At 32.6% G+C, this 144,179-nt stretch overlaps 6 protein-coding genes across 11 annotated transcripts; 5 read left to right on the forward strand and 1 right to left on the reverse strand.

Moving 5' to 3' along the window:
* Window positions 1–14,352: 14,352 nt before the first annotated feature.
* On the forward strand, window positions 14,353–23,897 carry LOC139484264 (uncharacterized). Its single transcript, XM_071268000.1, has 6 exons — window positions 14,353–14,465; window positions 17,650–17,821; window positions 18,871–18,959; window positions 20,238–20,327; window positions 21,009–21,020; window positions 23,566–23,897. Exons 1-6 carry the CDS (start codon window positions 14,411–14,413, stop codon window positions 23,895–23,897), a joined length of 750 nt encoding a protein of 249 aa, XP_071124101.1. The 5' UTR covers window positions 14,353–14,410.
* An 8,176-nt stretch (window positions 23,898–32,073) lies between these two features.
* LOC139486034 (uncharacterized) lies at window positions 32,074–46,941 on the forward strand. Of its 6 annotated transcripts, none has more exons than XM_071270721.1 (7): window positions 32,074–32,213; window positions 36,120–36,239; window positions 37,115–37,295; window positions 37,804–37,926; window positions 38,989–39,050; window positions 40,237–42,873; window positions 43,643–46,941. In XM_071270721.1, the coding sequence occupies exons 2-7, from the start codon at window positions 36,135–36,137 to the stop codon at window positions 43,934–43,936; spliced, it is 3,402 nt and encodes a 1,133-aa protein (XP_071126822.1). In that variant the 5' UTR covers window positions 32,074–32,213; window positions 36,120–36,134; the 3' UTR covers window positions 43,937–46,941. The 6 variants fall into 6 exon arrangements, with proteins under 6 accessions (XP_071126822.1, XP_071126825.1, XP_071126824.1 ...); XM_071270724.1 differs by having other exon boundaries at window positions 32,090–32,213; window positions 38,992–39,050; XM_071270723.1 differs by having other exon boundaries at window positions 32,095–32,213; window positions 37,807–37,926.
* A 1,850-nt stretch (window positions 46,942–48,791) lies between these two features.
* On the reverse strand, window positions 48,792–59,355 carry LOC139486035 (L-aminoadipate-semialdehyde dehydrogenase-phosphopantetheinyl transferase-like). The gene is made up of 6 exons (XM_071270727.1): window positions 59,245–59,355; window positions 54,874–55,036; window positions 51,150–51,363; window positions 50,266–50,387; window positions 49,435–49,650; window positions 48,792–48,959 (listed from the first exon to the last, which is right to left on the reverse strand). Exons 2-6 carry the CDS (start codon window positions 55,027–55,029, stop codon window positions 48,804–48,806), a joined length of 864 nt encoding a protein of 287 aa, XP_071126828.1. The 5' UTR covers window positions 55,030–55,036; window positions 59,245–59,355; the 3' UTR covers window positions 48,792–48,803.
* A 5,221-nt stretch (window positions 59,356–64,576) lies between these two features.
* LOC139486037 (replication protein A 14 kDa subunit-like) lies at window positions 64,577–70,260 on the forward strand. The gene is made up of 4 exons (XM_071270729.1): window positions 64,577–64,740; window positions 68,549–68,623; window positions 69,235–69,346; window positions 69,991–70,260. The coding sequence occupies exons 1-4, from the start codon at window positions 64,654–64,656 to the stop codon at window positions 70,068–70,070; spliced, it is 354 nt and encodes a 117-aa protein (XP_071126830.1). The 5' UTR covers window positions 64,577–64,653; the 3' UTR covers window positions 70,071–70,260.
* A 2,116-nt stretch (window positions 70,261–72,376) lies between these two features.
* On the forward strand, window positions 72,377–87,137 carry LOC139486036 (muscle-specific protein 20-like). Its single transcript, XM_071270728.1, has 6 exons — window positions 72,377–72,544; window positions 81,237–81,304; window positions 81,954–82,034; window positions 82,412–82,485; window positions 82,965–83,169; window positions 84,292–87,137. Exons 2-6 carry the CDS (start codon window positions 81,254–81,256, stop codon window positions 84,472–84,474), a joined length of 594 nt encoding a protein of 197 aa, XP_071126829.1. The 5' UTR covers window positions 72,377–72,544; window positions 81,237–81,253; the 3' UTR covers window positions 84,475–87,137.
* Window positions 87,138–121,594: 34,457 nt separating this feature from the next.
* LOC139484265 (myosin heavy chain, clone 203-like) lies at window positions 121,595–122,509 on the forward strand. The gene has a single exon (XM_071268001.1). The coding sequence runs from the start codon at window positions 121,595–121,597 to the stop codon at window positions 122,507–122,509; it is 915 nt and encodes a 304-aa protein (XP_071124102.1).
* The last annotated feature ends 21,670 nt before the right edge of the window (window positions 122,510–144,179 follow it).

The following is a 144,179-nucleotide window of genomic DNA, read 5'->3' on the forward strand; positions in this document are numbered from 1 at the left end:
TCAATCAAAACAACAATTTTAAACCAGTTTGTTACCGTCCCGATTTGGTACAGCTATTATCAGAAAAAAAGGGTTAAACCTTGTTTTATAGCTAACTCACCCTCCCAGTTGTATCACAGTAGTATAGAGTTCATATAAAAACAAATTATGGCTGAGGTTTACTTATATATTTAATCTTCTTCAGTATAATAGAAACTCGAGTTCAAAAAGGCGGCTTATCTTTTTTTATTGCAAAAGACCGGTTTAGATTTTTCCTGAAATTACTTACTTTGATTAGAAATCTTAAAGTAATCCGGTTCTTAAGATTTTATTGTATGATAGCAACATTTCTTTTAACATAACAATTTAAAAACTATGTTTAATCATGCGATATAACTCAGATAATTTGTTGTACAAAGATTAATCAAACCTTAATCTAATTTTATTCCTGAAAAACTAATTTATTTGTGAGACTTTCTCTTAAAGTAATCCGGTTCTTGAGATTTTAGTGTATGGTAACAACATTTTTTTAACATTGGACAATTTAATACCTATGTTAAATCATGTCATATAACTAAGATAAGGTGTTGTACAATGTTCACCAAACCTTTATTTTTTTCCCCCGAATAATGTTATATTTCTAAACAAACAGATATGATAATATTTAAGTTTTCATATCAAAATAATGTAAATCGTGTCCTTGATTTCACTAGACAACAGACTAAAACAAAACATTCTTAATTAAAAAAAAAATCCTGTATTGCTCTCGATTTTAGATTACTGTTTTCAAAAGTATTATTTTTACCTCCAATTTAACTTTTTTTTCTATATGGTGAATAACTAAATGCATTGATGTAATGAAGAATATAATAGGTAAAATGGAATTAAACATGTTTGTTAGCCTTCAACTCAACCCTTAGTCTTAGACAGTGGTGCAACGGGCAACATAAGACCAATGGTCTTGAAGTGTGGAATTTAGGTAATGAGGTTGTTAATCGTCTTAGTTATGTCTTAAAGTGTTCTTTTTTGTCTTTGCATATTTTAAGGCTTGTCTGTTTAGTCCATTTTTAATAATTTACTTTTTATACATGCCGCCATTGTGTTATTGTGCTATGGTCTTTTTTAGTATTCGTGTCTTTCATTTTTGCTTATGTACTATGTCTATAGTATATTGATCTGGGTTTTTTCTTCTCTTTATTGAGATAGTTAAAAAAAAATATTATAATGATTAAGATGATAAAACAACATGAACAATGTTGACTGCTTTATTCCAATTTTTGACAATTTTATAAACACATGTATCTGAATTTTCAATGTTTTCAAATTTGCATTTTAAGGGGAGGTAACTCTGAATAGTGCATTTTCTTAAGTAATCTATATGTAATTTTACTATTTTGTATTTAAGCCGTAGAAAACGCACGGTGACCCGATCTTTTCTTTTGATATTCTTAAAGCATTTTTTTAAAGCTATCTTCTCTTTTTTTATTTTACATTCTATCATAAAGTTTAGCTTTAAATCACATAATGATGCTTTCCCCTTTATAATCCATACAAAATGTGTCATTTTGTCTCAGCATGTATCTTGATAAAATGCGCGCTGACCTATCATTTTTACTACATTTTTCAACATATATCTATTGTACTACGTATTGGCAAAGTATGAACACACCACCTTAACAGATGACCTTTTTCATTTTTATTAGTAAATAATGTTAAACTTCTTAGCAAACAGATATGGTAATATTTAAATTGTGTCCTTGATTTCAATAGACAACAGACGAAAACAAATCATTCTCAATTATATATAAAAAAAAAAACTGTATTGCTATAGATTTAGGATTAATAAAAAGGTTTAATTCTATATCATCAATGTCATTCACTTTATTTCTTATATGATGGATTATGAAATTCATTATTGTAATAAAGAATTAATAGGTACATATATACGGGAATCAAGCCCAATTATCATGTAAGACGGATATGGCCCTTATGCCAATATGTATTAAATTACGTTCCATAAGTTAACGTATGTATTTTTTGCAGTGTTGATTGCCGTACGATGACCTGTTATTGTTTTACATCTTGGTTTTTTCGTCTTTATGTATACAGTTGAATGATGGGCAAATATACCACGTCTCTTATTCATTAAACCTAAATGCCATCGTGAACACGTCAAATTTGTAAAATTCATACTCATATTCATATATAAAGGAATATTAATTCACCCGATGGCTTTTCCGTCGTCACTGGTATAATTCTGTCAATAACTTTTTTAAATAGTATGAAAAATATCAATAAGAATGAAATTCAAAACAGTGTGGCTGTGGCCATTGATTGACACATCAAATTCATCCATTGACTGGGACAATTTAGGTGAACGTTTGTATGTAACGACCACTGCTCACTATGTACTTTTTAAAGACACTTAAACTATGGGGTCACCAAAGGTTCTCAACATCTTAATAAAGTAATTCGAAAAATTAATCAGAAATAAAACGATGTTTTGATTTATACCAATTATATAAATCAAAACATAAAGGTTATTCCTGATTAATTTTTCGAATTATTTTATACTTAAAGGCGTTAAGAAACCTTTGGTGACCCCACAGTTTAAATGTCTATCGTAGGTACGTCGTGAACAGTGGTCGTTGCAGACAAACGTTCACGTAAATTGTCCCAGTCAATGGATGAATTTAATGTGTCAATCAATGGCCACAGCCACACTGTTTTGAATTTCATTCTAAAGAAGAAAAAAATTCTGATGGATAATCTTTCTTTCATGAAATTTCCACCATGATTTCACAGTAGTATGATTTATTGTAAAGAATTCATAGGAATGTTGGGTTTTTTTCAGGTGTCCTCAATACTTGATTCTCAGAATACTTAATCTTGCAGAAACTGGCATTTAAAATTTAACAAAAAACTCACACATTGTATAGCAATCAACGAATTGCTATATGAGCAAAAGTGTTGCCATTGCAACTTGAATAATATTATATACAGCAAAGTAGTGTAAAATATACCAATTAATAAGGCGGAAAAATTGACAGCTGTGAAGCTTCACTCAATATTGGTTGATCAGAGTTACTCCGCTTTAAATACAAATCTGATAAGCAGATACTTTTAGTATTTGTAACAAATATTACTTTTCATTAGAAAATATAAATAAAGCTTAATGTAAACATTTTTAAATTAACTACTTCTCAATGGCAAATGTAGGAGACTATTTCTAAAATCCCTAATGGTTGCTTATGGTAGACATTTTCAGTATAAAGCAATACTGGCTATCTCACTAGTAAAACCTTACAAAACTATGACGAATTTGATCAGAATCCCTAATGAAGCAACACCCTTCAGTTGATTCACGACATCTTTGTCTTTATCTAAGTGATGTTAACAACTATCAACAAAACTACACTTTTGAATTTCAAAATGGGTAAGTTTTTATAAAAAGAAATGACAAAAACAAGACGATTTATCAATCAAAACAACAATTTTAAACCAGTTTGTTACCGTCCCGATTTGGTACAGCTATTATCAGAAAAAAAGGGTTAAACCTTGTTTTATAGCTAACTCACCCTCCCAGTTGTATCACAGTAGTATAGAGTTCCGTTATATGAACAAAATTTGGTGAGCAACCGAAACAGTTATAAGCGCCTAATGTGACAACATTGGGAATCCAACAACAAAAACTGTGAGATTATACATCACAGGCATACAAAACAATACAATTGACTACAAAATTCACACAAACATACAAATAAGTATTACAAAGACTTCAATAAAAAAGGTTGAAGTTGACTTCCAAAAGACATAAACAATACAGTGTTTGTATTTGATAGTATATACAGTATATATAGAATAATACATGGAAAAATCCGTATCGCATTCTGTATCACCACGAGAAACTAATATTAGTCCCGAAGGTCCCGAGGGCTGATATTGGTCGCGTGGTGATACAGCATGCGATACGGATTTTGCCATGCATTATTCTGTTTCTCATATATTTTAATAGATTCAAATTCACGGGATATCCCTCTTTATTTTTTAAATCGTCCGAAATTATACGCTAGAAAAGAACATTATAATTTTCCTGTATTTTTCAAGCAGACTTTGTTTTTTGATAGACTTTCTTATTTGCTTAATATCCACATCGTATTGTCTCCTATAACCTTATTACATTCTCAATATACATTAAACACCATGTATTTCAATCAACAACTAACGATACTGTCCTATTATTTCAACTGAAATTAAAATTTATAAAATAAATATCATAAGATTTAGAAATGTTTAAAGTTGTATGGAGTTTTTTTTGGCGATGATATTATTCATGATCATTTTAATTTTCTGACGAGAAAAACAGTAAGAGCAATATTACTTATAACGCTTGCTATTTATTCTAACCAAATTAAAATCGTAAAAATTTGCAGTTGTGTTTAATCCATCAGGTAATAAAAACAAACTTCACGAAAATTATGACCAAATACACAATAAAACTTCAGATATTTCTACATCTTATTGTGTCTGTTTATATACATTTATACTGCACTCGTTCTATTTGAGCAGTCAAAATGCATTGACCGTATATTTCTATGTTATATACAGTCACTGACCTGATATAATTTTTCCTCATGAATATTTAAATAGAAATTGTCGAAATTATATTTAATTATTCATACGACCTCTTCAACCTGTTCTTGTTTCCAATGTAAACAACGATGCGTTTAACGACTCAAACGTGTTTCTTTTACAATTTTTGGGAAAACATATTTCACTTATTAAAATATTTTTTTGTTTGCAACCTATAAATCATTATGTTTTATGTTTATTGTTGATATTTTAGTCTGTAAACAAACGAATTCGTTCACCATTGATTGCGGTTTTTAACAGGTAATGGTGTACATTTCATCGTGTTGTATATTTCTCCGCCTGCATGATACATTGTGTATAAGGCCTTTTTAAAGGGAGATTTTTCCCACTATTTAAATCAAATAAATAACATTAACAGACTAAACAACAATTGATTTTTTTTTTATTTTAGATTGCAGTATAAAGACAATAATAGTTTCGGCCCGAAACGGGGAAAATGCTCGGCACAGCCTCGCATTTCCCCGTTTCTACGCCTCATCCTTATATCGTTGATATGTCAAGTCAATGCACTATTATTGTCTATATTGCCATTAATTTTTAAACCCGTCCCAAATTTATTTCTCCATGTTTAATGCCTCAAATTGCAAGAAAGGGGGTGAAATTACACTGTAAGAAAATTGGATCCCGAATTTCTAAGGAAAGTAGTGATTTGGTCAAGCTAAAAAAGGTTAAAAATTAGCACTTCGGAAGCTGTCAAAAGATTTCAAGACGCCCTAAACATAAAATTGTCCATATTTTGAGTTAGAGCCGATGAAGTTTTCTATAACTTTGATATAATTTGTCCCAAAAGTAGTACAACACACTTTAAAAATTTCATTGAGAAAGCGCCGGCAGGAGGGATTTTTTAAATTTTCATTTATGTCCTTAAAGAAATGCACTACGAAATAATTGTGGTCTCGGACCTAATGTTAATGTTTCTTAACATTAAAAGGCATTATATTGGTCTTATAACGTTTGACATGAATCGGCATGTATGTATGATTTATCATCAAATCTATTTATTTAGTTCTTAATTTGTACTTCAACAGAAAGAATGTGCTAAATACGGTATGTTATATAAAAACTGTTTTGTTGGCTTCTTTTAACAACAAAACCTTCTTTACTGATGTCTTTTTTATATTCATTTTTATATATAATTACGCTGGATATGATTACAAATGAGACAACTCTTCAGAAGAGACCAAATGACACAGAAATTAATATGTTTGTTTTTTGGAATTGTTAAGTCAGTTGTGGTGTATGTTTACACTTTTTATACGTCTAACCACCACATAGGGCGCATTGGTGATATAAGCTTCTGCCACTACGATTGACAATCATATAACATGTATAAGCCGGAGTAAATTTGATACGATTATGTTGTATTCCCATAAAGATAATATATTTCAATGTATTAAGAAATTAAAGAGTTATTAGCATACGTACATGAAACGCGCCGATTTCTGTATATTGTGTACATTTATCACGGTGTTGATTGATATCAATCAAGCTAAACAAATAATTAAACACTGCACAAAAGGTGTGAATGAAGGTTTGAATATACACTTATAACATTGATCTGTGTTGAAGACCGTACCTTGACCTATAATGGTTTACTTTAATAAATTGTAACTTGGATGGAGAGTTGTCTCATTTGCACTCATACCCCATCTTCATATATCTATTAAGATTAATTTTGTTATTAAAGAAATTAAATTCAAGGGTTAGAGGAAGTAAAGAAATTTTAAAAAAAATTGTTAACATTCATATTGTGACTCACCAGATCTTCAATTTTTTATATTGTGACTCACGCTCTTTTTGTGTTATGTCTGTCAGGTCACCTTGTTAATTGACCCAATCAATCTTCATGAATTAATATTCAAATATTATTTCTTATTTCTTATTCATTTTCACTCATAAGTGATGGTTAGTCTTTTTCTTCATTGTTTTGTTAGAAAAGTAGATTTTAAAACAGTATGTCTATGCGCTAAATAAAATAAAAGATTTACGGAAATAACTGTTCAAACAATGGCAGATGAATATTGTGTAGTAAGTTCTGTTATTTTAATCCTCCCCATTCATTGATTTGATATTGGAACGTTATAAAAGACAGTAGATCCGTAAATATGTGCATGCTTTGATTATTTACATAATAACATGGTATGAACCTCGATATTAGGGCAGAGCTATCAGCAATTTTTACAGATAAACAATACATGAAACTCATCACCTGTTCCCTCATTACATAAAATACATAACGTACATATTATCTTTTTGCCAACTCCCTGTCCATTTCTCAATAGGTGACTTCAAGAACGAATATCAAAGTTAAGTAATACAATAACTGTCCTTAGGTTATCATCGTTATAAGTATGATTCCAAACAAAACTCAAATTGTTCGTTAGTATAAACTAGAAACTATTATACTAGTCAATATATTATGTCCCAGAATTAACTGATATTTTGAGTCATTTGTGAAAAAGTCATATAGAAGAATTCAATTTTTGCAATTATTTTTCTTTTTGTATGTGCACTTTTAAAGTTTTATATCAAACAAAATAAGAGGCATTATTTGTGCATAACTCAAAAAACAAAGCTAGTGGCAAATGCACCCAAGAATACACTTATAAATGTATGCTAGACCCCAAGGAAGGGGCTACATTTTACTTCGTACAGACTATGTAAAGTTTGATATACAAAATGCTACGAGGAAGACGTGGATAATAATATCTATGCGTGTAAATATAAAAAAAGAAGATGTGGTATGAATTGCAAATGAGACAACTCTCCACAAGAGACCAAATAACTCTGAAATTAACAGGTATTGGTAACTGTTCAGCTTTCAACAATGAGCAAATGGTATATGTTAAACAATGCAAACGAGAAAAATAACGACCAAATTTGTTCACGAAAAACAAACAGGTAACATATCAACAAAAGACAACCACAGAATTGCAGGCACCTGACTTTGGGCAGGCACATGCATACAGGATTGGGCAGGGTTAAACATGTAAGGGGTCCCAACCCTCCCCTAACCTTGGACAGTGGTGTAACAGTGTAACATAAGAACGAACTATAAAAATCAGTTAAAAAAAGGCTCAACTCATATGATGAATACAAATAGAAATACATCTTAGAAAAACGCAGGGAACACGTGGCCGGGTACTTGTATATCAAATTAACAAAAGGACAATACGTACTGATTTGAGAGTACTCGCAATTACTTACAGCTAGGTCAATGCCACTAACAACTAATAAAACAAATCATGCATCTAAGACTAAATTTCCCATTAGTACACATCAATCAGCCAATGTATTTTGTGTAAAGACGTCCTAAATAATCAGAGAAAAGCATGACCTTGTGCAATGCCAAGATACAGGTGTCGACATAATGTATATCCATGAATGTGTATATCTATATAACAATATGTTTAGTTTGCTTTTAATTTACTGATAACAAAATCAATATTAGTACTAATAAAATACAATTTTTAATTATCTAATTACAGTGTTTAATAGGTTACCTTTTAGAATAAGTTTATTAAAAGAATCAATAAGTGTACCAGGATCGTTTCTAAGTTTCCGGTCACGGTAAACAACATCTCCGTAAAAATGAGGATGTGCTATTCCGTTTGAAATAAGTTTTCTAACGGTACAAACAAATTTCAAAATCAAATCTTTCTTTCTTTTGAAGAATTTAGTAAAGATTTAAATAAATTTGCGGTTACGAAATTCTGGGAATAAGCATGGCATGACGGGTTTTTTACCTGGACATTCAGATGCTGACGGATTGCCTACTCAGCGCTCAATAGATCTTTACGCTCATACAGATATATTACACATGTTACAAGGATGTATTGTTAGATTACCAAGTTTTAGGGTATTGTTGCTTTAAGACAATTATCCTTAACTCACATCTAGGTTTTGAAATTTTATAGTTTTGATTTATTTTAGACCTCTATGAAAGGATCCTTGCTTTTTGACTTTAAACAAGTTTAAAAGAACAAAAAACAAAGTAATAAACCTATAAGATTATTAGTTCATATATTTATCAGGAATTTGATTGACGTGTATGCTTGCAAAAATGTTATATAACTATAAATTTATTATTTTAGCAGGGAAAAATACAAATAAACAAAATCATTAACACAATCCTACAAAAAAAAACCAGTCAAGCAGAAAGGTAACCAACTAAAAACGTTAAAAATAGTATCCTACAAAAACAAAACAAAACCAAACAGAACAAGACAAACAATAAGTTGTATTATGTAATAACCATGGTATTAGTATGTTTCTCTTTATTTCATCATGGATCATTGATTTATTACCTTTTCATTTTGGGGCGTGCCGTCGCACCAAAACTTTAACCAAAAAAATGAAATTACGTTAAAACTAAGATACGTACAAAATAAGACATTTTAATATATATCTTCTCTTGATAAAAACTCTTTTCGATTGCTTGTTTATTTTAGTCACACCATGGGCTTGGTACAGTTTAAGGGCTCAGTGCACTATGTCAGCATAAGTGGTATTTAAACGCTAACAATTTTGCTTCTTGTGTCCAATTATTGTCATACTAATATATCATAAATGTTTGGGTTGCCTATTTAATTTTGTCAACAAAACGGAACTATATACAAATGTCAAAGCCTTGGAGTAGTTAAAGCTATCTATAGACCAAGGTTCGACGGAAAATTCCGTACCTAGTCAAGACTAAGACAGTTTTTCACTTTTTTCTGTTAAAAGTTAATATTTGATTTCTTTAGTCTTTATCGGCTTTCCCTTTTTTGATTTTTCCTTCGAGTTCAATACTTTTGTTATTCTGTTTTTCTCATTCATATAGCACTAGGCTTATTGCAATTTTCCAATGATAACCACGATTGAATAATTCATTGTGTATATATAAATACTTTGAAACGTAACTGGAAAAATGTATGGCGTGAATCGAGGAAGAATCACATATTTGAGGTTGCCTCAGTTTTTTTTCAAAAGGATAATGTGTCGAGTGTAAATTAAAGAACATCTGCGGTGCTAGATCGCATTAGGTAAATGTTATGTAAGAAATAAACAATTTTCCCATTCTAAAGTTTACTTGAAAATTGCGCTTTAAAGATACTACGTTTATCATAAACATGATAAAGGAAGTTAATAAGCAAGTATGGCAAGTAGCTACAAAAAATGTCACGAAGTGAGAAGAACGCAAGCCTGATGAACCAGACACAATAAAAGAGACAATTTATTTAAAAGCACATAAAAAAATATCATGATTAATGATAGGCATGTGGATTCCAAACCATTTCAAGACGTCATTCTTTCTACAGAAAAAAATAAGTAATTGCTATTTCTTAAATAACTAAGCGTCAGTTGATTAAATTGTCAGACTGACTTTAACTTTAAAAGACCCTTATTTTATTTGATGATAATTGCCTAGTAAACAAGTAACTGTTAAGTGAGATGTTTATAAATTTAAAATGAGTGTATTTCAAATATGTTATGGGTAATATGCCTGACTTTATTGAGCTCTACTGCATTAATTGAGCTAGAATTTCCTCCTTTTGATATATTGTTTGAACCAATAGAAAATGTGAAAAAAGTTAAATAATTCTAAAATAGTTTAAAATTTCTGTGCTTGAAAAGGACCGTCCTCCGGCTGAACCAAATTTATAATTTATACATTGCACGCGCAAGGCTATTTATTTTTGTACATATCCTACAAAGACCATTCAGTCACCGAGACCCTGTACATGGTATGAATACTTGTCAATTTTTATGTTTTTGGTCTGTGTCACAATATAAATGTGATGTCATTTTTTGCTGTTATTATGAAGTCTTATTCAGTACACTGTTTTGCTTCAAAGTATTTTTGTCTAGTTTTGTTCATACGCCAAGGACAACCATTTCGGGTGAGTTCATTCGAAACTGTATACATTTTTATTTCCGAAAGTGATCAAATATAAAACACTCAGCCTTGGAACATATATTCCACTAACGTTAGATTATTTAGATAAAAAGATTATCATTGCGAAATATACTAAAGTGAATTTAAGTTTAATATTGAATCTTTTAAGTTTGAAATAAATATATTTCTTTTCATTTTAATTGAATTAATTTAATTCAAATTTCTTTTAATTGAAATATTTATTACTAGTATCAAAAACTACTGCGATTAAAACGTAATCGTTCTTGCCTCAAATATGGGTGGTACACACAAAGATTAATACTATACATTTATGTTTATTCATATGCATGGCTATAACATGAATTAAGTTGGCATTTATCTTCCGTTATATGAACATAACAACATTATCTTCTTTTTTTACAAATTCTTTTTTATTTGAGTAAACAGTAAACGTCATGCTGTCTTATTTACGTCAACTCCTCGTTCCTATTTATTCACAATTATTAATAATTAAAAAAAACATCGTAAGTCAACGGTAAAACTAGGTCTTTGCACTCACCAATTGTAATTTATTGATAATAAATATTGAAAGCAACATGAAAAGGGTATTAACAGTTTTTAAATAAAATAAACTATAGCTAATCGACCATAAAGAAAGAACTGAGGCAGAAAAATTAAATCTTTAAGATTTGCATAATTCATATTTTGTTAATAAACGTCAGTTTGAATTTCTCAATGACGGAGGATTCAATTAACTGTATTTAAAAATTTCACATCATCGTAAAAAAATTTTAAAACAACTCTTTAACATGATCATGTTTCTTTAATTTTTACAATTGATAACATAAATTGAGGTTTCATTGAAAACTATTTTCATCAAAACAACCATGTTTGTGTGGAATGAGCCGCTATCATTTTGTTTAGTTTAAGGGCATACGATACAGTTTTGATCCTGTATTTACATTTTGATAAAAAATTTAATTTAGACTATTTGTTACCTGATTGAATCAAATATGTAATAAGAAATATACCATCATGTGTTACTTTTTGAGTAAAATGAGGTCGAAATTTTGTATATTTGCTCAAAATTCGGATTTGTGGCCGTATTTTCCCTTTCGAAAGAAAGAAATAACTTTTTTGTTTTAAAAGATAAACACAAATTGTTTTTTGTTAAACAATCTGTAATTTCTGTATTTTATAAGTATCCTATATCGTATGCCCTTAAACTAAACAAAATGATAGCGGCTCATTCCACAGCGGAACAGCAATTTCGTCAGTGTCTGAACAAAAGTTTGTTCTGAAGTTTATTCTTATAACACTTTTTTATGGGTACTTTTTATAGCGTTATTTTAAAACTTAGATGTGAGAAGTAGAGATGTTCAGTTTGAAATGAGAAACTAATACAGTCGTTCGTCTATTTCTGTTATATATTTAGAATTTACTATCCTGTCGTTTGATAACTATTAATAATAATTAAGGGAAACTTTCATAGTAACAAACACACATTATTGAATACGAAAACTGCAATTATAAATAAGAATATTTCCTTCAATAAATAGAATTTGCATATTTGTAATTGAACATCGAATGAAGTAATAATATTGATACAAGGAATTGATTTTAGTGGGGTTCGGGTTACTATATATGTTATGAATCTGGTAATAAAACGTCACAGAAATGAATGAAAACTACTATTCCATAACAGCGTCTTCATTATTGTAACTCGGAAGGCTTAGAATAAAGCAATTTAAAGTTTTGTGTAAAAAGAATTTATTTTCGACAGTTCTAAAATTCGAATTGGAACATTTTAGTAAAAAAAACTAACTATTATATTAATGATACTTTCGTTATTAATAACCTTATAGTAGAATTTATAGTTCCTCCATAATAATTATGAAATATTTCATTTTTTAGGAAGATGTCATGCATGTTAAATCAAAGGATATGTGTGCCATGTCGCTAAACAATCCTTTTTTTCTAACGAAACGCATTCGTTGTCTTTATATGCTTAAAAAATATAAATATGTAATATAGCATTATATTTTAGGATTCAGCACAATCTTGTTGATTACTTTTCATTTGTCTTTTTTAATCCCTGCAAATTTGCTTCATGTCAAATCTATGACAGAACTCCACTGGTTTTAATAAAATTGTTATCATTTTCATCTATGTGTATTATGTTCTGAAAGTTTACATTGTTCTAACTAGACTTTTCCCTTTCGCAAAATATGTAATAAATTGTGTATCTTTAAGGGAACAAGGACATAATTTGATTTTCTGCGGCAAATTGAGACATTATTTTAAATGATTTCAAACGTTCAACATTTATCAAGAATATTACAAACAGTAAGTGATATACTCATAATTATTAAATAATTAAGATATCATTATCATGATTATAGATTATATAAAAGGGCATAAAACAAATTTTAATGTAGCTCCTAAAGTGAATTATTGAAAACACAAGAACTGTTAAGCTTCTAAAATTTCTGAAAAATGCGATATCCTGATATTGAGAATATTCCACATCTTTTTTTATTGGTTAAAAAACAATACAAACGTCAGGTGTCCAGTTTGGTGGTCAATAAAACAACTGTAAACATGGTACATGTGCTACATGCGATAGTGTAGCCTATTTGCAGATTACGAGTTTCGACATATAGGCTGTACTTATATTTAAAAAGCTGAATTTCATTTATTCAGATTAGACATTACCAACCATTCAAATTTTGACCTACTAATTTTTATAATTTGTTTATCCTATGTATCCTATGTATATAGAAAATCTGCGAGTAAATTTGATCGACTATAGCTTTGATTAAGACGGATGACAGTTGACCGACGTTTAACTATTGTTAATCCACTAGCAAGAGTAAATTTATCATTTCTTAAAGAATTGTAACTTCAAACATGGAGTTGTCATCCCAGTTGTTTATGTATATTTATAAAGATTGATATAAACAATTTACTTTGCATTTACAATACATCTATAAAAGTGAATATATCTTAAAGATGCACATGCATATAAACTATATTTTAAGGAAAATTAATGACTGTACATCTGTTAAGTTGTCCATACACAGTTCATATATAATGTCTTTCTAAATGTGCTATGTATATGTAGCTTTAGGTAAGAAAATATAATGTGATAACGCAGAAGGAATAAGATTGCTGTCAAATAATGAAAAAATTGAAAGGTAATATCTTAACATATATTTTTTAAAACTAACTAAAATGGTGGAGTTACTAACTTTTCAAAATTTGTCTCAATTAACTGTTTGTTAGAAGTTTAACACTACTTAAATTTTGTCACTATCTTGATTATTTAAGGAATGACTGTAATTTACTGTCTATGAAGAAATAACATAAAAAAAATGTGGTGCACACTGAATAACGCGCGTATTTTGAATAGACTGACAAAATATTACAGTTATTTTGTTTATAAATAGATGTAATTCTAAATTCCATTTTTAACCGGCGTAAATCATGAAAAAACGTTGATGACGTCTTGGTTACATAACAAAATTGTGTCTATGGTATGAGAAACAAAACGACGTCAGCCAATCAGAAGACGCGTTAAATCCAAAATTAAATTATATGTTGATACAAGGCATATAAACTGATATATATGTATAGCAGTTCATTTTTACAAATCAAAATCTTTCCAAAAATTGAAAGAACCCCTATTCATACAATCATATATTTATAAAAACATATTCAACATGTTTAACTAAAATGTTTTTTTATAACTTGTATGATTTAAAATTTTAGTACATCATGTTTGCTATCATTGGTCGAGGTTCACAATTTCTATACAAATTTATCTTTTTGATAAGTTAACGCTTCAATGAAATGCTATAAAATGGATGTTTCTTACTTTGGTTATGACACTGAAAACAAATGATGAACCGTTTGGTTGTTTTCGTTTTGTTGGCGACCATAACGGTTGTTCAAGGTAAGACTAGTTATACTTGTTATGTTAATGGGGACCCTCATGAAGGTGTCCAAGTAATCACATAATCACAATTGTTTGGCCAATATAATCACAAAGTTATTAATTTTGGACTATAGTAATAGTTCGTATCATTTAAATATTGTGTAAATAAACTCATCATAGATACCAGGATCGAAATTTTATATTTACATCAGACGCGCGTTTAGTCTACAAAAGACTCAGCATTGACGCTCGAATAAAAAAATGTAAAAAAGGCCAAATAAAATACGAAGTTGAAGAGCACTGAGAACCAAAAATTCCTAAAGTTTTATATCTATATAATTTTAAAAGAATATGTGGGTAAAACTACACGTATCGAAGTTGTATTCCATCAAATATATCAACAGCAGATAGAATTTATACATAGTAAATAAAAATTGTAGAGTGCATATCATTTAATGGTGTAAACATTTAGCGTTTATTGCAACTACCTTTCCTTTAAAAAGCCTTTACTTAATTCTTCCAACGATAAACATTTGGTTTTGAAGTTTTGTTGTACCTGTAGAAAACGCATTTCAAACAGGAAAGCACTTCCTCATTTTTACGGAAATGTTGTTTCCCGTGCCGGGAAATTTATAAACAATCCTGGCAAACTTATCGATCCTTGAAATAAACTTATTCTAAAATGTTACCATTTCAACACTGTAATTAGATCATTGAATATTGTTTTGTTAGTATAAATATGGATCAGTAAATTAAAAGCTAACTAAATATTATTGCTATATACATACACACATTTATGGATCTACACCATATGTAGATACCTGTATCTTGCAATTTCAAAAGTTAATATTTTTCTCTGACTGTTTATGACGTCATTACAATAAATCCATTGGATGTTGGATGTGTACTGATTGATAATTTAGTCTTAGATGCGTGATTTTTGTTATAAGTTGTTAGTGGCTTTGAACTAGCTGTCAGTTACTTCGAGTACTTTCAGAGCAATACTTAGTGTCTTTTTGTTGTTGGGATAGACAAGTACCCGGCCACGTCCACTCTGTGTTTTGTTAAATCTATCCATCTGATGAGTTATGCCTTTTTCAATTGATTTTTATAGTTCGTTCTACCACTATCCCAGGTAAGAGAGGGGTGGGATCCGGCTAACGTGGTTAACCCCACCACATTCTGTATGTAAGGGCCTGTCCCAAGTCAGGAGCCTGTTATTCCGTGGTTGTCGTTTGTTGATGTGTTACATATTTGTTTTTCGTTTAATTTTTGTTCATAAATTAGGCCCTTAGATTCCTTGTTTGAATTGTTTTACAATTGTCATTTCGGGGCCTATATAGCTGACTTTGCGGTATTGCTTTGCTCATTGTTGAAGGCCGTATGGTGACTTATAGTTGTTAATTTCTGTGTCATTTGGTCTCTTGTGGAGAGTTGTCTCATTGGCACTCATATCACATTTTCTTTTTTTATATTCGACATTCTTTTATATGGGTTCATTGATCTTTTCGATATAAACTTTAAAAAATTTCGTTCATAATTTTATACATAAATCGTAATTTTTCTCGTTTGAATTGTTTTACATTTGTCATTTCGGGGACTTTTATAACTGACTATGTGGTATGGGTTTTACTCATTGTCGAAGGCTGTACGGTTACCTATAGTTGTTGTGTGTCATTTGGTCTCGTTGGCAATTCATACCACATCTCCTTATTTTTATATATCCATTTGGATGCAAACGTGTACTGTGTCATGTTAAGCAAACATTATTCAATCAATCAATTATCCTAATGTGTATCATTCAATGTAACCAATACAAGTTACGGCATTCTAAATTAGTATTTATCTTAAATCAGGAACCTGTTGTTCAGAAGAGTCTATGTCGGAGTGTTTCTCGTTTCCCTTTTTTATATAGATTATACCGTTGGTTTTCCTGTTTAAATGGTTTACACTAGTAATGTTTTGGGCCCTTTATAGCTTGCTGTTCGGTGTTAGCCAAGGCTCCGTGTTGATGTCCGTACTATAGCCCATAATCGTTTACTTTTTACAAATTGTGACTTGGATGGAGAGTCGTCTCATTGACACTCGTATCATTGACACTCATACCACATCTTCTTATATCTTATTACAGACGAATGAACGGGTATATCTTATTACAGACGAATGAATGAGTACTCATAATTTTTAGATTGAGGAAACCATTGTTAGTTGAATTAAGTATTATGGTAGATAAAATTAAAAAACGACAAATACTGTTATAAATTTTTGATTGATAATCGAATGTCAAATTAGCGTACTCATCTTGAATTGGGGAGTTCTGTGGTTCCATAAATGAAAGTAAAATCAAAGATTTCAGGGTCGGTATCTGCTGCCTCTCTGGTAAGAATCAGGATGATAAGATTAAGAACAAGGACTAGTTACTTTCGAGTCAAATATATATGTTAATGTACATTACCGGATTAAAATTTTGACAGTATCCCCTACTAGTTCGTTGTCCTATTACTTCTCCACCACGTCGTTTAAGCATTGTACATTAGTCCGGTTTAATTTTCACAACTACAAAGGCAGGTATAATTCTTATAATTCTAGAATTCTAACACAGGGCTATGAATCAATCTAATTGAGGTCATCACTCAAGAAATTTTACAGTCGCCATCATGAGCTGATTGGCCATTATGACAAAAGTGTGTCAGAAATCATATCTGATATTCTTCCTCAGTCATAATAACCTTCCATCCTTACTGAACTGAACAAAGAAATAACACGACGAATGCCGTTTAAGGTGCAGGAAATGCTTACCCTTCCGGAGCACCTGATTTCACTCTCGGTTTTTAGTGGAGTTCGTGTTGTTTCTTATTTATTATTTATAACTGTTGATGTAAATGTCTTTTGGTTTTATGAGTCTTTGTTTACTCCTTAGTTTTGATTGTTATTGTCTTACTGCAGTATTGTGGCATTTAATGCAAAGCTGTTCGAATACAAGAAAAAGGACAAAACATTACAATAATCGAAGTAATCTAAGATTCATCGAAGATCATCATATTCTCTCAATAAAGAAACCGAGTATCGGGAAAATTTCAAATGCCACTAATTTGTGCTTTGTCCTTATAAAGCCAAAACTGTGGAAAAAACTATAAACATGCATCGCCTATTCTTAATGACAACACGATTTTTAAAAAGAATTTTATTTTTATTATATCAGGTTGCAACTTTCCTCAAGAAATAAGCGGAATACAATTTGATGTAAAGTTTGGTTCAAATCAAGCAATTTATAAAGCATTATTTTCTGGAACACAGTTTCAAATTACTGACCAGGGTATATCCTACGACTGCATAGAGCATGTAGAAAAGAATGGCGACTTCTTTTTGCTAAGGTAAGTCATACAGGAATTGAACTATTAAGGTACGATAATAATATGACATTCCTATCGTCAAATGAAGAGGAGTCCAAAATATTTGAAAGCTTTTATAGGTTTCATATTTGCATTGATGAAAAATTTATGCAGCTCCTATTCTACATATCCAATCTTATACTTAGTGTTCTACATATAAAGACTGTTTCGATTATACTTCCACTTTTCGATAACACGCTGCTTATCTTATATAATCAAATTTCGGTTTAGACATGTGTCACTCCTTTTGAAGGAAAAAATATAAATACGCTTTCCGTGGTTTACCTTCATCAGGTTACGCTCAATTATTTGAAAACCAATGATTTATAATGATAAAGAAATGTCTGCTTGGTATTTGGCCAACACCATTCTAGAGTGTATTTACTACATAAGTGGTACGTTATCCGTTCATTTATACATTATCTGTTGCAAGAGAGCCGTGGTGTAGTGGTTAGCGCATCGGACTACTAACACAAAGGTTCCGGGGAGAAAATTTCAGGTACTGAATTTTCGGCCCTCCCTCGACACCATTTGCGAGTATGGTCTTGAGAAACGATGCTAGTCCGTCGGATGGGGACGATAAATGGCTGACCCGTGTGAGAGAGAGCAATATCTCTTGCACTTAAAAGACACCCTTGTAGATTTCGAAAAAGAGTAGGCTAATGACGCTACAAGGGCAGCACTCGCACCCGCAAAGTGGAGAGGGATTTATATAAGTTGTAATAACTTGTTTCCCAATCCACAATAAATAAATATGTTTAAACTAAGAAAGGCGAAAGATACAAATGTACCAACAAGTCATTCAAACTCATAAGTCAATAATAAACTGACAACCCCATGGCTAAAGGGGGAGACAAACAAACAACAGTACAAAAATTACACCATAGTAAAGTAAAAACGTTAACCCCAACAATAACCGTGGGGATTTCACGTGCTCCGACAGGGTTAGAAGATCTTGCTCCAAATGTGGCAACCATTGCTCATGAAAATTGTAATAACGAAAAGTAATGGTGTGTTTTTTTATTTTGTAGAAGTGGGGACTCATCTATTTGCTTGAAATTTACTTCAATAAGCGGTTTCACACCACAAGGTTATCTAACTGAAGATATACCGCTACCAGGTAAACTTTCATAAAAATTAACATTTGATAACAAATTTACCTGACAATACGATTGCGTATTGATCCTGCAATTGGATGTCCTGCTATAAAGATACAGCCCACAGATATCGCTATCGCTATGCTATACATATATCGCATTAAAGCTCCGCCCATTGCCGGACTGGGTATTTATGAACCTGCGTGACCTCAGAATGTGTATTGCAGTTGCATTCCAATGACGTATTGTTTGACCATATGCGAATTAACGATTACAAAAAGTACATCTTTAGAGCAATAAGAATTACTCAAAGGAGAAGGTCCGGTAAGGACCGATTTTGGCCTCAAATTTCAAGTTCATCTTACGAAAGATTTTGACCACTTTTTAAACACTTAAGTGTCTATTTCATTCGAATCAATTAATTTATGTGAAAGATTTTAACTGATATAGTCATTAAAAACAACCCAATTCAAGCTCAAATATAAAAAATCTACCAAATATGCCGAAAAACGTCACTTTTCAGATGATTTTTGTCAAAAATGAAAGTGGCCGCATCCGTATTCATCCTCAACCTTTATATATGTTATGTATTATCATAAAATACCACTTACATTTCAATATTAAGGATGAACACGAATGTGGCCACTTTCGTTTCACACGAAAACTGTCTAAAATTTAACTAAAATGCTGGAATTGGGAAGATTTCAGTAATTTAGCATGACTTAATGGTGCAAGTACCCGATATATGTGCATTGTATTGTCAAAAACAGCCCATATGTATGTAGCAGAAGCATTCTACTGTCCAATAAATAACTAAAAGTTTACATTTTAACATACATACATGAACAGCAGTCTTTTCTACGATGACAATTATCGATTTCAAAACTTGAGTGTGTATGATTGTGTAATAAAATCAACCATGACAATTTCAGCATGCATTTCAGTGAATGTCAAGTCTGAAGCGTAGGAAAACTCATACACTTCTGTTTCAAATTGGACAATGTTTTGTTATTTGTTTTTACTGTTGAAATTAGTTGTTATGTTGAGCGATGTATTATTGTTGACCATATGTCTAGGAAAGACCTAACAACATAACCATGAAATAAATTTTAAGAAAACTAGTTTGATATGTGTTCATTATTTACTTTTAAAATGCAAACGAAGATGATGTACAAAGCAGTTCGTGTATGTTTATTTTTCAATTATACCAACTGCAGCGTAGCTCGATATTGTTTGCCCAGTATTATCTATATGGGTGTGTCTGTGTACCGAATTATGAAAATTTTTATTTATATTTGTAGCCCGCAACTTACAACTTTCAACCCCTGGTTTGTGCGATGTTTGTGCAAGCCTGACCACATCATCTATACCAATCCTGTTTCGAAGTACTGGTAGGTTAAAAGTATTTTTTTTTTTTTACATTTAATTGATTTCATTTTCGAGCAAACATAGGTCTGTCTACAAACCGAAACTACAACTTCAAGTCAGGTGTTTCACTTTGTTACATAGTATATATATTTGTTATTTTCCCAAACTTCGCTTGAAATTCTACTTCTGCTGCAACCTTTATACCGATGCAAAATATCTCATATGTTTTTTTACGCTGTTGGTTGGTGCTTATTAAGATACTACATAGAAGTATCTTCATGTCTCTTTGGTTTTTCATATCGTGCTAGTATGAAAACATTGTTAACTACTTCAGACTTTTATTACATAAATGTTTGCTACGGTATTGTAATACCGTACGTCGCCAATTGATGATTTCTGGAAATTTGGTTGGAATTTTAGCCTGAACTTTACACGTATTCAATGAAAACTAGCCATGAAGATTACGAATCATTTTTTTAAATTGATTAGCGTAATCGAAAACAAACTTGCAATTTATGGTGATTAAAATTAAAACACAATAATAAATGCTCTACCCAAATGTTTGATAATTTTACGTTGTATGTCTGTTTATTTTGTTCACACATCTATGTCAATATAATGGAATGTTATATGACTCTCATACAAGTGATAGAGAGATTGAAATATTCTATATATTTTCTTTATATTTTCTATATATTTTTCAGACAAGCTTCAATGTAAGTTCGTAATTAACAATATGTCGTTTTTAGAATTGAGAATGGGTGTATTGTTTTGTATTTAATATTACATATATACATGATATATATATATATATATATATCATGTGCCTTTTGTGTTGACTTACAATCCAAAATTTGACAACTTGTCTCACCTTATCCGCGAAAGTTGGAAAGATATCGAAAAACATCCTAAACTATCCAAGATCTTTCCCGAGCCACCTGTACTGGCTTTCCGCAGGCCCAAAAGCCTTAAAGACTTGCTGGTGAGAGCTGAGTTATCCTCTCAAGCAGGCTCTTCGTCAGTGGGCTCTTGTAAGGGTTGTGGAAACAAACGATGTCTGACTTGCAAACAAATACTGGATACCCCGACTTTTAACAGTCACTCCACTGGTACAGAATACACCATATTTTGCAATGTTAATTGCAAGACTACAAATGTTGTGTATCTCCTACAGTGTAAATGTGGTAAACAGTATGTAGGCGAGTCAGAACAGCCGTTTCACAAACGAATGAACGGTCATCGTAGCGACTACCAATGCAAGCCAGACCTCCCTCTTAGTCGACATTTGAGATCCCCTGGCCACACTAAGGCAGATCTCAATCGACTGACCATTACTATCATTGACCACAACTCTGCTTGGTCTAGGGAGGATAGACTTACTCGGGAAAGATTTTGGATTAGAAAATTAACAACTTTGGCACCAAATGGGATAAATGAAAAGATGTAGTTCGACACCATACAGTGCTTCACATCTGGGTTATATTACTTATTATTACAGTCTCCGTTTCTATTTCTTTACCCTACTCATCTCTAAAATAAATCAGTTGAATATAACAATTTAAATTGCTTAATTTTTTGAGGGATGACTATAAGTACCAAGCCCGTCCAACTATTTTACTTTAGTCAAAATTTGTTATTATATTTTAACGGCCGTTTGTTTTAAACATCGCAGACTCTAATGTAACTACACTACAGTTGTCAAATCTGAAATATTTAGAAATTTAGACCGTTCAGTGCTGTTTATTTGGAATTCTTATTGACGCAATCTTTCTTGTAACATCATAATATCGACCGTTAAAGCTTTAAAATTGTGCTAGTTCACATCGCACATTATTATTTTTATTTAAAGCATATATGTGAACTCTCTGATGTAATTAGTCATATAACCTATGTCATATTCAACAAATTTTTAGAATGGTGCAAGCGTCTTAACTGATGTTCGGTTTGCCTTTTTTATTGTATAAATTTCAAGATTTAGTAAAAGTTTAATCTAAGAAGACTTAAAGATGATTCATTTAACATCAGAATCTGACTGACGAAGGATATCTGTTATCCGAAATATTTATAAATAATTACATTTATAGTTCCTTCTTATATCATTGGTGTTGTTATGTACACTTTTTAGGCGTTTATATATATATATATATATATATATATATTTCTGTGACTGTATATTACATTAATTTGTAGGATCCTTTACTATAGATAATTTAGCTGATCTGTAACAATAACATCTTCATGCCTTATATGTACTGTAGTACGCCGCTAGATTAAAACTGACGAGGAAAGGTAACACACGGCCAGCGAAAGCTCTTTTTTGAGAGCCCAGGTGGTCGTGTGGTCTAGCGGGACGGCTGCAGTGCAGGCGATTTGGTGTCACGATATCACAGTAGCATGGGTTCGAATCACGGCGAGGGAAGAACCAAAAATTTGCGAAAGCAAATTTACAGATCTAACATTGTTGGGTTGATGTTTAGACGAGTTGTATATATATATAAGTACGTCTGAGTCAGTGACAACTCTACAACAGATGTATCCATCGGATCGCCATCAATGATGGTGATACATGGCTGTGTACATAATGTATATACAACTCGTCTAAACATCAACCCAACAATGTTAGATCTGTAAATTTGCTTTCGCAAATTTTTGGTTCTTCCCTCGCATATATATATATATATATATATACACACAAAGTCATAACAGGAATATACCGAAAAACAAATCCAAACAAAACACCACCGATCCTCCGTGAAAACTAAGAACAACACGTAGTCCAGATAGCCTGATGTGCTATGTTTAATGTATCAAAATCTAGAGAAAATCTTTTCCAGCTAAATTCTAGTTGGTTTTGAAGGACACGAACAACAGTACATAAAACAGAACATAGACAACTAAACACTGAGCACCACAAACCCCACCAAAAACTGGGGGTGATCTCAGGTTCTCCGAAAGGGTAAGCAGAACCTGATCCACATTTTGCACCCGTCGTTTTGCTCAGGAACAAAGTGAATTTTGTTACTCTATCGAATTATCAAAATAGTTAATACAAAGCAAGGTTTAAGCCACCATTTTCTAAATAAGAAAATGTATGTACCAAGTCAGTAATGTGGCAGTTGTTATCCATTCGTTTGATGTGTTTGAGCTTTTGATTTTTTTCATTTTCTTAAAGACTTTCCGTTTTGGATTTTCCTCGGAGTTCAATATCTTTGTGATTTTACTTTTTAATATGGTTTTCTCACAAAAACATTTGATTTTTAGTTCCCGCTCCTCTTCCTGTCGGATGTGATATACCCGATGGTTGTCCTCTGATTGAGAATGGTAATCCTTGTACACCACCACCTCCAGTTACCTTACCAAGTTTCTGTGGCGATCTTTTAGAAATCCTCGAGGATGACAGTTCTCACAGTTCTTCTTCCAGCAGTTCCAATGAAGTGGGTGGTGGTGGTGGCAGGGCACTAAAAAGACACAGAAAACATAAGCAGAACTGGAAAAATAAGCCAAAGTCAAAGAACAAGTGCACGAAAAACGAGGAGCTAGAGGCTTTCATAATGGAAACGTGTGGTGAAGAACTAGTAGTTATCAACGCATGAACAGTTTCGCCTTGTAAAAACTTCTCCTAGATTAGAATAAGAATGAGATGAAGACATTATAAAGACTATTTTCCTCAATTCTAGAAAGGTTCATTAGTTTTCTCTTTCAGAAATTCTTGTTTAGAATATTAATGAATGTATCTTTCTCTCAAATAATCTGTCATACATGTATACTGTTAATATTTGTTGATACGTAAGTCACATACATGAACACTAAATTTTGATACTTCAAAATAATAAAAATGAAAGTCTACAGTGAGTTTATAATTAGAATTATCGATTACGTTATTCCCGTTTAAAAATGCTTCTAATCAAAATGGTTGTAGTTACTCAAAAATGCTTCTAAAAGAGTCAAGAACAAAATATAGTACTTTTTATTAACACAAAAGTCAATGGTACTGATATATTAGCTTTACGCTGATTATGCGTTCCCAAACAGCCTATGACAACTTTATAATAAATACACTGGGGATGTGCATTGATTGAAATGTGTGTATGTTAGAACTGAACATGGTTCGTCTATTTCTAATAGTTGATATTGTTTTCACATATGGTATCTTCAAATACTCTTATATCGTTACTTTTTTGTCTTGTATTGTACTTTTACCTTTGTGCTTAGTATGCATCAATGAAATCATGTCAATTATGAATGATTTTAATTTACACTTTGATCGTATGATGTGTTGTCACAACAATGTCTCAAGAAAGGACGACAGAAATGCTAAACCACCAGATTTTGATATATCATATTTTAGCATTACAAAGGTTAAACGTTTCTCAAACAGCATAATAATTTATGACTACTTTTATACAATAAATGCATTTGTGGAGTTTTTCTATTAGTTGATACTGATATTGATTGACTAAAGGGTACCTGCAGATCGTTACCTTAAGTCTATTGTGCCAATGTTCAACGCATTCATCTAATGAGTCACGTCCTTTCTTTTTTTGTTTTACACTTTGCTCGTACAGAATGGTGTGTTGTCAAACCAGCGTCTCACGTGCCGACATATATTCTATAAAAAAAATACTTATCATAGGAAAATAGAGTGTGTGAGGACACGACTGCCCAAATGAGAACTCTGTTTGCATGTTGTAGTTCTTTAATAGCATTGTGTGTGAGTTTTGTAAAAATTGCATAAGGCAAACTTATCTTAGAGAGCGGAAACGGAAATGGGACGGACAGAAAGGTGGAAAGACATAAGGATGGAAAGACGGAAAGATGGATGTCAAGGATAAAACATAATGTCCCCGACGCCTACCGCGGGTACATAAAACACCAAGCTAATAACCAAATCAACGAATACCAAACATTTACGTCCATAAAAAAACAGAGAAAACCCTAATTCTGTCCCCGACGCCTACCGCGGGTACATAAAACACCAAGCTAATAACCAAATCAACGAATACCAAACATTTACGTCCATAAAAAAACAGAGAAAACCCTAATTCTGTCCCCGACGCCTACCGCGGGTACATAAAACACCAAGCTAATAACCAAATCAACGAATACCAAACATTTACGTCCATAAAGAAACAGAGAAAACCCTAATTCTCTGGTACGCACGAGTGGAAAGTATCGTGTTGCTCGTTGAATTCCGTTGAATTCCTTTAACACATTGGAGAAACATTTTATACGGAGTTGTCTACAACGCCAGTAAAGAGTGGAAACAACAAATAAAATATATTATCGTGATCGCCGTTGATAGGTTTTTTTTAATACCGGTCAGTCACATTATTGTGGTTTCTTTTAAAGTGTAGACTTCAAATTTAACTGCAATATGAATAAAATTGTATGTATGGCGGCACCCTACCAATACACACACTAGCAGAAACTGTATGTCAGTATACGTTCTTCCTCAATGATATCATAGATTAAAAAACATTGTAATATACCTAAGGATAACCACTAAAGAGGTGGGGGTTTTTTTTTTGGGGGGGGGGGGGGGGGTGAATAAAATTTAGAATAAAAATTCGGAAGAGTAGAAAACCGCAGAAGGTCACCATTGGGTTTTAATACAGCGAGATCCAGCACCCAGAGACGGGCTTCATCTAGCCCCTAAAACAAAAATATGAACTAGTTTAGTGATAATGGAGGTCATACTAAACTCCGACAATGTGAGTCTGTCATTTGGGTTTTCTCCAGTTTTTCCCCGCCAACAGAGATCATGTGGCATTGTTGTCAACAAACGGAAAATGTGGTCAAGGAATTCATTTGTTTTTTTATTACTTTCTCAATCTAGTTATGATATAAACATTCCATTTAAGGTAGCTTCAAACGTTTGCATTTTTAAGATACCTGTAGTTTGCAAACAATTTTTTATTTTCAAATTGAAGACACTGGGTTATGATCGTTCATTGGTTGTTCAACCACGGAAGACCATGTTGCTGTCTCCTACTCTGGTTCTTTCTCTCGCTAAGTTATCGCCCATGGTCTCGCTTTTACACACTCTCGTTTCGATACATTCTCACTCTCTCTCTCTAGTTCGCTCTCTGGCTCTAACACACTTGCTCGGTATAGATGTAACACTATCTCTCCCTTACACACTCTCTCGCTCTCACTCTTACACTCTAACGCAATCTCATAAACTCTCGCTCTCACAACCTTTCACGCACTCTGGCTCTGACTCTGACTCTCACACTCGCTCTCTTTCTCTCTCACAATCTCTCACAACCTTTCACGCACTCTGGCTCTGACTCTCAGTCTCACACTCGCTCTGACTCTCAGTCTCACACTCGCTCTCTTTCTCTCTCACTATCTCTCACACTGGGCCTCTTTCTCTCGCACACTTTCTCTCTCACAATCTCTCACATCCTTAATCTCTCTCACACCCTCACATCCCCTCTCTCGCTCACACACCCTTCATTCTCAAAACTGTCGCTCTCGCTCTTCACACTCTCACACTCGCTCTTTGCACTCATACCCTCTCTCTCGATCACTCTCACACACTATCTCTCGCTCTCTCTCACATCCTCTATATCACTCTCTTACTCTCAGACCCTCGCTCTCAAACTTGTCATCTCTCCTAGTGAATTCTCAAACTTCTGGACAATTAATTTGTAGTATGTAGTAAAATAGAATTATATTAGCTACGATTATACTGGTGTACTACTTCTTCGGGGCTGTGGATGCCATAGTCCATCGGGGCGGACACCAAAGTCTATTATACCATTGTCTGGGAAAGGTTGGTACTCCTACCTTCAGTTACATTCACTATATATATGTACAAAGTGATAACTTAAAATTAAGTAGTCAATTATATAACAATAGCAAGTATTTATATTGAGGTATTTTAACATTTTATATTGGCAAATTAATTCGAAATAAAAAGCCAAAATTATTTGTTTTCCTCTTGTTCTTTGCTTTGTTTAATATCCTTTAACCTTTTTAATGCAGTTAGCTTTATACTTTTTTTCCAAATTTTGTATTCTTAAAAAATATAAATCGCGAGGAAAAAAGGGATTTCTTTCTTTATTTCATTGTAATTAACCAACATTAAAATATGCATGTGCATTGAGCGTATAAAACAGTGTAATGATAATCGGTGAATTCATATCATAAGGATTATTCTTATGGACAAATGAAAGCAATATCAAACAGGGAAAATTCAATTATAATGCAACAACGTTTGCAACGTTCATTTTGATTGGATAACGTCAGTTATTTACATGGCATCAATTGACAATTGATGCTATGGAACGTACGTGCAAGCGCAGACGGCATATGACAGATTTTAAATACATGTTTAACGTTGTTTTCTGTCAGTTTTATTAGAATGGAGATAACAATATTGTATTTTAAGCTCCGACGGCATCAATTGGGGATTTGATGGTCGCAAATACCCGTTTTCTGTCTCCGCTAACGCGTCGCCAGTACTGAAACTTAATTTGCGACCATCAAATCCCTAATTGATGCCGTCGGAGCTTAAAATACAATACAGTTATCTCCTAAATGAATATCATACTGTTGATAGCACAACGCTCTAGTACCATGCGAAAAAGGTTTTAAAAAATACCACGCTGTAAAAACAAAATCATTTTCTATTCTTTACACTTTTATATATTATTTTTGTAATCACTCCAAGTAGTTATTAACTCCACATCTTCAAAAAGTACCAACAACTTACTTTTTCAAAGAAGAATCACAAAAATTAAAAAAAACAAAAAAACCCGAGACTATGCATAGCACCTCTCGTTTCAGTTACAAAATATAACATATTTATTTTCTCGTCTCAGCGCAGCGACTCGTCAATATTGACCTTATACGTTTTCTTTTTCTTCTTTTGACTTCAATATTATAGAATACAGTCTTAACACGGTACACAATTTTTTTTTACTACATATCGAACTCTTCAAAACTAACATTTTTACCAAAAGTATGAATTTCTGCTTGTCAACTTCATCTACAGCTTGTACCAGCATCGCAATTGTTTTTATAAGAATAGTTATTGACATAGTTAACTGCTTTTAAATGTATCAGTCTTGTATTACAAAACATGGAGGGAAATAAAAAAAGTTCATTTTTTCTGAATTTTTTACAGGACTCCATTTTTTCAGAACAGGAAGGAGAAAAAAATTGTTTTGACTTCAGGGTTACATAACTTTTATTCTTCGTGGCATGACACCTTCTTTTTCGATTAAATCACAATTTCACATAAGTGCAAACATGATATGAACATGAACAATTTTTTCTATGTGTAGCATTTTTATTTTTTTCATTTTCAAAGATCAGCTGTTTTGCGTGTAAGCCTATGGAGCAGTCAATTACAAGACTGCAACCTAAACTTTTTATAGCCCCTTTAATTTCATAATCCTACTGATCATCATTGACTAGGAGTGTTCATTGGTTGTACAGCTTAATCGGACTGATTAATTTAGGGGAAAACAAGTGTTTGTTTTATTGAACATGAATATTGCTTCAGACTTTTGGTGTTTAATACGATTCCATATTAGATATAACGTTGTCGCCAACTTATGCAAAAGAGAGGCGGAAGTACCAGATAGACATTCAAACTTAAAAGTCGGAAATAAACTGACAACGTCGTGGATAAAAATGAAAAACCCATTAACAGACAAGCAACAGTACACAAACCACAACATGAAAATAAAATTAAGACTGAGCAACACGAACACCACCAACAACTGGGACGGGGTTGTAATTCTGGTGCTCCTTAAGGGAAAGCAGATCCTGATCCACATGTGTAAAAATTGCATGTACTTCCAGATGATCCTTCCGTAGTCAAATTTTTAATTGCAATTTTGCTCCTTGACAGAATAGTTTTAAATATTTAATAAGCAAACTGACGAAAGAAGATCAAACAACAGTATACAAAACATTACAGAACAACAAGGACTGCTCTACGCGAATCCCATGCACACAAAACTGGATGTCATCTCAGGGGATCCGGTAGGGTAGGCAGATTTTGTTCTGCGAGACAAATGGATAACTATTATTCTTTTTCAGTGTAGGGAAAAAGTGGTTGTTAAAAACGTATGATACTGACTGCGTAAGTAGTCTGTTCATAAGCAAGGTAAAAATGAATATAGTGTATCACAAAATGCATGATAGATAAAAACAAACAAAAAAACAAAAAAACAAAAACAAAAAACACAGCTAACCTGCCAATCAATATGGTCAAATGAGCTATCGTTTATTAAATAAACGACTTCAATTATTCTCGCTCAACCACAAGAAAATAATTCACCTCCTTAGCGATTAAGACTTGCATACATAGGTGCGAAAGATACCAATGGGACATTCAAAATCGGAAAATTCGAAATAATAACATAACGGTATCATTTTTTCTGTGCTTTTCGACAATCAATATTTCTCCAGTGATGTTCAGGGTTAAACTATTTGAAAATCCAAAGCTTATCATAAATATATAAACTGACAACGCCATGGCAATTAAACAAAAGAGACAAATAATGGTATGCAAAACACAACACAGAAAACCAAGGACTAAGTTTTCGAAACACGAACTCGACCAAAAAAAAAACGGGTCATCTCAGGTTCCTTTCAATCGAAATAAAGCTTCAAATTTTTAATTTCATTAGAATATATATGTTTTTTCTATTGATAAATAAATGTACATAATATATATAACAATGTATAGAAGCATACATGTAATGTTCAGTCAGTATACTTCTCGTTTTCTTGGTACATTGGATCTTCCATGGGCATGCAATCGTCATGTGTTTTGAACATCTGTATTCACATCAAACATAATAATAAGTCTTATTTCATTTCGGATTTAAAATTGATAGTTTAAACATATTTTATTGTCCAAAAACATTGACAATAGTATTAGACCCAAGTTTTGCAACTTAGAACGTCTTCTCCATTACATACAAATAAAATAAAATAAAATACATAATAATAATAACATCATATTAATTTACACAAGCTTTATAATGAATAAATAACCGAACAAATATAGAATAACCATACATTGTCTCGAAATATCAATGTTATTTGTACAAGGCTTAGAAACAGGTAGAAAGCGAGGCTGTGCCGAGCATTTCTACCTGTTTCGAGCCGAGTAAAAATAACCGATTGATATTTCGAGACAATGTATGGTTATTCTTTATATACTGCAACTCTTATAAGTGTTCTAAATGGAGTATTTAGGGTAAAAACCATCATTTTTTTTAATTTGGAGCGGACGACGTAAAATTTCTGCGAACCTGTATGTTTTATATATTGACGTCATAAATAAAACTCTACGGAAACGCATTGTCAAAGGCGATCATAAACAAAGTGATATACGGTCAGTGACTGTATATCACATATGAATATACAGTCAATGCAATTTGACTGCTCAAATAGGACAGCTGCAGTATATTGCTCAAATAGGACAGCTGCAGTATATAATAAAATACATTTATAATAACGTCATATTATTCGGTTATTTATTATTCGTATGTAATGGAGAAGACGTTATAAGTTGCAAAACTTGTGTCTAATCCTTTTGTCAATGTTTTTGGACAATAAAATATGTTTAAACTATCAAACATCCGAAATGAAATAAGACTTATTTTCAATCAAAATACTTAAATAAACCTCAACAAGTTCGTCACTCAACTGATTTTTTTTTTAAATGAGGAAGTTAAAAATAAATAACCGTACACATATATAACTTGAGGTTCAAAATGCATGTATACGTATTCAAAATGCTGATCTTAAGTGTGAATCCACTTTTAACTGTTTGGCATTGCCTTTGACTATCAGTTAAACTTACAGGGGCGGATCCAGACATTTTTAAAAAGGGGACGGGGTCCAACCCAGGATAAAAGGGGGAAGGGGTTACGTAAACCATATGTTCCCCGATTCAAATGCATTGATCGTCCCCAAAAAATTGGGAGGTTCCGACCTTCTGAACCCCCATCCCTGGATACGTCACTCACTGTTTAATCTTCAACTTCGTACTTTATTTGGCCTTTTTAACTTTTTTGGATTCGAGCGTTATTGATGAGTCTTTTGTAGACGAAACGCGCGTCTGGCGTATATACTAAATTTAGTCCTGGTATCTATGATGACTTTATTTATCATCTGGAGTAAAAATTAAGCGGAACTTATCTAAACAAGCTGAGTACGCTTGTAAACCTACATTTATTTTTTGTTTATTTTCAATCAAGTTCTGGATGTCTATCGGCATAACATTTCTGTACTGAGAAAAAAAAAACAAGAAAAAAATTAAAATTTGGGAAAAAAACAACTACTAGACAAATTACAGGAAAAGGGCACTAAGGTTTGTCGGTGTGAAGACCATTCAATATCTTATTATTTTACCAGCAGTTACTTGAGCGCTACTTGATGTCTTCATTGTACATATCAAAACGGTTACGTGACTTTTATTTCAGATAAGTTTTACTTTTTTTTAGAATTTTTAGTTATGTCAAAATGTTTAGTGAGGGGTCTTTAGTTGTGCTTCAGTTTTAGCAAGGATTTGAAATTGTATATCCGAAACTAGCATTTGGTTTTGCATGTCGATTAATTTTTTTTAATTTAGATGTGTCATGTTATTTGTAGTAGTGCATTGATTTGTATTTCAATATGCAATTGTTGTATCTAAGCATAACCATTGTAAAATATGCTGACTATCGTATATATACATACTCTCTTTTTTACAAATTTTATATTTTTTAAACGAGAGTGCAAAATTGAATTTCCCGCGGGTTGGTCACATGGTAAGAATGAAGGCTCATGGGTAAAATCTGGGACGGCGTGCGTCAACTTTATTATTGGATGTGATACTGGGGAAGAATTTTATATTTTGCTTTTAATTAGAACATCTAGTGGTAAACACTGTATTGGTAGGTATCCTCTGAAGCAACTGTCACGCTTTTTATAACAATTTAAATAGGATTTTTCGATGATTTCTCTTTTAACGGGCGATAACCACAAAGTGAAGCAGAAAAATGGCCTTTGTGATTACTGCCCTTTAGAAACCGGACAAGGGCGACAATTTCCCCTGTTTGCGACCCTGCAATGCCAACCCGATAAACTTGGGATATTGCATTGTACAAATGCTTAATGCCAACCCATAAAATTACAGGAATACGACATTCTAGCTTTGTAACCGACGAAACCCTTCCTGATCTTAAGAAATTCAAAATGGCGGAGGGGAAATTTATGCAGTGTTTTCGTCACCAGACAAGATCCATAATTTTAATGTAAAATCATCAGCTTATTATAATTTCAGTTTGAAATATCATTCATATCAAAAGAGCTTCTAGAAATTTTTATATCATCAAATAATAGAAATGAAAATATCAAATATATATTTAGGGTCAAGAGTTCATGTCCTCAATAAATAGTGTCTATAGGCAAAAGGCTAACATCATAGGGCTAGTAGTGAGCTCAAAAATGTATTAGCTTATATTCACTCTCAGAAGCTTTAAATTGCCTTGGCATACAAATTCTCAAAGGTCCAAGGCAGTAAAGACCTTATAATTTGCTATTTCATAATCTGACGCTCTGTGATTACTTTGCATTGTTGCGTAAATGTTGGACACTTTGTTCTAAATTTTTTTTTAGAAATACTGAAATGTATGTGTTGGCTAAAAATATGAACAAATAATGATGTCCCTGCAAAGCCTGATCCTGAACGTCAAAACGTGTCAACTTGTCTCTTCATGTCCGTTTTTTTCCCATCCTAATCTTGCATTCTTTGTTTCTGCAAGTAGTATCGAGTAGTCATCTGTTCTCTATAGTGATGCACGTGGTAAGAGCGAAATAGCACCTGTTTTCTATTTGTCGGTATTTCAAGGACAGAATAAAAACTCGCGTCAGGGGACTTACTGAAATAAGTGATTTTTAAATCACCTATTTGAGTAGCAAATTCGAGGTTTTGTCACAAATTGGGATTATGTAGTTTTTTCAAAATTTTAAACACATAGGTTTAAATAATATCTTTTAATTAGTAAAATTTAAAAAAAATAAACTTTTTGCTTTTTTTAAGTAGCAAGGTTTATGCCTTTGATGCTATCATTTAGCTGAAAATACTATTTTAGTTGAAAAAATGCTATAATAATGGCTTTACATAATGAACTGATACTTTCTTCAAAGATTTTTCCCAGCAGTGGGAGCATTTTTCCTGTGAAGTTCAAGGTTTCATCTTTCAGATTATGTAATAAAATTCTACTGTTCGCAATAAAAATTTCACTGTTCGGGGGTGTTGAAATTAGTGGGAGTTATTAAAAGAATGATACTTAAAGAAGTGATTTTTGAGAAGGAAATTGAGGCCTGATACTTAAACAAGTGAGTTGTATGTCATTATCCTACATTCAGTACAAGGTCATCACCTGAAATGACCTGGTCATCCTAGACAACACAGATGTTGGTTCTGATAAGTTTAGAACCATAATTAGTCCCTGGATCATTAGTATTCTATATTTAAAGCTACAATAAAACTTAATCACTTCTTCTAGTGATTAATTTGTACTACTTAAATAAGTGATTATTAAAGAAAGACAACTCTAACTTCCAACCTTTATGGAAATAATGATACTTGAATCAGTGATTTAGAAAATCACTTATTTAAGTAAGTCCCCTGACTGTTCACACATGCATTAATATCAACATTTCAAGTTTTCAGACATTTTACACAGTAAAAATAATATTTTCCGATTGTAACATTTTTTTCTTTATTCTTAAAACAACCCCAACTTCATACCCTTGGTTCATTTATAGCACATTTTCAAATATTAACAATACTTAGCTCGAAAAGAAGGTCAAGTCCACATACATAATACTCAATTGTAAGATGTGGTGTGACATCGCTATGGCAAAAAATCTAAGGAATGCAGTTTGGGTCATATCTTTATATGAACTTTAAAATTAAATTCAATTCAATTATCGAAAAAGCAATGCCCTTAAATATTGTTACTGTGACAGTAAAATATTAATAACAGCTGTGACAACATCTTACAACGTATAAGAATTAGTTCAATAGTTTAAAATATCTAAAATAATAAAGATTAGTATTCAATGCATATGTTTGTCCTTGAGTGACAATTCCTAGGATATCGGGTAAAGATGCCTTAATTGATCAATAAGGCTAAAATTCATAAAAAAAATATGTTTCTAGAGACAAAAGATAGTTAATTGATACTTTTCTCCAATTTGCGAAATTTTAAATCTTCTTTTAAAATCAAACATGCTTACCATACTATACTTTTCACAACTATCAAGAACTGATGACGTATTGCACACAATGTCAAAATGGAGCACAACAACAGTATACACCTATTGACTGGGTGTGAGGGTAATAGCAAGTTTGTTGTCCCTGAGGTACCAACTATTGCTCGAGGCAAAGCCGAGAGCAATAGTTGGTATGCGAAGGGACAACAAACTTGCTATTACCCGCACACCCAGTCATTAGGTGTTTTATTATACTGAACAACACAGCCATTAAGTATTTTATATATATACCAAATAAATAATTTTCTAAAAGTGTATAATATATCATCTGAAAGAAAACAAAAATGTCACATAACTTTATATGCACATGATGAACTATACTTTTTTTATAATTCGTTTTGTATTAATAAATATTTCATTAATTTCAATCAAGACAAGAAATACTAATGTTAAACTTTCTGTGCTTAAAAAAATTCTAGCTAAAATACACCAAACGCAAATTCACTTTTTATACCCATATTAAGAATAAGGTACTATATTTTAGATCTTTAAAAAATTCCCAGTGAAGATTTTTTTTTCTTTTTTATAATTGCTTCTTACAAGTGAAATTACAATCAACACAAACAGATTCCACCGTTTACAATATTAGCGGGAGTTTGACGTTGCAAAGCATACGTAACCAAGCAGAGTAATCAATGACATCATTATCGTCCAATGAAAAATAAGCATGAAAAGTACGGGAAAGATGATTATGAAACTATTAACCGGTGTAATAGTCTTTGAAACTATTGACTGGCAAATGGTTCTGTGGAATGAAATAGCACAACTATTTCATTACTTTTTATATAGAAAAAACACACTGAAGTATAATAAATGTTTTTATTTTTCTTGATTTACGCTAGAGAAAATCGTGAGGATAATAGGAAATGAATAAAAGTATCTACTATAAACTAACACAATCAGCTTTGACAACATTTATTTGAATAAGTGGCCATACAGAGTAAACATTTGTTACACAATTGAGAACTGATAACATTAGGATATATAATCTTTTATAGATTTGTGTTATTTTTCTTGGCACAGAATGTGCGTTCTTTAAATAATCCTGTTTTTTTAAATACTCTTCATAATTTATGTTGTTTTTGAATGTTAAAAAGTGTTTAGCCAGATTCATTTTTAAATATAATCGTCCTATAAAATGTACCTGCTAGTGGATTAAGGGAAGTATGCATCAAGGTCTGGGTGGACAGTCCTTCATTTCTGCATTATTTTGATTTTATGGGGGCATTATGTTTTCTTGTCCGTGCGTTCATTAATCCATGTAATCTGTCTGTCCAGCTTCAGGTTTAATCTTTTGTCAAGGTACATGTAGTTTTTTATGGAGTTGAGGTCAAATCAACTTCCACTGAACAAAGAAAATGATAGTATGAGTGGGGCATTTGTGGTTCTTAAAATACATGTATCTTTGATAATTAACGTTATTCTGTAAAAATTTTCATCAAAAGACCCCATTCATACCATTATCATGATTATTGCATCATGACAATTTTTTGATTTGAAAATGTTGGTTTTTTCAGTGGAGACCGGTTAACATGGATACAGATGATGCTTTACAGCAGGTAGCAGAAGAAGTTGGGGGAGGAGATGGGATTGTCATTAGTGATGTTGGAGACCTAGTTAAACTATCAGAAACTCAGGTTTGTTTATTGTTCTACAGTACAGTTGAGATATGGTTCAGTATGAGGTGATTGATTGCAATGATTCTGAAGTTTTCTATGAATGATTTTAAAGTTACTATATTTATCACAGGGTAGTACAAATCTACCTACATGTATATTATCAGTGATATTGTTTGCCTTCAATTAGTGGAGAATAAAGGCTTTTCCCCTGGAGAAGAATCCCAATTTGAAAAAAATTATTCCCAAAAAGACAAACTTTTTTCCCAAGCGGTGCAGTCTCTGTGTGTAGTAATTGTGCATGAATTCAAACTGAAAAACACTCATTTCAACAATTTCTTGCCTAAAATGACTATATGTGCACATTTGAGGGTCTATTTATGTATCATCACTATCAAAATGGGGTCTTATTTTAAAACAGGGTTTGACTCTTGATAATGGGTCTGTAAAAAGTTTCAGTCAAATTCATGGTTTATTTTAAATTTCCCAATTTGATCAAAATGACGCATATTTTCACAACAAAAAAGGGTGGAGGTAGTTTTGAAAAAAGCCAACAATATCATGAATATCACTCATTATGCAAAATTGGCTGAACAACAAATAATGATGTTTTATACTGTAAGGCTTTTCATAACACAAAAACTACTAATCAAGTAGTAAGATTATTATGAGATACACTTACAGATATTTTCAACCCCTGTACATGTACCTAAGGTAAAATATCTGCTATATAAATATGTGAAAAAATTATTAACACAGAAAATAGGTTAGTCCACTACCTACCATAGAATGCATAGTGCTGTACATAAACATTTTCTACTTTTAAAAATAACCACATGTTCATAAATTTTCATTATCAATCAGTTATAAATAAAATTGAATATGTATTATTGCAGGTTGTAGAGACTTTAGAAGGTGTGTTTCCCCAGGCTGATCCAGCCCCTCAGCCCAATGGTGGATACAGCATTGAGTCCTTGCCTAGTGATATGCCAGTTAATATCATGGCTGAACAGAAGACTACTGACATGCCTGTAGAAATCATGGCTGAGCAAAAACCCATCGAGAATGAAGCATCAGGTATAAATGCGAGGATTTTAATGGAAATTTTTCGTTTGAGGGTTAATATTAATAATAATTTAAACACTTTTTACGAACAAGAAATAAAATATAACATCAAGAATACCATGAAATACAACATAGGTTAAACTGGTCAGGAATAAGGTATTCATGTAGATCCTGTATAAAGTATGAACATGCGAAAAGCAGTTTCAGGCCAAGCTTTTGTACATTTTGAGTTGGTTCGAAGGGATTTTTATAAGCTTTGGCCAACAACATAAGTAACATGTTTTAGTCAAGAAAAGGACATTAGAAAAGTAAGTCTTTATAAAACTATTTGTGTTTAAATAGGCAGCTTTTTAGGTGGTTGAGTATATAAGTAGGCAACAGCCAACAATTTAAATTTTATTTTTGTCGTTACATTGTACATGAACATTTTGTTTTTGACAATTTTTCAAGATATGTAAAAATTTAAATTATATATTGATATTAATCATGTTAATCAACAATGCCTTTTAAATTTTTTTAGTAGAAGAGGTATTAGAAAAAATCAATGAGGTTTCCCAAGTAGCTGAGGCAGAGACAACTGCAGTAGAAGGATTACCTGATCAAGTTGATAATGTACAGCAGCCTGCATCTGATGAGAAGACTGGTAAAAATTTCCACAAATTATGTTTATTGATTGAATGTGTAATAAGGGTGGTTTCTTCCCAACATAAATAGTATCTGAGATGCACTTTTATAATTGATAAATTTGCCTGTAGGGACAAATTTTGAATTTCTCTTGCACTTTCAACATGTTCAAAGTACTTGATTCCCATCTTTAAGTGAGATTTAAAAAATCCATTCACAAAATGCCCTCTATGTTTTCATAGAACAGTCCTATGCTTACATGTACATGTATTTTACTGTCACAAAAATCCTACACACACTCAATCAAACCCAAAGGCAAGGGGCCACAGGTTATTGCTATTGTCTCACTGATGCCTTCAAAAAGGGAATAAAAGCTCACACTTGCTTGTAAGTTCCAGAAGATTCCCAGTATGTGTTTAAGCAATTTGTTAAATCAGGCAAAAATATTATATTTGTAAACTGAAAAACACATAAATTTCAACTTCATTCTTGTTAACAAATTCTTAAAATCATGTGAAAAAATAATTAGCAAGTACCTTAACACTATATGGAGTTTCTAACTTATAAATTGACCATTCATCATGTTCATGGATATGTAATGTAATAATTAAAGTTTTTTTTCATGCCCCCACTGTAGCAGAGGGTGCATTAAAATTTACCCTTGTCTGTAACACCCCAACGTTGGTGTCTGTTTTCAACTTAAGTTTGCCTAAACTAAATATTATGAAACTGATATAAAATGCTTATTACCACACAAAAAACCCCATCAAATTGGAATTTTGGTGGCGTCACCATAACTGTTAACAAATGGAAAATTACAGAATGTTTTGTTTGTTCTCGAACTCAGTTTTCCTCAACCAAATGTAAACTTATACACAGCACTTATTACCACAAAATACAGATCAGGTGTGAAATTTGGTTGTTTCACTTTAACCTTTTATAGTTATGCCCCTTTACAAGTGGAAAAATTGCTAATTTTTTTATTTACATTCTCTTACTTAAGTTTCCTCAACCATCTTTTTCCATGGACACATTCCCAATTTATTTGTGTTTTCCTTTAATTTGTTTATTTTATATTTAGCAGATAACAGTTTGCCAGCTGACTTTTTTGATGGAAATACAGAAGTTACATCTGACACCCAGGTAATACACACATATCACTGATAGCTCATTATGGATAAAGTTTATGGATTTTCAAAATAAAATGTTCAATCATATAGCTGTTTACATTAAAGGGTAAAATCAAGAATAGAAATCACGATTGTGTCAAAGAAACAAAAACTTTACCAAAGTGCAGAAATCACCACAAAGCCACCAATCGGACATACAAAATCTGGCATATTTGGAGATGTGTTGTCAGATCTCAATCCTTCAATACATCTTACCAATGGAGTAAAAAAAAAACAACAGCAATATGCACATTCATACATTGCATTTTTGTCTGATTGATGATTCAATTTTAAAACTTTAAAACAGCATACACATGTGTATGTGAATCTTGGCACTTACAATATTCTCAGGAAGACTGAGTACTCGAGTACAGTTTTAGTACTCAGATACTCGTTTGACTGTTATACATCTTGAGATATTTCTCTTCACATTTCCATTATCATTTGTTCCATTGAAATATCCCCTTTGTAATACTAAATAAAATCAATTTACAACATACGTGTAAATATGTTTATCTGAGGCTAATATTTGTTATAGTAGTACTAGCAAAGTTCTTTCCTTCCAGGGGAATGTTTTCACATGCACAATTTGAAAATCAGACAAACGATAGTGCAAAAAAAACAAAACACAGATAGATTGAGCAACACGAAAATGCACAAGTGATTTGAAGTCCAATATTGTTGTTGACAAATTAATGGAAAACTCGTATTATAAAAAAATTCCAACTCCTCAGGAACAGATGATACTTATATTGTCTACTTTGTCTGACTTTATTTGCAGTTTGGTTTATGAACACGTACAAAAACAATAATTGCTATTATGATAGGTTATTTGTAGAAACAGCAGTTAGTAATTCATTGTTTAATTGACACAAAAACCAGAGGACCAAGCTATGTTTGTAGTACGTTTGTCTTTCGTTTATATGTTCATGAAAGTAGACGTTTTAGATTCATCCGAGTACTATCGAGTATCATGACCGAGTATCCGATTAATTCAGATCTTTTGACATTCCTATTTTTTACACTTGCTGAAAAAAATGGTTGATACTTCTATGTATTCTTTGTTATATGTATTAATCCAAAATTCTTGGATGTTTGTTAATTTAAACCAATGATAAGATGATATTATGATATAAAATGTACCTCATTTTATATTTCAGCCCCAAATAGTTCAAGTAGTTCTAGAAACTGATGTGCAGCCACCCGCAGTTGATGAACCAGTTATAGTCCCAGAAAATTTCACTCCTTTAGAGGAGGAAATTGAATCAGTAGAAGAAACTTCTGCAAAATCTGATGGGGTATCTGCAGAGGAACAAAAAGAAGATCAGGTACCAGTTGAGATACCAGTCATTGTCCCTGAAAGTTTCATTCCCCTTGAAGACAATCGGTTAGACCCAATCAAAGAAAATACAGCTGAAGAGGAATCTTTGGGGGCAGAAACAACGAAAAATCAAGAGGAGGAAACTGCAATGGAGGATACAACTGAGGCCACAGAACCTCAAATTGAGTCGAGTCAGAATGAAGAAGGGGAAGTTACAGTTACTGTAACTATAGTTAATGAGGAAAAAGACGAATCTACACCAAAAAGAAGGGGAAGACCAGCTAAACAGTCCACTGACGATGTGGCTGGTCCTTCACCAGAGAAAAGACCAAGAAATGATTCAAAATCCAGTGAAAGTGGTCCTGCTTCAGAAGGCAGACCAACACGTAGGAGTCTAAGAGCTCCCAAAGAGGTAGCTGAGGACAAAACTGCAGAAACTCCAGACACTAAATCTAAAAAAGGAAAAGCTGCAAAGGAAAAAGATACTGAGACTCCGAAGACAAAATCAAAGGGCAGAGGTCGTCCACGGAAAGAGTCAACAGAAAAGGAAGTTGAACAGGAAGAGGATGAGGAGGAAGCTGAATCTGAGGCAGAATCTGGAGAGGAAGAACAGGAAGCCACCCCTGAACCAAAAAAAGGAAGAGGCAGGGGAAGACCATCTAAATCAGAAAGTTCTACTCCGGTTGTCAAACTCAAAGTTAAAACTCCAACCAGTAAAAAAGGAAAAACTAAACAAGGGGATAATGATGATGAAGAAGAAGTTGCAAAATCTGGAAAGAAAAAAGGTGCAGATACTCCACCAGATGAGGGAAAGAAACGAGGCAAAAAGAAAGAGGAGACATCTGCAGACACTCCAAAAAAAGGAAGAGGTAGACCCAAAAAAGAGGTAGTAGAAAAAACTGTTGAAGATGAAGAAGTAGAAGGTGAAGAAGACATGGAGGGTGATGAAGCTCCTGAACCAGAGCCCAAGAAAAAAAAGGGTCGCCCTTCAAAATCTGGGGACTCTCCAAAGGATATCACTGGTACTAATGAAACAATGGAAGCAGAAGAAACTGTCCCATCAACTCCATCTAAAAAACGAGCAAGACCAGTGGAAGAAACAGTAGAAACAACACCAACAGATTTACCAGTTAAGAAAAAACCTAAGGCTTCCCCACCAGTTATGACTGACTCCTCAGCCGGACCTAATGATAGAATGATCGTAAAAGAGGAACCCCAGGAAGATCTGTTATCACAGGTATTACCCAATATTACTATTTCATCTGTGTCAGGAAGTAATAGACCACACACACTAATTGTTCATGAAAATGTAGAGGGAGATGTTTACAGCATCGAACAAGTTGATCATGATCAGGAACCAGGCACATCAGAAGTTGAGATCCCATTTGTTGAAGTTGAAACTGTTATCGAAACCCCAGAAAGAAGATCTGTACTAACTCAGACAGATCCTAAACTTAAAAAGAAGAAATTTGGACCATTAGGTCAAGATGATTTTGGTTTTGCTGAGGAAGAGGATGATGGGAGCGGCAGAAAGAAGCGAAGAAGTGACGAAGTGGCTCTGTTTGAGGATATGGAACCCAAACGTAGAACAATCCGTAACACAGAGGAGGCTCTCAATTGTCCATTTTGTGACAAAGCATTTATTGGTCTGGTAAAGCATATAAAAGGTAAACACAGAGATGAAATGGATTATGAAGAGGAAATGAGAAATGCAAAGTGGAGAGAAAAGATAATGAAAGTTTCTACACAAGGCCCCGAGGAGGAAGGGGAGCAATGTCAGGAGTGTGGGAAGACCACAAAGAATATGAAACGTCACCAGGAACTTCATCAACAAAATAGGATGCAAATTCCTTGTCCTATTTGTGGCAAAGTTGTCCTTAAAACTGGTATGAGCTCTCACATGAGAACGGTGCACTCTGGTAGAAAACCATACAAATGTCCGCACTGTGATTATGCATCAGCTTTCCGTGGCAATCTTAATACCCATATTAAAGGAATGCATCTTCACACCAGGCAATATCTTTGCAATACCTGCAAAGCTGCATTTAAAACATTAGGAGCTCTGATTGGGCACACAAAGCGTGTGCATGAAGGCTGGAAGTCACCTAATCAGAAAATCTTCATTTGTTCAGTGTGTGAGAAACGTTTCACCAAGAAATACCACGTCGACAGGCATATGTTGATTCATACAGGAGAAAAGCCACATAAATGTAACGACTGTGGCCGCTGCTTCAATAATAAGTCTAATCTGATGTCCCACATCCAATTGGTCCACAAGAAATTGTCCCCCTACCAGTGTGACATGTGTCATGAACAGTTCAAGAGGAAGAAGCTATTGCTGGAGCATATTGGTAGGATCCATGTGACTGCTGGAGAGGCCGCCCAAGCCATCATTAGGAAGTATGATCTACATGCTGATAATGATGAGGACATTGAGGCAGAGGGAGAGGAATATGAGGAGGGAGAAGTAGCAGAGGTAAGGCTTAGAATTAAATGTTAGATTTTCAACAACCAATACATCAAAAAATTATGTTTAGGATGTTACATCTCATATAAAATAAGGAAGATGTGGTATGATTGCCAATGAGAAAAATCGAAACTAGAGACTAATTGATGTAGAATTAAACACCTAAAGTTATTGTATGGTTTCAACAATCAGAAAAACCATACAGCATAATCAACTAAAATACTTACTTTGTTATGATCTGTATTCAATTAATTGAACAGTCTTTCAAAGGTTATATGATTATTATTTTTTCATAAAAAAAAGCATAACATTGCAATAAGTATACTCAGTGTGAAAGTAAACTACTGTTTATGCTATTATTATCTTTTACTGCATGTCAGAATATGTTCATGAAAAATATTTAAACACTTTAAAACTTAATTGTACCTTTGTACTTAGTTTCATTAATTATGAATTCGAATTTTCCACAATTTATGAAAACTGCTTTTTAAAAGAATAATGAAAATTTACAGTATGTAACTACAGAATCATTACTATCAACATGATCAATACAATAAAAAAAGAAATAGTGGCATATTGACAAAATGTTTTAGCCACTTGACTTCACATTAAATCATTGCAATGGGATGTATTAGAGTGCAAGTATGAAATCATTAAATCAAAAATTTGATACCTTACTTCAGTCTTTTTCTGACATCATAAACACAAACTTAAAAAAACGTTTGTTTAAAACTTTTTAGAGATGATTTGCTATTTTAATTGTCAATTCTATTTTTAGATTGAGAATGTACATCTTGAAGGTGAACCTGCTGGGGACACCACATACGTAGTAACAAGTGCTGATGGAACATACAGTAATGTGACAGATGCTGCACAACTCCTGGCTGGACAGGCATTGACCACACTACAGACAGAGGGTGGACAGGAGACCATCATTATTGTACAGACGGCAGAACCTGGTGAAAATGCCACCCATGCTATCGTAGACCAGGACGGAACTGTACAGTATGTGATGCAACAACCTGGAGAAGATGGAGGTCACCAAATTTATGCACAGATTCAACAAGAATAATGTGTAGAACTTAATGTTGTAGTCGGACACAAAAAAAGTAATCAATTGCATTGTTTTAATCTGTAGATTTTTTGTTGAAAGTCAGCATTTTTTTGTAATTGCTTGATTCTTTTTTAAAAGCAGAAAGAAATATTAAAAGAGAAACCATTTTCAATCCAATGTATCATCATTCATCTTTTATTTTATGATGGTTGTTATTAATTAATGTTAAGTTTGAAGCATTCATCTTTAATGAAAAGTAATGGAAAATTCTGCAAAGTTAATCAACTTTGCTCATGCTATTGAAATAAGAATCAAAATTACTTTTTAAGCAAGCATGTTCAAAGTTTACTTTTTCAAAAGTCTTATTAAACTAGTAAAATTGATTATTTGAGCAGTAAAAATTATCATGATGATTTAATTTGGAGATCATAATGATATGAACAAATTCTAACGAGAAAAATTACTTAACAATTGTAATTTTTTTTTATAGATCTGATTTTGTTAAATATTGAATGACTAAAAATAATCTGAGTGAATTGGTTTATGTTGTCTAAATCATAAAGTCAAGTTGTGTGTGTCAGATATCTTCGTTTTACATTTCATAAGGTGCATCTTGATTTTTGAATGGTACTTGTATCTGTGTACTTCAAAAGTGACAAACAACAGTCATGATGCAATTTAAGGTGGTACCTAACACTACAGGGAGATAACTCTGTAAAATCAGCTAAACGTTTTAATTACGTTGTGGTTGTGTTGTTAAGGGAATATTAAGCTTCTCAATGATCAAAATAAGTGTTTATCAAACTGCTATATATATTTTCTGATAAAACGGTTGGTTCAAATTTTTTGAAATTTTTATATTTTTGTAAAAGGGTCAAAGTAAATATTTTGTCAAAATTTTGAGAAAATTAAATGAGCCAAATTAATTTTAGTTAAAGTGTTGGGTACCACCTTAATATATGTACTAATGCCATTGGAGAGAATTGGCTTGAAAACCAGATACATTTATAAAAAGACCTATAAGACTTAGAACTGCTTTGCAACTAAGTGTGTATTACGAGTATTAATGGAAGGTGTTATTTAATCTCTAGATAGCATAGACATATAAGGCATTCCATTGTATTAAAATGTTGCATTGATATCTGTGCTTTGGATATACTAAACTGTCATTGTTAAAGTATGAAAAATAATAACGCATTATCTGTAATCATGGTTTCTACAACTTTATGTTGTAATAGCTTTTATATAGAACTAGTAAGCATGACGTTTTGGGGTTAGAATAAAATTAAAATTATGGTTGATTTTATCTTTTGTATTTTAATCATGAGAACATTCTACTTATATAATATAATATGAGTTGAACCTTAAGAGATTACAAGTGAAGTTGGAATTAACAGGACTTAAACATTCAGAAATTGCATTGCTAATGTCATACTTGTTTGTATAAATATTTTTTTATGTGTTTTATATAGTTGTGGTTAGAAATAATGAAGTTAACAAATTATATTTTCATCTGTACATTAAAAAGATCATTTCATGTTCATTTTATACAAGTTGTAAAAGTTCTTTAGAATTGAGATTGATTGTAAATGAGAGAGAAATATCAGAATTTAATAGTGAAAGGCAAAATTTTTCTTGAAAGAAAAAAAACTATTATATTTTGTTCTCACTTCATATTGTTTAAGAAACTTTTTTTTAAGAATTATTATGAAAAATACTTCTCTGTGCCCTATAATGATTTTAAGGAACACAGTGCTTTGAAGGAAGATAATTGTTGTGATTTAGTGTTTTCTGATTTGCAAGAAGAAAAGGGGTGGGGGTAAAAACAGAAAAGGAAGGTTTCAAGGTTATATTTAAAGAAATAGAAAGATTTTGAAAGTCTGCTTGAAGGATAATTGCGCAAGTTTTCATATATTTTTTTCTTCATATACCGATAAAAAATAAATAAAGCACTCTGTCATATTAACAACATCAAATCTGATTTTAATATAATTCAATTAACAAAGAGATAAAGTTTGGAAAGTATTTTGTTAACAGTTGTAGTTAAATGTTATCAAATTCATGTCTACGAAAATATTTTAGATGACTATTCAAAATGAACACAACATTTATAAGCATCTGTGGTAGTATTTATTAAAAAAAATGTTTAGGAAAATTTCTAAGATTATCCCATCAAACTCACATGTGTTATATTGTAGTTATTAAATACATGTCATTTAAATATAGTGCTTATGCTATTGTGCATTTTTATCATGAACAGATTATGAGAGTAGCTTTCCGGCTTTATAAATGTATGTAAATAGCTTGTTTTGTATCTTTGTGTAGTAATGAAAACAATTTTATGAAAAGAAAAGATGTCTTATCATGTATCTTCATTTTTGAATCATGAATATTCCATTGAAAACAATTTTATCAGAAGAAAAAGTTTGGTAATCATGTATTTCACTGGTGGTGTGAATATTGCAATGAAAACATTTTTTCATATTATTTTCTACTCACTGAATTCTGAAGTCATTTTAAACTCTATAATTATGATAGTTTGTAGTATGTCAACCAATTGATATATTAAAATTTTGTAAGATTGGGCCAATTTAAGTACTGTTGTGTTTTTAAACAATTAACAGTTTCAAAGTCTATAGTAGTTTCTAAGTGTTGAGATTCTTTAAGTTATTGTATCCACCAATAAACTGTGTAAGAATTTTCAACAGCAGTTCCTCAAACCATGAGTCTTTCAAGTCAGTACAAAAAACAATGACTGAAAACTCTAGTCTAGATATAAATATATCAACGAAAAATATTGTTCTCGTCAAGAAACCAACAAAAAATTGCACACAATGAACAAGACTACTTATACAGTTCTATTGTATTGAAATATTTTAATATGTATGTAAATTGATTTAGAACAATGAATTTGTAATTTAATAGCTTTGTTATCAGTTTGTCATTTGACTTGCTTTGTATTAATGTCTTATGACCTGCTTTATATCGTCATTGGCTACTGAATAAAATTCAGCATCATGGAATACTGTTTTAGACTTTTAATGATAGAATAATGTAAAGTTTAGCCGCAATGATACTGCATTGACTGGCAGTGTTGACTGTTCATTAAACCAAAAGCACTGTTGAAGTGGTTTCTCTCTCCTGAAAAAAAGCCTCATTAGTCCTTTTCGTTAATTTTAAGGGAATTCATCTGCAAATTTAAATCAACTCGAAATTATTAAACATGTAAAACAAGTGCACACCTTGAAATATCTGCCTTTAGTTTAAACATATTTATTTATAGTGGATTGGGAAACAAGTTTTTCAACTTATATTAATCCCTTTCCACTTTGTTAAGTGCTGCCTTGTAGCGGCATTAGCCTGCTCTTTTTCTTTTATACTTACCTTAGTTATTATGCTGAGAGTCCTAAAAAAAAAAAGCTTTACAGAACTACAACTATCACATAAGCTAAACATGATTAAAGGAAATAAGGTCAAGGTCAGATAAACCAAACTGGGAAAACATATTCATCTTACAATCATTCCAAACACCGAAGATGCATGAAATATAGTTGACCTATTGCACAACTAAGAAAGTAATTTACCAGGAATACTTTACATTGATCAATCAACCATGAAAATGAGGCTGAGGTCGGATGAACCCTGCCAAAGAGACGTGTACACCTAACAATCTACATGCTTTAAATAGTTGACCTTTAGAATATATTATCTAAGAAACAAACGCAACAAGAAAGACTGAACAATGAACCATGGTCGGATGATAATTGCCAGACCGACAAATACATCTGACAACTAATATATACACCAAGTATAGTTGACCTATTGTTACCAGTAATAGGAAAAAGACTAAAAAACAAAACTTAACACTGAGCAATAAACTATAAAAGAGGTCAAGTTCAAGTTAAACATGTCAGACTTGTATATTCCAAACTATTTTCATAAACCATATTTAGTTGACCTATGCATAGTGTATTAGCAAAACAGACTAACTATAATCACTGAACTATGAAAATGAGGTCAAGATCAGATAACACCTGCCAGTTATACAATGATTTCATACACCAAATATAGTACACTTATTGCTGAAAAAAAACTTAACCTTGTTAACTGATCTATGAAATGAGGTCGAGGTCAAACGAAAAAATGTCTGACAAGCATAAGAACCTTGCAAGATAAGCACAAACCAAAGGATATTTGAAGAATACTTTAGTACGAGGACCAGTTATTGTTGTTATCACTCTTATCCATAAGCTGTGTTTGCTTTCCGCCTAGGCTATTGAGTCTCGATATCAGGTTTAAATATATAAATATAATAATTGTTGGAGTATATTGGCAAAATCTATCTTTGATCAACTACCTATATAGGCTATACCTGAAAATTGTAACCTAGCTATGAAAACATGTTAAGCTCCGAAGTTAGCTAAAGTCTGTGTATAAGCCATAGGAATATTTGTGTTTGCCGGTTATTTAAATTCATTGTTGACCTATACCCATTGAAATCAAAGACAATATGCGATTATTTAAATTCATTGTTGACCTATACCCATTGAAATCAAAGACAATATGTATCTAGCCAATTAAAATAATTCTGCAGTATTTGCTTTTCATTGTTTTGCCTAAATGAGGCACATGTTGTTTTGGTTGAATTGTTTCACATTTTGTAATGTAAGAGATTTTAGTAGATGACTCTTTAGTATGGATATGGCTCATTGTTAAAGGCAGGACAGTGATCTATATTTGCTGCCATTTACACTATTATGACTGGAGTATCATGGTTTCATTTACAGTCATGACAGAAATTCTAGCCTGATTCAAAACAGACAGATTGCAAAACATATAGTCAAGTACAAAATGGGTGGGCCATAAAGACAAATTTATATAAATGTCAAGATTTATTTGATTTTTTCAATAATTCAGGATTCTCTGGCTTATCACAGAAATCATTCCAGTACTGGTCTTCAGGATCACATAAAGGGACAGCACCTTGTATTATTGTTTGATAATCCAGAATGGAAAAGGTTTTACTTGCTTCTATCTGATCCTGAAATTAAAAGATTTTTGAATGTATCATAAATCCTGTAACCTAAATAACCTGTAAATTGTTTAAAATTTGAATCTGTTATAAAACTATATATGGTAAGGGATTATATAGATGTTTTAATCTTAAATACATGAATTTTATAGTTGATCATTTAATTATGGGTTTTGTTCATTGTTGAAAGCCATACGGTGACCTATAGCTGTTAACTTCAATGTCATTTGGCCTCTAATAGAAAGTTGTCTGCTTGACAATCATACCACATCTTATTCAGACCTTGTGCAATGATGCATTTCAAGTACAAAACTTTGAGTAATATGTATTTTACTTTCTCATTAGCATATACTCCATTTCTTCATTTATTTTGTTTTGGTATCAAAATGAAAATTGGACTAAGTTAAATTCACAGGTTTGAAAGGAAACTCAGTTGCAATAATCATACAAAATCAAAAATGGCAGTCTTAGAAACTATACATACATCCTGCTTCTTTTTGTAAGCCACTGCCAAACAGTGATTGTCCAGTAAATGCTCTTCAAATATCCAGTCTTTTTCTTCCTTGTCGTCAACTTTTAAGGTAGTATTTGCCAGAGGTCTATCTGATGGGAGATTTAATGTGTTCAGCTTGAAGTTCAACCTGTGTATCTCAAAACCTATACCAATTCCAAGGGCCTTGACATAACTCTCTTTCAGACACTGGAAAATAAAGATTACGGTGGTTAAATAAAATTCTAAATCTTATTCATTTTTTTCTAAGACCAGTAAATGATTAATTGATCTAATTTTTGGTGTTTTAACACCACTTGTAAGCACCATATTTGGGTGACTTTGTGGCAGCCAGTTTTTATTGGTGGAGGGTGCCAGAGAGCCCGGAGAAAAACACCACCTTCAATAGCAAAACTGACAATCATGGTTAATAAAGATTGGAGTCGAGAACACACAAGTAAGTTTGTATGCATATGTATTTGATTTGTCACACTGAAATGAAACAAAGTCAATTAATGCAATTTCAGGCAGCCTACTAATAATGTACAAAATTCTAATGCTGGTTTTAATTTTTTGTGAACCAAATTTTAAACATTGCAAATATTTTTGAATTTACAGTACCGTACATGAGATAGTTTTATAAGGAATTTTTTTTTTTTTAAATAGGCTACCATAAACTGTTAAACACAGGGCAGAATATGGTTTCAAAATAGATTCTTCTGCTGTTGTCTGTTCTATGGTCGGGTTCTTGTATCTTTGACACATTCCCCATTTCCATTCTTAATTTTATTCTTGAAGATTTAAGTTTACTAAAATGGTACAAACCCAGTGTCTAAAAAATAATTTCAGCTGGTCTGTTTCCATGGTAGGTGACTTGATAATCTTCCATTCATCTTCTGAGAACTGTCGATTCATTGTGTCAAAAAATTTACCAACACCAGAAGATCCTAACAAAATAAAATAAAAATCTGATGTTCAGTGGTTGTCGTTTGTTGATGTGGCTCATAAGCGTTTCTTGTTATTTGTTTTTTCATATAAGTTATACTGTTGGTCTTCCTGTTTGAATGGTTTAACACATGTAATTTTTGGGGCACTTTATAGCTTGATGTTCGATGTGAGCCAAGGCTCTGTTTTGAAGACAATACTTTGACCTATAATGGTTTACTTTTGTAAATTGTGACTTGGTTGGAGAGTTTTCTCATTCCAATGCACTCATATCTCATCTTCTTAAATTTAAGAAATAGCTTCTTCATTGTCTAATACATTTTTGAACATTTTTTTTCTACATTTTTAAATAAAAGATAAGAAAGGAGTCAGGAATGATATGCATATGCATAGTTTCTTGTATAAATAAATCATCAAATTATTAAATTTAACAGCAAACTCTGTAGCATCAATCAATGTTGAATCAAGAATAAATTTTGTACATTCTTAAAATTTAACATTTATGTACATTCTTAAAATTTTTGCATGAGTTTTCTCCCATTCACTCTACTTGTCCCTGTGTCTTGACTGCAAGTGTTGCTCTCCACCAATTGCAAATAATTAAAAAGTTTTGTACCCTTAGACATACATGTTGATTACCTTTATATCAAACAACTTTGTCACTAAAAATCAGCATATCATGATTTCAAGATGCCTTAAGTTTATTCATATTGAAACTTAAAATTTTGTTAAACTTTCTTTGTAAAAAAAACCCAGAATCTTACTAGGTGGTTCTAATTTCATAACATCAGTCCCGATTATGGTGTCAAACTCAGCTCCTATCACAGCGTAATCTCCCTGGTGGGACACATTAAAATCAAATGGAAGACTTTTATTCAAAACATAAGGCCTTCCTTTCTCCGTCCTAGATAACTGTATGTCCTGGTATGGAATATCTGTGTGTTCAGCAACTAACTTTCGTATCAGCAGTCGACCTATCTAACAAAAACAACATGTTGTTGGTACAATGTAAACAAAACTCTGAATGATCAGAGCACAAAAATGCATGTTTCTGTGAATGTTTAAACATATTGCTAAGGGAGCTACTATTTGATTTTTATGGGGGGGGGGGGGCTAGGATGAAATTTGAGGAGACAGGAGTTTTGATTAAAAAAAAAAAGGCAGGATGTGACACTTGCAAATAAAAAAGTCAGGACGACAATTTAGGTAAAAAAAAATCAAATGGTAGCTCCCTAATCTGATTACATCCTAAATATGCATGTAACAATTGCCATTGGACTTTAATCAATTCAATCAACCAATCCAATTTTTCATATACATTAAATTCAGAAATTATTGCATGTATTTTAAACATTTCTACAAAAAATGTGATCATAGCTCAATTACATTCTTATTATTACGATACTCATCAATTCCCATTATTTACATTAATAAAAACTTCGCCATAATTTCTGAATTTACAATATCTCATTATCTGATTGTGCTGCATACACTCATTACTGCACTAAAGTTTACTTAATAAAACCTTTGTATAGCAGCAGTTGAAGCTGTATAAATTATTAAAATAACCTTAGAAGTGTTTTAAGAGATGCCACTATCAAAATTAATTTGGTTATCTCCCCTTCATGTTGTGCATTATAATTTGGTTATCTCCCCTTTATGTTGTGCATTATAATTTGGTTATCTCCCCTTCATGTTGTGCATTATAATTTGGTTATCTCCCCTTTATGTTGTGCATTATAATTTGGTTATCTCCCCTTTATGTTGTGCATTATAATTTGGTTATCTCACCTTTATGTTGTACCAGGTTTATATTCCTGTCTAGCTGTTTAACAAATGTTTAAGAGGAGAATACTGACAAAGACAGAAAAACAGGAAAATGAACAGGGGGATTCCTATATATATATGTTACAGTGAATTTGTATAATCAGTGATTATGTAGAATCCCTGGCTAGTTTAGGGATTATATATAATCACTAAAATTTTCAGGGATTATGTATAATCACTAGAAAAAACGTCAGGGATTCTACATAATAACTGAAATGAAGAAATAGTTTTATTTATAAAGAAAATGAATAAAATTGAAATTATTTATTCTATAAAATCACATAAAAACAACATTATATAAAAGTAACATAATTGTAAAATGTTAAGCAGAATATATCAAAATGATAACCCATTTTTTTTAAAATGTTAGGCACGCTACATGAAAATGTGAAACACAATATATCAAAGTAATATGCTTCACATCTGTTATTACCACAATATCCACATTTTAGAAAACCTTTTCCTGCACATATCGAATCAGATTTTAACGACACGCCTAAGTGAAATAAAGTGTTCAGTAAAACATCTAAAGGTACCCCAACAAAAGATGGGAATTTGCAACCGTGAACCGGTTCGAGCAAGAAAGATACCATGTTTTGTAGTCAGGCGATATTCTTTTTCAGACTTTTTTTTTATAAACAATTGTCATTATGTTTTTCGGGTTTCCCTTTCCTTTTTTACAATGTGGAATTGCTATGAGAATATTACACCAAATGCAAGCTTCCTCTAAAATTTGTTTCTATGTGTCAATCCTAAGTTCTGCCTGTTTTTCCTACATTTAGATGCCTAAGTTCTCACAGTTTGAATGTCTTGTTCATTTAAACAAAAACAAAAACCACACAAAACAGATGCTCCATAATCTTCTTCACCAGTTTGCTTTACATGTATCACAAATAACATGCTTTGTGGATTTAAAAATAGAGCATAAATAAGGCCGTTAGTTTTCTCGTTTGAATTGTTTACATTGTCATTTCGGGGCCTTTTATAGCTGACTATGCGGTATGGTCTTTGCTCAATGTTGAAGGCCGTACGGTGACCTATAGATGTTAATTTCTGTGTCATTTTGGTCTCTTGTTGACAGTTGTCTCATTGGCAATAACACCACATCTTCTTTTATACCTGAATATTCATTTGACGCTGGCTTTTAATAAACAAACAATACATGTAAAGCTATTGCTATAAAGGGAATGTTGATATCATTAATTTTGAAGTCTTCAACTTAATCTCGAAACCCTGTGTTGGTTTTATTTCATCCTCTGTGTTTAAAAGCAAAATTATTTCATCTGGCAAGAAATTATTGAAAGAAAAAAATTATAATTTGTCTATAATATTTTTTTTATCAAACGAAGGATCATTAAATTATTCATAATCCCTGAAATCATATTAGGGAATTTGCAGAATAATTATTAAAATGTTCAGTGATTATGTAAAATCACTGGTCATTTTCAGGGATTATATATAATTACTAATGATTTTAGTGATTCTACATATTCCCTGAAAAATCAGGGATTCTACATAATCCCTGATTATACAAATTCACTGTAACATATATATCCTAGTGTTATCAGTTCTCAATAGTGTAACAAACTTTTGTTCCGTATGGCCTGTTCTTCAAATAAATGTGGTCGAAGCTGATTGATTTAATTTAGCAGATACTTTTGATCTTTCAAGACCCATAACTCCTGAACGGTAAAAGTCAAAATCGACATTATTGAACTTGACCTCCATTTTGTCATCAGTAACAACATATAAAAATTTAAAAAGCTTTGGTTGAACAGTTCATGAGTAAATGCACGGACACGACTGGAAACGCCATTTTTCAATCTTTCAAGAACCATAACTCCTAAACGGTAAAAGTCAAAATCCTCATTATTGAACTTGACCTCCATTTTGTCATCAGTAACAACATATTAAAATTTGGGAAGCTTTGGTTGAACAGTTCATGCGTAAATGCACGGACACGACTGGAAACGCCATTTTTCAATCTTTCAAGAACCATAACTCCTTAACAGTAAAAGTCAAAATCGTCATTATTAAACTTGACCTTCATTTTGTTGTCAGTAACAACATATTAAAATTTTAAAAGCTTTGGTGGAACGGTTCAAGAGTAATTGCACGGACAACATTTGGTTGCCGACCGCCCGCCTGACTGCCGTACATCCCCAAATCAATAACCGACATTTTTGTCACAAAAATCCGGTTAGAAAGTATTGTTTTTGGCCCTTTTTCGGCCCTAATTCCTAAATAATTTGGGCCATAACCCCAAAAATCAATCACAACCTTCTTTTTCTGAAATGGAACCCTGTGGTACAATTTCAGAAAGATCCATACTCTTACACACAAGATATTGTCTTGAAACTAGAAAAATACATATTTTGACCTCTTTTGGGCCCCTTGTTCCTATAAAACTGTTGGGACCAAAAGCTCAAAAATTAATCCCAAGCTTCCTTTAGTAGTTATAAAGCTTATGTTAAAAAAAATTGATTTCTATTCACTTATACTAAAGTTATTAGCCAGAAACCATCCGTCTTAGGACGACGCTGATGACAATGACAAAGTGATACCAATATACGACCGTAAAAAAATAATTTGTTTAAGGTCGTATAAAAAATGATTTACATTATGATATTAACAGAGAAAATTGCAAGATTAACATTTTACCATTGCAGCTTTTGCATCTTTTGTGAAGTAGAATTTTTTTATTCTTTCTCTTTCTTCCTTTTGTATACACTGGTTACAGAATGTCCATTCTGTTTGTCCTGGTCTCCATGCTGTGAAATTAAAAGCCCATCTAACATGTACCATGATTCTTCTCATATCATTACTAAAAATATATATATTTGGTGAGTGGCAATTAGACAACTCTCCATTCAAGTCACAATGTGAATTGGATACCCATTTTTTTTATTCCAAGATGGATTAAACTTGGCCCAGTAGTAAAATTTAGAGGAGATTTTTTTGTAAATGTTAACAGAAGACGAAGGACTACGACATTTGACAACAGATAAATAGTGATGAGAAAAGCGCACTTGGCACTTTGAGGGTAAGTAAGTAAGTAAGTAAATTTTATTTAGAGTCGGCATTTACCCAGTATATATACATAATAACAGATAAAACATGAGCTCTGGTGAGCTCTTTAAGGTTCATCATAACAAATGGACAAATATGGCTGTATTGACATGCCAAAAACTACTCTGAGTACAGACTTACCTGTGAAGTTCATACCTGCCAACTGTCACTATTTGCGGGGGATTTCCCCCATGGAGGCTCCAAAATGGAAATTTTGAAAGAGCAATTTTGTCCACAATGTTAAACAAAACAATTACTCTAACAATGGCTATAGGCTTGTCAAAGTATGAAGAAGCCAAAAAAACAGCATTAAAATATATTTGAAGGCCCCTTGAAGGTTTAGTGAGACTATGCTAGCCATCTGGCACATAAATCCCCCATGGGCATTTTGAAAAGTTGGCAGGTATGGAAGTTGGAAAAGTTTTAATGTCTGGTATCCACTACATATATTAAAGTTAAATGCATTTTGTGTTTCAGAAAGATAAAATCTCTTTTGGATTTTGATGGGCATTTTTTTTCCTTCCTGCATAAGGTGTGAAAATTAACTAAGTTGTGGTACAACTTTGAGATGCTCCCTCAGGTAAAAAACCTGTTTGTATTGTCGTTTTGATTGGGTTACACTAATGTCCTGACAATGTCCTGACAAAGTCCTGACAGAAATGTAAATGCCTAATACTTTTTTGTTATTGGAAGGATTTACTTGAAATTTGGAATCAAGCAAGATGAGAACTTATATTTAATAAATAAAATAAAAAAAATAAAAAAAAAATAATTTAAGACTTAGAAAACTTGACCTGACCAACTTGACCTCGAAAATACTATTGTCCTGACCGATATGAAACGGCTAAAAAATAATTTATTATTGACAGGATAGACTTCAAATTCGATACCAAGGAAGATTAAAACATTTTTTACAAAAATATAAGAAAAAAAAATTAAAAAAATAGTTTTAAGAGTTAGAAAACTTGACCTGACCAACTACACATTTGCCGCGACTCATGTCCGGATCGATATAAAAATGATTCTATCTATTTTGTTATTGTAATGAATGAATTCAAATTGAGTAGTAAAGAAGTTTGCAACATTTAACAAAGAAATTAAAAAAAAGAAAAAAAATGTTGAAAAGACCAAAAAACTTGACCTGACCATTATAGGCTATTCACCGAAAAAAGGCATGTATCTTTAAAAAATAGAATGACTATGTTAATTACTTAAATAAATGTCTTTAAGTTTGAAAACTATCATTATCTTATTAAATTTTTAAATGACTAAAAGAAAAAAAGTGAACAATTATTGCAAGGGTAAATAATATTGACCTGACCACTGTAGGACTTGATAAGTTTTCTAACTTGTTAACCTCTTACCTTAAATTAGTGCAATTAAAATATCCGATCACAATAATATTAAAAACGACATTGAACATGAAATGAAGGAAAGAAAAGTGTTAGGCCCAGTCCCAGTTGCTGAATGTGAATATTGTTTATTCATGTTAACATTCTCTTATTGCTCTATTAGTTAATCTGATTAGGGGCTTGTGATGATTAGATTAATGACCTATTTGTTAATCCAATTAATTAAATTATGAACTTGTGCTATCATTAAGACTGATTATAACACCGAAGTTATACCAGCGCAAAATTCGGAAATAGTGGAAAATATAGATATGCCAGAAACACCAGGAAAACAATCGTCCACAACGGAAACACCTAAATCGAAGAAAAAAAATAAATTGAAATGTAAGGAACAGGATACGAACACTTGTGAAACACCTAAAAAGGGAAATAAATTGCGATTTTCAGAGGATGAGGATGAAATACAGCTAATATCGCCGTCTGTGTCACCGAAGAGTATAAACCTGCCGACTTCCGATGAAAAAGCGAAAATTAGCAACAAACGCTAAGAGTTCAAACCATACATTGTACACCTTGGGTAGCCAGTTTAAATTCAGAACACAAACTTATGTTGGAAAATAATTCATGGCTATGTTCCGAAATTATAAATGTGAGCATGAATATAATAGCGAAACAATTCCCACTTATATCTTGATTACAACCAACAGGTTTAGCGCCTCTTTTCGATGAAGATAAACAGTGTTGGACAGAAAATTTCGGGACATTCATCAGTCAAGATACACCATGTGTGCAAATTCACCATACCGGAAAATCTCATTGGATTACATCTCTGCAAACGAAAAAGGATAGTGCCGTTTATGTGTTAGATAGTCTCAGTACTTGAAATTTGTATTGTTATAAAAATTTGTATTGTAATTGAAATTTGTATTTGTCATTGAAATTTGTATTGTTATTGAAATGTGTTGTATTGTGTATTGTTTATTGTGTTGTAATGTGTATTGTATTGTAATTCAAATTTATATTGTGTATTCTGTATTTAAGTTTGTGTTGTATAGTGTATTGTGTTGTATAGTGTATTGTGTTGTATAGTGTATTGTGTTGTATAGTGTATAGTGTATAGTGTATAGTGTATTGTGTTGTATAGTGTATTGTGTTGTATATTGTGTTGTATTGTATATTGTGTTGTATTATGTATTGTAAGATAATTATTCTTTGTATTGTACTTGTTAACGGTATTGTGTATTTTATTGAAATTATTATTGTGTATTGTTTATTTTATTGCATGGGTAGGTATTTGTGACTTAATTGTTCTGTTGGAACTTAATTTGAAATATTTTGTTTCCAATTTATTGCAGCAAGTATAAAAATAAAAACGTTACAATTTGACTTGGTTTCAATTAAGAACTCAATCATACCAACACTGTTGCAAGTATTAGCACTTTTATATCGGTCATTTACTCATAACAAAGTCGATGTTCGTCAGGTCAAGTTTTTTTTTACCCTTAAAGTATTTCCCCCCTATTTTTTTTCAAATGAGTATTTACTCAATGTTACTTTCTTGTCTTGTGTCAAATTTGTCAATCCGACCGAATTTGAGAAATAAATTACCAGTTTTATATCGGTCAGGACATTTGTCACGGTTGGACGTGGTTGGTCAGGTCAAGTTTTCTAACTCTTAAAATATTTTTTTAATTTTTTTTTCTTATATTTTTGTAATAAATGATTTAATCTTCCTTGGTATCGAATTTGAAGTCTATCCTGTCAATAATAAATTATTTTTTAGCCGTTTCATATCGGTCAGGACAATAGTATTTTCGAGGTCAAGTTGGTCAGGTCAAGTTTTCTAAGTCATAAATTATTTTTGTTTTATTCTTTTAATTTCATTTATTAAATATAAGTTCTCATCTTGCTTGATTCCAAATTTCAAATAAATCCTTTCAATAACAAAAAGTATTAGGCATTTACATTTCTGTCAGGACATTGTCAGGACAATAGCATTTTCGAGGTCAAGTTGGTCAGGTCAAGTTTTCTAAGTCTTAAATTTTTTTTTTTTAATTTTGTTATTTTATTTATTAAATATAAGTTCTCATCTTGCTTGATTCCAAATTTCAAGTAAATCCTTTCAATAACAAAAAAGTATTAGGCATTTACATTTCTGTCAGGACAATAGCATTTTCGAGGTCAAGTTGGTCAGGTCAAGTTTTCTAAGTCTTAAATTTTTTTTTTTTAATTTTTTTAATTTTATTTATTAAATATAAGTTCTCATCTTGCTTGATTCCAAATTTCAAGTAAATCCTTCCAATAACAAAAAAGTATTAGGCATTTACATTTCTGTCAGGACTTTGTCAGGACATTGTCAGGACATTGTCAGGACATTAGTGTAACCCGTTTTGATTGTCCTTAATTGACACGGACAAGAGGTATCTTCAAAACTATAGGTGAGTTAAAGAGTTTATCTGAGTCAGTGAGTGGACAGTATCAAATTAATTCAGGTGTTTGTTTATTTTTACACCTTCTGCAGAAAGAAGAAAAAAAATGCCCATGAACATGGTCTTTTGTTTTCAATAGGTTGTAAAATTTAAAACCAATCTGATAAATGTGTTGTCATTACCATCATACTGAGTAAACACTTGGTAAAGGAACAAAATTTGTAGAAGTTTTTTGGCTGTTTTTAACCGTAATTGATTTTGTTTTAGTTTTCTCAATGTCACAGAAATGTTTGAAATTGGAAAAGGCTTAACTCGGCCCTATAACAAACTCGGACCATAAATTTAGAAAATCTCTTTATCTGGAGAATGACACATGAAAATTTAGGTTTTAATACAGATTTTAGACTATACCTAAATAAAAATTTCCAAATCAGACAGCAGTGGCGGATCCAGAAATGTTCATAAGTGGGGGCCCATGCACTGACTGCCTAAGTGGTAGCCCCGCTTCGGCCAAGCTTCAGTGATTCCTTATCATGAGTATATAATCAACCAAATTTTTCCCAAAAAGGGGGGTGCAGGCCCTCTGCCCCCCCTCTAAATCCGCCTCTGGACAGGAAAAAAGAGACAAAAACTCAGATAAAAAAAAAGAGTTATTCAGGCTCCTGGATCTCTCCTATCATTTTCATATATTTTTATTTTCATGTTTCCATATTTGTTCCTAATCATATATAACTAATAACAATCAGTATGTTAGATTGCATGTGTTGTTATGTGGATTTTGTATGAACTCTGTGATTTGTGTTGTATATGCTCTTTATGGGCCCTTTAATTAGGAATAACTTACTAGTAAGATATTTGAATTTGAATTTGAATTTCACTAGCTAGTCCAACTACTTATGTCGTCTTGAAAGGCTTTTTTTAATTTTTATATTATTATAAATATTAAAACAGAATACAACAGAGTATGAAACATGACAACATTCTTAGTACATAGGTTAAAGAAAACAATAGAAAAGGTTTATCCGAAAATTCAAAGAAAAATCTCAAAGCCATATGAAGCTGTATAAAATTCAAGTATAAGAGTAGGTAATAGTGATTTACGAATGCAACCTATTTAAGATATAGATCTCTGATTTCGTTATACTACACACGAGTATAAAGAAATCAGAAATCTATATTTTAAATAAGATCAATTTGACAACAAAGAGTATCAGTAAATTGTGAAACATCAGATTGGAAGGATCATAATAATAAACTATAGAGTGACAATCAATGCTAAGTTGCATATTATGATCTAGAACAGAAAACTGAACTGATACATGGCTCTTTAATTTCCATCAATTAAGAAAAATGTAAGCACTTTATTAAAGTGGAAGATACCGAAATTCACTGATAGACCAGAGCCCCCCCCCCCCCCCCACTTTTTGGGAAAAAAAATTGGTTGCTTATATAGTAAATCATTGAAGCGTGACTGGATCGGGTCCCTCTTAGGTCAGTCAGTGGGCCCCCACTTATGAAAATTTCTGGATCCGCCACTGTAGACGAATGTACAAAATAACTTTACACAAGATTAATTAAGCCATCAGCAGAAACATTGAAGAGAACGACATAGGCATATGGTCATCTAGGAAGTTGTCATGATGTGAAGACAGATCTAACAATTTTTGTCTCGCCTGCGACGAAGTCAAAGTATGCAAGAGATAGGTATTGCTATCCGGCGGCGGTGGCAAACTAGTTGAGTAAAGCTTTATATTGCAAAAGGTATTATTATAGAAGACCTGGATGATTCGTACCTTGTATGCAGATGCCTTATGTTACGAAGTTTCCGTCTGTCATATATGTCTTGTATTGTCCTTGACCTCATTTGTATGGTTCATTGGTCAATGTTAGGTGTTTTGTCGGTTTTGCAAATACTCTTCGCGATAGGTCAGCTATAATTGTATGGGTCATTGTAAAGTGTATGCATGTCTGACAGGTATCATCTGACCATGACCTCATTTTCGTGCATGGTTGAATGGTATTTGATTATAGTTGGTGTATTTAATGATTATACATACATATCTGTCTGTCTCTGGCATGATTCATCTGACCCCATTTAATATCATAGAACATTGTCAATGTTAAGTTTATGTGATACTAGTCTATAAAACCATCATGTAACAGACTTTCAACATAAATTCATTGATAAGAAAGACAGGCGAGACATTTTAGCATGTGCACTCTTAAACTTAAAAGCAGTTTTATGATTTGATTTTCTGTTTGTATGCTTTTTTTTTTTAATCTTTTTTAGACAAGGTGTTGTAAGCTTATTTTCGACTTATGGATTTGAATGTCCCTTTGGTATCTTTTGCTTCTCCTCTTAAGAAGCTTGAAAACTTTTTCTAACATCTAGACAGGGAATAGTTAAATTGTAAATTATGAAACATCAGACTGGAAGGAGGTTACTTCGGGAATACCTCCAGACGCAGTATTAGCCCCCCCCCCCCCCCCCCCCCCCCCCCGCCCTGTGATTTGTTTTTTTGCAATAATGACCTTCCAGATTGTATTAAATTAGATGATTACTTATTTGCTGCACAGGCGTTTGTGGAGTGGACCCCCATTTTTTATTTTTAGTATTTATATACAATATCAGTAATAAACTAGATTTGCCATTGCAAGCAATAGCGGATGGCACCCTTCCCACATTGCCTCTAAACTGCAGCCTTTTTGAAAGTTTAAACAGTCAATGCACACTAAGACATAAGAATGTATTTCTCTGTAAATTTTCATCAAATTTGGACCATTTTTCAATTTTTTACAGTTTTGCAGTTTCCATGGCAACGACGGCCATTTTGGAAATTCTGAGGTCCAAAGTCCTATCTCCAATTGTCAGTTACCATCTATTATAAGTTTCATTAAGTTTGGACCATTTTGAATTTTTTTGATATTTTTGCTGTTTCCATGGTAACGGTGTCCATTTCGAAAATTCCAACAACAGTTGCAACATTGACTTATGCAATGTTACAGTTGCAACATTGACTTATGCAATGTTACATATTCATGATGTTTCTTTGAGTTTTGTCTGATATTCCTTAAGAAAATGCTGTTTTTATGTTTTTTCCCATAAGGTCAATGTTAAACTTTTCTCCAGTTTCCATGGCAATGGCAGCCATTTTGCAGAAGCTAAGTACTGTTGGTACCTCAGGGCACCACTGCCAACATAACCATAAAGTTTCATCCAGCTAGGTCTTATAATGAAAGATTTAGAATTTGCATTTTTTTTTTACATTTTATCAGTTTCCATGGCAACGGCAGCCATCTTGATGATGCCATACCCCGATTGCACAATTTCATATAGTGGTCCTCATTATGGTATAGTTCTATCAATATTGTTCAAGCCAATTCTGAGAAATAGCATGGACAAAAAAGTGTGGAAGAATAAATATAAGAAAAAAAGAAACGAACAATAACAATATGTCACCCCAACTCCGTTGAGGGTGCCATAAAAAGAAGAAGATAAGGATAATGGGATTTTTTTGGGTTAAATCGCATTGAAATGACGTTGAACACCTTAAATATGTAAAACAAGTCATTATAAGTTAAAACAGTTACATGAAAAACAAATTCTTAAATACAATTTAAAAACCAAAGATAAAAAATAAAAAAGGGGTCCATTCCACAAACGTCTGTGATTTGCTGGTGATATTAATATCATCAGGACCAAAGGAGACAAGAGTGACCACCGATGATGTATCGAAAATAAAGGTCTTGACCAGAAAACTAAAGTGATACATGGTCCCGTAATTCTACCCTGAAAATGAAGCACTTTGATAAAGTATAAACTCGAGAGACACAGGTACAGTATAACTCTGCACCAGGTCAAGACATAAACAGATGCACAGAAGAGAATGAAATATGCATAGTATTAGATAAAAATCTAACATTTCACTTAATATATATACGTGAAAGAGGTAAATAAATCTAACTCCGTCCGAATTCGCTCTACTAAGACATGTTCTAAATCTTTTTTAGAATATTTATGCCAAAATCTTCATCTTAGTATAAAATTATAAATGAGAACACATTTATACTATGATAGTTGAATATGGGCACCTTTTAGAAAACAGGCGGAAAGATAACAATGAGGAAGAACAGAAAAGAGCTATAAATACCAAATTTCAGTAACCTAATATAAGTTACCATAAAAGATTAAAGCATCAAATGTTAGTATCATCATACTATGCAGCATTGTTATTGTTACTAAAAGTACCTTCTAGTCAAATTATAGTGACAAAAACAGAAAACAGACATATCTTAAGAATAAAGAGTAAAACAAATATTCTCCAAAGTTCATGGCTGTGAGTCTATAGCAAAATATGAAATAATCTATCTGATAAAGTGACGAAAGTTTTTATTTGTTAAATTGTTACTAAATTTGTTATTTTGATTGAAAATTTCTATGTTGATTGAAAATTGCTTTTTTACCTCACCTGGCCCAAAGGGCCAAGTGAGCTTTTTCCATCACTTTGCGTCCGTCGTCCGTCGTCATTAACTTTTACAAAAGTCTTCTCCTCTGAAACTACTGGGCCAAATTAAACCAAACTTGGCCACAATCATCATTGGGGTATCTAGTTTTAAAAATGTGTCCAGTGACCCGGCCAACCAACCAAGATGGCCGCCATGGCTAAAAATAGAACATGGAGTAAAATGCAGTTTTTGGCTTATAACTCAAAAACCAAAGCATTTAGAGCAAATCTGACATGGGGTAAAATTATTTATCAGGTCAAGATCTATCTGCCCTGAAATTTTCAGATGAATCAAACAACCCGTTCACGGTTGGGTTGCTGCCCCTGAATTGATAATTTTAAGGAAATTTGGCTGTTTTTGGTTATTATCTTGAATATTATTATAGATAGAGATAAACTGTAAACAGCAATAATGTTCAGCAAAGTAAGATTTACAAATAAGTCAACATGACCGAAATGGTCAATTGACCTCCTAAGGAGTTATTGTCCTTTATAGTCAATTTTTAACAATTTTCATAAAATTTGTAAATTTTTATTAACATTTTCCACTGAAACTACTGGGCCAAGTTCATTATAGATAGAGATAAGTGTAAGCAGCAAGACTTTTTAGTAAAGTAAGATGTACAAACACATTACCATCACCAAAACACAATTTTGTCATGAATCCATCTGCTTCCTTTGTTTAATATTCACAGAGACCAAGGTGAGCGACACAGGCTCTTTAGAGCCTCTAGTTCTATACATCATCTTACTGGTAATATTCTGTTGTATGCTTAGTTTGTTATGTAAACAACAGTAAATATCAATATACATTTCATGTTCCTGGTATCCTGATATGTTATGGTCCGAGTTTCTATGGGCGTATTATAAAGCTTCGGGCGAGCTTGGTATGGACCGAAATGATACCAATTATTTCAAACACATGTGTTACTAAGATATTTTTGTTCTGGTTGCCTTACTTTTTAAAGTTTATTTCTTGCTTTGCTCAACCTAAAGGTTTTAGAATAAAGGATACCAGTGTAAAATTGCGCGGGTGATTGCAAAGAAAATAGTCATCATAGAAGAAGAAAGATTCATCATTCAACAATGGAATTCTCAAAACCACGTGTAAATGCCTCAAAATTACCTTCTCACAGAGGCAGAAACGTTTGTCTTTTAGGAAAAGTAAAAAATGTAAGGATACAAACGCAAATTTATTATTCAGACTTCGCGAAAAGTGGTGGTCCTCAGGATAATTTTCACCACCAAAATTTGGCGTAGACTGACACAATTTTAGTATTTTTTAATAAAGCTTATAGTGAGGACCTGCAGATTTTCTTCAAGGACCACCAGGGGAAAAAAGATTTCGCGAATTCTGGCAATTATTGGCCTCCAGTCACTCCCACATGTATTTCCCCCTTTTATACTCATATTGATTTATAGACCCCACTTATAAAAAAAAATTTAAAAAAATGTTCCATTACTAGTTGATTTCGAATGTAGGAAAAAAAGTCACAGGAAAAAAAGTCACGGAAAAAAAGTCACAGGAAAAAAGGTCACAGGAAAAAAAGTCACAATATATATTTTTTGCATGAAATAGTCATAGGGTCTGCACATACATACATGTATTAACAGGAGAAACATTCCTAATTTGTATTTTTTTATCGAAATGGTCACAGTGATATTGTTGTCTTTTTTCAAAACTACCTCTACCGTTTTTTATTGGGAAAAATGCATATTTTTTATTGAAATTGGGAAATTTGTATATTTTATTCTGAACACATCTCCGATTTTTTCCTGACCTTTGCTGTCTTTTTGCACTGTTTTTTCATGTATATTTTGGTTGTCAGACATTTTCAACCTGAAAGATACTTTCGGAGAGGGGAAAGAAACAGAAGCAACGATGGTACTTACAATGCATTGAAAACTACATGTGTTACAAACACCATGATGATTCTGATCAGAAAACCTGATCTCAAAAGTGCTTTCTAATATCAAAATGATAACATGAATACGATATTTACAAACATTACTACCAATGCCATCACTGTTTGGGGAAAATGTAAAACTTTTTGGGAGGAATTTTAAGCCATTTTTTTCAGTAATTGGGAATTTTCTCTAGGGGAAAAGGCCGAATTCCGGCTGTTATTTGAGCCAAACAATATCACTGGGTCATAAGGCCGCACATATATATGAATATATTGGGAAACATTCCCAATAGATATTTGTTTGGAAATAGACATTTTTTAATTCATTTTATACAACTAGTTTTGGAAATTTAGATATAAATCGCAAAACATTTAAATGGAACATGTACATGCTTGTATACTGATTGATACATGTTTTTAAGGATTTGTTGTAATTATTTTTGTTTTATATCTCTTAGAGATGTGAGTTACTAGTGTTTCCTACAGGTGGTTTTGGCGTGTAATGGCGCCCTGCCGCGATTTCTCAACGCCCTGCCCTTTTTGGGAAAAAAAATTAGCGCCCTGCCCTAATTTTGTCGAAATTCCTGACGCCATGCCTTATCGTCGTAATTAACAACCGGTACTGAAAGACATATTTTATGAATACCGCTCGAGTTATTTCCCTTCAAAACAAAAGTTCACTAGGTCGCCATTTTGTAATCGATTTCGTAATCAGCTGATTAGCAAACTGCAATAGATTGAATAGTGAATACAGACACTAATCACGGGTCCTGATTGTATCCCCCAAGTCCCAGAAACATCGTTTTGCATAGAAGATTAATTAAAAAACATCGATGTGATGCTTAGATAATTTTTTTTTAAAGCTGATAGATTTCTAATTTACATAATTTACATTGTTTGCATGGTTGAACAAGCCAATGAACGGCGATCATGAGACATTTGTCAAATTGAAAAGTAAAAATTCTTTGCAAACTATTTTTTAAATACAAATGCTTGACTGTACCTTAAATGAAATGAATAAAAATCCAAACTAAATTATAAAAAGCAGAATAATCCAGAAAATAAATGAATTCCTTGATCAAATGTTTTCTTTTGTTTACAAACATGTCACATGATCATTTTAGGCGGGAAAAATACTTAGGAAAACACCTAAGTAACAGACAACTATATCTGGCTATTTATAGACATTTGAAATAAACAGCTGATATGGTAGTGCCATGAAAGTAGTAAAACTTGTTGTATCTATATTAATTTAATTTGGAAAAGGGTGTAGAGGGAAAGGGGTTAATTTGTAAAGTTATTTTTTTTTGTAATTTAATAAATTTTGGTTACTAAAAATGACCCTGGATATCAGGGAATGTGTCAACCTGTTTTTAGGGGAAAAAAGGAGGATTTGTCAATGACAATTGATATGACCAAAGCAATATTTTTATATACATGTATATGACATAGTGCTTTCTTGTTTTTAAAGAACTGATTTTGTTTTTAATTGTGTTTATTGTTTTAAATATTTCATATATATATGTTTTAAACACTTTTTCTTGTTTAACAATTTGTTTTAATGATTGATTACAGATGTATATGTCCTTTTTATAGTATTAAACTAGTATGTTTTAAATGAATCCATTTTATAGAAATTGCCTGTTTATGTTAAGTGCCCTAAAATTGTTGTCCATCGCGCTTAATGTGCCCTCTGAGCTAACAATTACCCTGCCCTTTTTAAAAGCTGCAGGAAACACTAGTTACTTTAACAGCATCAATTTCCTTTAATTTGAATACAAGTTAGAAGTTTAGTATATAACTTGACCACATGTTTTTTTTGATTTTTATAAAGATAAGTATTCTGTAATGAAGTGTTAAACAAACAACTCATTGCCATTAATAATAGCTTAGTATCTTTATACATATATACGTAGGGACTGTTGATATTGATGTGTGGCTTCTTGTGGCACCTTGTGGCACCGCCCCCCCTCTTTTGTAGACCTTTCATTTCCTGTCTTCGTAGGAAGCCATAACAATGAAATTATACAACTCGTCTAAACATCAACCCAACAATGTTAGATCTGTAAATTTGCTTTCGCAAATTTTTGGTTCTTCCCTCGCCGGGATTCGAACCCATGCTACTGTGATATCGTGACACCAAATCGCCTGCACTGCAGCCATCCCGCTAGACCACACGACCACCTGGGCTCTTAAAAAAGAGCTTTCGCTGGCCGTGTGTTACCTTTCCACGTCAGTTTTAATCTAGCGGCGTACTGCAGTACATGATATATAAGGCATGAAGATGTTATTATTACAGATCAGCTAAATTATCTATAGTAAAGGATCCTACAAATTAATGTAAGATACAGTCACAGAAAATAATTATATTTATAAGTACATCTGAGTCAGTGACAACCCTACAACAGATTTATCCATCGGATCGCCATCAATGATGGTGATACATGGCTGTGTACATAATGTATATACAACTCGTCTAAACATCAACCCAACAAAATAGATCTGTAAATTTGCTTTCGCAAATTTTTGGTTCTTCCCTCACCAGGATTCGAACCCATGCTACTGTGATATCGTGACACCAAATCGCCTGCACTGCAGCCGTCCCGCTAGACCACACGACCACCGGGGCTCTTAAAAAAGAGCTTTCGCTGGCCGTGTGTTACCTTTCCACGTCAGTTTTAATCTAGCGGTGTACTGCATATATATATAGAAAAAATAGTGTGGTCCTAAAAAGGGGGACCCATGCCCCAAATACCTGTGTTATTTATGAGGTTCCTGAACAACCATAACATAATCTAACACTATACTATTTAAATGTCAATGTATATGTATGCAGGTGTTTAAACTAATCAAGAAAAATATAGTCATACTATTTTTTGACAAACTTTTTGACAGTCTGCACCAAAAACTTTTTCAACTACTAGTCCGAAGACCAAATTCTAACATTTTTCTTATTGGGCCAAACAAAGTTTTGCAAAAACTTACTAGTCCGAACCAAATTTGACTAGTCTGGGGCATCGGACTAGTGGCTAACCGTGCAGACTGTTTTGATACAATGTTATTCTATTTTGCAGGTAGCTAATGATGGCAATTCCTTTACCCTGACAACAAGTGATAGCCAGGATGTACGTGTTGTTTTGCAAGAACCTGTAAGTATTAAATTGTAAAAGAAAACTAACAAATAAGCTTCAAGATATCTAGTACAAAACTTATAGTAATTCCAATTCCAAATTACACACGATTATTTTTTCTAGGACTTGTAATTTTAACTTTTCCTAGTCTGAGTGATTCTTTTCTGATTAAGGCCAAATATTAAAATATGTGTTTCCTATTTCCGTATTTACCCTTTATTTTAAGCTTAGAAATAGCCTACCTTAAAGTTTTTTTTTTATTTTTAATTTTTAATAAGCACTGTTAAAGTCAGAATTTCTCTCCCATAGACTCAATTTTTAAAAGTTGTGTAAAATTTTAAAAAAATCCCTACCTACCCTTTCTTTCAAAGATGTAAAAGGAAACACTCATATTTTATTTGGCGTAAGTTATTAGTTTTTATTTCTTACAATTGACTGAAAGTTTCATGTATGTGCAAATTTTAAATATGTGAAATGGATGGTTTATTCCACCTTATAAGTCATATAGCTAATCATCCTGCATTTGAGGCAAGGATGCCACAATAAGATCATTGATGCGGTTTATAAGTACCGTTCTATCATGTCTATATATTATAAACAAATATTGAAGATTTAGTAATATATTTCAGGTAAATGAATATGTAGCTGGTTTAACTGAAGTACATGGTCAGGTTGATGGACAAAACAACATACTCTGTCAAAACTATATTGTCTTCCCATCGGAAACCTCAGATAACTTTGGTAAGATATACGATTTTTATACAATACAAAATAAGATGTGGTATGATTGCCAACCAGACAACTCTCTACCAAAGACCAAATGAGGTCAAAGTTAACAACTATAGGTCAGGGTTCATTAATGTCTCCTCACACAGATAGTGTTCACAATAAAGATACAGGGATATTTCAGTTTCTTTTACTTAAAATCAAAATTTGCAAACAAAAAACTTATGTGAGAAAAAACTGATGCGTGTGTGGTATTTCAAATTTTTTAAAGTTTTTGTTAGGGCTGATTTAACTTATTTAACTTAACTTATTGTGAACAAATGGCAATATAGTAAATTCTAAATTATTTGCCAAAGAAGTAGGATAAGATATCATGAAAACAAAATGAAAAAGGTTCTTGGACAGTTCTTTCTTCAAAAATTCTTAAAAAGAAATATTTGAGGGTTTAGAAAGTTGACACTTATGTAAATGATGATAATTTATTGACATTTGATACGAAGTCTGAGTGCAAACTTTTATTTTTTTATTTTTTTTATGTTGTATTGAATGATGTTTGTGCTACCACACAGTCTAGGTTTTAGTATTTATTTTTGCATAACTCACACAGGACAAGAAATTCGATAAATGATTTGTAATGATTTTAATTCAATGTTCTGCAGATATGGGAGCATACAATGAAGCCGTAGAATTGATGGCCAGACTTCCACAGAATTATGTCCAAGGTGTACAACAACAGTAGCACAGAGCACAGATGTAGAGTTAAACAAGTGATGTGCGATAGAACATTGGAAAACAGAAACATAAGTTGTATCTGACGCAGAACATGTATATGATGTATGATTTTACATCAATATCAATTGATATTGGTTATGAATTCTGAAGTTTCCTGCGTTGAGAGTTCTATTTACATACATGTATAAATCCATCATTCAAAACTATACAATTTTGACAGAAAAGCATACTGTAAACCAACTTATTTTCGCGGATACTTTATTTCGCGTTCTACCCTTTCTTGGCCACTTCGCGGCTATTTTATTTCGCGCTTTTCTTATTTACTTGAAGGAAAGATCTAAGTTTTACATGTTCGCGACGATTTATATTCGCGTTATTTTTCTACTCGCGAAAATAAGTTGGTATACAGTATATTTTTGTGATACACCTCTTTGAATGGTGACATAATCTAAGTTATTGGTACAATTTGTTCCGTTTCATCATTTCTGTTATTTTTCATCTCACAGTTTTACAAATAGACAAATCAGCTTATAGTTTATACAGCTCACAAACAATATTGTAACATCATTAATGAAGTAATCTTGTTGTTGACCTAAACTGTTTATCTAAGATGTATTACAAACAAAACTATTGCGTGAAATAAAATTATGTACCTTTATGTATTTATACAGAAGAGTTTATTTTTTATTCAGTAGATTACATTACTATTGTCTATTTCATGAACCTATTAAAAACTTGATGACACTTACCAAAGAAAGATACTTTCCTATAGTCCTCATTTTCAGGAAGTTTTTTTTATAGATTATTTAGGAAAAGTAATGAGACATAAGATAACAAAACAAAAGAGTATTGATTGAAAAGGATACAGGGCATTTTTTTAAAAATCAAGCCCTTCTGAGAATTAAAGATCAAAAGGTGTAGAAGCTTGTTCTTCTTATATTGATATTTAGCTATTGAAATAATATAGAAACTGTTGGATTTGTAATAATATTATGGTTAATTATCTGCCCCTAATTGGCCATTAAGTTCCAAAGTTATCTCCCCTGGTTGATATGTTAAGAAATTTAGACTTCTTGTGAATTTCAAAAAAAAATTATATTATTTTTAACTACAGTATAAAGTTGTTACAGCAGTTATATGTAAAAAAAATATCAAAATGAAATTATTTAATTATTTTATCTCAATTTTGAATAATTTTAAAAGTGTAAATCTGATAAAAAAAAGTAGTAAAGATGGTGACCGCCAATTGTTCTTCAGTTTAACAGTTGCTAATAACCTTATTCATATTTTGTTATAGAACAGTGTAACAAAAAAGGATGATTCACACTTAAAAAATATATTGTCTCCTCTGGGGCTCAACCCCAAAATTCAGAACGAAAAAAGTCCCTTCTTAAATGGCAAAATCAAAAGCTCAAATACATCAAACGAATGGGACATGCATTTTGGTATGAAAAAAAATGGTGGATTAAACTTGGTTTTATAACAATCATAGTAAATTAAGAGTGGAGTTGAAAACACCTACCAATTGTGGGGTGTGAACTCTCAGCCTTATTTTTGACAGGCTAGGCTAGTTAATACTACCTAGACTATTCTGCCACTGAGGTCACGAAGACCACCTTGAGGGTCTTGTGTTTAGGTGCTGGTCTAATTGGGAGAGGTCTTTGATTCAATACCCAGAGGGGTGGAATCAGAGAATTTAAAAATCTATATTAGATACTTTCTACAAAGCACACTGCATTTTGAATTGAAGGCAAAGACTTGTATCTGCTTGGAGTCAGAATATAATATTTTGGTAGGATGACATGTCTTTTGGCAAACAGATACCTCTTGACATTAATTTTGCTGGACACTGGTATCTTTTTAAAAGCAGGATTCATATTAATTTCACATTAAATGTTTTCATTGTAATATCATTTCCAATGGTTGTTTCTGCACCAATCCATACCATGGGCCTACATGTACGCAAGACCATACCAGAAGGTTGTTATACTTTTATTATATGCATGTTATATTTACTTTATAAAAATATGTAAATTTCTAGGGTCGTAACTCAATTCAGAAAATTGCTGAAATGTGATGCTTTATCATACCATTGTCAGAGGTTGGCAAGTATGCCTTTATGTAATGTTTAATTGTAGGTCCCCCCCCCCTTTAATTTCTGAATCTACTCCCGAGTACATACATATTGAATAAAAAAAGTGTTTGTATAAGTTTGCAATTACATTTGGTGTGTTTATATTTTGGAAAAGATTTAACATGGACTTGAAAGAAAATGCATTTGTGTACTTTGAGAAAGCCCATGGATTATAATCAGGAAGTTATGGGCGCCCTCTAACGGTAAGAAAGTAAGGTAAATTACTCTGACCGGCTTTATCGGTGTCACTGTCGCCAGAAGACTAGTATTTTATTGCATATTGTTATCAAGAATTAGGATTTTTCTTTTTGGATTGAAAAAACTCTTGTTTTTCGCTAAAATATAAGGTAAGATTTTGTCTTGTACTTTAATAAATTGTCAATCAATAGTTTAAACGTAAATTCCGATCATACCTACATGTATGACCACAAATATGTAAGGTGTCCCAGTACATTATGAACAGATGAATGGTTATATTACTTGTACGGAAGCAGCTTAATTTTATATTGTCTATGTTGTTATTCATTTTACACGTAGCTTTTACTATATCAAATAGCTTGATTGAGTTATACTGCAAAGTTGAAAACTGCTACCTGTAATTTTCACCTGTTTGCCAGGTAAATACATGAATAGGTAAATATGTAAACAATTACAATAGGAGATAAGCCTAATTACTGTCCGATAGCCTGATGAAGGACAATTTCAATTTTAATTTAGCCTGACTTTGACATTTAACCCTAGGAAAGTTGTTAAACCTTAGTTTATGTGTGTGAAATTTAAAGGTGAGGCCACTCCCAGTTTTAATATGAATGAAATTTATTGTACTTTTTATCGGTAGTAAAATCAGTCGGTGTATTAAGTTAAGATTGACACAAACACGTGGTCAAGATCATAAATCATTTCGCACCGCCAGTTAGTAATTTAATAATTTAAAGAGTTATTTATTACTGTTAAATATACCTTTACACTACTATATATATATGATCATATATGTGTGCTGTTTCAATGATGTTAATTATAAAAATGTCGAAATAAAAGTTCGAAAAAAGAACTTTGAAGCAAGAACGTAGAACTCTAATATATGTCTTTTTCTGGAGGTATAGTCGAGAAGTCCGTCAAAACAAAAGGGACAGAAAAACTGAAATGACTAATTATTAAATTCTAGTATTTAATGCAAGTACCCTAGTTGGTTGGATAAATTAATGTCAAATCCACTTTCTTACCCAAGGTGGTTCTCTAAACGTAAATAATACTGCACTGAAAATAAAAACGAAATATTAATCTCATCAGTTTTGGTTTCACTGAAGTTCCATTTCATTACATTCAAGTTTAATGGTTTATAGGGAACTTAAAATAGAACATTTATGATATGCATAATTTAACTTTTAACAAATTGTCAAAGATCTAGGTCTCCTTTGTCAATCCGGAAAGCTTTACACAAGACTTACACACCTTAAAACTTTCCCCAGGACATTTAAATTTATGGGGATAAATGACTGTTTACACATAAAATTTAAACAAACATAATAATACCTAACATTATATATCAAAGGTAAACATTGTCAAAACTTATACTGAGTCACCTAAACAGGTAGGTTATTAAAGATATCCAGTTACTACTAGATTAAGCTGACCATTTTCTAATACACGGGGAATCTACTTTACTGGACTTACTGGACGCACAAATGACGTTTTCTCTTGCAGTGATTCTGTGTATCAAATGTTTTGGTTATCGACTTTTTTACCGTTCTGTAGACTTTTTTCACTTGTATTATGTGCGAGTTTCATAAATACTCAAACGGAGTATCCACCAAGCACCTCCCGTGTTACAAGAACCATCCGGAGTACCCATCAAGAACCTCCTAATACTTGTCTTAATTTGACATATGAATTTAATTTTGTTTTGTATTCCAGTGACCCCTTTCATATGTTAACATAATTTAATCTTATCGGGTTCAAAGAACTTCTATTCATCCCTTTGTAAATACACATCTAACAGGACAAATCATTGATCTTTCATAAATATCAGAGCTTAGCTCCGTCGGACTGTTGCATGGTAGTCCAAATAGTGTTCGATTATCGCTGCATAGATTATAGTAGCTATCAAAATCATTAATTTCTCGTTATTTCCCGTTTTTCAAAAGTGATGTATTTTTCTTTTGAAAAATCTCTGATTGGAATACCCCTTACCAATAGTGTTTGTTATCGCTGCATATATCATATAACTGTAAATCATAAATTTATTTCCCATTTAATTTTTTCATATGTGATGTATTTCTCTTTTGAAAATTCTGTTTAAAAAAACTCGGATTTGATTATCCCTTTACAAAATAGTGCTGCATATATATCATATTTCTATGTAAATCATAAATGTATTTCCCATTTTTCAAATGTGATGTACTTTTCTTTTGAAAATTCTCGGAATTGAATATTCTTTCTTGTAATAATTATCTTTCGTAAGGTTTTTAATTTATTATACTGATATTTTGTGGAAGTTTACTATTTATTTTGAATTGATATTTAAAATATTCGGAGAATTTGCTTTTAAGTTGACGTGCATACAAAGGCGATTGTGGCTGTAGTCTGGCATGGTTGCACACAATTCAACTGAAAAGTACAACGGAATATGACTTTCCGCTTTACATCACTAGGCGCACTCATTATAAATGTTAAACACTAGTACTGTAAACTTTAAAATTTTGCATTTGGATGCATAAGAATAATCGGATAGGAGAAGCAATCCATGCCAACTACAAAAATAGTCAAAAGACAATTACCGGTCAACATACACATGATAAAGTCTTCATCAATGTCGAAACAACTTCATTTGTAAAGATCAAAATCCTCCACTTACCGAAAAAGTTGTAAATAAATTTGATAGATGTGCCATCCACACAAAATTCATTCTCCAATTACAATAGACAACGCCTGTGAGAAGTAGTGTTTTTTTTTTTTAGATCTGCTCTGCTCGGCAAAAATTTAAACTTGCGCTCTAACCGAAAATTCCTTTAAAAGACCAGAAATACGTACTGTAAAACATTGACAGCATGTTTAATGCACTGATTTCTAAACCTGCCGGTGAAAATGAACGGGGATTGGATAGGACACAAAAGGGGGACAGTCTTCACTGTAAAAAAAAAGCATGGGGACGTTCAATACCCGAAAATCCATCTTTTAGACTATAGCCCGGGACCTGGGTAGCACATACTGCATGGTTAAAATATAAATTACAAATTTGTGGTTAGCAACTAGCATATTGTCTAGCTTCTGACGTCTTGCTAGGTTCAAGAAAATAAATTTAAAACCATACAAGAAATATACCATCTGCTATTTATATAAAGGATTTTAACAGTTTTAAGTGAGAAATTAAAAAAATGTTTGACAGTATTCCAAATTCCACTTGATGAATGTAAATTGAGAATATTAATTCCTAAGCAAGTACTTCAGGTCACGAATGGGTCAATACACCATATAAAGTTACTATTGTACGCATTGTGAAAATATGTGGATTAGATAAAAGATGTTATTTTTACAGACCAACATAATACTGGGGTAAATAACATGACAAGTTCATCGTTTTGTTATGTATTAAAAAAAATCTTTGTTTTAATCACCATTTGGAACTTATAGCAATGAGGTTGTGAGAGGGTTCTTGGTGTCGGCTTCCCTTCTTCCTGTCTTCTCTTCCTGAACATGCACGAAAAAGGAAACCAGATGTCTTCTACTCACTAAATGGGTTCATACATATATTTATACAATATAATATCTGATATTACTCTTGAAAAAACCCAAACAATACAATATACAAAGCACGACAATTGAAATATTTCCACTGGACGTTCAGTACGTCATGTCCTCTCTCCACATAGAGAGCTAACTGTCTCGGTGGTCTTTTGGTAGCATGCGTATTTCGAGTGCGAGATGTCGTGTGACACTTTAGTAAGAAGCAGGGTTCATATTCATAATATATTCGCATTAACATGATTTCGCCCTGAATATGTGTTGTATTTGCCACTGGACGATAACAACCATTTAACCGTCTATTCAACCACCCCTTCCCCCTTAGTAATGTTATGAACTTAATATGACAATCATTACACTCGTTTTACACCTATAGTTGACGTTTCTTTTATTCATTCGGGGCCCTTGAGTATCAAGAGTCAACATAGTTCATATAAGTCACAGTATACAAATGCTACTGATTATTTCTTCTTTTTAACTCGTATACAAGAATTGATATGAGATACAAACTAGCTGAACGTGTCTCCTAGTTATTTCGCTATTTTGCTCTACTTTCAAAATGAAGAGAACAAACTAGAGTTTACCACGGTTCAACATTCCTCACTTTTCTCCTATTTCCCGCCATCGAGAAGACTTCGTTTTAAACCCAATTGGTATATATTATGTATAATATGCGTATTTCGTCAACAGAGGGGGTCAGAAAGACGTTTTTCCGAGACCTATGCCGTTCATGATGGCATCGACAGACTTTCCTTGACCTCTGTTTTCTCTTATATTCTCTACATACAATCTACTTCAATAAGAAATGTTACTAGTAATTCAAGCACCCTGTGTATTTAAATTTGCATTCACTCGTGCAATACAAGTGTTGAATGAAAGTAAAGTTTTCACAACTTCATGTGAATAGACCTGTATATTTATTTGTCATCTGACACCACAAAATTCCAACAGGAAAGTACGTTTCTAGGCTTCACTAAGATTGCATATCAGAACTAACTATAATAAACATCTAATTAGGGTGATAACAATGACTTTGATATGAGTTAATAAGTCGTTCAAAAAACATAAATCTACGTGTTGCGTCACACTTGATACTGTTGTCAAACTAAGGAGATTTTCGTATGCTGCTTGTCTACTATTAATATTAAATGTTATGCCAAGGTCAAATGTTATGTCAAAGTTAATTCTATTTAATTTTTCGCGAATTCCCTCCTGGATCGGCCATGCAGTGCTTAAATTGGGAATATCTGGTACTAACAGTACGACTATATTCGTTTCAATAAATGAAATAACACTTTATACAAATTAAAATTCGTGCGTCTGGATTTTGAAAGCTTTTTCTGAATTTACGTTCTTTGACTTTAATACTTCTTATAGCTTATCATAACCGCGGGACTAACAGTTCAACAGCAGTGCTAGCGACCCAGTGAAACGATTGAATCCTAATTTTCTTTAAATAACATTTCTCACTTTCATTATCAGTAAAAATCTTAAAGAGTTTTCATAAATATATGCTATTGAAGTCTGTGCCGTAACCGCCAAGATTGAATAAGAGCACTTATTGTACCAGTTTGCCACGGAATCGAATTAAATTAATATGCATATCAATGTAACATTATTTCCAAATTAGAACACCGTGCAGTATACGGCGCTAATCTTTATATTTTATTTTGTTTCCATAAAATTTAATTAACTTATAAAATTTCACATTTTTGAAACGTGTTAAATCACACTTTTAATACATGTTATGTGAAATATTTCCCTGTCATGTTTTTTTGGTTGATAGATGAACAGGCTAATCTTTTAGTACATAATTAAGCTAATATCAAATGGTAATGTAGCTATTTTTTTTAAGTTTCGTGTTGTTAAATAGTATTTACGAAAACATTTTTCAAATAGATGAATTATTCAATGTTTTGTTTGTTATTTCGGAAAAGAATAAACCTTATAGTACAATGTATTGCATTTAAACGTTTTGAAAATAAAAAATTCCGACTTCTAATCTACCAGATGAACTATTTGTTCTGAGACAGCAATAATACACAGCATTAAAACAAAAAACCTATAAAGGCAAAACAATATTTTAATGACAGAAAAATGTCTAAGAAAAAATGTTTTTGAATTTAACAAAATGCAGTCGGATGGACATAATCTTTAGTGACGAACAATAAGAACATTGCCGTGATGATCACCTTGAATGACCAAAACTGACATCCAGTAGTAAAAAGAAACCTATGTTTGGCAAAGTAGACTTCGTACATTGTTGAAGCATAGATGTTTAAACTTTCATACATCTATATATGGTTATAGACTTCGCTTCAGCATCATTTTTGCAAAACTTGGTTTACGAATCCGAAGACCCCAGCATGTCGAAAGAAGACTGTCGCGCAAGCAGAACATAGAATACATCAGCATCGTTATTCGTGCTGTAGGGTAATTTTATATTTAACCGCAATAAAACTCGAGGACCATATCGACTTTTATCACATATAACTGTTGTAATTACAATAGATCGTTCAATAAAATTCCAATAAAACAATCGCACATCCTGGCAATCACCAGTATTAATAGCAATTGATTTAACTTGCTGTATTGATTACACGATAATTTTAAGGAGTATATGTCTAATCGTCTTAAGAAGCAACAACGACTATGCATGCCTAAGTACTTTGAAATATATACAATCGTTTACTTTTACAAATTGTGTCTCGGATGGCGAGTTGTCTCATTGGCACTCATACCACTCATACCACTCATCTTCTTATATCTACTAACGTTCATACTAGATTCGACTTGTATTGCCATGATTACTGGATCAACCTTTATCAAAATTACTACGCAAGGCGTTGACAGCAGTGATGTAAAAATATACCAGTATACTAGTACATGTAGGTATAAAAAACAAGAAACAAAACAAATAGCCCGTGGCAACCAAATAAGTTTAGCTGTTTTTGTAAGATTAACAATTATCTAGCAGTCGATATTCTATATCAAAATGTGCTATAGATGGAAATATAGTCAGCCATGCAGCAGTTTTTGCTACCGGACCAATAATACTATTGGGCTATTACATGTAGAGATGTTCAATCGTCCATCAAGCAATTGTGCATGTATTTCGCATACACCTATTTATTGCATATACGTACAGGAAGCAAATTGAAATTAAGGAAGAATAGTACTAGTTATAACTTGAAAATCACGTTTGATATAGATGCCATAGGATCTGCACATATATAGGAAAGAATGAATATGGTGTATCAATTATAGTGAAACAAAATCACTATACACGCACAAGTTTAAAAAAATGCAACACAGGAACAGCGTTTTGATTGTTCTGTATCTCTACGCCATAGTGAGGCCTTTGACAAGTAGCTAAAACTCGCATCTCATTACAAACCTAAATCTGTGGGGTTACCAGAATAGATAATAGTAGACCAAAGAAAAAAGAATGGAACAAGAAATATAAAAATCTAATAAGGAAAAGAAAATAAAGCGGTGCTGAAATATGGATTAGAGAATTATGGGCATAAAGTAAAAAACAAAGAAAAATGTATATAATTTTATAACTCGTGAGTGGGCCTATTCTAATCAGGCCTCACTTATATAGATATAGCCCCATGCTCTAGTCTAACATTTACAATTTCAACTTGTTATACGGTCTGTAATTCAGATGTGTTATACGGTCTTTAATTCAGATGTGTTATACGGTCTGTAATTCAGATGTGTTATACGGTCTGTAATTCAGATGTGTTATACGGTCTGTAATTCAGATGTGTTATACGGTCTGTTATACAGATGTGTTATACGGTCTGTTATACAGATGTGTTATACGGTCTGTTATACAGATGTGTTATACGGTCTGTTATACAGATGTGTTATACGGTCTGTAATTCAGATGTGTTATACGGTCTGTAATTCAGATGTGTTATACGGTCTGTAATTCAGATGTGTTATACGGTCTGTAATTCAGATGTGTTATACGGTCTGTTATACAGATGTGTTATACGGTCTGTAATTCAGATGTGTTATACGGTCTGTTATACAGATGTGTTATACGGTCTGTTATACAGATGTGTTATACGGTCTGTTATACAGATGTGTTATACGGTCTGTTATACAGATGTGTTATACGGTCTGTAATTCAGATGTGTTATACGGTCTGTAATTCAGATGTGTTATACGGTCTGTAATTCAGATGTGTTATACGGTCTGTAATTCAGATGTGTTATACGGTCTGTTATTCAGACAATGCATTAGTTTTGTAAACATAAATAAAGGTGATGTGATATTTAAATTTACCACTTCTTCGAGAATTTGATCGTTGATATACGGTAAAGGACTAGAAATTTCCACCTTCTTTATTATTTTTCTGAAATTATAAAATCATTCTATTGTAAACTGTACCATTTAAACTTTTAACTGTATTAGATATTTGAGAAAGCATTATGTACATTTAAAAAGAAGTTTGGTTTGATAAATGATATAGGATGCGCATTAGACAAACATTTACTATAGATACCTTGTTTTGTAGTATATTTAATACGTACCTTGAGATGAACAAAGCGGAATATATATAAATGTATTTTAAATGTGTGAGAAAAGGAGTATTGTGATTTGATGAATGATTTTTTTCAAAGCCTTTTGTTTCTCGGATGACACTTTTTACAAAAGAAAATATATATGACTGATTACTTGATACTTGCTGTACGTTCACTAGCAAGTATTTCATGCATATTGAGGCTTAGAATGAATAAAGACGTGACTGCGTATTAATACATCCCGCACAACTTAAAGAACACCTAACTCAAACTAAAGCACTTGAGCTTTACTGCCAGACAAGTGATGTCTGTTTTACCTTGGGACATATTATTACAGTATTAGTCCCAGGTTTCAGGACTTTGTGCGTAGCATTTTAATATAATTTCTTTATTTGCAAAAAAAAAAAACAAAAACCAATTTTGGTTATGGCAAATACAAAGACAAAACAAACATAATGAAAACTCGACATTATTATAAGAAATATGATAAAAACAGTTATTGTTCTCCTCTCCTCAGTTCTTATGACTCTTTAATAATAGAAACAACTGCTTAACGAACAGTAACATATACGAGTAAGGGAAATTTGACTATAAAATGAATTATCTAACATCGCTAAAATTTCCAAATGTACGATATTTATCGCATTTGTCAAATAGGAGCTTCACACTTATTTCTACAAAGCCAGATAATGATTGGTAGCAGTTTTCTAATCCATTCTATAAATACATTTATTAAATGGTGTTTTTTTTATGCTTTTAGAACAAAAAATCAACGCGATGGCCTATAGACCTATGGCATATGGTCTGACGGGGGAGGTGCAACGAAAGGTTTGTATTGATAAATCTACAGTATTTTTTGTCCGAAAAAATGTGCATTTGAAACAATGGACTGTGCATATCTCTTTGTGTTTTGAAATGCCTTGTTGGACTGTCTCATTTTAAAACACTACCATTTGTCATGTTTTATCTCAGTGATATTCACGAATCTATGTAAACACAAGATTTCTTCAAGACAAAATATATCTTGAGAAAAAAGTTGCAGTTGAAATTTTTGTTAATGATTTAGTGAATATGTGAGGGAAAGAAACAAGCACAGTACTAGTCTTGGTCCCATGTTTTATGAAGGAGGAATTTTTTTAAAGTTTTTGTTTAAATACAACAGTTCCCTTCAAATGATTTAAATCATAAAATATTAACATCCTTCTTTTTATTATTTTCAAAAGGAAGTTTTTGTTCCTGTAAACCTGCTCACTTTGATATAATAGACGAAAATGTGATTAAACTTCAAAAGGTGTAGATAAACGATATTTATACAAGTATGTCATCATTTTGAAATGTACACTTTACATAAGTATATAGACTGAAAGGAATACATGATAGGTATAGAGATCCTCAGGATATCTAAGGTCAAATGCATGTTTTGAGTAGGTTTGGTTTATATTTTCTATTGCATAACATACGATTTTTTTATTTATAGATTAAAGGAAAATATGATATAAATTTAGAACAAGAGGCCAGAATCTGGATTGAGGATGTCCTTCAATTAGAGTTAAAAGAGGTGACTTATTTTATAGAATACCGACTTTTTTGTTTAGAAAAATATAGAATAAAGAAAATGTATCTTAGCTTAATTTCAAATTTAGGATATGCAAGTTCTCACATTTTATAAGGCTAAGTTTATACACAGAATTAATGTTTATTACTCGTGAGGTTTATTATGCTACCAAAAAATCTAAATTTAGAAAATGAAAATATATCTATCTTATAAAATGTTTTCAGAAAAGAATGGCGGATCATATCATCTGCATTTTAATTTGCCAGAAGACAACAAAATATATCTTACAAATTATTATTTTACAAAACTTAGTTATCTGAGTTATCTCCCCATATTAAGTAAATTTCACTTCATTCATGTTTTTTTTTAAATGTAAACAGGGAGCAGATCCAAATCAAGCACTAGGCCAAAGTGAATTTCAACTATGTTTGAAAGATGGTAAAATATTATGTCAGTAAGTACATTACAGTGTATCCTAGATCTAAATTATGTTCAAAAATAATTAATTTTGATAAATATTTGTTCAGTTAAATAAATTATATATATATAATTGACAAAGATAAAAACATGAGGATTGATTGCAAGGACAGATAAACAATATATTTTCCTTTCAATTATATCATTGTAAAAGTTGTTTAGATTTCAAGATCATTATCTTGTTCTGTTTGGTTTTCTATTGAAAAAAGACAAGTGTACAATCTGTAATTTTATCTCCTAAGGGGAAGTAATCCGGTTTGAAATTTAAAATTTGGGTCATCTCAAAGTTATTTTAGAAAAAGATTTGGATAAAGTTCAGGTTTACTACTTAATGAATGATTTACTTAGGACTTTCAGTGCTTAAAAAATATGAAAAGAAACGGGTTTACCCCAAGAATAAAATGAATATAAAAAAATACATTATTATTTATGTTAATTTTTTGTTTCTTTTTTCAGATTAATAAATACATTAAGTCCAGGTGCTGTGAAAAAATTAAATGATGGGAAAATGGCATTCAAAATGATGGAAAATATTTCAAACTTTTTAACAGCTATAGAAAAATATGGTGTCTCACGTCATGATTTATTCCAAACTGTAGATTTATATGAAGGACAAAATATGGTTCAAGTTGTTAATGCAATACATGCCTTAGGCAGAAAAGTAAGTATTTTGTTTTGCCTTCCAAAATTAATTTTACTGTCAAAACCAAACATCCTAAATTTGCCGTGTTTAAAGGTACATAGGTTGAGATGTGGGATGTACAAGAATAAAACAGCAACACAATGAAACAAAAAGCCAAATCTAAAAAAAAAAGATAACAAGAAGTGTATTAAAATTGACAAAGGTCTGATAAAAATATGTCAATTTTATATCAATCACCCTAGAGCCTAAAATAGTTTTGAATGAATTTATCAAAGATGAATTACTTGAGTTTGTTCTGGATAAGCATTAATCACATATGATTGTTCTTTGCTTAATGATCAGTGGCCAACGTTTAATTCATATATATTCAGGATGAGTGAAACTTTTCCAGTCCAAAATATGAAAATGAAAAAATAAAATTGCAATATCCACATGTTGGGTTCAACTGACCTTTACTTCATTGCATGGATCAGTGATAAAGGTTAAGTTTTCAAGGTCATGTATGTATCTCAGGTTGTAAGAAATATACTGCAGAAATATGTCAACTATATTTGTTGTGTGTAAACAGGATTAGGGAGCTACCATTTGATTTTTATGGGGGGCTAGGATGAAAAATTTTGTCCTGCTTTTTTTTTAATTGTAATCCCTGTCCTGCCTTTTTATTTTTTACTCTATTTGGTCCTGCCTTTTTTTTTACTAGTTTATCCTGACTTTTTCATAGAATGATTGCTAGGTTAACTTGCCTGGCAGGGTTCATTTGACCTTGACCTCAATTTCATGGTTCATTGATGAAAGTTAGGTTCTGTTTTAAAGGGGAGTTTCTAGAATATTTTAAACTATTAGTGAACTTTATTTGGGGTATGGTTCAACGATTGTAAGGTGAACATGTCCATCTTGCATAGTTAATATGATCTTAAATATGCAGTTATGTGGTACCTGTAAGTAAAACTTTAGACTTTCCACTTGGATGCAATCAAGATACAAAAAAAAAAAAACTCACCAAAGAAACCAGGCTCATAATTTTTTCAGAATTGCTTTTTGTCTACAAAACTCATCTGTGGTGTGCTTTCTGTTAAAAAAAGAGATACATGAAAATGTATACTATTGATAATTGCTTAAAACAAATTATGAACGTTTCAGGCACAGAAAAACGGGTTTGATGGACCAGTCTTAGGTGTTAAAGAAGCAGAATCAAATCCTAGAAATTTTTCAGACGAGAAAATGAAAGCTGGACAAACTGTTATAGGACTTCAAGCAGGAACAAATAAAGTAGCCTCACAAGCTGGCATGAATTTTGGGAAATCTCGGTCAATTATTGACTAATGAATTAGTATAAATGTTATATAAAAAGCTGCTTTGACCATGTGAAACATGCGAAAAAATCACCTGCTGATGAAAGTATATTTCCAGTTTTACTTGAGTGCTAAAAAGCATTTGATCACTAAGTTAATAAGTCTAGGTTTGAGGCAATGAACAAAAATATTTAATCAAAATGATTTGCTGGATATTATATTTTATATTCAACCATAAGATTTGAACCCTTCCCACAAAAGAATTTATTTTCATAGCAATTATTGCATGTGCATTTATTGTTAACTCAAAAATACAAAAACAAATGAGGATTATGATTGATATTAATAATTATGAATCAATTAGATAAATTCATTTAAGGATGTACTTAGGTGAGGTTTTAGAATTTATGTCAAATGTTCGGACTCCTTGGTGTTTTTCCATACAATATAATGTAAAGTATTTTGCCCTATAACACCCATTTATTTTTTCACATAAGACTTAATAGCTCATGAAAATTCATTTACCAAAATTTTAGAAGATTCTTGATTTTCTTTCTTTTGTTTTGAGACCCAAATAAAACCAATGCTAATATAAGGTAAAAGTCCGAGTCAGCCTTTTCCTGCCATTTTTTAAATCTCAAATATCTCAAAAAGGAGGTCCATGACCTGTCAATATTTTTAGCTTATCTTTATCCTTAATAGATGCTCTACCAGCTTATAGTATCAATTTTAATTTCTTAATTTTTACCTAACCTCACCTAAGTACATCCTTAAAGGTATTTTTTTTACTCTTCTAGTTTATTGAAGGTTTCAGTGTATATCAACAACTCGTTGCTTCCCCTGTCCTTTTTTTTGCACCAAAACCATTGTGTAAAAGACTCTGGTTAAAATACTGTTGCATTTCAATGAAATATTTTTTTAAAACTATATTTGAATCTGTTACTGATCTGTCTTTGTCTTGTAATTTAAGGATGTAAGTGTTTGTTATAGCCATTGTTTTTGAATTACATGTTCTGCTTTTAATTTAACTGTAGAAATATATATGCATTATTTGCTTGTGTGTGCAAGTTATTACAGTTATGGGAATTTTAAAACAAAACCACAAAACCACTATTATGGTCCATTTGAATTCCATTTTGCTATTTAAACTGATTCTGTTGCTTTTCAATTAGAAAATCATTCCTTCTTAGTATAAACAATCTTGCTTGATTTTATTTCTTATGTCTAAGTATATATTATTTTTATTTTTAGAAATGGAGTGAATCTTTTAAAAAAAACCGTCTCCTTGTTGCTATATTTGTCAAACTTGAAATAAAAAAATAAGTGCTCATTTGTTTAAATATAAATGTAAGTTATAAAATACAATGATAACATGCAATTCTTCTATTTTTATGAGTGTCAAGTACAAGTATCACACAGAAACTCTTGAGTGGTACTAGGTTTCTGTGTAGTAAGCAATCTTGTCCAAAAGTAGATATTTTACCACTGATTGTATTTTTGTGTGTGTGAACATATTCATTATTCTATCTTTTGTAATTCAAGGTGAGATAATTGCTATATTTTAGTATCTGTCTTGATTACATATTTGCATCAATCAGCTTTTAAAGTAAATAGAATCTCAGAATAGAAATCTCTTATGCATTTACGCTAGATGGTTACAAAGCATAGTCAAATTTCAAGTACTGAGTTGCAAAAAAGATCAACTTACCAACAATATATTGAACACCTACATTGAAGGGTTAAAGCAATTTACAAAAATTAACTTTGAATTCTTTTATTATCTTGTTTTTAATATGTGAACCATAAGTTATCAACATTTTCAAAACATTTTGACTGTTTTATTGCATTTAATATTGATTATTATTTTTAATCTTTATTTAAAACAATTTTATGACAGATGACTTTAAATTTTCATGGGGGTCATATAAGGAAAAAATAAGTTGTTTTTTAACGTCCAGTGGAAATATTTTTATACATATTCTTGACGATCATAAAGAGAAAGATTGAAAAACATATAATAAATTAGTGTTAATAAATGGAAAACTATTTTAAGTCTTAAACAGAAAATTTATATCTATTAACTGGAAATATTAAATATTGTCTTTTCTACATTCAGACATGTGATATAAGAATTCAACAAAGTATAGTGAATGATGACGTATGAATAATGTTTAAACCAGCATCTATGAATTTAAGGATAACCTGCCTATATTAATTTTTTTTCAAATCTCCAAAGATGAAATCCATACCATTTCATGACATGAACCAAACATTAATTGAACATTAATGTGAGGTATAATCTTTTTATTTTCACTTCATGCTTGAATGAATATAGAATGTTTATGGTAGTATAGTTTGCTTATGTCTTCTTTCATTTATTGAGCTAGCTAATAATATATATCACTTAACAGAAATAGTAAAGCCCATATTTTAAAAATATTCCTCAAATTTTAAACATAATTTTATTTCTTCTTGCCAAATATTATGATGTATGCTTGTCCTGATATTATGCACAACTTTGAAAAAGCAGACTTTTATTTCTTATGCAGCTCATGTATGATAATGGGACCAATTTTTTATTTGTATAAAAATCCTATTGTTTTAAGTATTATATATCCATATGCATCATGGTCAACAATTTTAGTTCATTATTGAAATTTTACATATTGTTAATAAATTTATATACACACTGAATATGTTTTATGTATTTTTTTAGTTTACAGAGTAAATTTGTCTGCTTCCACTGTATCATATCATGTTTTTTTTTGAGATTTTAAAAGTAGAAAAAAATCTCAAAATTAGACTGACTTGCAAGTATTAACCATAAATATGAATTTGGTAAACTTATTAAAGCTTTGAATTAGAAAAAAAAACAAACTATTTAACCAAGGCAAATATCTAGTTTTACCAGAAATGTTTGATAATCTACGATTTGATTCCGATTTGGGCAATTTCAAGCTCAACTTATTCATGCATTATATGTATGGTAACCATTTTCAGTTGTGGAAAGCTGCAACTAGATCTTTAATACTGCTTTGATTTTTTTGTCTAACCTTAAGGTTGAGAAAGCGAGAATATTAGGCTTGCTGATTCAGACAACTGCTTTGGCACTATTTGTAATATTTGTGATTCGGTCAGTTTAAAGAAAACCACAAACAAATTGCAAGTCAATGCTAGGTATTTGCACCACCCATAATCTATCCTTTTTGTATAAATTTGTCTTTAGAGAATGGAGTGAGTGGTGAACTAAAATTTGGAAGTCTCTAAACTGTTGATTCCAATGGGTTTTAGTGCTCTGAGTTGGAGGATCCAATTATCCTCTCTTTACTCCCAAGGACGACTGACGTGTGGTCATTAGGACCGTCCCAGAGGACTTCGATGATTTCGAAAGACATATGGTGGATGTTGTGCCCTGTCTGGTTGAAATGTTTACCAGTGTGCTCCGATGACTTATTTTTGACATATCGGAGATGTTCGCCGAGTCGAGCTTTGAACATGTTGAAAGGACGTTTGCTTTTGCCAACATGTTGTTGTTTTCAAAACTTGCATGTAATCATGTAAATGATATTTGGTGTGTTGCAGTCCCCAATATAGTTTTTTTCTATATTTGCGTTCTGTGAATGTGCTTGTGAAAGACCTTCGGAAATTGATCCAAGGGCAATAGCTACATTCGTCGTTGCTGCATTTGGTCAACTTATATAGTGTACTATTACCTGATGTACCCGGTGTGATGGGCGGATATTGGAATGCCGTTCTAACTAGAATATCTTTGAGGTTTTTATTTCTTTTGTAGTCAAAGAGAGGTTGTTCTTTACTAAAAATCTGTTTGGTTGTTTCTTTTATATGCAACAGTGGCCAAGTAGTGTCAATAATCTGTCTAATTAGATTAGGACTGGCTTTTGTATAGCTCAACACTAGTGGAATTCTTGTCATCGCTTTGGTGTCTTTTTTGACTGGGTTTAGTAATGCTTTACGGTCTTTTGCTTCTGCTTTTTTTAAGGCTAGTATTGAGAAGAGTTTCATTATAGCCTCGGAATTTGTAATATTTCAACAAATTTGCTGAGTGTTTACGAAAATTTGCGTCATTTGTGCAGTTTCCTTTCACCCGAAGGAACTGCCCATAGGGTCCAGCTTTTTTACATAGTATTGGATGTTCCGAATCGTAGTGGAGGTACGAATGGGTATCAGTGGGTTTGGTATATAGTTTAACCTCTACTGTGCCTAACGTATTACGGAATTTCACAATGGTGTTTAAGAATACAACTTGTTCTTCAAGATATTTCAGCAGTAAATTTGATTGTTTATGCTAAGAATGTGTTGTATGAATTTATTGAGCGATTCTTTACCATGCGTCCAAATTATGAAAATATCATCAATGAACCTAAGGTATAAGAATGGCTTAAGAGGGAATCCACTTAGTAGTTTCTCCTCTAGATGTCTCATGAAGATATTAGCAAAAGACGGAGCCACTTTGGTGCCCATGGCTGTGCCACCGACTTGTAGATTCTTGTAGTTCTATTGTTAAAAGTGAAATTATTGCAGTGAAGGACTAGTTTAAGAAGTTCTAATAGTCCTTTGTTGGATATTTGATAAGACGCTTTGTGTGAATGTAGGCTTTTGGCAACGGAAACCAAACCTTCTTGGTTTGGAATGTTGGTGTAGAATGAGGTTACATCCATTGTTGCTAAAATAGTACCTTCTGGTAAATTTTTGATACATTCGATCTTGTTGATAAAGTCAGAGGTGTCTTTAACATAAAATTTATAAGAGGTACAAATGGTTTGATATGTTCATCTACAAAGCTACTTACTTTTTCAGTAGGACCGTTGTTGCTACTGATTATTGGTCGGCCTGGTGGTGAACCATTCACTGAAGATAGAACTGTGGTGTTCTTGGTTCTTCGACCAGTAGGAAATTGTAGATGTCTGGGTTGATCTCATTTTTAGATAGTAAAGAAAGTAAAGTGCGGTTGATTTTCAGAGTGTGAAATGTGGTGAGGTTCGTGCTAGTTTCAAACATAGAAACGTTCATCCATGAGTTGAGTAAGCGCCATCTGATTGTAATTTGCACCGTTTAATATTACTATAGCTGAACCTTTGTCAGCTTCTTTGATAACAATATGTTTGTTTTTGGATAAATCTTCAATAGCTTTTCTTTATATTTTGGTGAGGTTTTGTTTTAACACACTTTCGAGATTTAGAGGTTAAAAGCCCAAAGTAGTAGCCTCAATAAAAGCATCTGAAAAAGCGTCTTTTCCTTGCTAGGAATCCAGTTGCTCTTTTGTCTAAACTTCCTAGCTAAGTTATCTTGGAAGTCTAAAAAGGTGGGGGGGGGGGGGGGGGTGGGGGGGGGGGGGGTGATTTGTGTATTGTCGTCCATAGATTTGGTTTCCGTTACCAAAAGCCTACATTCACACAAAGCGTCTTATCAAATATCCAACAAAGGACTATTAGAACTTCTTAAACTAGTCCTTCACTGCAACATTTTCACTTTTAACAATAGAACTTATCTACAAGTCGGTGGCACAGCCATGGGCACCAAAGTGGCTCCGTACACCACTCACTCTATTCTCTAAAGACAAATTTATACTAAAAGGATAGATTATGGGTGTCTGAATCAGTACACCACTTACTCTATTCTCTATAATTTATTTTACTGATTTTTGGGACTATAATCGGAGCCTAGCGAAATCCTGTAAACGATAATACATAAATAATTAGCTTTTTTTTACGCATTCAGAGATGAATAATTTCCTTTGCGTCAGTTTCATTTACTGATGACGTTACAATCCTTCAAACGTCACCATCATCGGAACGTCAACTAACGACGTCCTTAGCGACCATACAGTTTCTGTTCAATGAACACGATGTCAAACAGCTCATATATTTGAGATGTGTGTCAAGCAAACTACACAAGCAAGATCAGTTTTAAAAGGCATTTAAACCTTCACAATCAACAAACATTTGATTGCGACAAATGTAACGTAAAATTCACAAGAGCAGATAGCCTGCTCAATCATGCATGACAGGCGGATTCATCTTAAAAAGAAAAGGAAGTCGGAGCAACCTAACAATTTCGGTGGCAAGTATGTGCAAGACGGACAAATCCCATCGGGTTCTTGACAATACAGCACTCCAAACCTTTCAAAAGAAGAAATCAACATAACTCCTAGTAGTACTGATTCTTCTCTGGACTTCATATTAGATGTTAATTTTGATTCCAGTACGGTCAAAATATCCGATCCAGATGACCTTAATTTTATTGACAATTTCCTCGAAGACATAGAAACAAACTTTAACAATTGTGCCGGAAAATCGGAATTAGCCATTAACTATGGCGACGATGGAATGCTCAACTTACCTAAAGAAGTAAGTTGGAAAGGACACACACCACCGTGTGAACCTTACACACAAAATAGTAAGGAGGATACAATGAGCCATATAAATGCAGCAATCTACGTATGTAGATACACCAGTAAGCAACACCATTGCTCTGAACCTGTGTGTTTATAACTTTCATATTTTGTTTTTTACATTTTGTATTATTGCTATGTTATTTATGTAATAATAAAATTTATTATTATTATTTTTATGTTTTTTCGTTATTACTAATACACACTCACGTTTAGTACGTCTCAGATACTCAAAGTGGAGTTCAGAATAATCAATTTTATCGAGCTTACACATACAAACTTAACACCGGATAAATTTATTTCCGGTATTCGAGCCAGTTTACCCATCCACGAGATAACCTCTCAAACGGTCAGCCAATCCACCGGTTGACACCACCGCCGGTTGATACCACTGTCGGTTAACACAACCGCCGGTTGACACCACTGTCGGTTAACACAACCGCCGGTTGACACCAAAGCCGGTTGACACCAAAGCCGGTTAACACAACCGACGGTGGACACCACGGCCGGTTAACACAACTGCAGGGTTCCATCACCGCCGGTTATCTCAACAGCCGGTAACAAAACCGCCTGTTTCACTAACCGCCGGTTTGCACTTGATTACCCTAGTTACGGACAAATGGATCAGCCCGAACCGCCGGTTGTCAACCGTCGATGGAAAACTATATAAGGAATTCAAAAACACAAGTAACCATTCAGCCTCTGACGAAGGTCCTTGAAGGACCGAAACCTTTCAGACTTATTATCACCAGGCGCTATTGTTTAGTTAGTAACGGCATATATTTTCCTATATTCTATATAAATTTGTCTTTAATTTAGTAAGTATACAAATATTTCGAAACTTCATTCAGTCATTTATTTGGAAACACGCATATAAGAGAGTCCTCGGTTATGTATAGCAATAAATATAAAGATGTGCCATGATTGCTAATGAGACAACTCTGCACAAGAGACCAAAGGACACAGAAATTAACAACTATAGGTCACGGTACGGCCTTCAACAGAGAGCAATGCCCACATCGCATAGTCAGCAATAAAAGGTCCCGAAATGACAATGTTAAACAAATCAAACGAGAAAACTAACGGCCTAATTTATGTAAAAAAAATGAACGAAAAAGAAATATGTAACACATAAACATACAACTACTGAATAACAGGCTCCTGACATGGGACAGGCACTTACATCCAGAAAAAAATAGCGAGATCTCAACCCTCCCCCTAACCTGGGACAGTGGTGTGACAGTACAACATAAGAACGAACTTTAAAAATAAGTAGGCTTTTCACATCAGATGGATTCAAATAGAAATACTACACAGAGTGGACGTGGCCGAGTACTTATATATCCCAAACACAAGACACCAAATTAAGATTTTGGAGTACTCGCAGTAACTGCAAGCTAGTTCAAAGCAAATAACTTATATAACATAATCCTGCATCATAAAACACTTAATTATCAACCATTACATATTTAAAACCATAGAATTTAGTTGAGAAAATGTCATAATCAGTCAGAAAAAAACACGAATTAACTTCTGCAATGTCAAGGTACAGGTATCGACAAATTGTAGATCCTTGAATATACATATGCATATTACTATTCCAGACCATATGAGAGTTTGAAAAGTACGGTCCGTACCGTATGCGTATACTCGTGTATACTCGTACAGTTTATAACGAACTGTGCTAAATATGAGTTAAAAATTTATTTTAGACAAAAATGTATCAAATCTTTTATTGATTTTACAAATTAATAGTATTACAACTAGATGAATAAAGTGAAATGTATCATCAACCCAACAAAATAATTGGGAAAGATCCTATTAACTGGTATTATTAGAGTAACAAAGCTACCTTATTCACTCTTTTAATAATATATTTTCTTGTTGTATTTTCGAGGGATTTTTTTAGTTTTAGCCCAGTATCTTTAACGGTTTTTGTAGGATAATTAAATCTCGTGTATATTTCACATTTTTTTACAGGAACTGAACAGATTAAATTACCCTGACTTTTTTTTTTTTTTTTTAAATTTTATGTTTAATATATTTCATTTACAATCAAGGTTTTTAAATTAGTTAGAATATTTCAATTACGATGATCAATAATATACATTTGTATCTATTAAACTTAATCACCATATTAAGATTAGGCAGCTCGTACGTACGCTTACAGTCCGACCGTGTATGCGTATTTTGAAAAATATTCTTATATGTTCTGGAACATATCTAATAAACTTGACCAACATCTTAAAACTAGGCAGACCGTATGAGTATCTAGAACTAGTATGAATGTACGACCTTACGTGTTTATTCCAAATACTCATATGGTCTGGAACATAACAATAATATTTGTGTTTTAACTGACAACACAATCTATATCAATACCAATAACAAGGGAAATCGCACATTTACCAAGAATAAAAGAACAAGACGATCAACTAAAAAGATGAACTGTCCGGCCAAAATCAGAGTTAGACACATAAAATTTCCCGACTTCAAGGTAAGTAATGAAATACAGAGATATATGCAAGTAATTTTCTATAAACAACGACCAAGCAAGGTTGATACTTTCAAGGCACCGTAGCAATTCTGATGCGTTGTCAACGGACAATGAACATTATCGTATATGCTTAGATCATAATAATTATGACATATAATTTGATGGGAATAACGAATATTTATGTTCAGTAAACTTAAACTAGTTAATGTTATCCCCGTTTCCTCCTTATACAGCTATTTATAAATCTGATATGTTAGGCTTCATCTCTTGAAAATCGATAGAAGGAAGATAAAAATCGCAGAATCAATAAATTGCTAAATAATGGGGACAGTCTAAAGACAGAACAACGGTACCTAATCAGTATGCCAAGTAAAAAATGAGCACACAGACCATTCCACAGGAGGGGTAATCATGAAATTGTTTTTCTTTTTTGTCTTTGCAACTTTTTGATTTCGTTGATTCTGATATATTAAAAAAAAAAAAAGAAAAAAAAAAGGAATAAATAGCCGAGCTATAACGAAATCTTGAATAATGCAAAACATTTAATTTATTAAAGAACCAGAGAATAGGGTTCTAGTAATGAACCAAATTTTTGATAATTCAATACAGCATACTTAAAGAAATTAGCAACTGCATCTCATTAAAAATGTTTATCATATCATTTCAACTTAACTTACTTTTTCCCTTTCAGACGGCTTTATTAATCCAGCCTATGAACAGCCTTTTTAAAGGAATACATAATCCAAATGGCCAATAATCATAATGTCATGTCATTGAGCACAACACTAATGAAAACATAGTTGGAAGTTCCATTTAAAACAGGGCGTGTTTCCGAATCAGTTACCACCACGTTACAGCAAACGTTTTTATCCTTCTCTAAAAGATATCAGAAACCACATTGCTTTGATTATCATGAGCATGTGCAATATTAATGTAGACCAGGTTATATATATATGAAATATTTGAATAAATCAAAAATATTTCCATAAATTACCATGTGTATATCAATTCATACAAACAAAAGACCCACAGGTTACTATGTCGACAGTTGGTGGTACAGAAATGAAGCTTTGACTACCTGCCAAAAGAGTTCTTAACGTGTAGAGAGCGTGGCACACTTTCTACACGATACACTGGAATTCACATCCTCATTCTGATCGGACGTGTCTCAAACAGACACTCAACTCGAACGAAGGTTTTACTGCCGGTCAAAATATGACGAAGTTCACACTAAATTTGTCTTGTTTTACGGATTATTGTCTTTTTAATTATAATAATATTGTTTTTTTTTGTTTTTACGGGATGTAAAAGTACCCGGCCACGTCCACTTATATTTTCGTCCATCTGATGAGTTAAAGCCTTTTTCAACTGATTTTTGTAGTTTTTTCTTATGTTGTACTATAATGCCACCAAAGAAGGTTAGGGGAGGGTTTGGGTCCCGCTAACACGTTAAACCTCGTCTAATTATGTATGTATGTGCCTGTCTGTCCATTTTGTCCATCTGATGAGTTCAGCCTTTTTCAACTGATTTTTATAGTTTGTTCTTATGTTGTACTAATATACCACTGTACCAGGTAAGAGGGAGGGTTTAGGTCCAGCCAACATGTTTAACCTCGTCTCATTATGTATGTATGTGCCTGTCCCTAGTCAGGAGCCTGTAATTCAGCGGTTGTTGTTTGTTGATGTGTTACATATTTGTTTTTCGTCCATTTAGAAAAAATAAAAAAATAAGGCTGTTAGGGACGACATCAAAAGATCAATGTAAGATAAAATAAAAACTTAATTCAAATAGTTTGGGGGTGGGGTTGAACTAATGCAAGATTTGGTTTTCCGACATTGATTTTTACATATATCCATATGAGTCAATCAATTTTTCCCAAATTAAGTTAAGAGGGGGTGGGTGTCAGTGAAAAAACTATGTGAATTAAGTTTTTTTTATTCTTCATTGAACTTTTGATGTCGTCCCATAGTTTTCTCGTTTGAATTGTTTTACATTATTGGGACCTTTAATATATAGCTGACTATGCGGTATGGGCTTTGCTCATTGTTTAAGGCCGTACGGTGGCCTATAGTTGTTAATTTCTGTGTCATTTTTGTAACTTGAGGAGAGTTGTCTCATTGGAAATCATACCACATCTTCTTTTTCATATTGTATATATACTTTAAAAAGTAGGCGAGACAACATTTTTGCTCTTTAGCTTTAAGTCACATAACTTTGTTTAAAGCACGCAACCAAATTAAGCGCCCAAAGCAGGAAAAGTCCTATTGTCTGAACTTTCTCCATGCATCGCATTGACTAGAAATACTAGTATCATTATTGGTAAAAATAATTTGAAAAATGATTAAAATAGTGTTCTTCACTTGCACTGTTGGATATCTAATTAAAAAATTTTGCAGCTTTGTAGCGGAAGGAATTTATGTCAAAGTAATTTGATTGTTAGTTGCTTAACATACAGTAGATGTTATCATTTATATTTATCCTGAAATTTGGTGTTCTACTATACAGATACAGCCCTACATATATCGCTATGCTGTTTCTGTATACTATACAGATATCGGTTAAAGCTCCGCCCACTGCCGGACTGCGTATTGTATTAACCTGCGTGACCTCATAATGTGTATTGCAGTCGCATTCCAATGACGTATCGCGATTTCTTTTATACGTTCTTATCGTTTTCAAACATTTCTTAAGAGCAATAAGAATAGCACCAATTTTCTGATAACATACACACATGAAAAGCAGTCTTTTCTACGATGACAAATATCGATTTCATAACTTGAATGTGTATGATTGTGTAACAAAAACAACCATGTCAATTTCAGCATGCATGTTAAGTGAATGTCGAGTCTAAAGCGTAGGATAACTCGTACACTCCTGTTTCAAATTGGACAATGTTTTGTTATTTGTTTTTACTGTTGAAATTGGTTGTTATGTTAAAATAGATACACGGGCCTCAAGGGATTTGAAATCGAAAATAAAAGCAAAACATTTGTTGTTGTGTCTTTCAAAACACAAATAATATACAGAATTAATTGCAGGAAAAAGACAATAACTGTTTAGCGTCTTTAAATATCAGCTGTATTTGTACTCGGCTCGAAACAGGTGTAGTAACTCGCTTAAAGCTCGCATTCACCTTGTTTCCTAGCCTCGTACACATACGGCTGATATTTAAAGACACTAAACAGTTATTGTCTATGTACAGGACGAGAAGATGTTTACAATAAATATAATAAGTAGGTTCCGAAATAGAAGCCATTCGTTTAAAGGGCAGAGAAATAAGTACTGTCACATGAAAATGAGGGTAAATTGGACAGAGGGAATAAAAAGACCTTGCAACAGGCCACCTACGAAACCCTCTTTATAGATCGATTCAACAACTGCAGTTAGAAAACACTGTTCTAAAAAAATAAAACCACCTTATTGAGGGCTTCTAGTCTACCCCTGGAGAAAACAGAACAACAAAATTTTATACCGGATTGCATTTTTATACATGTTTTATTGCATGGGTTGGTGAACTTTGTTACCTTCTTCAAATATTTTGAGTTCAGCAGACATTCTTCTTTTGGTTATAATGAAATAATGTTAAAATTCTCCATATACTGATATCTCGTTTGTTTTGGAGTTTCTCTTAGTTTTGTAATCAATTTTATTGACAGTGTCATTCCTCAATTAGCCCACAAATTATGGGTTTATTCATAGGCCAAATAAAAATGATATTTTACTCTCTAAACCACATTGCTTCAAGGAGGCATTTCGGAGATGTGTTTCCGTCACCGAATGTACAGAAGTTTATATATAGAGACTACATTAAATTTTACAACTGGATCGTGTACATACAGTAACTATAAGCACCACAGCACATACGTTTTTAGTCAGTAATAATCCGTTTGGTAGTATTTCTTTTCGTTTACGTGCATTTGGGAGGAGGACTTCAGATAAATTAATTTCTCTTAAACCTGGTTATCTCGACTTTATATAGCTTTGCGATATTGTCCTAGCAGACCGTGGCTTTCTTATTAAAGACGAATTAGCATCGAGAGGGGCTGAATTAATTATACCATCAGTAGTAAAGAGAAAAGACCAGTCTTTGAAGTAGAACGAAGCCGAAATATTGCGCATGTAAGAATTCATGTTGAAAATGAAATGGAACGACTGAAACATTTCCGTATTTTGTCTGGAAATATGGAGCCACATTATGACAGTATTATGACAATTTGCTCTGCATCCTAAAAGTGTTAAATAACAGAATACCACATTTTCCTTGATTATAGGCAAGGCCATTGCAAATTGAATTTTGGTTTCCCCAAACACAAGAAAATTTTCAAAGGTCAGCAGGCAAGAGAAACTTTATTTTTTTTAATTATCATTGTTGGTCGAAATATTAACCAGACAAGACAAATTTTAACATCATATGATCTATATTGTGGTCATCTTTGTTAAATTTGAAGAATGATTGAGAAAACGTTATTTTGAGAAATGGTCAGAAAAACATCATAAATAGTTTAAGAGCGAGTACTACTGCCATTCGTAAATAAATAAATAATTATGAACTGGAGGGTGAAAATAAACACTACAGGCTTTAGGTAAACCAACAATCTTTTTTCCATGGCCTAAATATACTAGTTTTCATATCTTATCATGTACATAACAACATGTTTCTTGTTGTTTTGTCTAGCCAACATTAACTTTTAAAATAAATTTAATTTTTGATATCTGTATTTAAATACAAGAAATTATTGTAGCAAAAATTGCCGAGGCATCACCAAAAATTAATTGTTCTCTGCAGATTTTTCGTGGAGCATTATTATTTTTCAATGAATCTAATAGGGTGCCGAAAAATATTAATATCCTTTTTTTTTCATTAATTGTAAAGTTTTTATGAAACTAAAGGCTCTAAAAAGCCTGTGTCGCTCACCTTGGTCTATGTGAATATTAAACAAAGGAAGCAGATGGATTCGTGACAAAATTGTGTTTTGGTGATGGTGATGTGTTTGTACATCTTACTTTACTAAACAGTCTTGCTGCTTACAATTATCTCTATCTATAATGAACTTGGCCCAGTAGTTTCAATGGAAAATGTCAATAAAAATTGACTATAAAGGACAATAACTCCTTGGGGGTCAATTGACCATTTCAGTCATGTTGACTTATTTGTAAATCTTACTTTGCTGAACATTATTACTGTTTGCAGTTTATCTTGCTGAACATTATTACTGTTTGCAGTTTATCTCTATCTATAATAATATTCAAAATAATAACCCAAAACAGCAAAATTTCCTTAAAATTACCGATTCAGGGGCAGCAACCCAACAACGGGTTTTCCGATTCATCTGAAAATGTCAGGGCAGATAGATCTTAACCTGATAAACAATTTAAACCCGTCAGATTTGCTCTAAATGCTTTGGTTTTTGAGTTATAAGCCAAAAACTGCATTTTAATGCCTTTGGGCCAGGTGAGCTAAAAAATAAATCCCAAGTTTGGGTTGCTTATTCTTTGGTTTTCTGTGTTGTGTCGTGTGTGCTGTTGTTTGTCTGTTTGTCTTTTTCATTTTGGCCATGGCATTGTCAGTTTGTTTTCGATTTGTGAGTTTGGCTGTCCCTCTGGTATTTTTCGTCCCTCTTTTAAAAAAACTCCTTTTCTTGATTTTGAGACTTACAATTCTTACATTTTTTTTTAATATACCTTTTGCGGATACATACAAAAAATGCAACCATAAGTTTCACCTCAACTCGAATCCGGGCTGCCGTTTCGTAAAACAATCGTTAGCGTACGTTTGATCGTTTACCACACGTAGCGTAAAAATCTCGTTTCATAAAACAATCGTACTTTGCGATAGTCGTACATTGCGTTCAAATCGCGAACGTTCTTGGCGTGTACTTGAACCTATCGCAGATTAATCGCAGCGTTAAAGATGGTCCTCGTCTTCCTGATTTTGAGACACAATGAACAGATAGGGCACTACGGAGGGAAAAAGTATTTATAGATAGAACTATATAACATTATGGACAATCTGAATGACATTGAAAAAAATTCAAGAAATCATTGTCAGTGTTTTGGAATTGGTAGATGTTCTCACTTAAAATGGCTAACACTGAGAAACTATGCCATCCCCCTTTGCATCAAGTTTTGACAACTTTACGGTACTATGCAAACAATATTATATTCCTTCCATATGAACTGTAGTCAAAATGGTTTTTTTTAAATAATAGATATTAAAAGTTAAATGGACAATCTTAAGAAAAAGTGCCCTGTTAACTTAAAGGATCGGATATCGTAATAGGCATACTAAAAAGTATAAAATAAATATGACAGCTTAACGCAATGCAAAAGGCAACAAATCTCCCTCGATCCATGCTAATCATAAACACAGACAAAGGTCAAAACTTAAACAGATGAGGGAAAAACAGCGACAATACAAACAGATGTACCATAACAGGATACTGGTTACCGGATTAGACGAAAATACTAGTATTCCAAAAAACTGCAGTGCACATGTGTAGAATGAAAAAAATCAAAAGCGATGAAAGAAATGCGCTGTGGAATACTACGGAAGACCGAGTAACCGTATTGGATAATTACATCATCTATTAGGCCGGAAAATTACTTCTCAAAAGAGAAAAAAAGCTGTGCGTCGGAACAGATTTTGAGTATTATAAAACTTTTATTCAAAAAACAAAGTATAAAAAGAAGTACAGAATCATTTTCTTTAACAGTACATGTCAGTGATAATAAGAAAATTTAAATTGTTAAGCAGGATGCCAACCCTCCCCGCTTGGTTTGCCCCTAAAGCAGGTGATGTAAATAGGTATGTTTCCGGCGTCAAAATAAACACCAGGCGTTTTCTAGCTTCATGGCCGCTTCAGAATGTAATAAAATTTGATAAAAGAATATTTCTAGGTGCTACAAGTGAGTTGTTTGGCTTATTATGGTAGAATTTACATCTCAATAGTATTGACTCAATACATTCCGCTATTCAAAATGTCGGCGTTCTTAGTTACAGACAGGGATATCTTACCTTTAGTGTCATTCAATCAGTATTACTGATACAAAATAATTGCATTAGCATTATCGTTACAAATGAATTGCAATTGAATAAAAAAAATTACTATTTAAAAATGTAAACGTAAATAGACCGCTTGTACATTAAATGGCGCGTTTCGCTTTCAAATCTATCGAAAATATATCGACTGGAAATAGGTGGGGCAAATAGTCACAGTTTTAGTTTGAACAAATTGTTTCATTCTTCTATTATATTACAATAACGATGTTATCAGTTAAAGAAAAACGGTACTAGTACATTTCCCCGCATTAGGTTGGCCTTCTGTGTACCCAAGACAGGTGAATGAGGTCAACTTAGGAGCGCTGTGATTGGAGTCGGATGTAAGCTAGGGTACACTATACTATTTGTTTAATTTATTAGTGTGTATTGTGAAACCTATTGAAATATTTTCTAGAGAATTATTCGAAAAGACTTCCAAAATTTCATACATTTAATGTAAAATGACAGTGGGCATGGATAACATAAACAAGTTCCGTTTGAAGTTGGTCCTGATACTATTTGGCTTCTATACTATTAAACGAGAAGACCTCATTTCGTGTGTCGCTTCTCTTCTTTCCACAATAAATTAATCATCGTGCCTCTGTGTCCTATAGGTACCATGCATGGTCGCATTTGTTATCCATTCTTGATTATTCAGTTTGGGTTATTTTGGGAGAAAAAATAGGCATCCTGAAATTCTTTCCGTCATTGGACGAAATTTTAAGTCAGACTAGACTTCCGGTTTACGTTTATCATTATACTCTGAACATCCATGAATAAAATGTATTTGCTATCTGCTATCATTTTGAATTTTACTATCCACGACGGTCACAGAGTTTATTAAATATAGAGGGTCTGTATAATATATAAATGACCGCCGTGGATCGATATTAAAGTAAACTGAGAATAGATAGTAACATTTTATTTAAAGTAATGAATGTTCATATTATACAGATAAACGCTAACATTATTGAAATTAATAGAAAACAAAAAAAATGGGGAATTTTTGAGAAAAAAAAGGAGGAGCCTGGCTCGAAAAACAATGATCCTATCACAAAGTACCTATGACTTTTGATACCTTTCCTTAATATAAAACAAAAAAATAAGAATTTTGGGGAAAACAAAATGTCCTGTACCAAGTCAGGAAAATGGCCAATGTTATATCATAGTTTGTTTCAGTGTGTGTAACATTTTTACGTTGTGTCGTTTGTTTTCTCTTATATTTGAGTGTGAATTCACATTACTATAAGACGTGTCACGGTACTTTTCTATCCCAAATTCATGTATTTGGTGTTGATGTTATATTTGTTATTCTCATCGGATTTTGTCTAATGCTTAGTCCGTTTCTGTGTGTGTTACATTTTAATGTTGTGTCGTTGTTCTCCACTTAAATATAATGCGTTTCCCTCAGTTTTAGTTTGTTACCCCGATTTTGATTTTGTCCATAGATTTACGAGTTTTGAACAGCGGTATACTACTGTTGCCTTTATGTAGAAAAACAATTGTCCTGTCCCCAAGTACCTATGACTTTTGATACTTTTTATTAAATCTTTTACAAAAATTCATCTTTCAACACTTAACATACTTTCAGCCAAGCTCTGAATGCACGCGATTTCGCGGATGTGTTCTAGTCAAATTTTAAAGCAGAATAATAAGATACTAACACCACACACACAACTGTTTTATCCAGGATTTTATTATAAAAAGTGGTAAATTTAGAAAATGTTAGTATTGTCGCCTATGGCAGAATAAATAGTACCGTTTTCCCTATAATCATTGACAATTTCAAAGATTCAGCTGTATTTAAAAGATAGAGGAAAAGTGGCAAATGGTTATAAACAGAAATATTTGGCCAGTTTAGACGAGGCGGTGGAATATTTGAACATTTAGTATGATCCCATTTTCTAGCAGGCGACGTAGACTCTACCCTACAAGATCGCATGAGAGGAGCCGGTTGTAGTTTTTCTGACCCGTACCTTAGAAGTGTACTTTAGATAGTTTCCCATTTATTTTTACGACTCTTACGCTCCTCTGCATACTTAATTAACCCTCTTGCTGCTGGAGGGACATATGTGTCCACACCGACTGTGCCAGAGTGACACATATAATTAGAAAGTTCATAATTAGAGCATAGTCACATATTTTCACAGTAGAACAAGTTAATGCACCAGAAAAAGATCAAGACCTAATGGAAATGATGGAGATGGTTGAAGGTATTACAGCAACAGGAGAAAACAAAGAAAAGAAAACTGGGAGGTTTCCGAAACTATCTGATGACAAAGAAAATACACTTTACGATCGAGGCACTTAGTAAATCAACCAAGAAACAAACTAAATACGGAGTGAAGAAATTTAGGCGTATGTTTTAAAATGAAAACAATTCCATTTGTCAAGATTTGTATATATTCCTTTTCCTCTTACAAATAATAAAGACAAAATAATGAAATATAATCATAATAAAAAATCTATCCAGCTATCCACTCATTACCATTTTGGTCCTGGAATCATGTCCATTACTCACGGCATTATACTTAGCTTTAAACATTGCAAACCCTTAATGGGTGTTATTGCAAAAGAGGGACGAAAGATACCAGAGGGACAGTTAAACTCGTAAATCGAAAATAAACTGACAACGCCATGGCTTAAAATGAAAAAGACAACAATAGTACACATGACATAACATAGAAAACTACAGAAAAAGCAACACGAACCCCACCAAAAACTAGGGGTGATCTCAGGTGCTCCCTGAAGTATAAGTAGATCCTGCTCCACGTGTTCATTCATCATCATATTACACTGATGTTCATTGTACAATTGTACATTATGGGTTCGTCTTATATATCCGCATGCATAAGATCATTTATAATTTCATGAAATTTGTTGAATTTAAATTCCGTTATACATCCCAATATCATGTTTGCACAAGTATCTTCCTAATGGCATAAGATGCCTTGAAATTCACCATCAATTCAACTAACGCATTACCAAAGAGGAAAGATGCCTTGAAATTCACCATCAATTCAACTAACGCATTACCAAAGAGGAAAGATGCCTTGAAATTCACCATCAATTCAACTAACGCATTACCAAAGAGGAAATCCTGGATAATCATAGGTCTGTTCTTTGTTCCTTTGGTATTTCAACCAAAGATGAAGAACTGGATCTTCCATCACTGTATTGGATACCTAAACTACATAAGTGTCCTTACAAACAACGGTATATTGCTGGGTCTTCCAAGTGCTCCGCGAAACCTCTTTCTAAATTATTAACATCTATTTTATCAGCAATCAAAGACGGGCTTCAAAGTTATGGTGAAACTGCCTATTCTAGAGGTGGCGTGAATCAGATGTGGATACTTAAAAATTCCAAATAGATATAGGAAGATGTGGTGTGAGTGCCAATGAGACAACTCTCCATACAAATAACAATTTAAAAAGTAAACCATTATAGGTTAAAGTACGGCCTTCAACACGGAGCCTTGGCTCACACCGAACAACAAGCTATAAAGGGCCCCAAAATTACTAGTGTAAAACCATTCAAACGGGAAAACCAACGGTCTAATCTATATAAACAAAACGAGAAACGAGAAACACGTATATATTACATAAACAAACGACAACTACTGTACATCAGATTTCTGACTTAGGACAGGTGCAAACATTTGCAGCGGGATTAAACGTTTTAATGGATCCAAACCTTCTCCCTTTTTCTGAAACAATAGCATAACATCACAACAAAGAAAAACATACGATAAAATATCAATTGGCAGACTTTTTAGAGTACATACAATCTAACTCTCTTTCATCTTGTAACAGTATTAAAACATTTGACTTTTCTACTCTGTACACAAGTATTCCACATTTCAAACTAAAAGACAAATTGAAAGAGTTGGTATTACTTTGCTTCATAAAAAAGAATGGCCAAAGTATCTTGTCTTAGGGAGGGATAAATCATACTTTGTAAAGAATCACTCTGATTCAAACAAAAAATTCTCTGAAACCGATATTATCAAGATGCTTGATTTCTTGATTGACAACATATTTGTAACGTTCGGAGGACGTGTTTTTCAAGACTGTCGGCATCCCAATGGGAACAAATTGTGCCCCTCTACTTGCCGACTTGTTTCTTTATTATTATGAGGCTGACTTCATGCAGAAACTTCATAGGAAGAAAGATAAGAAGTTAGCAATATCCTTTAACTCTACTTTCCGCTATATAGATGACGTTCTTTCACTAAACAATTCAAAATTTGGTGACTATGTGGAACGCATCTATTCCATCGAATTGGAGATAAAGGATACTACAGATACAGTTAATTCGGCTTCATATCTTGACTTACATCTAGAAATTGACAATGAGGGTCGGTTGAAAACAAAACTTTACGACAAAAGAGATGATTTCAGCTTTCCAATTGTGAACTTTCCATTTCTAAGTAGCAACATTCCAGCAGCACCTGCATACGGGGTATATATCTCCCAATTAATACGATATTCCCGTGCTTGCATTTCCTATCATGATTTTCTTGATAGAGGGTTGCTGCTCACAAGGAAGCTATTAAACCAAGAGTTCCAAATGGTGAAGTTGAAATCATCCCTTCGTAAATTTTACGGACGCCATCACGAGTTGGTTGACCGTTATGGAATGATATCGGATATGTTCCTTACGTCGTAACTACAATCCCCTTCCCTTTCATGAATGTGACCTACCGAATTAGACTATTTACCGGATTTGTAATCACATAAGCAACACGACGGGTGCCACATGTGGAGCAGGATCTGCTTACCCTTCCGGAGCACCTGAGATCACCCCTAGTTTTTGGTGGGGTTCGTGTTGTTTATTCTTTAGTTTTCTATGTTGTGTCATGTGTACTATTGTTTTTCTGTTTGTCTTTTTCATTTTTAGCTATGGCGTTGTCAGTTTGTTTTAGATTTATGAGTTTGACTGTCCCTTTGGTATATTTCGTCCCTCTTTTAATATAAGTGGAGAACAACGACACAACATTAAAATGTAACACACACAGAAACGGACTAAGCATTAAACAAAATCCTATGAGAATAACAAATATAACATAAAACCAAATACATGAAAATGGAATAGATAAGTACCGTGACACGTCTTATAGTAATGTGAATTCACACTAAAAAATAAGAGATAACAAACGACACAACGGAAACACAACGTTAAAATGTAACACACACAGAAACGAACTATAATATAACAATGGCCATATTCCTGACTTGGTACAGTATAAAACTTCCTCGTTTTTTTCATAGCAATTTGCATACATATTTTGTTAAACATGTAAAATTACATTGAATTTTCCACACATTATGTGGATTGCATTTCCTTAGAGTAATTATCATGTTTTTGTTTTAGATTAAGCAATAACAATTTTGACCTCAACTAATTGAAACTAGAAATAGCTGTAAAATTGTAAACATAACTTGTTTAATGTAAACAGAGTTTTACAGTCTCGAATTTGGTTAACCTAGATACAAAATTCGAGACGGATGAACAAATATTTGCCACAGAAAAACCATGTTTTTGAATAGGCTAAACAAATACATTGATTGATTGATTGTTGGTTGCTTAACGTCCAGTGGCAAATGTTTCATGCATATTCAGGACGAGAACAAGTTCACAATAAATACTATAGGTAGGTTGATACAATAGAGGCCATCTGGGATGATGGTCGGGGAAATTTGAACTGCCACTGGAAAATGAGGGTATATTTGATAGGGACAGAAATTTAGCCTTGCAACAGATCACCTATGGACCCCTAAAAGAGCGTGGTGCTCTCTTTACACGAGACATCGGATTTAACGTCCCCCTTCTGACCGGACGTGGCTGCGAACTTGATACATCCCGCACAGCCAAACGGACGCCCCACTTCGGCAAGAGTTTTACTGCCGGTCGGGAGAAGACCAAGTGACCATATTTCTATACCCCAGTCACCCTTTAAACAATACAGTAAAAGAAAGGTCAGCTCAATCCATTCTAATGCTAAATAAATAAAGAAGTTAATTTTAATCATTATTTTGATAAAAAATTAAAAAAAGAAAAGAAAATTACACTAAACAATGTCTAATTCTTCAACAATTTACATGTTACGTCATACAATGTAAAGGTACCAAAATTAAATTGTAAAAAATAGCATTTGTTTTCTTTGTTTTCACCTCATTGATCTTTATGGCCAAATAATCAAAACCCCAACTTGAAGCATTTCTTTATCATATGGTATTTATTCGATAAAAATATGCCGAACAGGTATTCTCCATGTTCTCTGCAATTGATGTTGTCAATGTGCAAGTGCAAATTCGGTTTTTATAAGACTACGTGAACGTATATATGGCGTCAAAATTGTACTGTAACGTGTTGCGACACCGTGCATGACGTCATAACTCTCTATTGTGTCATGACACCGTGCATGACATCATAACTCTCTATTTGTGTCACTGAATTTCAGTCAAAATTTTAGCGTTGGTGCAGTCAAAATTAGCAAGTTTAGCATGTAACTATGCGTTTATACAAGTGTTCTTGGCCAAATCTCTTTGTGTAGAATTTGTAGGGCTTGGTATTAATTTTTTTTAGTTCAAAGTGTCTGCATTGTTTATTTTCATTGTTTTGTATAGAGTGGGGCGCCCATATTCGCCGTGGACACAATTTCGCCGTTTTATGATTTTGAGGTGTAAAAACTTCAAAGGATGGTTGAAATGGAAGAAATATGCCGTTAAATTATATTTTTAAAACAAATATGGTTATTTTTGAAAATGAGACAAAATTTCAGCACTAACCGCAAAGGACCGAAAAACGGACAACGATTTTCAGCAAATTTCCTGAATGAAAAAAAAAATTCAAATAAGTATTTCTTAGTAATTCTTTGACTGATTGCTCTAAATTTCAGTTTTTTACACCTTTCAAATGTCTGCTATTCATCTATAATGAAATTTATTTGATAAATATTGTTCAAAGCTGCAGTTATTTGGTTTTAAATAGATGTGTAAAAACGGCGAATATGTGTCCCCCGTGAACAAAAAATCAGGAAATTTCAAACACCCTTTAATCACACTTTTCACTAAACAATTCAAAATTTGGTGACTATGTGGAACGCATCTATCCAATCGAACTAGAGATAAAGGATACTACAGATACAGTTAAGTCGGCTTCATATCTTGACTTACATCTAGAAATTGACAATGAGGGTCGGTTGAAAACAAAACTTTACGACAAAAGAGATGATTTCAGCTTTCCAATTGTGAACTTTCCATTTCTAAGTAGCAACATTCCAGCAGCACCTGCATACGGGGTAAATATCTCCCAATTGATACGATATTCCCGTGCTTGCATTTCCTATCATGATTTTCTTGATAGAGGTTTGCTGCTCACAAGGAAGCTATTAAACCAAGAGTTCCAAATGGTGAAGTTGAAATCATCCCTTCGTAAATTTTACGGACGCCATCACGAGTTGGTTGACCGTTATGGAATAACCGTTTCACAAATGATATCGGATATGTTCCTTACGTCGTAACTACAATCCCCTTCCCTTTCATGAATATGACCTACCGAATTAGACTATTTACCGGATTTGTAATCACTTAAGCAACACGACGGGTGCCACATGTGGAGCAGGATCTGCTTACCCTTCCGGAGCACCTGAGATCACCCCTAGTTTTTGGTGGGGTTCGTGTTGTTTATTCTTTAGTTTTCTATGTTGTGTCGTGTGTACTATTGTTTTTCTGTTTGTCTTTTTTATTTTTAGCCATGGCGTTGTCAGTTTGTTTTAGATTTATGAGTTTGACTGTCCCTTTGGTATCTTTCGTCCCTCTTTCAGATGATTTTTCTCAAAACAAACACGTTTTCAAGCTAAGAATAATTTGAACTTGAAGTTATCTTCATTTAGAAATATCAGTACACTTCAAAAACATAAAGACCTGAACATAAACTGAAGAAAACATGGAAAGATATGGCGAAAATGAGCACCCCACTCTATGTTAACTGTCTATATTATGTGTAATGTGTTAAGCCATTGACCCATATGGGCGTAAAGTGCTTTTCTATAAAAAGGGGGGGGAGGAGGGGGGGCTATGTTTTTTTTTTCTGAACAAATTTTTTTTTCGCCTACGACGAAAAATAATCTATTTTTTTCGCGACAAGTCGAAAACAATTTTTTTCTTTCAATTTTAGCATTACATATAGTGGCAGCTAAGGGGGAAACAAACAATTTTTTTTTCTCAGAATCAAAAACAAATTAATTTTTTCTCCGAAAACTGGAAACAAACTTTTTTTCTCCAAAAAAAACCATAGCCCCCCCCCCCCCCCCCCGAAAATCAAATGGTTGCTGCCTAATTGCCTTAAATGTCAGTTTTGAACACTTTTGAAAAACGGCGAATATGTGTCCCCCTTTGACAAAACATCAGGAAATTTCAAACACCCTTTAATCTAACTTTACAGATGATTTTTTTTTATAACGAACACGTTTTCAAGCTGAGAAATATTTAGCATTTGAAGTTATCTTCATAAAGAAGTATCAGTATACTTCAAAAAACATAATGACCTGAACATAAACTGCAAAATCATGGAAAGATATGGCGAAAATGAGCACCCAACTCTACACTATCTTCTCAGTAAAGTTACGTCACTCAATTGATGATTTTCATGTACGGCTGAACTAAATGAATGCCAAAAGGTTGACCATTCTATTTAGTTTCATCCAAACGTGGGCAAGTCGAGTTTAGGCTGTAATGATTTGATAACACAGAGGAGGGCATGTTGAATGTATTTTAGGGTTTAATGCGGATTGGTTTTTTTTTCAGAATTACTTCTTTAATGTACTTTTCAATTTTCCAATCTGCATCTCAAGCTTGTATTTGTCAACTTCTTGTATTATAAGGTAACGCTATTGTTACGTCGTATCCGCGCATCTTAGACATATCAAGTATCTCAACAAGCAAGGCGTTATTTTTCTTCAGAAGTCTTAAAAAAAAAAATCCTAAAGATACGAGGCATCAAATTAGACGTCGCCATGTTGATGGGACGTGGCTGAGTACTTATACATCCCTCACGACCAAACGGACACCGCCTTTTGCAAGGGTTTTACAGACGGTCGGAAGACTAAAAGTAACCATATTTCTATTCCCTATTTGTAGGTAGTCAGCTACACTTTTAATCCGATCGAATGTTATTAAAATTTATCGTTGTCGTGCAAGTAAGATTGATTATTTTAAGTAATTTAGATAGGACAAAATACAAGAAATATAAACTGTATAACGACAAATAGACAATTTAGATATCTACCGATACGGACCAGAACATTGATCATTATCATGATTAATGCTATGTTTATCAATCGACAGATCTTAAAATTATTTGGATTAAATTAAATTGTATTAAATGAGACCAGACCCGGAGTTTTTAGTTATGAAAATAAGTTGATATAGCATGTATAGGTAACTATATGATATGGCCAACTTAGGGAGATTTCCATCCACGGAAATGTGTACGCAAAATGACGCAACCGTACTATTGGTAGTTACGTAAACGTTTTTATTCTTTTACGCCTATGATGCTGCAACAACTTACTTACGTACTTATCAATAAATGGACAACATAGTGTCAATTTTTCTTGCGATACGTGTTTTCAATCGCTATAATGGATATTAAACAAGAATGTGTCCTCAGTACACGAATACCCCACTCGCACTATCATTTTATATGTCCAGTGGTCCGTGAAATTGGGGTAAAAACTCTAATTTGGCATTAAATTAGAAAGGTCATATCATAGGGAACATGTGTACTAAGTTTGAAGTCGATTGGACTTCAACTTCATCAAAAACTACCTTGACCAAAAACTTTTAACATGAAGCGGGTCAGACGGACGGACGCACATACCAGAAAACATAATGCCCCTGGCATAAAAATGATTTTTAACAAAAAAAGTGGGACGACCAAGGAGATTACAATGTAAATTATAAAGTTTTACAGCTAGTTAAACCTCTCACCTGTAGGACTTAAAAGCCCATTTGATTGACAACGATGTACGAACAAAACAAACACATAATTAGTAGATAAAAAATGGGGGAACAGCAGTCAACATTGTGTTATAATCTTAATCGCTATAAAAACAAATAAATATGCCAGCATAGAAAAACCAAAAGGCATATAGTTTTTTTCTTGCGATAAGTCTTTTCAATCGCTATAATTGATATTAAAAATGACTTTAAACAAATAAGTGGGATGACCAATAAGGAGATTATAATGTAAAATACAAAGTTTTACAGCTAGCTAAACCTCTCACCTGTAGGACTTAAAAGCCCATTTGATTGACATCGATGTGAGAACAAAACAAACAGACATAATAAGTATATAGAAAAATAGGGGAACAACAGTCAACATTTTGTTGTTATCTTAATCGCTATAAAAACCAATAAATATGCCAACATAGAAAAACCAAAAGGCATATAGACAAAGCACATAAGAACATACGAATGACAAGAATACAAAACTTTTACTTTTAAATTAGCAAAATGACTCAATGGCTGGATGCATAAGTACCGAACCACGTCACACAGAATATGTCATTAACTAAATGTATAACCGATAGAATAATTGAGTATTAACATGATAAGTCTTTTCAATCGCTATAATGGATATTAAAAATGACTTTAAACAAATAAGTGGGACGACCAATAAGGAGATTATAATGTAAAATATAAAGTTTTACAGCTAGCTAAACCTCTCACCTGTAGGACTTTCTTATAGATACATTTCTATTTCTTTGAACACATGCTGACAATTTGTTATTCATGATTCCGTGTTGATTCGAAAAAAATATTTATTCCTTTGATTTTATTCATGGTTTCAGAGCAGTAGTCACGTTTCAAATTTAAAGGTAAGATGCTTAATGCAGTTTAAATGCCCGGAAAAAAAATCGATCAGGGCATCTGAAATAGATAATCAAGTACGATTTAACGATACTTTGTTAATACATGATGGTCATGATGTTAAGATTCTGCGTACTGATGTTGTTTATCATCTGTTTCTTTTAAAATTGTTACACGATGGTGACTGCTGTACCTATATTTTGACTATTTTATTTATTATGTCTGTTTAGTTCACGCATCATTGTAAATATAACGGAATTTAATGAGACTGTCATCACAGTGAGAGGTTTAGCGCTATAAAACCAGATTTAATCCACCATTTTCTACATTTGAAAATGCCTGTATCAAGTCAGGAATATGACAGTTCTTGTCCATTCGATTTTGATGTGTTTTGTCATTTGATTTTGCCAAGTGCTTATGGACTCTGTGCGATTAGATTTTCCTCTGAGTTCAGTATTTTTGTGATTTTACTTTTTGTTAGATTCATTTCATTTTTATTACTTTCTCTCAGTTATTTATAACTTCAGCACCACATGACATTTTGTTCACGGATCATTGTCAATTTAATGGGAAATGATTCGACTGTCGTACAATTGAGAGGTTTAGCGCTATAAAACCAGGTTCAATTCACATCATTTTCTACATTTGAAAATGCCTGTACCAAGTCAGATATATGACAAGTTGTCCATTCGTTTGATGTGTTTTTATGTTATGATTTTGCCATTTGATAAGGGACTTACTGTTTTGAATTTTTCTTGGAGTTCAGTATTTTTGTGATTTTACTTTTTATGCACATGGATTTCCTAAATAGCTCCTATCTGGAAAAACGGCTGCTGCATTTGTATTTTGGATTGGAGGTGTTCGGATATAATTATCTATCCTACTTTGTAATTTTTAAATGCAGGTTCAGGACGAGAACAAATTAACAATATATACAATAGGTAAGTCCTTAATAGGGACGGACCGTTCGGATCTCGGTCTAAGAAGTTAGAACTACCACTGAAGAATAAGGGTATAATGGGCAGGGAAATATTTTAGCCTTCCAACACACCAGCTACCGACCACTCGACAGTTTAGATTACTAAAGTTCTTAACGTGTAGAAAGCTTTACACTCTCTGTACTGGAGAAAAAGTTCTGACCGGACGTGACTGCGTACTTGTGCATCCCACACGAACAAACTTACCCGACTCCGCAATGATTTTGCAACCGGTTGGAAAAAGACCAAGAGTGACTATTTTTTGTCGGTCGTACTGATACAAGTCATTGATATTCATATTAAGGTTATATTTTGTTTATTGTTGATGCCATTTTTGTAATGATATATATTCTGTTTTTGTCGGTATATATTGCCTGGTTGATCTTCATCCCAGTTCCAAATGTAATTTTTTTATTGGGAATTTATTTTACCCGATTCTCTAACGACCATTCATAAATCTGTTGGTATAATTACATTTAGGACATCTAAAGCTTCAAGACTTAAATTGGAATATATTAAGTTCATTGCTAATCCTTTTCTTTCATGCTTGTTTCAAAAATTCCAATAGGGAACATATACTACTAGCATAACATTTTGTAAGAGATACAAAATTATGCAAGACGTTTCGGCTATTGGCCTTCTTCTGTTTCTTTACTTTCTCTCTCAACTACATGGTAGACATTTTTCCTTTTACAATCTTTTCGATGTTAAATATGTAGATATTCTTTTCAGTTAAGTAAATTTGTAAAAGATGAAATGACTTGCTTACAAGTGTAATAAAAATAATATACCGATGCATATGTCCGCATCCACAACCGGGAACAAATTAAATTCCGGAAAACGGTAATGATGGTCTGACAACGTCTCTGAATGCTCTTCCAGTTGCCGACTCTGATATATACAAACTGTTTCCTACTAAACTCAAGTGGGTGCCGGTTGCCACGAATCTCAAGAATAACAAACGCTGGATCCCGGAAGATTGTGCAAAATTTCTCCTCGATTCACGATGAAGAATATGGTGAATTCCATTCAGGGTGAAAGTTAAAGATGGTCGAAGAAACCTTTATTTGTCAAATAATTCCACGTCATTAAAAGACTTAAGTGGATTGATACTGTCCCTTTAAACTCTTGGTCTAAGTCGGTTTGTCTTAAGATAGTTTCTCACAGACAGCGTACATGGAGATCAGCCATTGTTTATATACTTGACTTAATTAAGTATGGTTTTGGTTAATCCCACCAGGCACAGACCATGGCCGTTACAATGCCCCATTAACAAAAACAGTTTGGGGACCCAAACTATCTCACAACAAACCCAAGCTTTACATCAACATACTAAGTTAAAATCTTCTCATGATACAATAAGTGTTACATATCCTTATTAATTACCTCATATGTAAATTATCCATATAAATATTCATAAATAATATGCAATTTTTGCATATTAGCCGTATTTGGCACAACTTTTTGGAATTTTGGATACTCAATGCTCTCTAACTTTGTTCTTGTTTGGATTTATAAATATTTTGATATGAGCGTCACTGATGAGTCTTATGTGGACGAAACGCGCGTCTGGCGTAGTAATTTATAATCCTGGTACTTGTGATAACTATTTACACCACTGGGTCGATGCCACTGCTGGTGGACGTTTCGTCCCCGAGGGTATCACCAGCCAAGTAGACAACACTCTGGTGTTGACATGAATATCAATAACGAGGTCATTTTTGTAAATTTAATTTCCTGATTACAAAACTAATGATTTTCTTATCCCAGGCCGTATCTTACCTTAGCCGTATTTGGCACAACTTTTTGGATTTTTGGATTTCCAATGCTCTCCATCTTTGTACTTGTTTGGCTTTATAAATATTTTGATATGAGCGTCACTGATGAGTCTTATGTAGACGGGACTCGCGTCTGGCGTACTGAATTATAATCCTGGTACCTTTGATAACTATTTGCAACTTTTTACACAAAACTATTTATGAAATTCAAAAACTGAAAACTCATCTATTATTATTTTTTATAATTGTATAATTATTAGTACATTCTACAAGCAATTATGTCACAGTCTATTGTCATCTCGACTGTTTCAGTTGGTTTCCTATGATCAGTTTAAGAGTTTATGTCTGTGTTTCTATTTCGAATGTCTTCTTACCGTCCACTTGATTGGTTACTCCTCCTTCTGTATATCTCATGTACAGTGAAGCCGCCTCAGCTAGACTGTACGTCAACTTCTTTGGAAGAAACATAAAAAGTTAGCAATATCCGTTAACTCTACTTTCCGCTAAATAGATAATATTCTCTCTCTAAATAATTCAAAAATTGGTGACCATGTTGAACGCATCTATCCGATCGAACTAGAAATAAAGGATATAAAAGATACAGTTAAGTCGGCTTCATATCTTGACTTACATCTAAAAATTGTCAATGAGGGTCGGTTGAAAACAAAACTTTACGACAAAAGAGATGATTTCAACTTTCCTATTGTGAACTTTTTTAATATCTAAGTAGCAGCACCTGCATACGGGGTATATATCTCCCAATTGATACGATACTCCCGTACAGCATTTCGTATCATGATTTTCTTGATATAGGGTTGCAAATATTGGAAGTTGAAATCATCCCTTAGTAAATTTAACGAACGCCATCACGAGTTGGTTTTACCTAACCGTTATGGAATAACCTTCTCAAAGATGATATCGGATATGTTCTTATGTCGTTACTACAATCCCCTACCCTTTCACGAATGTAACCTACCGAATAAAAACTATTTACCGCTGTTATAACATGAGCAACATGACGGGTGCCACATGTGAAGCAGGATCTGCTTACCTTTCCGGAGCACATGAGATCACCTCTAGTTTTGTGGGGTTCGTGTTGTTTATTCTTTAGTGTAGTATGTTGCGTCATGTGTACTATTGTTTGCCTGTTTGTCTTTTTCATTCTTAGCCATGACTTTGTCAGTTTATTTTCGATTTATAAGTTTGACTGTCCCTCTGGTATCTTTCGTCTCTCTTCAATATCTTTTATAATATCCTCTATTATAGTTTTGGCAACAGCTTTTTTGAGCTCAAAGACTATCGTCGTGTTTGTAAACATTTGTCTCCTGGGTACAAGGTATACTATATCTACGCTGTAGATTCTTCAAATTGAACATCAGCCATTTCTGCTTTAGCCATGCCATAAACAGTCCTCAGCATTTCAACAATTTTATCATTGCTTATGTCATTATGACTATTTTTAGCTAAGTTCATAGAATCAAACAATGACCTTTGGGTTTGAAGTCAAATTGACGCAAATTTTACATTTTGACGGAAAGGACATGCTTTAAAATCGAAGATTGTATGAAAAACGAAGTCAATGATGCCTTTATAGTTTAATATTTTTTGCCTGGAAATAACGCCGCAGGACATGATTTTGTTTGCGTTTTTTTACGAAATTTGCGTTAACGCGACCGCTGGTCTTTCTTATTTAATCTTGTAACATAACATGGTCCTATGTATTATATTTCATCTATTTTAGTCCTACAGATAAAATTCAAGGGAATGTGGTATGATTGGCAATGAGCCAAGTATCCACCAAAATGAATTAATTTTGGGCAATTGTGTGGCCTTCAACAATGAGGAAAATTTGAAACATTTTTCTGAGAGAAAATTAACAGCCTTATTTAAAAAAAAAAACAATTTAAGAATATTTCAATCTGTAATGAAAAGGTGCCTCAGGGCTGTTCCAAAATGACTGTTTTCTATGTTTCCTCCAGGAAGGCATTAAAAAAAAATAATTATGTGGGGTATTTGTAGTACTTAGGGAGCTACCATTTGATTTTTATGGGGGGGGGGGGGGGGGGGGGGGCTAGGATGAAATTTGAAAAAAATAGGCAGGACAGGAGTTTTGAGTAAAAAAAAGGCAGGATGAGACACTTGCAAAAAAGTCAGGACGACAAACTTGCAAAAAAAAAGACGACAATTTAAGTAAAAATAAAAGTCAGGATAAACCTAAAAAAAGAAGAAAAAAAGGCAGGACCGAACAGAGTGAAAAATAAAGAGGCAGGACAGAGATTACAGCTAAAAAAAAATGCAGGACAAAATTTTTCATCCTAGTCCCCCATAAAAATCAAATGGTAGCTCCCTTAAATGCAAATGATGTGGTGTTCTAATTTTTTTATGTGGATGGTTGGGGTTCAAACAGTGATGTCTTTGAATATTTTCTGGAACAGCCTTCATTGATAAACATCTCCTACTTATTGGAGAAAAAAAATATTACAGAAAAGAACCTGTTCAAAATCTATGTATATCTATTGACATTTAAATATGCTCTAAAAATAACCAAGATTCATTAGAATGAAATACTGATGGTTCAGATGAGATGAAAAATTAGGCCATAATAGGAATATTTAGCATAAAGGATAACAATATCTATATGGGAGTAAACATAAATTACTGCTAATATAAGCAGAATAATTAAGTTTTATCAGCTGCAGGGTTAACCGATAAAAGTTTCATAACAATTACAAGTCGGGCAAATCATCATCATCACTGTCAGAGTCTCTACTGCTGTCATTGTCGAAATCTTAATGGCATGATAGAAGCCGATTTACAATGTCAAGGTCAACCTTCATTTAATTGCCATCAATGCATGCAGAAAACGTTTTCTCCAAGCTTCCCAAATCCTTTAAACTGCATTCCTGGAGTGAATGGTTTCAAGTCTTCCAACACATCAGACACAACCTGCCGTACTCCGGACATATTGTTTTGTTATGCCTTGATGACTTTGGTGTAATTTCCAAAGACATGGTAATATTGTCATCAATAGCAGCGATGGCTCCAGCAGCTGCAGACGCTCTTTGTATTGTCGTCTGCGTCTTAGTAGCACCAAGCTGTTTTATAAAATCATTCTGGTTTCTAACTAAGTGTTCTTGAAGTAGATCACTACATTGTTTGACCTCCTTCCTTATACATTCACAAATGATCCTCCAAGAACACACATTTCATGAGTGGTGACAATAGATACTCTACCTGAATAATGTAATTGATACATTCAACAAGATATTTACATAAAGTAGAATGATGATCAAATAAAGGCAAAGATATCAACAAATTAGATATGATACCTGTTTTGTCAACATCCTTTATAAGGGGAATCAATAATTTTAGAATTATTATCAAATTGGATTCTTTTTTAATAATTTGGTTATATATTAACTCCATTAATGTTCACCGATTTGTTTTGTTAAGATTCTTTCTACTGCCTTTTCCTTTTTATTACTTTGTATACTGTCTGCTGTCTTTTCTTTTGTTATCAGCTCTCACCTTAGTTAAAATCTTCCGATGATACAAGAAGAGTTTACTTATATTCCTGAATGATAAGCAATATTTTTTACACAAAACTATTTATGAAATTCAAACAGTTACACTGAAACTTTTCTAATAATATACTGTTTTTATTATATACTAACATATTCTACACGCAATTATGTCACATCTGTTGCCGCCTCAGCTGTTTCAGTTGTCCCCCCCGCCAGTACTGTTTCCGTTTGCTTGTCTATTTCGGATGTCTTCCTATCGTCTAAGTTTTTATTGTCAGAAGTTATTAAGTACAGATAATGCTTTTTTGTAAACATTGTATAGGAACATTGTTTAGCAAAGCAAATCGTGCAAATCGCAGAGTAACAAAGCAATTAAATACATATTAATAATTGATATTTCAATATTGAATTTATATGTGAAGTGTATGCATCATAAAACGAACATGAATTGATGACAGTTGATCGGAACTGAAATACACATAGTTAATTTTCCGACAGTTGATGTCTTATCGTCGACGATAAAAATCTGTAATTCTTTACTCATTTAAGCCAATTGCTGTTGCTGTATCTCAGCCTCATTATAATGCAGCCAATCAGAATCTATACGTCATAAGTAATGTATTCAAGATGGCGTATATTTCGACTGAAACTAATAGCTCCGCACCGTGATGCGAAGCAAAAATCTTTCCGCTTTGCATTGTTAAACTCTGTATTAATGTTATTATAACATGTATAAGCAGTTTCCACTGCCCAGATAGCATCCACTTGTTGGCCCAACATTGGCTTTTTGTTGGCATCTTTGTTGGCCCAACAACTGTTTGCTCATCGGGCCAACGTCATTGCAAACAGTTGGCTATATGTTGGGCCAACAACTTTTACCCAACATAACCTACATATTGCCAACATTATGCCAACCTTAACGTCACAAATCCTACATATATAAAAAAAGAAGATGTGGTATGATTGCCAATGAGACAACTATCCACAAAAGACCAAAATGACACAGACATTAACTATAGGTCACCGTAGGGCCTTCAACAATGAGCAAAGCCCATACCGCATAGTCAGCTATAAAAGTCCCCGATAAGACAATGTAAAACAATTTAAACGAGAAAACTAACGGCCTTATTTATGTAAAAAAAATGAACGAAAAACAAATATGTAACACATAAACAAACGACAACCAATGAATATACAGGCTCCTGACTTGGGACAGGCACATACATAAATAATGTGGCGGGGTTAAACATGTTAGCGGGATCCCAACCCTCCCCCTAACCTTGGACAGTGGTATAACAGTACAACATAAGAACGAACTATAAAAATCAGTTGAAAAAGGCTTAACTCATCAGAAGGACAAAAATATAAGTGGACTTATACATCCCGACACAAAAAGACACAATGAACAGATCTGAGAGTACTCGCAGTTATCTGACAGCTAGTTCAAAGCCACTAACAACTAATAAAAAAATCATGCATCTAAGACTAAACTATCAATCCGTACACATCCAACATCCAATGGATTTAGTGTAAAGACACCATAAACAGCCAGAGAAAAACATGACCTTGTGCAATGCCAAGTTACAGGTATCGACAGATTGTAGATCCATGAATATGTATATATATATAACATACTAGTAAATTTAGTTAGCTTTTAATCTACTGATAACAAAATCAATATTTATTCCAATAAAAACAATATTCAATGATCTTATTACAGTGTTGAATAGGTAACCTTTTAGAATAAGTTTTTTTAAAGGAGCGACAAGTTTACATGGATCATTTCTAAATTTCCGGGCACGGTTAACAACATTTCCGTAAAAATGATGATGTTCTATCCCGTTTGAAATAAGTTTTCTACAGGTACATCCAAACTTCAAAACCAAATCTTTATATCTATGGACAAATTTAGTAAAGGTTTTCAGTAATTTATGGTAACGATATCCCTGGTTTAATAATTTACCAGTAATACATAGTTTGCGTTCGTTAAAATCAAAAACGTCAAAACAGACACGGGCATAGCGAACAAGTTGTGAAATATAAACACCGTAAGATGGTGCCAAAGGAACATCACCATCTAAAAATGGAAAATTAACAATAGGGAACGAAAAATCGTCTCTTTTGTCGTAAATTTTAGTGCGGAGTTTCCCATTTAATATGGTCATAGTATGCCAACCTTAATGTCAAGAATCCAACGTATTGCCAACATTATTCCAACCTAAATGTGACGAAATTTACGTACTGCCAACCCTAAACATACCATGGATTCAACATATTGCCAACTTTCTGTCAATCTGAAGGTCATGTTTATTATAAAATTGAGAATGGAAATGGGGAATATGTCAAAGAGACAACAACCCGACCATAGAAAAGACAACAGCAGAAGGTCTCCAACAGGTCTTCAATGCAGCGAGAAATTCCCGCACCAGGAGGCGTCCTTCAGCTGGCCACTAAGCAAATATATATATACTAGTTCAGTGATAATGAACGCCATACTAAACTCCAAATTGTACACCAATGTTGTACCAATGTGTTAGTCCCCTGTATAACATCAATAATTCATTCTCTATATATTTCAAATCTTATGTATTTCATGTAATGGTAATTCTTGGTGACAGTTGCCATATTTCTGTGACATATCCCTAAGCCAAAGTCTACTTACAATTTTATTGCAAATATTGAATTGAAGACAAATAAACTGATTTCAGACTCTATACAAAGACCCATGTTGCAGTTATATTCATCAATCGTCTTGTATATGCATGAAATATTTGGCACCGGACAGCAAACAACAATTAATCAATCCCTGGCAAATAGTATTTTAGCATCTATTAGTGTTTTCAGCCTTTCATGTTTATTTGATTTTACTCCCTATCTGTTTGAACTGTCTATTTTGTTAAATGCCATCTTCTCTCTCACAAAGATTTTTTTTCCTTCTAAAAACTTTAACCGTGCTTTTTCTAGAGGTAACTTTTTTTTATTAATATAAAAGGATAAACAAATCCCTTTAAGTCTTGGTATGTTTTATAGTATTCATGTAAGGAGAGCGGCTGTGTGTTTTCAGTAGTCTATCTATAGTTATCACTATCCTGTGAACTACGAGATTGTTAGTGCCACACTTGTAGCAATGTGTGTAAGACTCTGTATCTTAATTGAATAGGTTTGATAGTTCTCTTGTAAAATTAAAATTGATATTGAACACCAAACAATCAATCAATCATTTATTGACTTTACAAAAGCTGAAACAGGAAAAGAATTAAAACTGCACTGTGAAGTTTATTATTTTCAAAACATTTTGCAATAACACCAATACAATTTCAGTACATATCAATATTTTTTTTTTAGTAAAATAATGTTTTTAAAGCACATTTTCATCTCTTTTTGCACCCTTTGCTTCCTGCCTCCCTCTTTATACCGCAGCCAGTCTCGTATCACAATTCCGATGTCTTCATTACTGGCTGTTGCTGTTATCCTAATTTAAAAATGGCCGCCACAGTGAGTGGTCACGCTAAATCAGGCAGGTGAAAAAAGTTGAATTCTGGTGGATTCCAAGCTGTTTAAGACTTAATAAGCTTGTTATAAAACAAACCAATCACAAGTTCTAACTACATATCACAAGAACTTTCGTTAATAATTGTAAAAAAGTCATTTACATGAACCAAATTAATAACATGGCAGACGACACCGGTATCCAACAAAAAAGAGATCAACGCCAGATTACCTTTGAGCTTAATAAAAAGTCAGTTGGGTATTGGAGAAGAACTTTATTAATACGTTATTTCACTGATGCAGGTAAAGACCCTCAAACTAATATTGTATGGTCTGATTATGATTAAAAATCATGACTTCTCACGTTGAACGATGAAAGCAAACCGTTCTCGGAGAAGATTTTGGACCCAAATCTCTTCAAGTCGGTGGTTCAAATCCATTACAAAGGGAATAAACTTTTAACCATTACACTGTTTTACACTACGTACAAATGTTTAGTTCAAGGAATTCAGTGCCAAGGTTGGATTAAACGGGAATTCGATAACATTAAGAAAATGATTAACACGTGTTTAAAGGGAGATAATCCAAAAATTCTAGATGGGAAAATCAAAAACATGAGGCCCCCGAACTTTACAATTATTGATAATAAAAACTTAGAAAAAGAAATATCAGTTACCAATCATAGTAGTGATGACAATGAGGACTTTGAGGAAACAAATCCCAAAACTTTACTTGATGTTCATGATAAAGATACTGACAACACAGAAAAGAACAGTGAAGTAGAGGATGAACACATTACAAGAAGTAATTATACATGTATCCCAAATGATACAAACAGTAAGGAAGACGAATCAACTTGTGACCAAAGAAATTGTGAATGTAAAAAAGATTTTGATAAAATCAAAGAAACATTACATAAAATGGAACTGCTCTTTATTGAAAAGTTTCAAACAATTGACAAAGTAAATGAACTTGCGAATAAATTGATATCTCTAGAAATGTCTAATAACAACATGTGTCATAAAATTACAGAAATGTCAACAATAACAAAAGGAATTAAATCTGAAATGATTATAATTTCTGAAAAAGTTGAAAAGGAACACAAAGAAACAAGAAAACTTACAGAAAAAAATATTTCTAAAGCTGTTGACAATATTACCATGGAAACTCAAAAATGTATCAAAGAAAAGTGTGAAACAATATTGACCACACAGGATAAAAATACAGCCAAAATTCTTCATTCAACTGAAAAAATGGATGAAACATGCTTAAAAGAAATAATTGATAAATTGGAAAAAAGTGATAAATCTAAAACAAAAGAAAAAACTGAACTGTCAGAACATAAAATTGAGAGGATTGAAAATATCAACAGATTGAATTCATCAAAATCAAACGAACCACAAAGAAATATAGACGTGTTGATTATAGGAACATCAGTGGTAAAAGATCTAGAGCCAAGAAAAATATAAAGAAATAAACAAGTTAAAATTAATACACTGAAAGAAAAAACAATAAAAGGGGCTAGAAGCGTTATTCAATCACAAAGCAACAAAACGCCTATCAACAATGTTGTTATACAAGTGGGTTCTAATGATTTAGATTTTGAGGACAGTATAGACCAAGTTATTCCTCCTTTTATTGAATTATTGAAAGAAACAAAAGAGAGTATGCCCCCTGACTGCAACATCTTTGTAGGAGAAATTTTGCCTAGATTCTACCAAAATAGAACAGAAACACGAAAATTTGATGAAAAAAGGCTAGACTTTAATAAAATCCTTGAAAATCACACTGAAGAATATGGATTTACAATCATTAGACAGAAAAACATGACACGAAATGACTTCAGGGATGGAATACATCTGTCATTGGAAAAGGGGGTCCCTACGTACGTCAGAAATTTAAAGGTAATTTTGAACCCAATATTAGGAATCAGTTCCGGGAACAATCAACAAAGGAGAGAAAGAGTCCAGTACAACCGAGGATATAATCACCAATATGGAATACAAAACTGTCATCAGTCATACTCTAATGGACACCAATATGCAAACTATAATGATAACCAATATCAAAATGGGAGGGAATACCCAAGTTACCAAAATGAGAGGGAACATCTGAGACAAGAATATCAAAGATACCCAAATGAGAGAGAATACCAAAATAGACACATTCAAACGGATCAAAACTACCCATACCAATCAGAGGAGAGAAACAATGTGAATCATGAAAATGACAACATGGAAATACTGATGAAACAACTATTAAGAAAATTGTCTTTTAATTAGATATTTTTGCAAAATCATAAACAACATGAATAACTCTGAAAATTAAATTTGATTTGTAACAATTTATTGTTTTGTATTTATCATGTACAGTTTACCAAATTTTGAAAGGTACTGTTTAAATTTTTGTTCAGAATTAATGATAACTTGATGTCGAAAGATTCGATGAGGTGCTGAAGGCTTCTAATATTTTAACTTTCTTTACAGAAAAAAAAAGAAAGAAAACATAAGATTTAATTATTTTTGAATTGTTTATTTTAGTAGTACAGGAAGTACAATATGTTTTGCTTGACCTATGCTTATATGTTTGTTGAAACAAAAAGAAAACAAAGACAATACATTTGTATTATCTTGATATTGGTAGCTAATAGTAGTAATTCCTTCATCTACATGTATATAGGATCAATAGGATCCCTTTCAAATTATTCATATTTTATGGTTCATAAGGACAAAGAAATACATTTGCTGTATTTTATAAGAATTTATTTACATTGTTCGGTTTACATAGATATATAGAGGCTAAGCACTTAGAGAACAATATTTACACTAAAATTTAAATAATATATTTGAATGTACAAGTACATCTAGAAAGTTTTAATTGAAAATAGTTACAGCTTGAAATTTTTTCTGAAACTTTAAGAATATTTATATATAATTGACATATATATTTAAATGAAAATATTTTTCACTTGTATGTATACTATTGAATAACATTAAGTGTGTAATATATTCACATTATGTACAAAGGGAGATAACTGTTATACTTTAGTAAAACTCTTGGAACTATCCCACCAGAATTTAAAACTTGTTTCACTTTTTTTGTAATTATGACTTTTCAACAAAAGCATTTATCAGTAGCGTCTTGGAATATTCATGGTCTTGGGGATAAATACATGGACCCTAGTTTTATTGAAAATATTAAATCTGATATAAATGTAATTCTTGAAACATGGAAAGGAGAAAGTGCAGATACACAAATAAATGGATTTGTATCAATCTCAAAATCTAGGAAAAAAAGTAAAAGGTCTAAGAGACATAGCGGGGGCATTATAGTTTATATAAAAAAACAAATATATCCAGGAATAGAATATCTAAAGGATGGCTCTCAGTCACCAAATAGAATGTGGCTTAAACTGAATAAAACATTTTTTGGGACAGGAACACATATCTATCTCTGTGCGATGTACATCCCCCCATTAAATTCAACACACACTGCAGATGATTTACTTAATTTAGAGGCTGAGATAGCAAATTATTCAAAATATGGGGATATAGCCCTAATTGGGGACTTTAATGCCAGAACTGGGGAACAAGCTGACTACATTGAAAATGAGAATAATAGTATCCAATTTTTACAGGATATGTTACCCCAAGACTATGATCTAGATTCTCCTATTAAAAGAAATAATTTAGATATTTTAAACCAACAAGGTAATAATTTACTGAACATGTGTTTATCCTCAAGACTTAGGATCTTAAATGGTAGATATTTAGGAGATTCGTTGGGTTATCACACATATTTTTCTAAAAATGGCTGTAGCACAGTTGACTATGCAATATTGAGCAAGGATCTCCTGCCCTCAGTAGAATATTTTTGTACCTCTGATCTGAATTTTTTATCGGACCATGTACAGATCTCATTTAAACTAAAATGTGATATAAAACAATATATAAATAAAAAGGACTTTAATAATAATAATATGAAAAAATTCACAACATACAGATGGACTGATGTGTCACATGGTAAGATGTATGAAGCATTAAACTCTGATGAAGTGAAAAATAAGATTTTAAATTTTGAAATCACCCACTTTGTAAGAAATGAAAAAGGCATAAATGAAGCTTCAAAATCATTAACAGGAATTCTAGATAATGTAGCCTCTAAAACATGTATAATAAAAGTTCCAATAAAGCAAAAGAAAAGTAAAATAAAAAAGAACCCTTGGTCAGACAATGAATTAAAAGATTTAAAAAGTAAAATCAATAATTTAGGTAAAAAACTAAAACATAAACCATTTGATAGAAATTTAAAACAGCAATTTTTTGAAACTGCAAAATATTTAAAAAAAGCAAGTAAAAAGAAAAAAATCCAATATCAACAACAAATGATTGAAAAACTATCAAATCTTCAAACTAAAGACCCTCAACAATTTTGGAAACTACTTAAATCTCTAAGAAATAATATGAATACCACAGAAATTAATATGAAATCAGATAACCTAACAAACCATTTTCAAAAGCAAGGTCTTTAGAACAAACCTTGCGACAAAGCAGAAGATGAGATAAACCTTTTTTTGAAAAACAAAGAGAGTGAAAATAGATTTAATGAAATAACTGATAGCCCAATAACTATATCAGAAGTAAATAAAGTTATAAAATCCCTTAAAATGAAAAAATCCCCTGGACCAGACTCCATTGTAAATGAGGTGATTAAATATTGTAGTCCAGTAACTATTAAATGCTACACAAAATTATATAACCTTGTTCTTGATTCAGGATGTTCCCCATAAACATGGCAATATTCTCTATTAGTGCCAATATTTAAGTCGGGAGATTCCAAAGACCCAAATAACTACAGAGGAATATCTCTTATAAATGGTATTGCCAAAATATTTAGCTCAATTTTAAACAACAGAATAATTAAATATATGGAAAACAAATTTAGCCAGGAACAATTTGGATTTCTTCCTAAATTAAGAACTACAGATAGTCTATTTGTATTTAAAACTTTGATTAATAAATATTTAAATTTAAAAAAAAAACCATTATATATTTGTTTTGTTGACTTACGTAAAGCATTTGACTCCATTTGGAGAACAGCTTTATTATATAAAATTTTGTCCCAGGGTATCGGCAGTAAAATGTATCAAGTAATAAAAAATATGTATTCAACCACTAAATCTTCAATAAAGATTAATAATAAACTCACTAACTGGTTTGAAGTAACTAGAAGGGTAAAACATGGGGATTCTTTAAGTCCCACCCTATTCAATATTTTCATAAATGATCTACCTCAAATTTTTAAACAGGATGACTGTGATCCCTTGAAAATAGAACAGACAAATATTGGAAGCCTCCTATTTGCTGATGATATTTTGATAATGTCTGAAACTAAAGAGGGTCTTCAGTCAAGTTTAAACCATTTGTCTCAATACTGTGATAAATGGCAGTTAACTGTAAATTGTAAAAAAACTAAAACTATGATTTTAAGCACAAGTAACAATAGGAAAAATCTTAACCATTCTTTTAATTATAATGGTGATAAATTAGAGCAAATGGAAAAGTTTAAATTTCTTGGTAATATCATTAGTCAGAATGGAAATCTTATTCATTCAGCACAAGAATTAGCCAAAAAATCTATGAAAGTAATGTATTCTATAAAAACATATTGTAATTCGATTCATCAGACTCCTGTAAATTTGTCAAACCATTTATTTAACTCTCTCGTCAGACCAATATTAACTTATAACAGTGAAATATGGTATATGGATGCATACTCATCCTTTTATAAAGCTTCAATTAAAGGAGATAAAAATAACAAAAAAGTAGATACTCTAAATTTCATTGACAAAAGTCCACCTGATAAAGTACTAAATAAATTTAATAAGTTAACTTTAGGAGTAAAAAAATGCTCTTGCAATATAGCTGCTCGATCTGAATTAGGCAGCTACCCTATTGATTGCTTTATAAAAAGACAAACTCTTCTTTTTCATGATATAGACTATTAAGGGAAGAAACTAGTCCCTTACTAAAAGAGACACTAAATTTGGCAAAAACTTTACATAATGCAGGTATTTATTCTTGGTACTCCTATGTAAATCATGTCAGAAGTCAAAATGATTTAGAAATTGTTAACCAAAATAAGGATAAAAATAATAGGCTAATATACAAACAAAATCTAGAAAACTGCTATGAAAATTTATATAATGATAAAATATTAAATTTACAAGAGAATAGCAAACTCCAACTTTTTAAAAAAATAAAGAAAAGCTATAACTTTGAACCATACCTACTTTCTCAAAACTTTGAATATAGACAACTAATTTCTAAATTTCGAATAAGTGACCACTGCTTATTAATAGAAACTGGAAGATACAGGAAAATTCCCAGAGATTTAAGACTATGTACACATTGTGATGTACTAGAGGATGAGTTTCATTTCTTTTTTAAATGTAAAATAAATGAACAATTAAGAAAAGAATTTTTAAATGAAAATAAATATAATAACTTAAATGATATAGATAAATTAAAACATATTCTCAATCCTGAAACAAAACAGGACACTTGCAAATTAGGCTTCTTTTTAAAAAAGTCACTAAGACTGAGGACAGGGAGTCCTTGATATAATTTGAATCTCTTATATAAATATATATATATATTGATTTAAAAAAAAAGACAAATTATAGTTCAAAGTGTGTCCATTGTTTATTTTCATTGTTTTATGTAAACTGTATATTATGTATAATGTTTTAAGCCATTGGTCCATATGGGCGTAAAGTGCTTTTCAATAAAGTTATAAAGTTAACCTATTTTTGGGCTATTATCGTGAAAAAAAATCACCGTTCCACAATTAAACTTTTTTACTTTCTATAAAGATGAAGTGGACTAATCTGAATAAATTTTACTTAAAAAAACTATAGGTAGGTGTTAATATAAGAAAGTTTTATCATATTTTGACGCTTTTTTGTGTAAAATTTACCATGCTGTCAATTTTCTATTTTTGTGATTTTTCTCAGTTTTAAGAACAAAATGCATATTATTTCAATTTTTTTGTTATAAATGCTTGAAAAAATACATATCTACACAGCTACTTTTGCATAGGTACTATTTCTGTACTAAAAATATGCAGTACTGGAAATTTACTTTTAATATTTAGTACTATTTCTTTACTTCAAAATTATGGTAATATTTAGGTACTTGTATTTTACAGTACTTGATTTGCACTAAATATTTTTGTATAGAAATAATACAATATTCCATGTTTGAAAATCATAACTTTGAGAGATTTGAAACAGAAAAATCTCACAAAATGCTAAAAATGTAACGGTAGTAACCAAAAATCTGTAGTACCTAAATTTCAAGTACAAATACAGTACTTTAAAATACAGGTACCTAAATATTACCATAATTTTGTAGTAACACAATAGTACTGAATATTAAAAGTAAATTTCCAGTACCTCAAATTTTTAGTACAGAAAAAGTACCTATGCAAAAGTAGCTGTGTAAGAAATTTGAAAAGACCAAAATGATATGGGATGTACATGATTTTTGTAAAATCATTTTTTATATCCCTCACCCATTCTTTCAAAGTTTTGGCTAAAAATACTTAGTCGTAAAATTTGAAAACTGGATTACTCAAAAACCGTTCATTGTAAATACACATTTTTTTCATAGAGTTGTGTTTGATTATAATATTTTTAAAATTCATTGATATTTTCCACTTGTATCACATATTTTATAAATAATTCAAGAACGAGATTTTAATGAGACTAAACGAGACTGAAAAGTCAGAAGACTACATCCTTAACTAGTTAACGTAAATTCTGAAATTTATAAATAATCGAAAAGGAGCTTACGTCAAAAGATACAAACAATTTACCAAAGTTTAATGAAACTGCTAAAACCATTATTGAGTAATTGTACAAAAACTACACAATTTCTCTTTTTGTCATCAATAAACCACGGAAAGGAAAAATCGAAAGGAAGCTCATACAAAATATATACAAATCACTTACGATTTATGCAAAGTGGTTAAAGCGTTTGTGAGTTGATGTCCGACATGTTGACGACGGACGGATGGACAACCGTATACCATCATACGTCAAGTTACCGGGCATATAAAAATAGGTGTTTGCTTCAGTTAGAAATGTAATGACTTTAATTGAGCGTATCGAAACGTAACACTTTAGTGTTCCATTTGTAACGCCATATCCTTGGTTACTATGTAATGTGTTCTTCAATAGATTTCAATATACGTCCCACATTTTTATCTTACATTGTTATACATGCATAAGTTATTTTATTGGCGACGATTATAAAAAAGAAAGATGAAAAGCAATTTAAAGATGACATATAAATTAATGACAGAAAATTGAGAAGTTAACCTTTTCACCGTCGGAAGATCATCTCACCACAAGTCAGTGGGAGGAAGGACAAGAAGGAACAGTAAGAGAATTCAGATAGTTTCGCATTACAGATCATGAGGACAAAAAGGACGCGATGATTATTTACAAAGGTAAATACATTTCCAGATTAGAGAAAAGTACACCTGACCGCGCTGGCAGACATATGGATGTATATGAGAAGTTAAAGAAGAACCAAATGAGTAAATGAGGAATACAAATGTTCATCAATAGACATAAAGATTTTTTACTTTTGTAAACATTTAATTGATGCATTATTTATATAGTTGATGCCAGGCTGTTAAACTTTTCAAATTGTATAATTTTGTCTGTACATAGAGAAAAAAAAATATGGTGTGTTAAAGGAGTACGAGTTATGTGATTTTTGTTATTTAATAATAATAAAAAAAGACCACACAAAAAACTTCTCAGCATTCAAAAAGTTTCATAGTGTGCAGATATGTTCACATGCATAATAATTATTATAATTATAAGTTCATTAGAACAAACTACTAGCACTATTTATTGAACGATAACTTTCAACATATATTTTTTTACTTTTCTTTTTACAAAAGAAATAGGAAGAAGTTAGTTGCAATATAGTACTTATATTTTATTCCTTTTATATAATTTTCTGTCTGATTGCTTTAATGTACATTGGTTCTAGGAACATGTTTATCCGTCAATATTCTTAGAAAAACAATCAACATTCTGATAGATTAAAAAAAATAATCTAGGTGGAACATACCAGCAGAGGATGTTCACTGACCCAGAATTTATTACAAATATCAAAACAGTTAAACAATAACTTCTTTGAAGAAAGAGGCTGTTTGAAATTATAGTGTAATAGTATTTTGAGTATGTAGAATAAACTTTTAAACAGGGGAAACAAGTACGATTCAATTCTACTTATAAAATCAAGCTATACTACTTTTTTTACAGTTTTTATTGCTGAGACTTCGGCTTAATCCGAAACAACTGACAGAACGACAGATGTCAATATTATAAAGAAATGGAGAAATAGGATTTCTAAACATTTGCCAAAGGAAATGGAGAGTCAATTAAATGATATTTGATACAAATATTTAATATATAATAATCAAACAATGTCAATACGTTTTAACTGCTCAATTAAATCAGCAATCTATGTTCATTGTTGGGAAATATATAATTTATTTGTATGAGTTTTTGAAACTGGACGAAAAGCCAGAGATTGGGAGTTGCAGTACAAATATTATATTAAAATTTGTTTTTAAATTTTTAAAATATTTTCTTTATATTTTTATTCCATTTTAGGACATTAAGAGGATACCTCTGATCAATATTGCTATGGGAAGGGCCAGTATTTTCGATAAAGTTGTCACAATCATAAGTTGTTTGCAGAACACGATCTGAAAGACCAAAAGCAAAGGGTATATTGTGATAGTTTGTCTAAGATAAACATGTTTACTCAACATAATTCAGTAACACTGACACTGTACTGAATTGAAAATCACAATTTAAAACATAATCATATATACATCAAATACTAGTCAATAGATATTTTGATGCATTGAAATACAGTTATGTTTCCACCAGATCATTGTTACAAAAAGCCTCACATACTCACAAGAACACGTGTTTTTAATGATTTGGTTTCATAAAAAAAATGCATTCATTTAAATTAATTGGTTCTTACCAAAAATTGTTAAGTGAAATTCACATACAATATGTCAAGATATTTTTTTTAACAGAATTGAAGTACATGAAATGTACAAAACCAGTATATAGTTATCAAAGATATCAGAATTATGATTTAATACACCGGACGCGTGTTTTTTTTTTTTTTCTGTATTTATTCTTTGACAGTGGGTTTCTGTACTGGATAAGTAAAACAAGTTCTTTCTTTTCCTTTTAGTACCTAGTATTTAAGATAATATTATGTTCCAATTTATGATAATATATATCATGTATATCAAACAAAAGTGGACACAGACCAGTGTGGATAGTATTAAGCATTATGAGAGTATCGCATAACATTCTGCGTAAACTCACTAGGGATACGATCATCCCATATTTAAGGACATTACATTCATGCTTGATACAGCTCTGAATTTGAATTGTGATTAAATATTAGACACAGCATAAGTAATGTAAGTTTCTGACACATAATGCATGTGTCTCTACTATTACTGACTTAAAACAAAAGGAATACATATACATGTATATATTACTATATTAAACTGAAGAACATTTAAAATAAATAATGATTAGTTATCTCTCTTTGCATAGTTTATGCAAGTGTGTTGAAAGCAAACAAATAACCTCATCTATATAAATAAATTTATTATCTCCCTTCAAATACTCAAGACCTAGAATATCTTCCTTTATGCACATTCACTGGTGTGCATGTACTGCAATTGTGTAATGTTTCATAAATATTACTACAGTCATTTAGGAGAAGTTGTGCTTACAAGACCTTTTGCCACATATTGTGATATTTAAACAAAGTAAACAAAGTAAAAAAGAAATATCCTCCTTCATGCCCATCCCCAGGTTATGAAAAACAACTGTGTAAAGTTTCATCAATTTTGATTGATCTGTTAAGGAGTAGTTGCGCTTACAAGAACTGTTGTCATTTATTGATATATAATAACTAAGTAAATTCAATTATCTCCCTTGGAATAATTCCGACTAGAAATATTTCCTTCATGAAAATTCCAATGTTGTGCACTACAACTGAATAAAGTTTCGTCAATATTGGTCCATCCCTTAAAGTGAGAGGTACGTAAATGAACGCCTCTTACGGAAAACTTTGCTTTCGCTGTTATGAGAGTTATGCCACTTACACCAGAAAAATATTTTCAAGATGTTGGAAGATATTCCGCTTCGGTGGAAAAGTACTCAATACTTCTCATCAAAATATAACCAAAAGTGTAGTTATTGTAAGTGAAATGTCTTGTCCGAGTGAAACATTGCTTCTCTCCCAAGAAAATGAAATGAACTTGGCATGGCGTGATGGTCGTAGAGTTGTTGAGTTGGGGTTACTAGCTGACCAAGTTAAAGCTTGCAAAAAAGATTGCTACACATCCTTAATAAACACTGGTAAACGGCACAGATCAGAGACTTCATAAAAGGGAATGTTGATATGAAATGTGAATACAAAATGTAGTATGGGTAAGAATATTACTCTTGCATAAATACCTACAATAACAAATAAAAGCATAGATCTACACGTTTATAACGTTGACTTTTTTTTATTTTCCTTCTAAGACTTAAAACTAAAAAAAAATCGTTTCTAAAAACAACTGTCAACACTCATTCAACTCTCCATAAAAGGAGGAAAAACTCTTTTACATGCTAAATAATGATTATTCTTTTTTGACATTCGTGTTAGACAATCATTTTCTCACACAAATATAACAAATGGACGTTCATACAAATAGAAACCGTTGTTTGTTCCTAACTTTTACAGACTCTACAATACCAGTCCATTGTTTAAAGATTTCCTTTGATCATTAAATGATTGCATTAATTGTTCTTCATTGACGTAAACCCTCACACTGATTGAAGAAATAAGTTAAATATGACTCGGGTCTCATTTAATTCGTAAAAATAATAATCGGTAAGTAATACTTTTTTTTTCCGACAGGATAATTATATCATAGGCGCTATATTGCGCTTTTTAGACAGGATAATTATTTCGTAGGCGCTATAGCGCATTATTAGTTCAAGAACAAATTATCATCAAAAAGATGTAGCGGTCGTTGTCTGTATTTGACAAGATTTTTATGTTGGTGACGATTCTGCTGATGGAGACTTGACGTTGCGTAATCCTTTTCGACAACGACATGCTATTTCTATCTTTTCCCCGTGAGCAACACCATTTTAACGGCTGATATATAGAAAAAGGGAGTCCGGTAACCATAGGTATATTTTATATCAATAACAAGGAAAAAACATCTCATTTTTATAGAAAATTCGTAGGAATGGTTTTAACTGCAGACTAAATTAAGCTTGAAATTACATTTTTTGCGTAAATTTGACGTTAAGTCTATGTACTTCATGTTTTCTTTTTAACATTTTCAAATGACTAACTTTGAAAGTAGATCGGTTACCCACTTAAACTCTTTAATTTTTCTGTTTATTTTTAAAGTTCTACATGTATACAATTTCTTTTTAAAAAAATCGGTGGACGGGCCATCTACGTACATGTTACCTAATTTCTGGGGAGTGTGCATGATTCATTCATGGTTTCCAATTCTGAATTGAGTTACTTCTTTGAAGAAACCCCAAGTAGATGGACGACTGCTTGGGAGGTTCAAGTTGCGCACTTAAGGATTATCTTTATCTACTAACACCCAAATTGTATCCAAGATCTCCTGCAGAGGAAAAATACATCATGCCAAGACACAAACCATAGTGGAGCAGGCTTTCGGTTTATGCAAGTCACGATATAGGTAAACGAATAGTAAGTTTTTAAATAAAAGAATCACAACTTTAGACATTTTGTAAATATATGTTGTATGTATTTTAAATAAACACTGAACACATTTGGAAAGATTTTATTTTAAGGAACGTTTGTACTAAGTTACTGTTAAAAGATGGAGGTATGTCCAAGACACGATGTTGTGTCGATATCGATCCACGACTTTTCGTGTGCATGTTGTTATGTCCACATGGCCTGAATCCTCTGTCTTGAATGTTGATATCGAATCGATATAGACAAGCATTCCATATCCCTAAACCTCTGTCTTTGTTGTCGATATCGACAAACATTCCATAACTTGAACAACAGCCTGACACCTCTGTCCTTGTTGTCGATATCGATAACCATCCCGTAACTTGACCAACGGTCTAAAACCTCCGTCTTGGTTGTCGATATCGACAAACATCCTTTAGCTCGAACAACGACCTATGGGTATGTCTTTCTGACATGGCTGTAGCAAACAATATAACGGGAAGTTCTTAGCAACTTTGATTATGGTGGTAAACAAAATTCTCTTTAAAAACAATGTAGATGAATGGTGCAAACAAAATGTGAATCCTCACAAGGTTGTCGCTTTAAATTCATTGAATACCAAAGCCTGCGAACAAACATTTAATTTTATTTCAAAATTCAAGCATGCAACAAACAACATGTGATATATACAATCAAGATAAAATGGTGAAAAACGCTAAACGAGCAAAGTAAATTTGAAATATTTAAAAATGGATTGACAATTTGACACAATTGACATTTTTCTATGATTTTGTTTTATGTAAATTTCTATGTTGATTATTAAGTAAAAACTACACAGTATACTATCAATGTCTTCATTTGATTACGCATGAGGGTAATTTAATTATTATTTGTATCACTCAAAAGGGGACTATGTGCGTTTATATATTTTTTCCTCCGGTTGAAGTTAATCTATAAATTTTCTTTTAAATCCAGTTTATATACAATTGTTGTCTATGTTGGCAAAGCATTTAAGAGATCATATAATATATCTTTAGCTGACATTCATCTATCCATAGATGTTACACAATAAGAATTTATGGTATGGTCGCCAAGTATTTTGGGTTCTGCGTTTTTCATTTGTTTTTAGTTTCAATGTCAAATGTTGTTTGGCATTGAATGTCTTGTTTGTTACCAGGTTTGTCTTCTGTCCTCTGTTTGCCCTTCTTCTAAGATAGTCCTGGGTTGTCAACACTTTATTTAAGATTACCATATATCATCGGGGGAAAGGTTTTAATGTATATCCATATACCATATATCATTGGGGAGAGGTTTAAAATTTCTATGTCGATATCGTATCGCTGTTGTCGATATCGTCGTCTTGTTTGTTCATACATTTCTTATTCAGAAAATTTCGATATCGATTTGATATCGTGTTGTTATTGTCGATATCGATTGTTATAAATGGGTAATGATTATTCTAACAAAGAAACAACACATTTTATATTTCTAAATTTTATTGGGAACAATATCTGAAAACCTGAAAAAATTATAATAATGCATAAAAGTATTATTTAGATATGATTGAATTACTTGCTGGCCTTCCTTTTATTGTTTAGGATATTTAATAACAGGATATAATTACGCTAAATACGTTTTGTGAAGCACCGTTAAGGAACTATTTTGTTATTTCAATGCCGTCAGATAGAAACGTAGGTGATAAGGCTAAGAGTATGGAATTTTAAGGTTTATATTTTATATGTCACTATTTATTGGAATTAAAGGCAAACTTTCGCGATTGTATAGATTTATAACGACATTTTGGGACATGAGTCAGAGTTTTCCTTAGTATTTCAAAGTTATAGTAGATTATTAGTTCTGTGAGTCGCGGATGTATTTCACCGTCAAGTATAAATACGGCGTCGCACAAGCATTTTGGCATATCGTATCTGGTTATCAAGCAGAGCAGAATAATAAACAAATCAACCATTAAAGTCGACAAAGCTATTTAGGTACAGGATGCATTTCGATATAAAGCTATTTTACCTTCAGCTATGCGATAGCATTTCAAGTTTATATTTATCTTTTTACATCTTTTGGAATATTAAACTAAAAGCTTGCATAAGGACGTCCAGGAACCAAATACCGTTTTTATAAATATTCCCGTTCCGCTTAAGCAGGTCTTCAACAGGAAGTGGCTTCATATTTAGATAAGATGCGGAACCAGTTCAATGTTTACAATTTCTAATAGCAGTTTTTGGCAAATTATACAATTATTAAAGATGTAAAGATAAGATGTCCCACCACGTTGACAACTTTCTAATATCGTAATTTAGTGAAGTAAGTATATTTCATTCTCTCATTATTGTATGATTGATAGGATAAAGTCTTGTAAATATGTATATTAAAGTTACATCAAGGGTTCGGAAGGCCAGCATCTTACTATTCCAATTTATGATTATACTATGTCATTGCTGATATTTGCATGAGTTATTTATTGAGAGATATATTATGCATACTGGACAAGAATCAAAGTCATTCTTTTACGCTGGATTCATCATTTTATATATGATTATGCTGGAGTCAACAAACTACACTCAAAACAAGACTAAGTGAAGGAACACTATCAATAAGCAATCATACGGAATTAAAAGTACACTCGACCCCTACTCGCCCGCCTGTAACAGTATTTTTCATGCTATATTCATTCGTCGATATCGATTTGATGTTTTGTCAAGGTGTATTTGTTTGTCGATATCGACATCTTGTTTGGTCTTGGACATGTTTGAAAAGTTGATGTGAAATTTACATCATCATAAACTACCTGACCCAAAACAATCACCTGAAAATGTACTGTTTTCACACTATCACATTTCTTTGTTCAATGAACCGTAACATTGGGGTATAAATGATTTAGCCTACGATTCAGAAAGACCCTATAAAAAGGAACGGCACATGTGTACTAAGTATCAAGTTGATGCGAATTCATCTTCATCAAACTTACTGACCAAAACATTCAACCTGATCTGAAAAAGACAGATGGCCCTCTACTATCCTAAGTTGAATATATTAATTTAAGAAAACATACAAATACACACGTCATTTTGAGGCTCTCTATATTTTGCTGTTCGGCGCGCACCACGGCTCCTTATTGAGTTAGTTGAATCGTTACCTGTAATTGCTTTATTTAACTTCACTGTGTCTTGAAGGTAAAGATGTCTCTTTGATACAGGTGTTTGCATAAAACTGGAAGCTGTTGACCATTTACACCTGAAGGATCTCCAATAGTTGTGACAGCTGTTTTTAAATTACAACAAGTGTATTGATGACAAACTGCCACTTCCAGATTTAACAGATGAATTTAATGACAATGGAGATAACCACAATGTTAGGGATATTGCACCTGCTAATGTTCAAACCCTTAGAGAACGCATTATTTAAAGATTTGCCTAAAAAACTTAGTATTTGGAAAATCAAACAGATAAATCATAGTAAGTTATGTTACTTTATAGTCTTTGAATTATCTAGATTATGAAAGTAGAAATTGCTGAGGAAGGTCAAATTGGCCAATGCAACTTAAATTTCGTTAGGTCCTAAAATCTTTCATGAAAATGCCAATAGTGTTTATTTTAACTGTCACATTATGGCAATCTGGGCCCCTAGTTAGTAAATGAATTTTTGTCTTATTCACTAACAGTGCCTTTTTTATTATTTTTTCTCAGTTTGAGCGGTCAAACCTGCACACCAAGAAATAAAATCTGGATGGGAGTGATTCATTAGAATACTGTAAGTGTTGGCAGAATAAGGAATATAATGACAATAAAATGCAGGACATGAAAAAATGATGCAAAGAGAATGGAGAAACTGCAAGAAATTGACAATAGAAGGTTGCACAGATTAGGTATACTAATTGATAAGATAATTTGAATTCTTTAAAAACATGTTCGGTTCTTTCTTTTTTCCTCACAACTTTGTAGGTTAGTAGATAGATGATTTCTTTTATGAAAAATGCCTAAATATGTAAAATATGTAAATAAGTAAAATATTGAAAAAATCTAATGCAAAACACTTTTTAACAGCTAGATTTTTATGTCAATTTATCAATTAACTAAGCCCTTTTTTAATTCTCTTTTTAAGGTATTGCCACATCTCAAGTTGTGATTTTTTTGTCTTGCCTGTACCTTATCGCAATAAGCCAGACTTTTGGAAAGTGATCGTTATTGTCTTTTCACTGCAACGTAGAATTGCAGAGGTGGTATAATAGTGTCGTATTGTTTTTTTTTTTTAATATTTGCAAAAAAGAAAATGGATATGAAAATACCGCAAGATAATGAATGGGAGCATTGTCATCTAGATAAATCACCAACAGAATTATTTGCAGCAGAAAACAATAAAGACCGCAAATACATTGAATATGACTTGCCGATTTAAGTTTTTGAACCAACTTATATGTACATTGATTATCAACCCGTATAAATGTTCACCTGCTAAGTCGCAAGGGTATTGCTTCTGTTGGGCACTAATACTTTCTGATAAGAAGTAAATGAACAAGCCAAAGATTTCCTAGACTACTTGAAGAAATTAATATTAATCGGGTAAATAAGGGCAAAAATGGTACATCTAAAATGGTTGTGGTAAGACCGTTAAAACTAATATTTTTTTTTAAACAGAACAACCCAGCTTATTTTGACCAAGTTATTAGTGGAGACAGGTTAGCTACACTGCCTATAATGGTAAACTGTCAGAAATACAAAGTTGAATACCAAGCCAATACTGTTAATATTTCTGACAGACACTAGCCCTGATAAAACAGACCCTGAAGAAATTGAAGGTATTATACATTTAAGAGTAATTTTGTCTGACCCACATATTAATATCATGACGAAAGTAGATTGTGAGTGATGTTGTTGGACAGGCTCACAGTGACGTAAAAAAAAAAAGTACAATGACTTTTCCCGGACCAACTAGGAAAACACGAATTTTTTTTGCACTTCCGTTTCCTTGTTTGTCTTCCTATTGTATAGGTGAATTTTACATAAATATACTGTAGTGTATCAAAAGTTCTGTCATTCTCAGTTTTGTTTCTGCTGAGCAGCCATTGTTAATTTATAAAACAAACGTACAAGATGTACTCGAAGAAATAAAGAATGTATCCTGTAATTTCGTTTATGTAAGGTTTTAATTAGGATTTCGAGAATTATTATTATTTAACTGGATCTATTATTTTTATATCATTTTACAGCTAGTAAGGCTACTATCCCCTCTTTTTGGATGACCATTATCAATAAACGCAAGACGGCTGCGGATTTCCGCGGTTTGTTCATTGAATAGCAGGCACAGTAGCCAAGATACCAGGTTATACACAATAACAGTACATTACCAACCCCCTTCCCGCAACAATACCCAACTTTCCTCCATGTGTGCACGTGATTGGACGGAAAATCTTCTCTTATATTACAATGGAAGGTTTCACCACCACCCTCATTTTAAATTTGTTGTTCATAACATGATAATGAGAAGGGAGCAATTTTAAAGAGCAATTTTGTCGTTCATCAAATGCTAGAACAACAGTTATCTATATCTGAACGTTTAGACACAACTTTAAATGTGACAATTCACTAGCTATAACTTGTTTATAAGGGGACGAAGTAAAAAATAACAGTAGAAAAATCAATAAAAACAAGAATGTGTCCTCAGTACACGAATGCCCCACTCGCACTATCATTTTCCATGTTCAGTGGACCGTGCAATTGGGGTAAAAACTCTAATTTGGCATTAAAATTAGAAAGATCATATCATAGGGGACATGTGTACTAAGTTTGAAGTCGATTGGACTTAAACTTCATCAAAAACTACCTTGACCAAAAACTTTAACCTGAAGCGGGACAGACGGACGGACGAACGAACGTACAGACGGACGGACGCACAGACCAGAAAACATAATGCCCCTCTACTATCGTAGGTGGGGCATAAAAATGTATATCAAATGTACTAATAAACTCATTCGTCATGTTTTCTTCTTCAATTTCCCGGTCTCTTTTTTCATGACACTATGAGTAACAATAGAAGAACCAACATCGGAAACGTTACGGTATTTTCGTTTCATTTTGAACATTACACTAGTTCATTCTGTTATGTTTGAAGGATTGACAATTACAAGTGGTATTGTAGTATTTTAAAGGAGCATGCTAGAGCAGGGTTTACCGTACACGGAGTACCAGTGTGTTTGTAGCTAGAAGGATGGCTTATGTTTAGGAAACAGACAACTCTGGTAACTTCTGTTTGAAGGATTGACAATTACAAGTGGTATTGTAGTATTCTAAAGGAGCATACTAGATCAGGGTTTACCCTACATGGAGTAACAGCGCCCGTGTTTGTAGCTAGAAGGATGGCTTATGTTTAGGAAACAGACAACTCTGGTAACTTCTGTTTGAAGGATTGACAATTACAAGTGGTATTGTAGTATTCTAAAGGAGCATGCTAGATCAGGGTTTACCGTACATGGAGTAAAAGCAACTGTGTTTGTAGCTAGAAGGATGGATTATGTTTAGGAAACAGACAACTTTGGTAACTTTGAAAGACCATTTCAAATAACTTTGAAAGACCATTTCAAACCACTCAAAACGAGTACTTTCAATTTTGAAAAGAAACTACATGTAGTGGCACAAATTTGTCTGATCGCCGTTTGAAGCCTTAAAAAACAACGCATATTGTGGTAAATATATTTTCACTTGAGGACAAGCAAATAATTTTGACCTGTATTTTAAAATTAAAGGTCTTCCCATCTAACAGTCCATATTTTTAATGACAGGTATACTATTGGTGACTAGTATAAAAGTTTATTAAATTTGTTTAAAATATACAATGTAAAAACCAAACTTATGAGAAAGTCCCAGATGAGCTAAAATAACATTAACGGTACCAATTTCCCAGCACCAGATGCGCATGTCTCTCCAGTGTAGCATCTGTTCAATAGTTTTCCATGCAAATGTTCGTGGACGTAGCTAAGGGTGAATACAGCAAGTTTGAATGCACCGATAAATTTTTCACCTAGAACGTTCGCCGTTTTGCAAGAGAAAGTTTCACTTGAAAACCAAGGGATTAATTTTTCAATTTTATTAAAATTTAAAAAAGAAATATATGCAGAGGTGTCTTTTTCGGAATATGATTAATTTGAGATAATAAACGTTATTAGTAGCAGTGATAAATAGTATTTGTAAGATGATCTTATTTTTTAAAATGTTTTATGAATTTGGTATCTTTCTCGTATATCAAACTCTAAACATTTGTTTCATCTAGAAAGCAAACTTAACACAATGTAAAGCGTTTCGAAAGGAAAACGATATATTATATAATAATGAGGAACAGGGGTGTTGTGAAAGTACAATTCACACGACGTAACGTTATATTTATTTCCGTACTTTCACTTTTCCATTGTTGACGTCAACTTCCGCCCAGAAATTGTTGATATAGTTTTGAAGAGGGAAGCTGTTTCATGCACACTAAGATTGATAGTTAACTTGTTTCAGATTTTGAAAGGTAAACAGCATACGTTTTAAACACTATAGTAATTTACTGATCTCCGCATCAGGTTCTAAATATTTACCTTGCCCGATTTATAGATCGTAGTTTCCTCTGTTAAATAAAGCGCGATCGGCCATTTAAACACATAAACGTTGGTTGTTCATTTGTCATTATTTATTTAAGTATTCTTGTGTGAATAAACTGTGTTGTATATTTATTTTGTATTGATAATAGTATTGTATTTTTACATGTTGTTTGCTTAAAAACGTGACTACCGTATAAAGTTTGGGCAATTGTTTAATGAGACAAATACTTGTTGGGAACACCAAAGCAAGATTTTACCCGCTCGGACCCGTTTGTTTTACAAATAAGTAAGTTCACAACAAGGGGTCTATCGGTCGAAGTACTACGCATTGGAGCTCTTCGAGGGTTGTCTTGTAGATCAACGAATTAGAAAAAAAGTATCTTATAATCCCTTACAATACATTGTAATACACATTGATGTTTTGTTTTTTGTTAGCACATTTTATGCTCAAAATAGGAAAAGGGGATAAAAAAAATCTGAAATCACAAGGGCAAGCACTGCTATTATTTTGTGATATCCTTTCGACTTGGCTCGGTACTTGTACATCCATAGCAATGGTATTTTTGTAGTCTTTTCTTTCACGTTTTTGTAGTCTTTTCTTTCACGTTTATTTACCAGCTTATTCTACATTTGTTTTTTATACCTCTTCTTTTAGTGGTTTAACACTCTTAACCGGTATATACCTATTTATTCATTATTAACCGTGTTTTTGGTTCACACATTAACATCTCTTTTATAAGAGAATTTGAAAGAAGAAAACATAGAACACACCAACATGCAATCGAGAGGAAACGCCATGATGTCATTACTGTCAGAGAACAAATACCACCTGAACGGAAAACAACCTGAAACATGGAATACATTCCACCCTGAACACCCTAAAGAGGGACGAAAGATACCAAAGGGACAGTCAAACTCTTAGATCAGAAAATAAACTGACAACAACATGGCTAAAAATGACATACAGACAAACAATAGTACACATGACACAACATAGAAAATTAAAGAATAAGCAGCACGAACCCAACCAAAAACTAGGGGTGATTACACTCGGATCTGTATTTAGTGTCTGTTTGTTGGTTTTTTTTGGATGTACAAGTACCCTCCCACGTTCACTTTGTTTGGGAAAGAAAAGAGGGAGTCAAACTCATAAATCTAAAACAAACTGACAACGCCGTGGCTAAAAATGAAAAAGACAAACAAACAACAGCACACACGACACAACATAGAAAATTAAAGAATAAGCAGCACGAACCCAACCAAAAACTAGGGGTGATCTCATGTGCTCCTGAAGGGTAGGCAGATCCTGCTCCACATTTGGCACCCGTCGTGTTGCTCATGTTATAACAAATCCGGTGAATAGTCTAATTCGGTATTTCACATTCATGAAAGGGAAGGGGATTTTAGTAAGACGTAAGGAAAATATCCGATATCATTTGTGAAACGGTTAATCCATAACGGCAAGCAACTCGTGTGATGGCGTCCGTAAAATTTACGAAGGAATGATTTCAACTTCAACATTTGGAACTCTTGGTTTAATATCTTCCTTGTGAACAGCAACCGTTTTGTCATGAAAGGAAATGCAATTTCGGGAATATCTCGTATCAATTGGGAGATATGTTGGTATTAAGAAATGGAAAGTTCACAATTGGAAAGCTGAATTCATCTTTTTTGTCGTTTTGTTTTCAACCAACCCTCTTTGTCAATTTCTAGATATAAGCCAAGATATGATGCCGACTTAACTGTACATGTTGTATCCTTTATTTCTAGTTCGATGGGATAGATGCGTTCAACATAGTCACCAAATTTTGAATTATTTAGTGAAAGATAATCATTTATATAGCGAAAAGTAGAGTAAAATGATATTGCTAACTTCTTATCTTTCTGCCTAAGAAGTTCCTGTATGAAGTCAGCCTCATCATAATAAATAAACAAGTCGGCTAGTAGAGGGGCACACAGTTGGTTTCCATTGAAATGCCGATAGTTTATTGAAAAAACACGTCACCCGAACGTAATAAATATGTTGTCAATCAAGCATCTTGATGATGTCAGTTTCAGAGAATTTTTTGTTTGAATCAGAATGATCCCTTACAAAGTAGGATTTATCCCTTCCTAAGACAACATACTTGTATATACGTTGGCCATTCTTTTTTATGAAACAAAGCAATAACATTTGTCTGTGGGTAAATGTGATCTTCGTAACTGCAGTTACGTATATCCAATGATGACGCAAGATGTTTCTGGTCAATTTTGTTATGATAATGTATTATTCTTCGGTATTTAGTGTCTTTTTTAATTCCAGAGTACCTCAGATCACCTTTAGTTTTTCTATGTTGTGTCATGTGTACTATTGTTTGTCTTTTTCATTTTTGACCATGGAGTTGTCAGTTTATTTAAGATTGACGAATTTGACTGTCCCTCTTTTAACGTATTACTAAATTTGAAACTGAAATACTGAGTGTTTCTTTGATAATTTAACCGATAAATGGAGAAAATAGTTGTCATAGGTACCAGGATTATCATTTAGTACGCCAGACGCCCGTTTCGTCTACATAAGACTCACCAGTGACGCTCATATCAAAATATTTGAAATCAGTCATCTAAAGTATGGTGATAATATGGGTAACTGAAGTAAATAAATTTTCAATGATAAACGTAACTGAAAGTATTGATATCCGTAACTGATTTTATTACCAAAGAATTCAATCA

This window comes from Mytilus edulis, chromosome 8 (genome assembly GCF_963676685.1).
Source record: "Mytilus edulis chromosome 8, xbMytEdul2.2, whole genome shotgun sequence".
Lineage (NCBI taxonomy): Eukaryota > Metazoa > Mollusca > Bivalvia > Mytilida > Mytilidae > Mytilus > Mytilus edulis.

What these genes read in the sequence shown, in the direction of transcription:
- LOC139486035 (XM_071270727.1), bottom strand. Translation starts at nt 55,029, where the DNA reads ATGAGAAGAATCATGGTACATGTTAGATGGGCTTTTAATTTCACAGCA. An exon ending in AAGATGCAAAAGCTGCAATG is followed by an intron (nt 51,364 to 54,873) that starts GTAAAATGTTAA and finishes TGTTTTTGTTAG; the next exon opens with ATAGGTCGACTGCTGATACG. An exon ending in CTTACAAAAAGAAGCAGGAT is followed by an intron (nt 48,960 to 49,434) that starts GTATGTATAGTT and finishes TTTTAATTTCAG; the next exon opens with GATCAGATAGAAGCAAGTAA.
- LOC139486037 (XM_071270729.1), top strand. Translation starts at nt 64,654, where the DNA reads ATGGAATTCTCAAAACCACGTGTAAATGCCTCAAAATTACCTTCTCAC. An exon ending in GTGTTGTTTTGCAAGAACCT is followed by an intron (nt 68,624 to 69,234) that starts GTAAGTATTAAA and finishes AATATATTTCAG; the next exon opens with GTAAATGAATATGTAGCTGG. An exon ending in GGAAACCTCAGATAACTTTG is followed by an intron (nt 69,347 to 69,990) that starts GTAAGATATACG and finishes AATGTTCTGCAG; the next exon opens with ATATGGGAGCATACAATGAA.
- LOC139484264 (XM_071268000.1), top strand. Translation starts at nt 14,411, where the DNA reads ATGATGAACCGTTTGGTTGTTTTCGTTTTGTTGGCGACCATAACGGTT. An exon ending in GACCATAACGGTTGTTCAAG is followed by an intron (nt 14,466 to 17,649) that starts GTAAGACTAGTT and finishes TTATTATATCAG; the next exon opens with GTTGCAACTTTCCTCAAGAA. An exon ending in TGAAGATATACCGCTACCAG is followed by an intron (nt 18,960 to 20,237) that starts GTAAACTTTCAT and finishes TTATATTTGTAG; the next exon opens with CCCGCAACTTACAACTTTCA.
- LOC139486036 (XM_071270728.1), top strand. Translation starts at nt 81,254, where the DNA reads ATGGCCTATAGACCTATGGCATATGGTCTGACGGGGGAGGTGCAACGA. An exon ending in CGGGGGAGGTGCAACGAAAG is followed by an intron (nt 81,305 to 81,953) that starts GTTTGTATTGAT and finishes TTTTATTTATAG; the next exon opens with ATTAAAGGAAAATATGATAT. An exon ending in TTCAATTAGAGTTAAAAGAG is followed by an intron (nt 82,035 to 82,411) that starts GTGACTTATTTT and finishes AAATGTAAACAG; the next exon opens with GGAGCAGATCCAAATCAAGC.
- LOC139486034 (XM_071270721.1), top strand. Translation starts at nt 36,135, where the DNA reads ATGGATACAGATGATGCTTTACAGCAGGTAGCAGAAGAAGTTGGGGGA. An exon ending in TTAAACTATCAGAAACTCAG is followed by an intron (nt 36,240 to 37,114) that starts GTTTGTTTATTG and finishes GTATTATTGCAG; the next exon opens with GTTGTAGAGACTTTAGAAGG. An exon ending in TGCATCTGATGAGAAGACTG is followed by an intron (nt 37,927 to 38,988) that starts GTAAAAATTTCC and finishes TTTTATATTTAG; the next exon opens with CAGATAACAGTTTGCCAGCT.
- LOC139484265 (XM_071268001.1), top strand. Translation starts at nt 121,595, where the DNA reads ATGATTAACACGTGTTTAAAGGGAGATAATCCAAAAATTCTAGATGGG.